This window comes from Eschrichtius robustus, chromosome 10 (genome assembly GCF_028021215.1).
Source record: "Eschrichtius robustus isolate mEscRob2 chromosome 10, mEscRob2.pri, whole genome shotgun sequence".
Lineage (NCBI taxonomy): Eukaryota > Metazoa > Chordata > Mammalia > Artiodactyla > Eschrichtiidae > Eschrichtius > Eschrichtius robustus.
In genome coordinates this window covers 46,093,871-46,238,049 of record NC_090833.1, presented here as the reverse complement: position 1 = coordinate 46,238,049, position 144,179 = coordinate 46,093,871, and positions in this window count along the sequence as shown.

Here is a 144,179-nt window from a genome sequence, read left to right as displayed (position 1 = left end):
TCCATGACTGCATCCAGGATATCACATTATATTTAGTTTCCTCAGGCTTCTCTAGATTATGAGAGTTTCTTAGACTTTCCTTTTTTATTTGATTACTTTGAGAGTTTTGAGGAGTAGTCATCAAGTATATCATAAAATGTCCTTCAGTTTGGGCTTGTTTTATGTTTTTCTCATGGTTCCACAGTGTTTATGGATTTGGTAAGGAAGACCAAAGATGTAAATTGCCATTCTCATCACATCATATCAAGGGTACATGCTATTAACATGACTTTATTCCTGATATTAATCTTTTTTTCCTGGCAGAGGTAGTGTTTGTTAGGTTTTTTTCCCACTTGAAACTTTTCTTCTTTCTTTCCATGATATACTCATTAGTAGGAAGTTACTACAGTTAACTCTTGAATAATGTGGGGATAAGAGCCGCTGGTCCTTAGCACAGTCGAAAATCTGCCTATAACTTACAGTTGGCCCTCTGTATTTGTGGTTCCTCCATATCAGCAGTTCCTCCTTATCTATGGTTCTGCATCCAAGAATTCAACCAACTTTGGATCGTGTAGAACCATAGTATTTACTATTGAAAAAAATCCATGTATAACTGGAATTGTGCAGTTCAAACCCTTGTTGATCAGGGTCACACATGAGGGGTGAGACTTTATCCTTCACCTCCTTGGGAAGACAGTAGCTACATAATTTATTTGTAAATCTTCTGCATTGGAGATTTGTCTCTCTTTCTCATGTATCTTTTTGTTTAATCATTTATTTACATCAGTCCAGCAAAAGGATGTTTATTTTATACTTTGGGCTAGAATCCAAATCTACCATATTTATTTTATTGCTCAAATTGGTCCAGTTTAGAACCATTGAGAGTTTTTTCAGTTGGTTCCTGTGACCTTTGACATATCCCCACTGTTTTGTTTTGTTTTTTTTTTGAGTATTGTCTTACATTTTGGCATGACAAAACACTCAGTGATTCATCTTGTATATTCCGTGCCTCTATATTCCCTTCCTTCAACTGGGAAAAGTTTTCAGAATTGTCTCCTTATGAATCCTTTTTCCCTAGATATTAAGCATTTGTTAAGATTCTGGATGGGTTTCAAGATGGCTATTCTCCCAATTTCCCAGCTAGCACCATCAAGGAATCCTTCTCATGTTCTCACCAGGAGAATTTGGTGGGTTCCTGGAGTAAAGGTATGAATAAGTGTGGAGCCCTCTTATGATTGCAGTCCCCAAGAGTTTCTCACTTTCAAGCTAGCCTGCACTCTGCCTCCAGCAGTTCCTCAAGATTACCATTTAAATGTTCCTACTAGTTTAAGGATTCTCATATTTTGTTCTCCAGGTAAGCAAATCTCTGGAGCTAAGTCTTTCTGGATGTGAATGTTTCTCTAAATTTGGGGGTTTCAGCTTGCCCTGTGATCTTTGTTCAATGATGGGTCAAAATATTATTGATTTTTAATATTTCTGGGTTTTTTATTATAAGGATGGGAGTTAGGAATTGATGCTGAAACCCAATCTCTGGAAATACTTATAACTCATACCATGACTGATCATTGACAAAATGTAGAATTCCTTAAATAATGAAATTAGTAATGTTATACTAATAGTCATGCTTTGAAATATATCTTCTAAAAATTTAGAAGGGCTTCCTTGGTGGTGCAGTGGTTGAGAATCTGCCTGCCAATGCCGGCGACACGGGTTCGAGCCCTGGTCTGGGAAGATCCCACATGCTGCGGAGCAACTGGGCCCGTGAACCACAGCTACTGAGCCTGCGCGTCTGGAGCCTGCGCGTCTGGAGCCTGCGCTCCGCAACAAGAGAGGCCGCGATAGTGAGAGGCCCGCGCACCGCGATGAAGAGTGGCCCCCGCTCACCGCAACTAGAGAAAGCCCTCGCACAGAAACGAAGACCCAACACAGCCAAAAATAAATAAATAAATTTATAAAAAAGAATTATTATTTAAAAAAATAAAAAAAATTTAGAAAAACATTATTTTCAAATATTTACAAAAGCTGATCATTTACAAATATGAGACCACAAGTAAAACTTTAAACAACTTCAAGGCTAAAAAGATATATATTATATTTATAGTAATATTATTAAACTAGATCTTAATAGTAAAAGGAGAAAATAATAAATTTGTGCAGTACTTTTATAAACATTTTCTTAAATCTTAAATGGAACTATTTGTTAACCTCATCATACCTAGCACTAGTTCTATTTATTTTCATAACTTAATAATTTTCCACAAAATGTCAATATTTGTAGTTATATATGGTTAGAAAAATTATTCTAACAAAAATAGAATATATCTATTTTAATTTTTAAAATAAACATCATTTTAAGCTTTCCAATTAAAAATAACTCATATGTTTTTGACACAATCAAAGCTTCTCATTTACAAATTTAGAATCCAATCCAAGTAGTTACCAATCACTGGATCCTGAAATATTTGCACCCAACATTAAAGACAGAGCATAGTAACAGATGCACATTTAATACAACTATAAGTTTGCCTAATTAGCTAGCCAAGTTTTAAAATGGAAACAGCGTGCAATTCCTTTAAGATCATTGTCATTCCTTGCAACCCTGAAGTGAGAAAATTCAAATTCCTTGTAGGAAGATTGCAGCCGCTATAGAAACCATCAGGATCTGTAGCAAGGTTTCCATCCATTTTTGTCTTTCATCAGTTTCCTCCCTTTCTGTTTTATGGGAGATATATGCTTAAAAGAGTTAACTAATTGAACTTCATTCTGAAAAGTTAATTCTTTAAAATAGAATTTTTTTTTTTTACTTCTATGTTTTTTCATTTTCCATGCTTTTCTGGGGAAAATGGATTTGTATAAATATTTTCAACTAGACTGCTTGGTTTTACTCAGCTTGGGGATTTTATAATTGTTATTTTAATTCTGAGCTTACACCCCGAGGCAGTTTCATGAAGAGCACAATTTTTGAAAATCAACTGAATCAATAGGTTGTATGTTATGGTTTTAAATTTTTTATGATAAATGTTCCTTGCAGCTTCAGGCCTCCCATCTTGAAAGATTTCACATTAGAATATGAGGCAACAGAGTAAAGGTGAAATGACAGTTGGAATGATTCAAAACTTATCAGCTTATAAACAACTGAAATATAAGTTAGGAATAATACATCACTTGTGTCCAATGCGTGTCTAAACATCAGCATTTTGTAGCCTCAAAAATAAATCAATTATTTTAAATAAAGCCTTTCTTTTCAAGCGGAGCTGAAGGGAATAAAAAGAATTTTTCACTCATTTGAGAAGGAAATGAGTCCATGGGGGAACTTTGCATGGGGGCCTGATGGAGTATAAAGAGACAACCAGAGCCCAAAGCAGGCTTCTTAAACTTATTTAAAATATCTCTTTTTGCATTTTTTTTATTTTAAAGCTTTCAAGTTTTAATCATTACCATATGGGATTTAGAAAGAAATTGTTAAGAAATAATTGCTCACAATAATCATAAGTAGTCTGAATTAAATTAGAGCAGGGAGTGAGAGACGATGCGGTGAGTATGAATTTGCTTTTAAAGACAAATGCTTAATGGAAGGGCATGTTTAATATTGTATGTGAAATCATTTGTTACTGGCAAGACATCCTAAGCATTTCAAGTTCAAATGGACAATGTTAGTATTTGGATTCAGTTATCACCCATGGATTTATCATTTTTTTAAATGCTATTAGTCAATTATTAACATATTAGGGAAGATACTTCCTTAAGTGTACCATCTTTGTAAAGGAACTTCTAAAAAGTTTTGTGTAAATAATGTTATATTGTTCTCACAGAATATTTGATGCATTTTTTAAAGGAAAGGTAAAAAAACCTTAAGAAACAAACACCACACATACGTTTTCTTGCCCTGTACATTGAAACTACACAGAAATAGTGACATTTCAAAAGCAAAGAGCACATTTAACTCCCATTACAAAAGACATTTCCCTCTAAAAAGAAGTCAGATCTCATGGAGAAAAATAGTGGATTTACAGGACAAGGAAAGTTCAAAGAGAATGTAGAACACCTTCCTGGCCAGAAAGAAAAAAACAAAAAAAGAAAGCTCTCCTTTAAGGAAGAATGCCAGGTAATAAAAACAAGGGGAATAATGAAAACTGACTACCACTCTAGCAAAACAATAGATGCAGACTTGATCAACAATGAGTGTTTTGAAAGCTACTGAGTGAAGGGAAGGATTGAATCAGAAAGTATGCTTTTAAAATGGAGAGGTCTGGCTGTCACTATCTTAGTCAAGTGGTTAAAATTGGCATTGTCAATGGTGAGATGGCCTCACTTGATATGCCTCCCAAGGGCACATCATAATCTTGGTGGTTTGAAGTTGCTTTCACAACTGTCACCTGAGTTTTATTCTGAGGAAGCAGTCAGAAGAATCTGGGTATAGGATGATCTGCAGGGCTATTTGACCACACCATTCTAATAAATAAATACAATGAAGAAATGAGGGAGGTGACTTAAGACACATAGCAGCCAAATGTACTATGTAAACCTTGCTTGGTCCCTGAATTGAAAAAACAACCATCCCCTATAAAGGACATTTTGGGAACAACTGAGGACATTTGAGGATGATCTGTATTTGGTCAATGCTATTAAATTAGTGTTGGTTTTCTTAGGTAGTATTGATATGGTTTTGTAGGAGAATGCCCTTGCTTTAAGAAGAAGCATGCTAAAGTATTTAGATGTGAAGGGTTATACTGCCTCAGCCTACTAGTGTCTTTTGGTGGGGGAGTGTGGGAGAGGGGAGAGAGAGAGAAGAAAGAAAAGGAGGAGGTGGGGTGGGGATGGGAGGAGGAGGAGAAGAAAAGAAAGCAAGAGAGAAAGAAAGAACAAAAGAGGAAAGTAAGAAAAGGAAAGAAGGAAGGAAGAAAAAGGGAAAAGAGAAAAAGAAAGAAAGGAGAAAGAAAGATGGAAAGATAGGAGCAACTGTGACAAGGTTTTTACAAGTGATGAATCTGTATAAGGAGTATGTTTTATTGTGTTATTTATCAACTATTCTGTAGACCTGAACTATCTCAAAATAAAATGAAATAAATGTATAGAAAAGAAAAAAATTGATGTGTATAAATAACTTCTTAGTTTCTTTAATCTTATAACATACCATAGTAAAAAGCATAATGTGGGCACTACGTTGCTATTATCATTTATAAGTACGATTTCAAATTGTTTGGGCTCATTGAGACCACCACTAGAGTGAAAGATAAAATATGAGAAAATATAAATATAAAAACAATAAAAAATATATTTTATGTCAGGAAGGTAGAGGAGCAGGGGAGACAACTGAAGAGAGGGATATTAATAAATATTTTAACTGAATCAAATAACATATGTGCTTTTTATTTTTTATTTATTTATTTTTTTTTGTGCTTTTTAAAAATTTTTATTTATTTATTTTTGGCTGCATTGGATCTTGATTGCTGTGTGCGGGCTTTCTCTAGTTGCGGTGAGCGGGGACTACTCTTCGTTGTGGTGCACGAGCTTCTCATTGCGGTGGCTTCTCTTGTTGCGGAGCACGGGCTCTAGGCTCACGGGCTCAGTAGTCGTGGCTCGTGGGCTCTAGAGCACAGGCTGAGTAGTTGTGGTGCACGGGCTTATTTGCTCCACAGTATGTGAGATCTTCCCAGACCAGGGCTCGAACCTGTGTGCCCTGCATTGGCAGGCAGATTCTTAACCACTGTGCCACCAGGGAAGCCCTATGTGTGCTTATTAAGGTACCAAAGAATGTAGATTGTTGAAATTATTGTTACAATAATGAGATTTTAATAATCATTGGCAACTTTATTCAGAAATTTAAGACCAGCAGAAAAAAAAATTGGGTTTTATTTTAAGAAACATTTCTTGAAAATCTACTATGGGTAAAAAGAGAAATGCATGTTATGAAAGGAACGATGCGCAGCTAATGTTCCTTATATAATATTATTTTCAATATGTGCTTTGGAAATAGAAAACAAATGAATACTCAATATCTTGTGTGCTACTTACTAAAAACAGAAAAGAGTCTGAATAAATAATTTACATTTAGTTAACCTAAAAATGATCAATTGTATTTTAAAGTAGAACTATTAAAAATTGGACATATTTGGTTGGGATATTTTCCAAAGTACAATTTCTTACAAATAATAGTAACTTTTACCAAGATAGACAAGCAATGAACCAAAACAACCAAATCTGGTACTTTGTTAGAAAAGCATGTATGACACAGAATGACAGCTTAGAGTCAGTCTTTTTTATATTCAGAACCTAGATCTCTCACTTATTATCTGAATGATCACATGCAATTTACATAAATCTCTAAGTCTTAGCTCCCTCTTCTGTGTAAAGGAATAATACTTGTAAATTTCTTATCATAGTGTTTGTCATATAAGAAGCTCTCCATAAATGTTATATTACTGTTGCTACTACCCTTATTAAAAAGCAATTTTTAATTGTTAGATCCAAAATATAAATAAGAAGAGTTTTAAAGGAGGTGATATAAAGCTAGTCAGCACATGAATCGCTTTACATAATAACCATTAGTAATTGCTTATAAATGTCACATTGTTTACTTATAAAAATAAACATTTTCTAACATACAGAGGTCTAAAGGCATGAGCAAAACTTTCTCTAGGTTTTTCTGTTTTGACTGCCAAGGAAGAGAAGGGACAAAAGTCAAGAAGTAGAAGTGTGGAATAGGCATGGTCATTTTAACTACAGACAGAAAGCTTACACTGGGCTCCAGCAGAGAGGGGCCTGACCTACTAACGACTACCTTTTAAAGTGACAGAAGAAGAAAACTTCCCAAGGCTCCTTATGTTGAATGAAGACATTTCAGAGTCTTTCACTAGATTATTATTTTTTTATTTTACAATAGTGACCATGCAAAAAGAAAAACAAGCTTTTGTTGGAATGTCTTAAATTTGTGGTTTATAACTCTTAATTTAGTTCAATATTGTATTTTCCTTATATTTAATAATCTTAGAGAACTATATGTCCTCTTATATTTAGATTCTTTCTACTTGTGTAGAAAAACAAGTAGGGGTAAATGTAAGTTAAGTTGGACTGATGGATGTTCTTCCATGTCCTCTACAATCAGCAATAATTTGTTTTCTATGACCATACACCCTTTTATTAAGTTTTCAGAATTATGACATAGAAGGGGACAATCTGCTATTACAGTATTGTTTTACATTTGTTGTAAAAATGTTAATTGACTTATACTTTACAATATCCATGACCACATTTTGCTCATTTCCCCTCACTGGATCCAGTGGAACCAATGATGTGATCTGTGGAGCTGTGGTGGGAAGAACAGTGAGCCAGTTTTCCATGGGGTCTCCTCTTTTGGTTCAGATTGATATAGAACCAAATCTCGTACAGAATAATCATATTTATTCAATCCTAAGGCCTTTATTTTTTAACATGTTTATATTTCTGAAATCAGCTAATATATTATGTCAAATAAACTTGCTAGCCATTTTCTTTTCTTTTTTTCCAAAAGCCTCTTTTTAAATAAATGAGACATCATGCAATTGATGTTTTCTGAGTATCAAGAACTATGGCTTGTTTGTTTCTATGATTACTAGTTAAATAATCTTGTCATAGAAGATGCTTTAGAGATGTGGTTGCTTTCTATCTTAGAGAATTTATTGGCTTTCAACTTTTAGTCAGCCATATCCAAAGTACCCTCTGAATAAGCCCTAGATTGCTTCATACCCTAAGTTGCTGTGGTTGTTGCCTCATGGACCTACTTCCCTGGACGGATAAGTTGATGAGGCTTGATGACTGACTGAAAGCAACTAACTCCATGCCAATCATCAGCCACTGTGGTGATAGGGCATGATCTGCTCCCAAATTCTTTACCCTGAAAAGTTACCAACTGAACCAATCTTAACTTCTCTTTTTTTCCAGTTGAAGGGAGAGCTCTGTGGAAACAATCAGCGTATAGCAAAAAAAAAGAAGGCAGTAAGCAAAAGTGATGATGTAAAGAGGACAGTAGAAAGAGAAATGAGGTAGATAAGGGAAAAGACAGCCAGAAAGAACCAGAGCCTGCCAGGTAGAACAACAGAAGCCTGCTTCTGAGGAGAGAACTACTCGTATGAATGCTGGGCCGTTAGCCTGCTGTCGGACTACCAGAGTGACACGTGCCCTGAATGACATTCAAATATTCTATGCTTCCTAACTAGGTGATTGTGCAGATATTCTGAATGATGCTCTTGTTTCTCATGAAGCCCTCTGAAAAAAATGCTTCCTTCACTTTATTTATCCCTAAGCTACGCTCCTATTACCTAAGCTGTCTAGTTATGACTACAGAGGAAGAAAAGTTGAGTAAATAGTATTATTAACATACATAACTCAACTGAGTTAAGGTGGGAAATACCAATGGGTGCCCAAGGGTTTTTATTCAATCTTCATTCCCCTAAACAAAGGGTTCTATTATAGTGATATATTCCGGCCAGAGCCCACAACAGGACACTGGTCTGATTCTATTGATGCTTTTTATCCATATCTTTGTTGTCTGTAACTGATATCAGGATTATAAAGTCTTGATTTTCCCTCAGGCTATGTAACCAGATGCCACTGTCTGAGAATTTCAAGTTGAGTTCCTAAACAGAGAAAAATAGGAGATAGGTGCCACTACATTTTAAAGAGAGTTGCTGCATCAATTAGTATAGTGCAGGAAAGAAAAAGTCACTCTAGGAATTTGGAGTAGAAAGAAATTTAAGAGTTTTCACAGACTTCACAACTATCAGAATGGCTGGGAGAACAATATTCAAGAAGGTCTCTGTTTGTTTTCACCAAATTTGGGAGGGCAAGGATTGCAGGGAAAATGCCATCAAAGACTCCATCTGCCTAAAGCACCAAAAGGAGGAGTAGGGTGCCTGCAGCTGTCTGAAAACCTCTCATCTGCCACCTGCCAAGGCCCACATACCATACCTACCTAGAAGCTCTCATCAGAGAACAATGGTTTTCTCTCTCTTCAGTTTTCCTAAACTCCTGTAAATATCTCTTATTGGCAGAGTCAGACTCACACTGTGCTGACAAAGGATTCTGGGAAATATGCTTCCCAGATTTGTTCCTTCAAACCTAAGGGTGAATGTAACAGAAGGTGGGAGGATACTGACTTGATAGCAAACAATGCTACATAGCAGCTAAGGAGCTTCCAGACTGCAGAGCTTAGTAAGACTTACAGGGCTTCTCAAATGTAGATAAGATGTTCCTGAGATCACCAACTCATCAGTGGTCTTGAGCCTTTAGGAAAGCTAATTATAGGCTTAGAGAGAAAATGCTTTTTCTCTTCCCTTTCTAGTAGAGGAGAAAGGCAAGTGTTTGACCCCTCCTCACCCTACTACATTCACTTGAAGAGGTGCTTGCAGAGGTGGAGGTAACTGCATAAACATCTCATACCCTGGTTCAATGCTCGCCAAGCAGCTGAATTAGTCAGGCTGTACTGGGTCTGCCATTTGAGCTGAAGAAAGTGAAGTTAGAGAATTTATTAATAAAAAATGGTATGTTTGGCCCTCCTCTTTAACCCTGGACTTTGGGGGCATGTGCCTGCTTCCTACCAGAATTTTGAAGGCAGAATGTTGGTTGGAACAGTGAGCAACAGCAGAGAGATTTGGGAAACCAGTGAGAAGCAACATACGTACACCCACCATTCGTGGGACAAAGATGAGTGAATTTCCCATGGGTTTGAATGAAGGTCATGAAGGTTAGCCAGGCTGTAAGCCATTGTGAAAGAATTCTGCATTGGAGGGTAGCCTGTAGGTAAGGGGATACCAGTAGTACAAAGTAATGAATAGACCCCTGGAAATAGAAGCTAAGGGTGTACCAATACATCAGGCAGAAAGTGCACTGCACATCAGGGATGTGTGACCCATGAGAAAACCTCAGGTGATCATTTAAGACTGTTCCACGTAGAAGAAAAGAAACCAGCAGTCAAATAATATATCATTTTGCCATTTTTCTCCTATTTCTCTTCCTTAACCTCGATATATCAAAGAAAGAAGAGAAAAGCAGAAGAGTGAGAGGGAGAGGCAGAGTGAGGAAGGAAAATAGAGTTAAATACTGGTTTTAAACCCTTCCCTATTATGGGTGTCTTAGCCACATGTCAAAACTAAGCAGAGGGAGAGGGAAAGAGGTTGAACTGAATGTGAAATTCAAAATTAAATTTGAAAATCTTGGGTCTTTAATATTTAAAGTGCATCTAAATTATAAAAATGAAAGTATTCCCACAAATGAAAGGAGCCTGAAAACAATAGGATAGGCTCAAGAAGTAATTAAAGAGAGAGTGAGGGATAATTGAGAGAGCATATTTGAAGGCAGTAGTTGAAGAAAAATAAAAACAGTTTTTGTTTACACCCCACTGTATTCTGTGGCTTCCATATTCCTTTTCTATATACATTGCAAAAAGACATACTCTTGTTCTTTAAACATTTCTCTTACTTCCTTCTTTGTAACTTCTAATTCTATATATTTGTATACATTTATTGAGGTAAAATTTACATACAATAAATTTCCCATTGCAGGTGAATTTTAACAATCGTATATGATCATGTAACCACCAACATAATGAAGCCACAAACATTTCCAGCACCCTAAAAAATTTCCGTGTGCCTCTTTGCAGCTTAGTGCCTGATCTGACCCTATCACCTAATATCTGATCTTTCTGTCACCTTTTCTAGAAGGTCATACATGTGGAATTATAAAGAATGTAGTGTTTTATGTTTGACTTCACTTAGAAAAACATTTTTCAGATGTATGTAAGTTGTTGAATGTATCAGTACTTTGTACCTTTTTATTGTTGAGGATAAATATATCACAATTTGTTTATCCATTCATCGATTGAGGAACACTTCGGTTTTTTCCAGGGTTGTATTTTTAAGAATAAAGCTGGTGTGAACATTCATATACACATCTTTATGTGGACATATATTTTCATTTCTCTTGGGTGAGACTGCTGGGTCATGCTGCTGGATATGTCCTTGTTTTTGCATTTAAAGTTAAAAAAAAACAAAAAAAACAAGAGGATATCAAAATGGCCAGTAAACCCATGGGAAAGGTGCTCAACATCCTTAACCAACAGGGTAATACCAATTAAAAACACAATAAAAAAATTAATTCTAATATCTATCACTATTGTTTTTAATCCCTTATAATAGAAATCACTTACTTAATAAACAAATAATTATACAAAATTACCCCCTTACTTATTTATTTTTAACATCTTTATTGGAGTATAATTGCTCCACAATGGTGTGTTAGTTTCTGCTTTATAACAAAGTGAATCAGCTATACATATACAAAATCCCCAGATCTCCTCCCTCTTGCGTCTCCCTCCCATCCTCCCTAACCCACCCCTCTAGGTGGTCACAAAGCACCAAGCTGATCTCCCTGTGCTATACGGCTGCTTCTCACTAGCTATCTATTTTACATTTGGTAGTGTATATATGTCCATGGCTCTCTCTCACTTTGTCCCAGCTTACCCTTCCCCTCCCCATGTCCTCAAGTCCATTCTCTACATCTGTGTCTTTATTCCTGTCCTGCCTCTAGGTTTTACAGAACCACTTTATTTTTTTTAGATTCCATGTATATGTGTTAGCATACGGTACTTGTTTATCTCTTTCTGACTGACTTCACTCTGTATGACAGACTCTAGGTCCATCCACCTCACTACAAACAACTCAATTTCTTTTCTTTTAATGGCTGAGTAATATTCCATTGTATATATGTGCCACATCTTCTTTATCCATTCATCTGTTGATGGACACTTAGGTTGCTTCCATGTCCTGGCTATTGTAAACAGAGCTGCAATGAACATAGTGGTACATGACTCTTTTTGAATTGTGGTTTTCTCAGGGTATATGCCCAGTAGTGGGATTGCTGGGTCGTATGGTAGTTTATTTTTAGTTTTTTAAGGAACCTCCATACTGTTCTCCATAGTGGCTGTATCAATTTACATTCCCACCAACAGTGCAAGAGGGTTCCCTTTTCTCCACACCCTCTCCAGCATTTATTGTTTGTAGAATTTTTGATGATGGAAATCTGACTGGTGTGAGGTGATACCTCATTGTAGTTTTGATTTGCATTTCTCTAATAATTAGTGATGCTGAGCATCCTTTCATGTGTTTGTTGGCAACCTGTATATCTTCTTTGGAGAAATCTCTATTTAGGTCTCTTGCCCATTTTTGGATTGGATTGTTTGTTTTTTTGAGATTGAGCTACATGAGTTGCTCGTATATTTTGGAGATTAGTCCTTTGTCACTTGCTTCATTTGCAAATATTTTCTCCCATTCTGAGGGTTGTCTTTTCGTCTTATTTATGGTTTCCTTTGCTGTGCAGAAGCTTTTAAATCTCATTAGGTCCCATTTGTTTATTTTTGTTTTTATTTCCATTTCTCTAGGAGGTGGGTCAAAAAGGATCTTGCTGTGATTTATGTCATAGAGTGTTCTGCCTATGTTTTCCTCCAAGAGTTTTACAGTGTCTGGCCTTACATTTAGGTCTTTAATCCATTTTGAGTTAATTTTTGTGTATGGTGTCAGGGAGAGTTCTAATTTCATTCTTTTACATGTAGCTGTCCAGTTTTCCCAGCACCAATTATTGAAGAGGCTGTCTTTTCTCCATTGTATATGCTTGCTTCCTTTATTAAAAATAAGGGGACCATATGTGTGTGGGTTTATCTCTGGGCTTTCTATCCTGTTCCATAGATCTATATTTCTGTTTTTTGTGCCAGTACCATACTGTCTGGATTACTGTAGCTTGGTAGTGTGCTCTGAAGTCAGGGAGTCTGATTCCTCCAGCTCTGTTTTTCTTTCTCAAGATTGCTTTGGCAATTCGGGGTCTTTTGTGTTTCCATACAAATGGTGAAATTTTTTGTTCTAGTTCTGTGAAAAATGCCAGTGGTAGTTTGATAGGGATTGCATTGAATCTGTAGATTGCTTTGGGTAGTATAGTCATTTTCACAATATTGATTCTTCCAATCCAAGAACATAGTATATCTCTCCATCTGTTTGTATCATCTTTAATTTCTTTCATCAGTGTCTTATAGTTTTCTGCATACAGGTCTCCTTAGGTAGGTTTACTCCTAGGTATTTTATTCTTTTTGTTGCAAGGGTAATTGGGACTGTTTCCTTAATTTCTCTTTCAGATTTTTCATCATTAGTGTATAGGAATGCAAGAGATTTCTGTGCATTAATTTTGTATCCTGCTACTTTACCAAATTCATTGATTAGCTTTAATAGTTTTCTGGTAGCATCTTTAGGATTCTCTAGGTATAGTATCATGTCATCTGCAAACAGTGACAGTTGTACTTCTTCTTTTCCGATTTGGATTCCTTTTACTACTTTTTCTTCTCTGATTGCTGTGGCTAAAACTTCCAAAACTATGTTGAATAATAGTGGTGAGAGGGGCAACCTTGCCTTGTTCCTGATCTTAGAGGAAATGGCTTCAGTTTTTCACCACTGAGAACGATGTTGGCTGTGGGTTTGTCATATATGGCCTTTATTATGTTGAGGTAAGTTCCCTCTATGCCTATTTTCTGGAGGGTTTTTATCATAAATGGGTGTTGAATTTTGTGGAAAGCTTTTTCTGCAACTATTGAGAAAATCATATAGTTTTTCTCCTTCAATTTGTTAATATGGTTTATCACATTGATTGATTTGTGTATACTGAAGAATCCTTGCATTCCTGGGATAAACCCCACTTGATCATGGTGTATGATCATTTTAATGTGCTGTTGGATTCTTTTTCTTTCTGGTTCAGTCTTGGATGGTTGTGCTTTTCTAACAATTTGTCCATTTCTTCCAGGTTGTCCATTTTATTGGCATATAGTTGCTTGTAGTAATCTCTCATGATCCTTTGTATTTCTGCAGTCTCAGATACTTCTCCTTTTTCATTTCGAATTCTGTTGATTTGAGTCTTCTCCCTTTTTTTCTTGATGAATCTGGCTAATGGTTTATCAATTCTGTTTACTTTCTCAAATAACCAGCTTATAGTTTTAGTGATCTTTGCTATTGTTTCCTTCATTTCTTTTTCATTTATTTCTGATCTGATCTTTATGATTTCTTTCCTTCTGCTAACTTTGGGGATTTTTTTGTTCTTCTTTCTCTAATTGCTTTACGTGTGAGGTTAGGTTGTTTATTTGAGATGTTTCTTGTTTCTTGAGATAGGACTGCATTGCTATAAACTTCCCTCTTAGAACTGTTTTTGCTGCATACCATAGGTTTTGGTCGTTGTGTTTTCATTGTCATTTGTTTCTAGGTATTTTTTGATTTCCTCTTTGAATTCTTCAGTGATTTCTTGGTTATTCAGTAGTGTATTGTTTAGCCTCCATGTGTTTTTATTTTTTACAGATTGTTTCCTGTAATTGATATCTAGTCTCATAGCATTGTGGTCAGAAAAGATACTTGATACGATTTCAATTTTCTTAAATTTACCAAGGCTTGATTTGTGACCCAAGATATGATCTACCCTGGAGAATGTTCCATGAGCACTTGAGAAGAAAGTGTATTCTGTTGTTTTTGGATGGAATGTCCTATAAATGTCAATTAAGGCCATCTTGTTTAATGTATCATTTAAAGCTTGTGTTTCCTTATTTATCTGCATTTTGGATGATCTGTCCATTGGTGAAAGTGGGGTGTTAAAGTCCCCTACTATTATTGTGTTACTGTCAATTTCCTCTTTTATAGCTGTTAGCAGTTGCCTTATATATTGAGGTGCTACTATGTTGGGTGCATATATATTTATAATTGCTATATCTTCCTATTGGATTGATCCCTTGATCATTATGTAGTGTCTGTCCTTCCTTGTCTCTTGTAACATTCTTTATTTTAAAGTCTATTTTATCTGATATGAGTATTGCTACTCCAGCTTTCTTTTGAGTTCCATTTGCATGGAATATCTTTTTCCATCCCCTCACTTTCAGTCTGTATGTGTCCCTAGGTCTGAAGGGGTACTCTCATAGACAGCATATATATGGGACTTATTTTTGTGTCCATTCAGCCAGTCTATGTCTTTATGTTGGAGCATTTGATCCATTTACATTTAAGGTAGTTATCGATATCTATGTTCCTGTTACCACTTTCTTAATTGTTTTGGGTTTCTTATTGTAGGTCTTTTCCTTCTCTTGTGTTTCATGCCTAGAGAAGTTCCTTTAGCATTTGTTGTAAAGCTGGTTTGGTGGTGCTGAATTGTCTTAGCTTTTGCTTGTCTGTAAAGGTTTTAATTTCTCCGTCAAATCTGAATGAGATCCTTGCTGGGTAGAGTAATCTTGGTTGTAGGTTTTTCCCTTTCATCACTCTAAATATGCCCTGCCACTTCCTTCTGGCTTGCAGAGTTTCGGGTAAAAGATCAGCTGTTAACCTTACAGGGATTCCCTTGTATGTTATTTGTTGGTTTTCCCTTGCTGCTTTTAATATATTTTCTTTGTATTTAATTTTTGGTAGTTTAATTAATATGTGTCTTGGCGGGATTCTCCTTGGATTTATCCTGTATGGGACTCTCTGTACTTCCTGGACTTGACTATTTCCTTTCCCATATTAGGGAAGTTTTCAACTATAATCTCTTCAAATATTTTCTCAGTCCCTTTCTGTTTCTCTTCCTCTTCTGGGACCCCTGTAATTCGAATGTTGGTGCATTTAATGTTGTCCCAGAGGTCTCTGAGACTGTCCTCAATTCTTTTCATTCTTTTTTCTTTATTCTGCTCTGTGGTATTTATTTCCAGTATTTTATCTTCCAGGTCACTTATCCGTTCTTCTGCCTCAGTTATTCTGCCATTGATTCCGTCTAGAGAATTTTTAATTTCATTTATTGTGCTGTTCATCATTGTTTGTTTGCTCTTTAGTTCTTCTAGGTCCTTGTTAAATGTTTCTTGTATTTTCTCCATTCTATTTCCAAGATTGTGGATCATCTTTACTATCATTACTCTGAATTCTTTTTCAGGTAGACTGCCTATTTCCTCATCATTTGTTTGGTTTGGTGGGTTTTTACCTTGCTCCTTCATCTACTGTGTGTTTCTCTGTCTTCTCATTTTGCTTAACTTACTGTGTTTAGGGGTCTCCTTTTCACAAGCTGCAGGTTTGTAGTTCCTGTTGTTTTTGGTGTCTGTCCCCAGTGGCTAAGTTTGGTTCAGTGGGTTGTGTAGGCTTCCTGGTGGAGGGGCCTGGTGCCTGTGTTCTGGTGGATGAGGCTGGATCTTGTCTTTCTGGTGGGCAGGTCTGTGTCTGGTGGTGTGTTTTGGGGTGTCTGTGACCTTAGTATGATTTTAGGCAGCCTCTCTGCTGATGGGTGGCGTTGTGTTCCTGTCTTGCTAGTTGATTGGCATAGGGTGTCCAGCACTGTAGCTTGCTGGTCGTTGAGTGGAGATGGGTCTTAGCGTTGAGATGGAGATCTCTGGGAGAGCTTTCACCGTTTGATATTATGTGGGGCCGGGAGGTCTCTGGTGGACCAATGTCCTGAACTCGGCTCTCCCACCTCAGAGGCACAGGCCTGACACCCGGCCAGAGCACGAAGACTCTGTCAGCCATATGGCTCTCTTTGGGTTTAAGGCATGTGTTTTTATCACTTCCCAGAGTCTCTCTGTGATATTAAGTTTCAGTAGCTTGCTATGGTAGATTTTTCATCTACTTCCATTTTCTATATTACCTCACCACTTCTTTGCCAGTTTTACTCTAATCCTTGTCTCAGAGGGTGTTTCTTGGGAAAGCCAAAATAAGATGGACATACATGTGAATCAAAATGAGATTCCAAATATGACAAGGATAAAATAAACCATTATGGCAGAATGAACATTATCCTGAAAAAAAACTTCTTCGTGCATACTCCTAAAGTGGGCAGTGGATGATGTGTAAAACAACGTCTCTGGTGACACTGATCAGGCAATGTCTCTGACTCCTATGTCCATGATAGCGTCTCACTTTTCGAATAACATTTGTCATGCTTGGTCCCTGTGGAGATGAGCAGCCTTTCCTTTGTTTTCTCCTAACATGGGGCATTAAGCCCATTGTTTTTCATGACGTTTTGCAATCCTTCAAAGATTGTTTCAGATCTCAGCTTTAATTTGACCATGTTGGTAAGAACAGAACAACAACAAAAAGTAGCTTTCTTTTGCTGTGTAATCCAGGTAGATGAAAAAAGTATCCAGGAATCAAAACCACAGCACAGAAAGTCGGACACGCATTCCAGTGTTGGAGGAGGAAGCTGGCGCCCAGGAAAAAGCTCTTCTGAAATGGCCCAGTTCTGCTCAGGGGCGGCGGGAACAGTTCCTCTTCCTATCGGCGTGGCTGCCTCTGGCATGGCATGCACGTGGGCGTGGGCACAGGGGCCGCCTGCCTCCTCCCGGCCCAGCGGGCTAGGCCACACCCACTCCTGGGCCTGGGGGCTGGCAGGAATCCCAGGCCACGGAGCCGGGTGCCAGGCAGGACGCCCTCGGGTTGGGGCAGCTGCGCCTGGCCCTTGGGGACAGTAGCCTCGACCTCACAGGTCTTGTGGGCTCCAGGGCCAGCGAAGCGCATCCTCTAAAACCCTCAGCTTAATGGGCCTTTTACAGGAAGGTTTGGATCAAAATGACCCGCACCAGCGAGTCTGGTTGGCTGGAGGGGCACAGTGCCTCCAGGGGGCCACTTTGCCCCCTGCCACTGCACCCTGCTGGAGGGGCCAACCTGGGGGTGCTGTCAGGGCTCAGAAGGTACTGGAGCGGCCCTCCTGCAGCGCCTCCTATGAGGACTGGTGGTTAGCAAAGGGCAGCGCCTCCACTGATGTGCTGAAGACGCAGGTGCGGGCAGAAGCGAAGCCCCCCTTACCTATCTTGACGTAATAGTTTGTTCCTTTTTAATTCAGACTTTTCAAAGGATGACAATTACTTAACCTACAGACATAGTGGAGTGGTGCCTTACTGTTGTGACTGCAGTGTCACTTTCATTCTGATGAAGTCCTTTAGCTGATAACAGTAATTTATTACTGATTAAATGACCTCAGTATGCAAAGTTATATGTTTTTAGTGAACTAATCTACATTCATTCATTTTAAAACTCTATATGATAGGAACTGGGCATCATAGAAGTTTGTATGCATCATTAAAACTTGTGGGATTCAGGAAGGCTCTCAAAGGTTAGGACTCGGCATTGTGACTGTGCTGTATGCAGTACGCGCGGGCTGATATGGTACACCCAGACTGAAAAGGGGATATTCCTAGCTTCCTTTGAAGAAAAATATTTTGAATTTCTCACACTAGTTTTGAGTACTCCTACATATATCAACTTAAATGTTCTTAACAAACCTGCAAGATATAGACAGCTAATCCATTTCTAAAGAGGCAAAAGTATGAAGTAGCTGGAATGAAGGAGCTAATGCATCACACATTTCTCCCTCTTGCCTGATTTCTGCATCAACTGAGAATGACAAATGTTCAAACAGGTAAATGAGATCCAAGCAGCACCTTTATTACTGATTATGGCTAATCTGAACATATGGCTTAAGGATTGTTATCCATATGGATTTGCTAATAGTACATCCCTGAAAAAGATGTATCTACCCTCAGAAAAAACATAATCCGTTCCTGCTAAGGGTGGAGCTTTTACTGCTAGGCTTACCAAAAGATCTAGAAGCAGATCAAAGCTCTGGCTCTCTGAGTTCCCAAAGAGAAAGCAGCAGGAAATTGTCTAAGCTACACTCATCAGATCATTCACACCTTCTCCCTTGGAGAGGTGCAGGTAAGGAGGCCTAAAGCAACAAAGAGAGTTAGTTTCTACACAGAAGCATAAAGCCAGAGGAAAGTGGGTCCCCCATTCCTAATTTCTCTAGCTTTATATCTGTTTTACTTCTTAACTCTATGGTTAACCAAAAGTTTGATCATCACCATGTGGGGAGGAAATCAGCAGCCTATTTGTGCTGTCCTGTATCTATTTCATCAGACTGTTTTTAGAGTCCCAAGCACTGCTTCTGTATGTATACTCTTGGGCCCACTATTAAATAAGTTTGATTTTGCTGCTGGATGGCTTGGAAATAGGTCAAAAGAGCACTTTTATTAAATTAACTACAAGGCCACTCTACCCTCGGCTGAATTTCTATTCCCTAATCTATTTCCCATCTCAAATTAAGTGTATCTATGCTGTTCAACACATTTTGAGAAGTCCAGTTATTTACTATTTTACCAAATACGAGCTGGGAGCCCATGGCAGGCACTGTTACAGCACAAGGTATCAAAGAGTAATAAATAAAACACCATTCCTGCCTTCATGAAATGTGAATGTTGTAGGAGAAAAATAACATACACCTATAAAGATATAAATGTACAATATGTTAGGCTATGATTAGTGGAACAAAAAGAGGGAAGCAGGAGAGAGGGAGAAGGTGGAAAAGTTACTTAATAAAGTATTCAAGGAAGATTTCTTTGTTGAAGTGACATTTGAACAGAGACTTGAAGGAAGAAAGAGAAAATACCTTGTGTTTGTCTGGGAAGAGTTCATTCAAGGCATAGGAAACAGAAAGTACAAAGGACCGGAGTGAACGGCTGGAGGGGAGTGGCAAGAAGGAGTTGAGACTGAAGAGATGGAGAGAAGGCATATCACACAGAGCCGTGTAGAGGACAGGGAGGGCTCTGGCTGTTACTTAGAGTGAAGCTAGAATGTGAAGCTATTGGAAAGTTCGAGCATATAAAAGTCACAGTGAGACTTACATTTTAAGTGAACCATACTGAATTTGGTGTGGAAGATAGAATGTGATGAGGCAAGTATAGGAATAGTCAAAGGTATGTAAGGGATTTGGTGGCTTGGATCAAGGTAGTCATAGTAAGGGTGATGAAAAGTGGTAAAATTTCTGGATATATTTGAAGATAAGTGAACAGAATATTCTAATATTCTGCTGTGGAGGATGAAAGAAAGAGAAGAATTAAAGTTCTGGCCTAAGCAATGAAGAAAATGGAGCTTCCATTTTCTACAACAGGGCATACTGCAGGAAGAGCAGGTTGGATGACAGAGCTGGTGGGGTGAAAATAAGAAACTTATTTTCAGAGATGTAGTACTTGATATACCTATTAGATAACCAAGTAAATATTTTTAGTAGATAATAAGAGTTTAGCAGAGAAATAGTGGGATTCATCAAAGAGATGGCATTAAAAGGTGTGAGCCCACATGAGAACATATAAGCAATGAATGAAGACAGAAAATAGCAGGACCAATCAAAGACCCCTGGGACACTTTATCATTACGAGGGTACATTGAAAAGGATAATTCAGCCATGGAGCAGAAATACCTCAATCCACATCTGGCTCATATCTCATGCTGCCCAGCTCAGTGAACTGGCTGAGGCTTGAAGGAGCTAACAAATAATACTGATAGATAGAGGAGTCAGACATATTGAAATAAAAGTATCTGAGAGAGTTGGGGAATGCTGCTCAAGTATGTACAAATGATGAACTGCCTAATATTGACCCATAGTTAGCACTGAGAATCCACAGGCTTTGAAAGAAAAGTTTTCACCACTAAACTTACCATGACTTTGAGAATGGGCCAGAGCACATACTCTCTGAAAGCAAATAGATCCCAAAAACGATAAGGTAGAAGCAGATGGATTTTCCCCAAACTCACAAATTAGACAATTTGTTGTCATTCCCTAATACAGTGCTTCCAAATCACTGGGGAAAGGGGCCGACTTTGTCCTTCAGAAGACATTCAACAATGTTTGGGAACATTTTTGGTTGTCACAGCTGGATGGAGGTGCTACTGGCATCTAGCAGGGAGAGGCTAGGGCTGCTGCTAAACCTCCAATAAATCACAGGACATCCCCCTACCCCTCCACAACAGAAAATTATCTGGCTCAAATGTCAATAGTGCTGTGGCTGAGAAACTGCCCTAAAAGCAAATGTTTAGGGAGAATCATGTAGAGTTATTTTTCATAGTTATATTTTTAACTTAAAGAAATATATTATGCTGAGATTTCAGTTTGTTTCTTTTTTTTCCCCACTCAGCATTGTTTTTTTTATTGTGGTAAAATATACATAATATAAAATTTACCCTTTTAACCACTTTTAAGTATACAATTCAGTGGCATTGAGTACATTCACATTGCTATTGTATGATTCCACTTAGATGAGGTATCCATAGTAGCCAAATTCAGACTCAGCACTGTTTTGAATATATATTTATTACAGGAAATACTACAGGAGTCATTTCACGTAGCGGGGATATAATAAAAAGAGTTAGCTGCAACACTTTTGGAGAGCTAAAAACACACAGAGAGACAAAGCAGAGGTAACCCATATATAAGAGCAATTCATGTATAAGGTAACCCACATGTAAAAAGCTATGAAACTTAGGGCTGGAGCAACAAAAGGGGAAAGAAAACTAGGAGCTTAGAGGAAAGGATTTCATGGAGCTGGTGCTCAGACCTCTTGGGGGCGGGGGGCACCACATAGCCACTGCTGACAACTCTGGGAGGGCCCCGGTACTGAGGATGCTGTAAAAAGCTGGAGGCTGACCCAACTGGGGCTGTTGGAGTAACTATGACAAATATAGGAAAATCAAGAAAACAGGATCAGGGAAAACTTTCCATCCTCCTTTGATCCCTGCCTAATTATTTCTTCTAGCGCCTCCTTTCGGCAGAATCTAAGAAAGAAAGATACCTTTCAGGGAAAAGCAGTTTGTAGCATCCCAGCTCTAGCATCACAGAGAAAACTGTAGAATGAATGTAGAGTTGAAGGATGAGTTATATAACAGCACAATAATTGTAAACCGTTGCTGTTAACTGGCACATAATATACAACCCAATGTGCATCCACCATATTTCACCTTTGAATTTACCTATCCACTCTCTCAGATTGCCCCCAACTACCTGCCACCACAAACTATGTTGAGCATTTTACTCTAATATAGAGCTAGCCACTAGATCATAGGGGTTATGAATATATATTTCACTCAGTAGTTCCAGATTAATCTTTCGATTCTTTGAACTTCTCTAAAATCACACCACCCATCGGTAAAGTCGAATCTTTATATTGGTAGTTTTTAATAGAAGTATCTTGATGGTTTTGATTTCTCAGCAGAACCTCTGAAAAAATTAGAACAATTATTTGACTCTACTGAGACCTAAAATCAATTGATGTTACTACTTTTCTGTGTTCAAACTCTCTCCTCCAAATTTCTCACTTGCATCTTTACCTAGAAAATATTCTACGTTCACCATCATGGCCACTTCACTGGATGCACTTACTTTGCTATCCTTGCATTATATTTGTCTACCAGATTACACCCAACACTGTCTACTGCATTTCTGCACCCAGACAATTAACGCAGTGGAGAAAACACACAACCATGTTTCCTAGTCCCGTTTTAAATGTTGATCACTAACTCAAGTGGACTGGCTAACAAAAGACATGTAGAGAAAACTCACAGAACAAAATAAATTAAAAATTGCTAATAAGATACTAAATTGTACAATCTATTCACAATCAAAGATAAGAAAGTTAAAATTACAAGATACCATTGTTATCAAATTGGCAAAAGAAGATAATGTTTGATGACACCCAGTTTGGGAAACAAACATTCTCTTCTATTTTGATTCATTCATTTGATAACACATATTTACTGAGTTTCCTTCATATGCCAGGCACATTTCTAGGCAATGAGAAAACAGCAGGAACCAAGATAGGAGGTGTCTCTGACTCAAGAAGTTAACACTTTAGAAAGGAGAAGGGAAAGAAACACATAACATGTCAGATATTGATAGAAAGAAATAAATCTGAGTCAAAGGCTAGGTAGTGGTTAACAGAGCAATGTTTTCTCATAAGGTGGTCAGGGCATACATCTACTGAAACAGAAGCCTAAATGAAATGGGGGAGAAAGTTATATATGAATATGGGGCAGAGTATCCCAGGTAATTAAGACAGAAAGTGCAAATGTCCGGAGGTAGGGGTATTTTTTGCCTATTGACAATAGTGTGGTTATAGTAAAATGGATAATAGGAAGGACAGTATTTATGAGATCAGAGAAATAGGAAAGTGCCAGGTCAGGAAGGAATTGGTAACGAACTTATATTTAATTCAGATTCTTCTGGGATTTATATGTTTGCTCTTAGAAGGAGTATACATTGGTACAAACTTCTTGAAGGGTCATTTGGTAATATTTTTCAAAATTAAAAGGGCACAGACTCTCTGAACCAGCAATTCCAATTATAATTCTTTACACTCAGAAATATTCCCACAAGTGTGAAAGGTTTATGAACAAATATTTTTATTTCAATATGTGGGTAATAAAAAATGGAAATAAACTGAATGTTTATTTGTAGGTAGGTGACCATACAATTTATCATCTGAACTGGGACAATTTTGAGAATGAATGGAAGAGCTGTTAACAATAATGCAAGGACATCACACATAAACCAGAACTGTCCATTGAAAACAGAAATGTTCTCTATCAATGGGAAACTGATTAAAAGAATTATGCTATATCTAAACAGTGGAGTTCTATATAGCTGTACGAAAGAAGATCTATGTAACTACCAACAATTTATCTATCTTCATAGAGACTGCCCATATAAAATTTTGATTGAAAAAGAGACATACAGAGATATAGGGAGACATAGATACACATACAAATAGGCTTGTGCAAGTAACCATTTCCAAAAGGATTAAAATAATTAGTGAGCTCTGGGAAATGGGATATGGGGTGGGGAGGAAGAAGAATTTTAATTTTTTAAACATTATTTTGAATTTTTGGAATTTTTGGCCATAAGCACACAAAATAAAAAGCTAAAGAAGTCTATTAGTTGTATATTCTGGTCTGCATTAAGAAGACCCCATTGAATAGCTCATGAAATGTTATTTCCATTTTCTCATCTCATTATAGCTACTGGCTTTCTTTCCCCTCTGCCAAAAACATGTGTTTTAATTTCACTTCTGCTGTCTCAGGTCAATCAAATAACACTTTAAAAATACAGTAGAAGCTCTTTTAAACAATATCTACTTAAGTGGCCTGAATTATCCAAATTTTCCATTTTCTTAGCACAACTGGATCTTACTGCTGACAGGCAAGTGAGCACGTTTCTAACACACCTGCACATTTCTGCTCCTACAAATTGGGTTGAATGCTTGCTAAAGCTTCAGTTGTGTTGTAACCAACTTAAGTCAGTGTCACTTTCTTAGTAATTATATAATTTTATTAAATAATACCTCAAAAAATACATGATTGTGTGTGCATGTGTATCAATGATACATGCTTTGAAAATTAAGGTAGAAATGAGAACAACAAAAAAAAACCCCATATGTCAAACTGGGTAAGGACAAGAACTGTGATGAAACTTTGGGGGAGAATATAAAGAATTGTTAATTTTCCACTTAGACTGCTTCAGACTATTTAAATTTTCTTACTTTAACAAAATCAAATTTGGAAATGATAAACATTGTCTTTATAAGTGTAGTTTAGGTGAGAAAAAGAAAGATTCAGAATAAAAAGCCTTGGCCCTACTTCAAAAGGTCTATTTTTAAATTAAGGTACAGAGTTTAAAGTGGCTATAAACTTATTTATGATTTTCCTTTTCAGCTGACTGTTCCAATTAACATTCTCAATCCAAGTTTCCCAATTATTGTTTTTTGGCTCTTTATTTCTCCAACTCAAATATTTCCTTTTCCATTTCTGAAAAATTCCCTAAACTTTCATAACTGCCTTTAATGAATCATTTATCTGCTGATGACTTAGAACAATAGACCAGAACAATAAACTATTTCTAGCCCTAACTTCTCTATTAAGCTTCATAATTTCATTTCTGCATTCTATATCATTCATTCAAAGAATGGCATTCATTTGGTCCTTTAAAAAATATTTACTGAACGCCTACCATATGTGAGGAACTGAGCTACACACTTGGAAAACAAGGAATTAAGTTCTTTAAAGAATTCAGTTTGGTGAAGAAGACTAATTAATGAAAAACAGTTACAATAAAAGGTGGTCATTGCTATAAGATGTGTAAATATGAAATGCTGGAGGAGCAAACAAGTCTATCCTTATACAGGCATCTCAAGCAGAACACATCCCAAACTACATCTATTATTCAAGCTTTCTTCCTCCTCAATTTACATACAAGTGAAGGATGCCTCAGTCCACCCCGCTGCCAAGGCAGAAAGCTACACATTCAATCACAAACCATGTTCTATCAGTTCAGTTGCATCACTTAAAGATTACTTGAACTCATTCACCCAGCTCAAAATCCTTATCTGGTCCTCATCATTTATCTCCTTGGATTAATAAAATAGGCTCATCTACCTTCTTCAAATTGAGCTTATTTTTTCCTCCTACTTTATTGATGCATAATTGAGAAATAAAATCTTAAAATATTGAAAGCGTACAACATGATGATTTGATATAGGTATACATTGTGAAAGAATTCCCCCCCCATCAAGTTAATTGACACATCCATTACCTCACATATATTTACTCTTTTATTTTACTTTATTTTTGATGAGAACATTTACAGTCTATTCTCTCAGGAAATTTAAATTATATAATACAGTGTTATCAGCTATAGTTACCACGTTATGCATTAGATCTTCATACCTTATTCATCTTATAGCTGAAAGTTTGTACCCTTTTACCAACCTCTCCCTATTTCCCCCACCCCCAGGTCCTGGCAACCACTTTTCTACTGTTTCTATGAGTTTGACATTTCTTTTTCAGATTCCACTTGTAAGTGATACAGTATTTGTCTTTCTCTGTCTGGCTTATTTCAGTTAACATAATGCCCTCCAGATTCATCCATGTTGTAAATGACAGAATTTCCTTTTTTAAAGACTAAATAATATTCAATTACATATTATAGTTATATAACATTTTCTTTCTCCATTTATTTGTTGACTTATACTTGGGTTGTATCTATACCTCAGCTATTGTCAATAATGCTGCAATGAACATGGAAGTACAGATATCTCTTCCAGATAATGGTTTTGTATCCTTTGGATATATACTCAGAAGTAGGATTACTGGATCATATGGTAGTTCTACTTTTAATTTCTTGAGGAACCTCCGTACTGTTTTTCATAGTGACTATATGAGTTTATATTTCCACCAACAGTGTACAGGGTTCCCTTTATTCCACCTCCTCTCTAACATTTTTATCTCTTGATTTAGATAACAGACATCCTAAAAGGTGTGAAATTGTGGTTTTGACTTTGATTACCCTAATGATTAGTGATGCTGAGCACTTTTCATGTACCTGTTAGCCATTTGTGTTTTCTTTGGAAAATGTCTATTCAAGACCTCTGCTTATTTTTTAATGGTTTTTTGTTTGTTTTTTTGCTATCGAGTGGCATGAGTTCCTTGTATATTTTAAAAATTAACTCCTTATCTGATATAAAGTTTGCAAATACTTTTTCCCATTCCCTAGGCTGCTTTTTCATTTTGTTGTTGGTTTCCTTTGTTGTGCAGAAGCTTTTTCATTTGATATCGTCTCACTTGTTTATTTTTTTATTTTTATTTTTTTTTGCTTTTGTTGCTTTGCTTTTGATGTCAAAAGCAAATTAAACATTGTGAAGGTGAATGTCAGGGAGCTTACCCCCTATGTTTTCTTCTGGGAGTTTTACAGTTTTAGATTTTATGTTCAAGTCTTTAATCCATTTTGACTTGATATTTGTCTGTGATATAATATAGGGCTCCAGTTTTCCCAACACTATTGAAGAGACTATCCTTTTCCCATTGTATGTTCTTAGCTCTCTTGTCAAAAATGTATTGACCATGTATACATATGTTTATTTCTGAGCTCTCTATTCTGTTCCATTGATCTATTTGTCTGTTTTGATGCTAATACCATGCTTTTTTTTAATTACTATAGTTTTGTTATATAATTTGAAATGAGGAAGTGTGATGTCTCCAGCTTCGTTGTTTCTCGAGAGTGCTTTGGCTATTCAGGGTCTTTTGTGGTTCCCTACAAATTTTAAGATTTTTTTTCTATTTTTGTGAAAAATGACATTTGAACTTTGATAGGGATTGCATTAAATCTGTAGATAACTTTGGGTAGCCCGGACATTTAAAAAATATTAATTATTCTGAGCTTCTTCTGATACATTCTCCACTCTGGCACCTGGATTGTCTCTCCAAAAGGTAATTGTGGGCATGCCTCACTCCTGTTTTCTCCTTCTACGACTCTCTATTGCCGTCAGGATGAAGATCGACCTCATCTCTGACCATGCTTCTACCTGTATCTTTCTTTCTTATGATTATATTATAGTCTGATTGAGAATTAAACTTTGGAACACTCATAAATTAAGCATACTCTTTAAAGAATGTTCCAAGTAGTTTTTCTCATAACTTCTGCCTCTCAACAAATAGCACTGCAGTTTCAATTTCCTCTGGATCCAATTGCAATGAATACATTGCAATTACAGATTTAGAAACATTGCATGCCTTTCATGGTTATGTAATTGACTGATTATGTGGTCCAATTAGAGCTATCACCAACTTGGATTTCAGCCATTGTTTCACATGGCTCCCTTCCCTGAAATCAGGATAACAGCTCCTGGAGGGCAAATCTTTGCAGAGTATGTTCAGGGTTTCTCTTAGACAGCAGAAGAATTAGTAAGATCCTTCAATAACTGGCATAAACAATTATAAAGTGTTATTTTAATATTGCTTTTAAAAAATTATGAAGTTCATGCAACACCATTTGCTTATTCACCTATAATATATCTTCAGTGCCTACCACTTGAGAGGCACTACTCTTAAGTGGTGAGATTCAAAGATGAATAAAGTGTAAACCCCCTCCTAAGTGGAAGAAATATAAAGATAAGTATACTTTACGTTTTCTAATAGTAAGGAGGTGGATAAATTATCATTTTCTATGCTAACATGTTTACCCTGAAAGCTACATATAGTCAAAAAAAATCATTTTAAAATTTATTCATTCAATTAAAACACAGTCATTGAATTTGTATTTTGTATCAGGTACTGTGTGGAACAATGGGAAAAGAGGTGAACAAAAAGCATAAATAATACCTTAGTTCTTGCCTTCAAAGAACCAGCAGTCTAGTGGAAGATGATATTATTGAAAATAGTCACTTAATTCAGTGAATAAGTGTAACTACTGAACATGTTAAACACTCTAATGTAGAAACTCATGACGCTGTAAGAACATTTAACAATGGGATTGATTTCATCAAAATTGGCCAGGGAGGGTATCCTTGAGGAAGTGATGATGGAGCTTAGGTCTAATGAGTGGTTAGGAGTTTACTAGGCAGGGAGGAGGGAGAGTGTGCTCCTGGCAAAGAAACCAGCTTGCACTAGGACCCTGTGAAAGGAAGCAACATAAATACTCTAAAGTCCTGACAGGGCAATCTAATCGGAGTAGAGAGGCCAAGGAAAATGTGGGTATGCAGCAGGTTTTAAGGCACTGCTAAAGGGTTTAATGCAGGGATAGGAGCAGTATGGGAGGTGGGTCTGAAGAGAACTGAATGGAGGTGAGTGTGTTATAAACAGATGTGTTCTGTAAAGATAACTGGCTACCCTGGAGATAACTGATTATGAGGGAGAACAGCGACTGTGGGGAGACCTTCAGGAGGCTTTCACAAGGGTCCAGGTATGAGGTGATGATGCTGTGAAACAAGATGGTACTAGTGCCGATGACGAGGAGGTGAAGTTGTGAAGATAATTAGGATGTCAAATTGTTAGAACTTGTTGGTGGATTAGTGAGGAAAAAGTATTAGATGCCTTGTGTTCTGACTTGGTAACATGAATGAACGGTGTTACCATTCTCTGAGATAGGGAATAGTATATGTAAAAAATCTACTTAACTATCTATCCACCAGATTCCTTTTCTCTTGCTGTTTTTTATATGTCAAATGCCAAATAGGGTCAAATCTGGATTTGCAAATATTAAACTCACCACTAATCTAATTTTATTTCTCTAATTTTTCTTGTAAGAAATGAAACTGATCAACTTTAAAACATCAGAAAGCACTTAACACATCACATTTGCATGATAGGGTAACAGGCAAATAGCTTATCATGGGTTGGCATCTGAGCAAGCCCACAATCCTATCAGCAGTTCACTAGTTTGATATGATCCAAACATAAATACCCAGAAGTTGATGCCAGAGCTTTGACTGTTAAACAAAGGATTCTTAAACTGGATTGACAACTTAGAAACCAACTTATGTCTTAAGCTGTGTATGCCAGGAGTTAAAAGAAAGAGCCAAGGGTTGAATTAATTAATATGTCAGCTCTTATTAATGCAGTTCAAGCCTCTCAAATGATGGCGGTTCTAAGAGATATGTTTTCTTCTAAGGAACCCATATTTGTGTTAAACACAAAATGAGTTACAATGAATGGATCCCCACTCTGCCATTTTAAAAACTCTATAATCAGTTTGGAGGACAGATTTAATTCCTAAATTCGAAGGCAAGGGCATCCTATAAATTGACTATCAGTGTTAAAGAGTTTGTAAATGATTATTATATTTTTTGAAAAAAATAAAAAAAATAATAGAAATTTTGATATCAAACTAGTCTTTTATATTAAACAGGTTGAATACAATAATTTTTGAGGCTACTTTCTGACTTTGGAAGAAGAATGGATAATACGAGTGTAAAGGGAGGGAAAAGAACTGGATGATGATGGTGTTGATAATAACAATGAACAATAATAGAGAGCTTATTACTAAGTACTGGAATACTGTACGTGGATTAGCTCCTAAGAACTTTTAGGGGCAAAAACTAGTGCTACTATTTTACAGATGAGGAAACTGAGGCACAGAGACGTTATACAGTTTGCTGTAGGTGAGGTACCTTGTGGAGTTAAGCAAAGTCCCAACCTAAGTAGTCTAACTTTAGAAGCTGTGATTTGACCCACTATAATCCCTCTTAGTGGTAACTTTATTTCAGAATCATTAAACTTTGGTGTTATTATGTGTTAGAAGTTTTGAATGGAAATGAGGATTGGGACAAAATATTCCTTTCCCTGATGTATTCTACTGTGAAAACCCTGAAAAAAAGTGAACAGGAAACACTATACTAATCAAGCTTGAGGTGGATTTTTCCCCCTCTAGGAAAAAGCTCCCCTATAATTCACTACTACGCAGGGATTCCAGTGGAATTCAGAATGGATATATTTAAATGTAACAATTGAAAATTTAGAGTTGACTTTTTATCTCTGTGGTACACTGCACACTGTGACCTGAAACACAAAAGCATGCTGACAGGAAGAATTTACAAATGACTTTTCCTCTGGAAAAAAGAAAAGAAAACAATGCAAATTGTTGTGGGATCCTAAATGTAACACATATGCCCAAAGGTGGCTTTGGGCTGTTCTTTACACTGCTCACCTGAGCTCATTAATTAGTGTTTCAGTATTTTTTTGTTCTTGGGGAAATGAAGAGGCAACATGGTGTAGTGGAGAAGGTTTGCTTCTAGCCTAACACACGCTCGGCAGCTTAATTCCACCGTTAGCAGCTCTAGGACTTGAGCAGGTTATGGAAACTTCTCTATTATATGCTACTCTGATGTGCAAAATGGATGTTTTAATTGTGACTACATCTAAGCATTGTTTTAAAGATTAAATTATATATACATATATATATAAGCTTATATTTAAATAAACATTTTGCATATGTATCTTAAGTCGTTAAAATAGAGTCTGACACACAACAAATGTTCAAGAGATGTTCACAATTACTATTATTATCTGACCTTAAAGTACAGATTGTTAGTGTCTACAAATAAATAGCCAGGACATTATTTATTTATTAATAAATCCTAACTTTTGGAGAGAATAAAAATGTGCCTTTTTTATTTCCAAACTTTAAAAGAAATCATTTTTGACATATAAAAAGAGTTGAGAGTGATTTAGATTTAACTATTTCATTTTTTAATTAAAAATTGCTCACGGGTTATATTGACTGCAAACAGGGTAAAGAGAGATTGCTTTCTAGACAGCAGCCTGGAGGTTAGTGCTGAGTGGGTGCCCGTGATCCCAGGCTGTGCACTAAAGCTCTGACTGCTTTGTGTCAAAGCAGAAGAGTAACTGACATTCTAGTAAACACAGGTTGAAAAACGACCTTGATTTTCACTTTGTCCCTGACTCAGCAGGACAGTTGATTCTGATATCCTTTACCTGGTTGAATGAAGACCATAAAACATGATTTTAAAACAAAACCAACAATATCCTCAAGGGTATATGCTGAGCAAAAACCTCATGTGTGTTTTATTACCCTTTTTTAGTGTTCTAATTTCATTTGTTGACATGAACAAATACGAATGTAATTCCTTAGAGGTTGTTTGCCTCCATGCTAAATAAAATGTTTCAGATAGATAGATAGATAGATAGATAGATAGATAGATAGATAGATAGATAGATAGAACAGAAACAGAAAAGTCATTATTGTAAGATAGATAGAACAGAAACAGAAAAGTCATTATTGTAATGTACACTATTCCATCCAAACCAAGATACCAAAATTCTGTGACCTTATATTTTAGTGCAAAATAGATGTTATTTGTTTGTGCACTAAATTTAATGATTTAATCATCTGTCTCTTGCCTTCTATCACCAAAATCTAGTACTTCATGACACTTTTCTCATTTGGTTATATGCCATACAACAGAATTCTTAAGAGGTAACATCATAATGGGATTTTTTAGACTGAGATTTACAAGGCTGAAAACCTTAATACTTTTCCTTGCAAACAGCACATTAGCCAACCAAATTTGGCATATATTCTTATATTCTCTGGTCTCTTTGGCATCGTCTTATGTCTTTGTGGCAACTGGGTGCTGCTGATAAGGTCTAAATTTACGGATTTCTTGCTTGGGCAGGCCCTTTGTTGGCACATAAGATCCAGGTAGAAAGTCCATTTTACCAATAATGGATACTTTGTCAGGTGGTATTAAACAATACTGTCACCATTGCATATGATGCAAACTGCAAAATAACCTGAAAATCATCATGCTTTTAATATACTTGTAAACTTGAGATTCAGTATAGCTTAAATTCTTCAGTTAATTTTTTGTCATGGTATTACCAACTTTACTTGAGTAATTTATTATTCTTGCCTGAATGGTAAAAATAAAGCATTAAAATAATAAATTTAATATTTTTCATGGACTTTAATAACCAAACATTTAATATAGCCATTTGAGTGGATAGTCATTAGGCAAAGAGTGCTAGCATTCATAGAAACTTCAGACATCATTAAGACCAAGAGAAGCAAATTTAAGAGGTAGAGGGCTCAGGTGTAAACAGCAGGTAAATGTGAGACAATAGGCCGTACAAAATGGCAAAGTAGAGAATACGGCAAACAGGAGAGTTCATGCCTCTTTTGAAGGGGCAACCTCTAGTTAATTGTTGCCATACAGAAATGCCAGCTCAGTGTGGCCTGCTCATCCAATTTTTTGATAGAAATTTTGAATCTGTGTGAAATCACTTACATTTTTTAAATTGGCAATTCATTTAAAAATTAAACATTGTGAGTGCTAAACAAAACAAAGCAAAAAATGAAGCTATCTTTAGGTATGATAAAGTTTATAGGTTGCCTGTTATTCAACCTTTTTAGAATAACATGTTAATATTACACTTGAGGTAACTAATACCCTCCCCCTACAAATTCAGTAACTTGACCAAAGTAATGAAATTACATCATGGTAACCCAGGTTATTCCAAACTACCATATTCTGCTCATATGACTTCATTATACTGACCTTATCATTCCATGATATAATTTACAAGATTATAGTTATAGTCAACCTGAATTAAGTAACTGTGTACGTGTCGCACAACTATGTGTCAGTGAGTTATCTTTATATACATTGTGCTGAGTTCCTGCGTATTTCCTAATTTAATTCTCCCAATCAGCATCTTTGTATTAGGAAGGAAAACTGGACGTCAAATTCTTGTATACTGTGAAACAAAAATGAATAAGGAAGACTGTTAAGAACAAAGTACAGAATTTGATAAGTTTAAAGCCTAGGATTGGCTCTAATATGTTGTTTAGGTGAAAGATTGGTATATTTCTTACTTGAAGCAGTATTTGGTAATTATCATAGTATTAACCTACAGAAAGTTACTGCTTTCTATTTTTCAAACTATCTTTATGTCCATTATCTTATTTGTTTTGATGACTAAGGATAACCAAGCTGAGGTAGTTACAGTATTTCTCTGGCTTCTTCTATAAGAACAGGTTACCCTTTGAAACTCCATTCACATATTCTTGTCTTACTGCCCTTCCTACTTAAGTTTCCATCATTTGTGTGCTTCTCTAGTAAATATTTTATGCTTACTTTTTTCATCACTTAGACAATCCCCCAAATTTTCACTTAATTTTATATCCTGTACTTTCTCAACTCATAAAAATATTAACTCCATTGTTCTTCTATCAACTTATTTTGAAACTAAGGAAAGAAAAGTAGAAAAATACATGGCATTTAAAATACAACAACAGTACACAATGGCTGATAGGATGGAGGCATTAGGCAATGTAAAATTACATTGCGTTGTTGTCATAGCTATGGTAATATTGGGATATGTTCTTTCTACTCAATCCTGGTATATAAATGTGCTTTGTTTCCTAGAGTATGAATCAAATGCGCACAGAAATACTAACTTGGCAGTTACAACCTCACAGTATGGAACTATATCTCATAATCTACTTTAAAAATCATAATATTTGCTCTATGACATATAACTTACAGATACTGTTGGTAAACACTCATGGAACTGTGACAGAATTGGTCACAATAATGCTTAGGGTCTTCTTGTTATAGAATCACTTGCTATTCATTAAAATATTATGGCTCAAAATGACTACATTTGGTATTCAAAAGTGTCATACGGTCCTCCATAGGTGTTCATGGACACATGAAATAAATTGTACCTTTTCTTTCTCTGATGATAGTTTAATGCAAGTACATTTGCACTAGCAGAGTAACTACCAATCCACCTGGTATATGGGGGCAAATACCATTCTATAGCATCTGGAGTATTAAGATAAAGAACCATCTTATTTCATGAAATGTAATCTGGTGATCTGGATGAGAGAAAGCCTATGGAAACCTTCATGCCCTTATAATTTGATTCATTTCAATTGATATGATCTACTGTTTAAATAGAAAACTGTTTAAAATTTTCAAACACAAGAACAGAAAAGCACAGAATTGAATTGCTTTATGTTTCCAAAAACAGGCAGCTAGATTAGATGTTAACAAACTATTTAAATCTGCTTTGGATTCCACAGGGGAAACCACTAAAACATATTTAGTTTTCTATCATCATCGTTGTGTCTCATTCCCCCAAATGCCAAACTGAAAACTGGCAGCCTTGAACTAATTTGTGGTTTACCAGGCACTCTGACATTATCCCTGTCACACATGATAGGAGACTTGAATACTAGTTTTTGCATCTGTTAGAGATTAAGGACCTCACCTGTAAAATGAGAGTGTGGGATTGATAGTTGCATGGTTCCCACTGCTCTTGCTTGTTCCAGGATAATTTCATCCTCTACCCACAAGAAGTCTTATTTTTTTTTTTTTAAGTTATCCTTATTTCTTCCCTGGCTTTAGTTATAAATGTATCTTTCTTCTCCCTTTGACAATAAGCTTCCTTCAGGTCAATGACCAGGTCCTAGGAATATTTATACTGGCTACTCAGGCCTTGGCATGGTAGTTGAATGCAGTATGTCCTTAGTGGCTTGAAGACCGAATGGGATAAAGACACTCTAAAATATTAAATATTAAGAATAATGAGTAGACTAGGGCTTGGTATAACTTTATATTTTAACTAAGATGTAAAGCCTAATTATTTCTAAAATGAATAAAGTTGGAGCTTAATTTTCTTCAATATTCTAGGCTTACAAGCATGTTTAGAAGCATAAATCTGTTCTTATTTTCAATCTCTAGTTTGAAATAGGCTGGAAAGTCTCACATACTTAACCCTGAGACATAGTTATTTGTATTGCTTTCCAAAATCAATGTATAAGGATGCACCATCATTGATAGAAATAAAGTCAAGAAATTATACATGAACTGAACTAGAAAACTTAGTGAAGATTCAAGACGATTCCCATTATTTCTGAAGTACATGCTAGTATCCACAGGAATCTTCGGGTTACATTTTACTAAATTCAGTAAGATAGAAATCTAACTTATACCTATTACAAAGGAGCGTAATTCAAATTTATTTACAACAAGTTTTTAAGGACAATGAAGTAATTACATAGAGTTCATAGCTCTTTGAATGACCTACCAATTCTATTTCTGGCTTTATATTATTGAGAAATTCTCTCACATGTGAACAAAGAGACCTGTATTATATAAGGATGTAACTCGGAATATAATCTTTGAGAATAAACAAGTTAAATTCTCATCATTAGCTAAATATATAAAATTGAGTACATGTAAAATGGAATAGTATACAGCAAATGCAAACAATCAATTCAACCCATATAAAAGAAAAATTTCAAGGTGTAATATCGACTTAAAAAATAATACGTGGGATGACAGACGAAGGTTGAAGCTATTTACGTACTATGAACGTGCAAACACAAAAAACAATAAAATTATGAGTACACACATATAATATACATGTAAAATATGTATGTATATAACACTTATAAATGGATTGGAAGGGTTTAAATTAAACTCACAGTAAGGATTCCTTAGTAAAAGGGAAGGGTATTTGGATTTAGGGTGGCAGTAAAGGGGACTTTAGATATATTTATGTCTATGAACCTATGTATCTATCTATTCAAAAAGACTAGAAACAAGTATACAAATATGATAGTTACTTCTTGGTCATAGGGATATATGTTGGTAATATTTTTCTTTTGTATGTCTGTAGTTCTAAAGAAGTAAAGTTTTCAGAAATTTTAGAGTAATCCTATTACTTCTATGCAAATTTTTTTCTCTGTTAGAATTTTTTTTAAAAAATCACCAACACTGAAAGGAACCAACCACAGGTTAGCCACATCTCGAATCTATGGTCATGAAAACATCTTTGTACTAATCTATGTCCAGATCAGCTTCTCTAATGTGATGTTTTGGCTTAATTTAGGAGAGGTGATAGACTCAGACATGGTAATGCTTTTCCTACAACTCAATAAATCCCTAAAACTTATGAAAGATGAAAGTATATCAGGTCAATAAATGCTGGAGAGGGTTTGGAGAAAAGGGAACCCTCTTGCACTGTTGGTGGGAATGTAAATTGATACAGCCACTATGGAGAATAGTATGGAGGTTCCTTAAAAAACTAAAAATAGAATTATCATATGACCTAGCAATCCCACTACTGGGCATATACCCTGAGAAAACCATAATTCAAAAAGAGTCATGTACCGAAATGTTCATTGCAGCTCTATTTACAATAACCAGGACATGGAAGCAACCTAAGTGTCCATCAACAGATGAATGGATAAAGAAGATGTGGCACATATACACAATGGAATATTACTCAGCCATAAAAAGCAATGAAATTGAGTTATTTGTAGTGAGGTGGATGGACCTAGAGTCTGTCATACAGAGTGAAGTAAGTCAGAAAGAGAAAAACAAATACCGTATGCTAACACATATATATGGAATCTAAGAAAAAAAAAAAAAAAAGGTCATGAAGAACCTAGGGGTAAGATGGGAATAAAGATACAGACCTACTAGAGAATGGACTTGAGGATATGGGGAGGGTTAAGGGTAAGCTGTGACAAAGTGAGAGAGTGGCATGGACATATATACACTACCAAACGTAAAATAGATAGCTAGTGGGAAGCAGCTGCATAGCACAGGGAGATCAGCTTGGTGCTTTGTGACCACCTAGAGGGGTGGGATAGGAAGGGCGGGAGGGAGGGAGACGCAAGAGGGAAGAGATATGGGGACATATGTATATGTATAACTGATTCACTTTGTTATAAAGCAGAAACTAACACACCATTGTAAAGCAATTATACTCCAATAAAGATGTTAAAAAAAAAAAAAAAAAAGAACACTCTTCCTAAATGGCATAACAGACAATAGGCCTGAGCTCTCATTCAAACTATGCTCTTACCCCCTACTCTAGGAAATGGGACTAATCGCCAATGATCTCTAAAGCAGTCCTCCCAACCTGTATGATTCTCCTTTCTTGTAAGACTCAGTAGCATCCATGACAGATCCTATTCCACTCATGTCCAGGTTTAGGGTCTTCCCTATAAAATTCCCTAGAATTTTGTAGGAAGTAGAAGAGATGATAACTAATATATACTAAGTAACTGTGTTGGACCTAACATTTTATACATGTTGTTTATTCAGTTCTTAAAATATTCCTAAAATGTAGATACTGTTTTCTCCATTAATGAAATAAAGAACCGGGGTTCACGAAGGTCATAGCATGATTAGAAAGACTATAGATCTTATCTAACTCCCAAACCTCTTTGTTCTACAGGAAAATGCTTTCAGAGTTCCCATTCAAAAAGCTGGTCACCAGAATTCATAGCGTGTTTTGTGTCATAATAGAGTTGTTATCTTCTTACCCCTTATAATTTAGCTGCCTGAGAACAAGGGTGACATATTTAAATATAAAGCAGGTGTTCACTTAAGAGGGCAGTAGAATTAGTACTTTTTTAAAAACATCTTTAGGTGATTCTGATAGATACACTCCCATCTCTACCCTGTTGAGAATCTGTGATTTAGAGAGAAAGGTTAGAGGCATGGCTCTTTAAACACATTATCATCATATAGTGACTCAAAAATCAGGTAAATGACAAGGTGACTGAGCAAATGCAAGATCTCCCAGTTCACTGAAAGCTTATAGCTCTTTTGCATACTTTTGCTCACCATTTGCCCAAGCCAAGGGAGCAAATGATGTCGTAAATATTGTTTGCTTGAGTACCAAATTACACCCATACCTATTCCTCCTGTTGAGTGTAACTGAACCTCATTTGATGGGCAAAGTGGGGAAACAGTTCAGTAAACATTCTGGGACTCATCTCTACAATTAACTTCAAAGATAACTACATGGAGACAGGTAAAATTATGGCAAGAGATTTGGGTCAGCTCAAGTAGTTGGTTTTTAGAGCAGGTAAAGTATTTAAGGAAGCAAAATAAAATCATAATTTAACCAAATCTTTGAAAGAGACTATTTGGGAAGTTTTGACATCTACATAAATTTCTTACATATTATAAAATATGTGATGTGATCATTTTGACACAGTATAAAGGAGATATGGTTTTCTTTTTATCAATTTACATATTTATCTAAATAAAAAAGATTAGACCTGTATACTAAACTCTGTTCACCTTTGTTAAACCATGTTGTGAGTTTCCCAGTTCTTTATGATTTAGGTTTCTTTCTTCTTTTTTAATTCTCTTTTTTACTTGAAAATGTGGGCTTACTAAAAGCAGCTATTTGCCAGTGACTAAGCCAGCACTCAAGGCATATTTGTCTTGGCCAGTTCCCAGTCCAATTAAATCAGAATCTCTGGGGGTGGAACCCAGGCAACTGGTCTTTACAAATCACACCAGGTGCAGCCAACTCTAATGTGCAGCCAACATTGAGAACCACTCCTATTTATCACTACACTGACCATTTGAAGCATGCCACCTTGCTAGAGTTTACAGGGCTGCTGTCCTCTCCACAAGCATCTCCAACTATTCAGCTCCACAAGCTGAATTTTTTTTATTGCAAATATAAAGGAGAAGATCAACTAAGACCAACTTTCTGAGAGCACTTAATTATACCTTTTGCATTAAAATAAATTTAGGGAGAGGTGGATGAATCTCAAAGAAGAGATCATATTTACTTTTTATCTGTCTTCTAGTAGCCTATTTTACTAGTGAAATCTTTTAATATATTGTTTAATGAACCAACATTTTACAACTGAAGTCAAGAAATATTTTTTACAAAAGAAGACACTGCAACCTACCATTATTTCATATTTGGTTGTTAGTAGATGCATTGTCTTCCAAATGCACTGTTTTAAATGACTTACCAATACTACATGAAATGTACTATCTATTTACCTTTTCAAAAATGAGTCTCACCTCTTTCCATAAGAAATAAAACTACACATAAAATGTGTTGTCACATGTGCACTGTTCTTAGATTTTCTGTTTATACAGTATTATAACAAACACCTTTGGCAACTTAAATATGATACTAATTTTGCATTATCAATATTACGATTATAATTATAACATTTGTCAATTTTGTAAAAGGTAGATGATTGACACATTAATATTATACACCCAGATGCACATATGTTGTAGGTTCACCCAGAAAAACATAGACCAGTTCACTAGAGTGAAAGCAAAAGAAACAATTTATTAAAGGGTAGATAGAGTCACATTTTTGAGACAGGGAAAGAGGGCTTGGGGAGAACATCATACACATACCAAAACATCAGCAAAGTGGAGAGATTTGAAAAATCATTTTTTGCACACGTATTGCCTCTTTGTGATTTCTATTATTTCTATACTCTTAATTCTTCCATAGTTAAGAATTTTATGTGTCTTAACCATTATCTTGAATTACATTGATGCCAATCTGTGTTGGCATTTCTCTTTTCGTTGCCAATGACAAGATTGAAATATTGTTTTCGTTAAGTCAAATTAAATTATAAGTTATTTAAAACAGATGACCAAAACTCAGTGTAATGCTTCCCTATTCTATTCTTCTGAGGTCTGCCTCTGTTTACATGATGCCAAATGTCTAGAGACTCAACGAAATTGTATAATTTATTGTTATTATTATTATTTACACACACATCAACATTAGTATGAGAGGAGCTTCAGTGTTTTTGTTCACATGATAAATAATACAATACAGGCTCTAAACATTATTTGTAATTTTCTGAGTTCTTAAAATAAAATAGCTAACTAAATACATGAGTTTCATTTAAAAGCTCTTTTTGCTCAAGTACCTTCAATTATAATTTGGCTTGGCTCAACACTCACTGGCAATACATTCAGGGACTGAGAAAAGAGGTTTGTTAAATTTTGAGCATTCTGCTTTATTTTTGTCACCAAATTTCAGTATAAATTTCTGAACTTACATGTAAGGAATTCCACGAGTGACAAAAGCCATAATCACTTCTAACCTGTCCAAGGGTTTCTACAATTATATGTCACAAGTTTACATTTTTTTTCTAACCCAGGGAAGTTTAAGGTCACTTCCTAAATTCCTATATTTGATTTATTTTTCAGAGTTCCTCACCAGTGTGTTGGAAACTCTTTTTAATCTATGGATGCCTTTTTGATATACCTTCACGTTAACTATTTTAATTGCAACTAAGCGAATTCACCTATGAAAATACATTCCTATATAGAGCTCACTTTTCCCCTGAGGCTCTTATACTAAACTGGGGATGGATTATATTAGGGAATCATCCATGGAACATTAATAAATGCAGTACAGTTGTTTGGCATCCAAACACTACAGACCTGACATTTATCCTAAAGTGATCACCAACAGCATTTTCTAAAGACATCTCCTTCACCTGACAATGAGTTAAAAATATAATTTATCAGAAGATGGAGACAATATCATTCAGAATCCAAACTTACTAATAGAGGTAAACTGCTCTCTTGCTTTGAAATGCAAACAAAGTGTATTAAAAGTACAATGGGAGGGCATCTTTGATGGGAACAATCTAAAAGACATATAAACATATCAGATAATCAATTCCATTTTCCCATGGCAATTTTTCTTAGAGTCTTCTTTCTGCTTTAAACTAGATTTTAGCTCTCTAAGCCTGGAAATTTCCTCAGATGCTCTGTTTGCTAGGTTCAATCTCTTCCTCTCAATTGCTTTATTTAATTGTTTAACAACAAAAATTAAAAGATGGTTACACATGGACCAACAATGAAAATGTGGCATAAACCAACATTAATGATTAGTCCATCTATTCACCTGAGGTGCAACTGCAAAATATAAGCAAAAAAGGAAATAAAAATCATATTCTCACCGTTATTTGAAACTACATGATTTGTCTCCATTCTTACATAAAACTAGTTCTTCCCCCTGGATCCCTCCTCTCTTGAATACAGACCCTCCCTTGATTCCACATACCCCTCTAGCTACCTCTTTCCACTGAACTCCTTTGTAGCAAAACACTGCCAGATCTTAAACATTGTCTATCCATATCTTACACAAATTCTTACACAGTTGAAAACTCCTTCTTTCTTGACAAATTTTTTTTAACTTAGATTCTGAGATGCTTCTAGTTTTCTTCCTGCCTCCTGTTTCTTCCCTGAAGTCTACATTGCAGGTTCCTGCATCATGTCTGGACCAATGAATATCAAAGTGTCCCAGACAAAGTTTTTTTCTTTTTCCCTCAAAGTAATTATCTCCTTTGTCAATGTATCCAGATCTGTGGTTTCACATAACTATCATTATGCTAAAGCCTCCCAACTGTGTAGTATCTCTAGCCTTAGCCAAACCCTCAATTTCCCACTTCAGTAAAATATGCTTCCGTTCTACCAGATGTTCAGGCCATAAACCTAAGCTATACATTCTTGAATCTTCTCTCTCTTTCTTCCTCATATCCAGTAGCAAATCCCACCTTTAAAAGTAAATACCAATTTTAAACTTTTCTTAACATGTCCACCATGACTTTAGCCCAAATCTCTGTTAGCTCTGTTTCAGATTACTGTCAAGTTCTCATTTATTCCTACTTTTTCTACATTTGCCCCACTGTAGTAGCCACAATCATCCTGTAAGAGATAAACCAGATTATTTCACAACACTGCTCAAAACCGTTTAGTGTTTCTCTACCATATTTAGGTTAAAACACAAGCTCCTTATGATAGGGAGAAAGCATTCCTTGCCTTCCTCAATAACCACTCATTACTCTTACTCTCTCTAACATTTTGCTCCTTGAAAACACCATTCTTGTTTCCACTTCAAGGATTCTAAACTTGTTCTACCTTCTTTCTGAACTTCTCCTTGTTCCAGTATTCATATGATACTCTCCTTCTAAAATCTTACATCTTTGGAGTTTACTATGTAGAACAGAGCAGACCACTGACCCCAGATGCTTTTGAACTATTTACATAAGTGAGAAATAACTTTTATTGTTTTTGAACAATTATACACTTTTTCAGTCTAATTTTACAATTTGACTAATGAAATTGGTTATCAAAATTGTCCAAATTTCTGCCTAAGGAGATGAATGCCAAACAAAGTATTCTTAGGTGTCAGATGAAGAAGATAACTATGATTCCAACATAGAGCATGAATACTATTATGAATCCCTCTGTTTGCAAATATGAACCTTCTGCTAAGTCTCATATGTTAAAATCTAGAGCTGTTCCAATTGATTCGTTTGCTTAGGGAGTTAAGGGAAGGACTCCAATCTCCTGTTTGGAACTTAGTAAGTAGCCTCCTGGTTGAGTAAAAGTGCAAAGGGGACCTGGAAACCCAACCACTCCAAATACAAACTTTCAGTCAATTCTCTGACACTTATTTCTGTGTATCACACATACCTTCTGAGGCATCTTGACCTTTTAGGTATTTTAGTGGTGAGGTGGTCATATCTGTGTGGACACTTGCTATGGCTTCCTCTTATCTACTAATTCAGTAATCACTCCATCTCCTTTCTGGCTTAAAAAAAAGAACACTGAATTGTTCATCTGTTCATGTCTATGCCAGTATTTCCTTTGTCCTTTTCAGTTGTATCCCTTTTGAGCCTTTACTATCTATCACCGTCATTTAAGTGAGGTCTCAGGAGAGCGAGGAGATAATGGATAATTAGAAGTTACTTTGCTAACTTCAAATATTCCAAAGCATCTTCCATCCTAAAGCAAAGCAAACCCACTTGAAAAAAATAAAACCTCACAGGACATTAAACCCCTCTAGTGATACCATTCAATTTCTCTCCTTTCCTTTAGAGCACTGCTTCTCAACTGGGGGCAGTTTTGTTCCCCAAGGGAATAGCTAGTCCTGCATATTTTTTTGCTGCATATTCTAGCAATGTCTGGAGACATTTTTATTTGTCATGGCTAAAGATGCTACTGGCATTTGGTGAGTAGAGGCCAGGGATACTGCTAAGCATCTTACAATACACAGAACTGCCCCCTACAACAAACAATTATCTGGCCCCAGTGCCACTGGTGCTGAGGGTGAGAAACCCTGCTTTAAAGTCAACCCTATCAAAGAGTACGATACACTTCAACTTCCGTTCAGATCTCAAGCCAGACCAATTTGGATTTTTCTTTCCTCCTCTGCCCTTCTTCAACCAGTTTGGTTTTGCTAGTAGGAACTATTAAGGAGGTGGGAACTGGCAGAGTATCTGGGTTTACCAGCTGGTGCCGAAAAAAAAAAATCTCAATCTAATTATAAGTATCAACTGGATTGTCACTTCTAACCCACCATATTGCAGTTGTAAGGCACTCCCAATTCTATCAGGATCTCACAGTCCAAAAGGCACCAAGGCAAAATATGCAGGATTGGCTACCATACTTAATGAAAACTTCCCTCCCTAAGTAGGAGGCACTTAAGTTATGAAAGTTCATATTCATATAATTTCATCTAGAGAAATCACAAAGTTCAACTCTCCAGGGTAAGAAGAAATAAGTAGTCTGACATGGTTCACTTTCATGGGGTGAGGGGTGAGAAGACACCCTGATAAAAACACATTTGCTAATCCTACATGTCTATAGCCAAGATATTTTCTTAATATTAGCTGGGTTATCTATCACTTAACCTTCCCTAGTCACTACCCAGTTGTTGTCTCAGAGGCCCCCTCAAATATTGGACCTGATATAACCCGTTATGAACTCAGTTGTATTCCCCTCCCAAATTCATATGTAGAAACACTAATGCCCAATGTGACTGTGTTTGGACACAGAGCCTATCAAGAAGTATTAAGGTTAAGTGAAGACATAAGGGTGGGGCCCTAACCCAAAGGACTGGTAGCCTTAGAAGAAGAGGAAAGATACCAGGGTTTCAGTCACACAGAGAAAACACCACGTGAGGCCACAGTAAGAAGGTGGTTGTCTACAAGTCAAGGAAACAGGCCTGAGGAGAAACCAAACTCACCGACACCTCGATCTTGGACTCGCAGCCTCCAGAACTGTGAGAAATATATTTTTGTTGTTTGAGCCACCCAGTAGTGGTATTTTGTTATGGTAGCCCTGGCAGAGTAAGACAACCTCCTAGATTCACAGTGGCTTGGTTCTTTATATAACATGGTATCCTCTATTAAAAAAATAAAATCCTCCATCATTGCATTATTTGGATATGTATAAAAACAACTTGATATGTCACAGATAATAGGAAAAAACTATATAAAGATTCTATAGAATTTCAATGTCTATTCTGAGTGGAAATGAGAGGATTTTTTTGAAATAATAAAATTTAAGTAAGTAATTAAAAAGTGGAATTTTACACAACAAAACACAGCTAGAATTTTAAAATAACAATGCAGAGAGATTTGTCCCTAATGAAACCAAATGTTCAATATAAGCATGCAAGTTTTCTTCCTATTATATTTTTGTGTTTTTGAGCATATTTCTAATTTCCATTCTCCTCTCAGATGGTTTCCAGTTAGTCTATCTACTGAAGTCTCCTAATCCACAGTTTCAAATGTAAGTAATTTTCAATGAAGCCACTTCAGAGCATTGTTTTTGGAGTGTTGGAGCTATCATCATTATTTAAACCAGTATCGTTCTTTGAGATTTTCTAGTCATTCTCAGACATTCTCAAATTTCAAATAGCACTGCGCAAACATACATGAAGTGCTTTCTACCCATTCATATCTCCCTAATAATTTTGGTCAATATATTCTATTAGGTTCCAGAGTTTGTGGGGCTATGATGTGACTTTGCCAAAATGTCTCACGGATTGTCTAGATATTTCCCATTTATTTTCTGTTGTTTTACAGATACGCAAGTACTTTTTCATTAAACTCAGTAAGATGAAAGGGCTCACGCTTAAGCTAACATTTCATATTCTGATCTATCAGCTCTTTCCAAATGCACCTGGCAGTTTTGGTTTGCATCAGGCTTCACAGTCCACTGTAATTCCTGTTCAAAATTTCTGGCAGTGCTTGACTTTTCCCTCTATAAAAGCAATTTTAGATGAGCATTGCCATTGCTTAGTCCTTACCAAAAGAGTAGCTCAGGATAGAGTCCATTTCAGATACAAGTCTGTAACATGATCAAAATAATCTGTCTTGTTGGAAGTCAATTACAGAGGCCCCAGAGGTACTCTTATCCTTGTGAGGACTATGTGGGACCCAAATAATGAAATTTTTATGTTTAGTCTCTTCTCATGACTGGTTATGTAACCCACTATAAATTAATTGGACTAAGTCCCTAAATCTGAGCCTGCTCTGTCTCTTTTGTGGCCTTTCAGAGCAGAAAAGTAAAACATGTTTGGTAATTTTAATCCAATTCCCTTCTGCCTGCTCTGGGATATTTCTCTATCAATGCCCTCTCTTTAAAACTGTCATTTTCCTCTCTCTTGCTCATTTTTTTATATTAGCATGTTCAAGTTCCATGGTTTTAATACTATTTTAAAGCGATTTTCCCTCAGCCTTGTCTCTCATCTCTAGATATCTCTCTTTACCCTTCTCAATCCAGATAAACTTCTATAATATCATTTTCCATGTGTATTCTTCCCATCAACATTTGGTTTATTTTTCCCTTTGATTAAAAGAACAATCTACATGCAATGAAATGTTAAGTGTCCAATTCTATGAGTTTTCACAAATGCATACAACTGTATTAACCCACACTCCTAACAAAATACAGAACAATTCCATCCTTGGAAAGTTCCCTTTTCAGTCAGTCCCTCACCACCTCAGAAGCAAACACTATTCTTATTTCTGTCATGATCATTTGGTTTTCCTATTACAAAAATTCACATAAATGAAAACATACAATAGCTGCTCTTTCGTGTCTGGCTATTTTCACTTCATATTATATTTTTGAAATTTAGCCATGCTATTATTGCATGTATCAGTACTTTGTTCTTTTTTATTGCTGCGTACTATTCTGTCATATAAATATACCACAATTTGTTTCTCCAGTTGACCGAAACCTGGGCTGTTTTCAGTTTTAGCTATTAAGAATAAAGTTACTATGAACATTCGTGATCACAGCTTTTTTGTGGAAATATGTTTTTCTTTTTTTGGACAAACATCTAGGAGTGAAATTACTCAGATATAGGGTAGAAGTATACATAAAACTTTATAAGAAACTTCCTAATTTACTTTGTATTAACTTTTACTTTTTTTTTTTTTAACATCTTTACTGGAGTATAATTGCTTTACAATGGTGTATTAGTTTCTGCTTTATAACAAAGTGAATCAGCTATACATATACATATATCCCCATATCTCCTCCCTCTTGCGTCTCCCTCCCACCCTCCCTATCCCACCCCTCTAGGTGGTCACAAAGTACCGAGCTGATCTCTCTGTGCTATGTGGCTACTTCCCACTAAGTCAGAAAGAAAAAAACAAATACCGTATGCTAACACATATATATGGAATCTAAAAAAAAAAAATGGTTCTGAAGAACCTAAGGGCAGGACAGGAATAAAGATGCAGACGTAGAGAATGGACTTGAGGACACGGGGAGGGGGAAGGGTAAGCTGGGATGAAGCGAGAGAGTGGCATGGACATATATACACTACCAAACTTTTCCATTTTTATAATCCACATAATCCTTTCATTGAATCATATCAAACAACATATTTACAAAAAGCAAAAAAACACTCTCCAAGACATCTTCAAATGGTTTCCCCTACACTGTTCATCTTTGTGATAAGACTACTAATGACCTCCAGTTGTCACTTCTAGTGGATCATTTAAAGAACTCGCCTTCTTTTAACTTCATATGCTATTATGCACAGTATATCACTCATCCCTTGAAAGTCTCTCCTTGTTGGGCTTCTGGGACAATTCTTCTCCTTTCCATCTTCAGTCTCCTCAGAATTGTTCTCACTCCTTCATATATTCCTTCAAAGCTTAAATTACACAGGGCTATCCTTAGTGTCTGTCTGTCTAGTCTGTCTCTCTCCTTTTTCTGGTTATATCCTTGGAAAATCTCAAGCTCAACCCTGGCTTTCACTGCTATCTATATGCACATGATTCTCAGATTGAAATCAAAACCTTTTGTTGTTTTTGAGCTCCAGATTTAAGTTCTTTTTATTATCAAATGCTTATTTTCATGTGGATATAATATATGTTTGTTCCATGGAGGACTTCATTCTCATCTTAATATTCTGGCCATAATCTTCAATGGATTTTTACCTCTAATATATGAGATACAGTCAATAAAAGAGAACCAAAAGGCTGGTTCTTTGATGATGAGACATGTGGGTATATTGTCAGTGACTCTGATGATTCAAAAGGTTGCTTTGTTTGACTCTGATTTATAGTTTCTATGTAAATGAAAGGATGCCACTCAAAATTTCTCATCATTTATTCACTGGTCAAAGAAAGCTTGTAATTCAATTGAATCTCACATAGATAATGAGCAAGATGGGCAAGGGTTGGAGGCAAAAGCAGCAATTGGCTAAACTGGTATTTTAGGGGGAATCAATCCATCCATGTTCCTAACTTATTCTGAGACAGAGTCCTAGTATCATTTTAGATGGGGATTGGGGCATTTTTCTATTAACAAACATAGATTGAAGTACTGAAGTATCAAAGTAAGCTTTTAGAAAGGAAGATGCCAAGCTTGTGTGCGTGTCAGATTTTGTGTGTGTGTTTGTGTTTGTGTGTGAAGGCTTAAAAGAGATCATGCAGATTATTTCAGGGCTGATCCAATGAATGCACTTGCTTAAGCTAGGAAGCTAGGGCTTTGGGTTTTTTTTTTTTGACTCATTCTCCTTTTCTCATCCAGTTGATCAATTTTGTTTGCCATTTCTCAGTTTTCCATATCCAGTGAGTCAATTTTACCTGTAAAATATCTGTTGAAACTCTCTTGTACACTTTGGTCCCATTCCTAAATCCTTATATAACACACATATTACGCCTTGTCTACAATATTAAAGTTAATTAATTAATTACTCTACATCATGAATCCAGCTGCTTTGCTCTGTAGTCCATACCACATATTGCTTAGAGCATAAACTCTTTTTAACACAATTCTTACTACACCATAAACCCAACTTTGCCAACCTTTACCACCAAGCTTTAAAGATAGTGTCTTGTATCGTGAATAGGATGCTAGGCTTATTTTGATAGTGGCTATATCTCTGTGCCCTTTCTGTTTACTCACCAAACATTCACAGCTTCCATCACTCTCCCTATTACCTTCGAATTCAGCCATAACTGAAGTACTTTCTGTTTCTCAGACACAACACACCCTTCCACATCACCATGCTGTGCACACACTGCTACCTCTGCCTAACATCACTGTCTCCTCCTTGTCTCCTTTGCATCCATGTATTCAGCCTTCATAACTTAAATCAAACATGAGTTATTATGTGCAGCCTTTATTCTGACTGGTACTGTAATTCTGAATGTATGATATGGAAACAAAAAATGCTATTAGTCTGGCATCTCTTTACTGAGAATATAATTAAATTTATATAAAACTTAATAAACTTTAAAGCATATTATTCATAATTACTACTATTGAGGTAAGTAAATTGAATTACATTTATAAGGTATCTTGAGTATGTATAAATATAAGAATTTAAAAAATTTGCCCCTCCCCTAAAGCATGAAGAGAATTTCTTCGTGAGAGAGGGCTTGTCAATACTCTAATAAAGATTAAATGCATTCGTTTCAAAGCTTCTTCTTTGTCTTGTAGTTTTAGGATGCAGCCATCAAGAGGAATCTCCTTTAGTAAGGGAGCCATTATCATTTTTTCTAGGCATAGATGGACAGTGAAATTAAAGAGAGAAACTAATTATGGAATAATGCGTAGGATTAATTTCACTGCAGAAAAGGCGACTAAACCAATTCTGGGGCAGGTAGAAAGACTTTTTTTTTTTAATCCTTATAGGTTTAGACTTGGTTGCAAATATACATTTTAAGTACCTGGAAGGTATAAATGACAGGTAGCTGGTTGAAAGGACTCACATATACATTGTGCAAATGATGGAGAGGGTGTCAAATGGAGAGTTTAAGCTTAGTCAAAAGGGTGCACCACTATTTGGATCCACTGACTGTTACCACATGGGGCATGTTGAAATATCCCGTCCAAGGGGAAGGATAAGTTGTTGCATCTGGCCCTTTCTACAGCCAAAACACAAGCACAATGTCTGGTGGGCGTCTGAATTTTGGAGGCAATATACTCCTCATTTGGGTGTATTATCCTGGCCCATTTACCACTGATCTGAAAAGCTGCTAGGTTTGAGTGCAGCCCAGAAAAGGAGAAGACTTTGAAACAGGTTCAAACCACTGTGCAAGCTGCTTTGTCATTTGGGCCATATGATCCAGCAGATACAATGGTGCTTGAAATGTCAACAGCAGATGAGAGATGTTGTTTGGAGCCTTGGGCAGGCCCTTCAAGTGAACTGCAGAATAGGCCCTTGAAATTTTGGAGCAAAGCCCTACAATCCAGTGCAGGTAACTCACGTTCTTTTTGAGAAACAGCTGTTGGCCTGCTACTGGGCACTAGAAGAGACTGAATGCTTAAACGTGGGCCACTAAATTTCCATGTGACATGAGCTGCCCACATGAACTGGTCATTATCTGACCCACCAAGTCATAAAGTTGGGCATGCACAGCAACACTCCATTATCAAGTGGAAGTGTACATATGTGATCAGGTTCGAGCAGGCCCCAAAGGTACAAGTAAATTACATGAAATGGCCCAAACGCCCATGGTCTCCACACTTGCTACAGTGCCTTCTCTCTCCCAGCCTGCACCTATGGCCTAATGGGGAGTTCCCTACAATCAGTTGGCAGAGGAAGAGAAGACTCAGGCCTGATCTACAGATGGCTTTCATGATATGCAGGCACCACCTGCACAATGCTGGACAACTGCAGCAAGCACTATCGACCCTTTCTGGGACATCCCTGAAGGACAGGAGCAAAAGGTAATCCTCATGCCTCTGCATCAATAGGCAAAGAAGGGAGTTCCTGTCCAGGATGGGCTGACTGATCCTAACTACCAGGGGAAACTGGACTGCTACTTTCCAATGGAGGTAAGGAAGAGTATATCTGGAATACAGAAGTTCCCCTAGGGTATCTCTTAGTATTATCATGACATGTATTTAAAGTTAAGGGAAAATTATGACAACTCAGTGTAGGCAGGACCCTTCAGAAATGAAGATTTGGGTCACTTTACCAAGTAAACAACAACAACTAGCTGATGGGTTTGCTGAAGGCAAAGGGAATACAGAACGGGTAGTAGAAGAAGGTAGTTATAAACACCAGCTACAACCACATGACCAGTTACAGAAATAAGGACCTTAATTGTTATGAGCATTCCTACTTATTGTGTTATAAATATGTTTTCATACATATATATTTTAATGCATGTGATTAACATCTATTAATTCTATATAAATGTGATATAAACTATAATATAAAAATATTATAATAAATATATTGATATTATATAATTACATCTATTAGAGATATGTTATTTTTATATATATTACTATATTATGCAAATATCTTTGTTTTTCTCCCTCTTATCATGTAAAGTAAGATGAACTGACTGATAATTAATAATTAACTAATTATAATATCATGTATTGACTTTCCATAATATTTAAGTATTGTTAATTTTAGATTATAGTATTTAAGTTACCGGATATCAAGGAAAAGAGTAAATATCACACAAGGCCTTAAACTTCTCTTCTGGGGGAGGGGTTAGTGGGTTTTCAGTTGTATGCAGGACAGTAGTGTCACTTTAGGAGGAATTAAGACCTTCTTATCATCTTCATTGGAATTTAATATGGTTTAAAGAGACGCAGTGGGTGCCATATTGACAGGAGGTGGGCTTGTGATGGTCAATTTTATGTGTCAACTTGACTGAGTCACAGAGTAACCAGATATTTGGTTAATATTTTGGGTATGGTTCAAGGGTGTTTCTGGATGAGATTAACCTTTGAATTGGCAGACTATGAAAAGCAGATTGTCAGCCCCCAGGTGAGTGGGTTGCATACAATCTGTTGGAGACCTGAATAGAACAAAGGCAAGGTAGGGGAGAATTCACTTTCTTTGCCTGGGACATAGAGTTTTTCTCTTCCACTTACACTGTTTTGTAGCTGGGACATTGGTTTTCTCCTCCACTCAGACTGGAACTTAAACCATCAGTTCTCCTAGTTCTCAGGCCTTAGGACTTGAACTGGAACTACATCAATGGCTCTCCTGGGTCTTCAGCTTGCAAATGGCAGATTATGGGACTCTGTAGCCATCATAATGGTATAAGCTAATTCATATACATATATATGTATAATTCATAATACATATAATTCCTATATATGTGTATAACTCCTATGTGTAAGTATACATATACACACAAATACATATATCCTCTTCTCAGCCTCCATAATCACATGATCCAATTCCCTATCTATCTATCTATAGATTTTAGAAAGTAGGAAAGGGAAATACTTAAAATTTAACGCCTTACTTTTGGCATTTGTTGGCAAAATTACTAATTAACAATTTGAGCAAAATTTAATAAACTGGATATATTTTCTATACCAAAAGAATATAGCTGCCAGTAAATTTATTTCAGCTTTTCAGAAGACCAGTTTTACAAGAAGAGGTAGCCAGGTGATCTAGTTAAAAGTACTATAGAGTATAACATGTTTTCCTTTATCTACAATTCTTTTATTCCTAAGGGAAACACTTTTCAAATAAAGCAAGATATACTCTTTCATTCCAAGAGTGAAAAAAGTATTCATATCAAAATGATAAAAGTGGTGTCTTCTTCCTTTTTACTGCTTGGGGGTGGAATGAAAATAAAATTTTAGCATTCTCTCCTCTTTGCCTGTTTATCTCTGCCATTCTGCCAGTTTGTTAGTAGATAAAGATTAATGGGAAATAAATTAGTAAAATGCAACCTAGAAAATCCACGTAAGGAAACAAAGGTAAAAACTGCTATCAGTAGAGGTTTTTAATGCACCCAATAAACATGAAAGAGGACCGGAGTTAAAAAGGAAAACAGTTGCCTGTTCTTTTTTTTTTTTCCCCCACTTAAACTAGTAGTGCCCAGCTTTCCAAACAGAAACTTGGAGGAAAATAAAATTTTAAATTAAATGGCACTGTTTTGCAAATCTACTTGTTTTTCATTCTTTTTATTGAATCTCTCACAAAAACAGAGCACTGTATACCAATGGAATAAGTCTTTCAGTTTCTATCCATCATCCATCCATCCATCTAGCCATCCAGCACTGGCTCAGTAAATTACAGATTTCATTTTCATTTTCAATTTAAAGTTTGACTGAAATCTGAAAGACAGTTTCTAGAACTTAAATAATTATTTAAAGGAACGTATGCTAAGAGACCAAGATTGCAACCGTATTTTCACTCTGAAACTTTGGGCAGGTTCCTGTCTCTTTAGTAAGACTCCACTGACATCTCAAAGTTATTAAAGTATACTGAGCATAATAATAAGCTCTGATATTTTACTGAGCATAGTCAAATTTCTAATTAGATACCTAGTTTATTTTACTGAGAAAGAAAATGTCAATGATGGGGGTAATTTCAAAAATAAATTTATGAGGGATTGAGATCTAAAAGTAAGGTGATTATCCACATCTCTTTTTTGGTTTAATGATCACTCTATCTTCAATATTAACTAGTGCTAGTATTTGTTTTATTTCATGTAACCTCCTACACTTTATGCTCCTGAAAATAACCACTGCTGTAATATCTGAGAATGACATTTTGTGGCTGTCCATTTGGCAAATATTTGACAAACTATAATGAAAAATTGTGGATTTTTCGTTTTGCTTCTGTTTTTGCTAATTGTTTTATAAGTAAGATTTTTAGAGTTGAAAGGGATCTTGTGGCTAATTTGATTCCCACACTAATTGTATAGATGATCAAAAGTTAGGTTCCAAAAAAGCATTTGATTCTACAGGTCATTGAGAATTTTACAGCAGAACAAAGGCCGTACTGCACTTTAAAAAAATAATCTATCACACTTTTAGTTTTCTGTGGAAAATTTAATCCTCTTCAAAGAAAAATTAGGCAGAAGTTTGAGGTGTTTTTCCCCCTTTATCCCCCTAATTCTGGTCTGTAGTTATGTTTATGGTTAACCTGCCTATTCATTTGTTTTGTTCATCCGATTGTTTATTTTTTCTTGGGAGGTTTAGTTTGGTTTTCTTCTGAAGGTTTCATAATGAGGTACAACTAGGAAACTCTTCTATGAAGTGCTTTTGTCAAAATTTAATTCAGTTGGAAAAGTTAGTAAATAAGTTAATGGAAAAATCACCCAATTGGTGGGTTAGGGAACCATTCCCAGATTCACATTGTCACTACCCAACCATGTGACTTCTGCATGAGGCTTTCCAAACTAAATGAAAATGTTATAACAGAATACCTATATGTTCCCTTCCAGGCAACAGTTCTCTGACTTTATGAAAATAGATACAAATATGAGTCACTTCCCTTGAAAAGACAACATTTTGTAAAACAAGACTTAGCCACCCCTCCAAAAGAATAATCTAGGTGCTTCCTTAATTACCAAAGAAGAATGAAGTTAAGAAATAGTTAATCTTAGTAAATTTTGGTGTAAGGGCAGGTGTGTGTGTGTGTGTGTGTGTGTGTGTGTGTGTGTCTTTTACCTCAGTATCTATTCATTTGGATCCACATTTATAGCTTACTCATTAAGATTTGTCAAGCATGAGAATAAATTTTTTACTATGTCTTAAATTTATAATATAAGGAAAGGTCCCATATAAGCAGACAAATGCTGTTATTTTACTTCCCAAGTTACAGCAAAAAAGTCAGATATTCCAATAAAAAATGTGAATAGATTTTCTGTAGAAACACTGGAAGTTGGAAAGGTTGAATAAAATCTCGTTTGAAATATGAGTACCAAGTATCTGGATAAATGTGATTATTTTTAATGCTGTTCAAACCTGAATTCCAAAATCTTTTAAGCAATTTTCCTATGAATAAAAAATAGAGAAAAGAAAGGAAATTATGTAGGAGAGAAGGGGCTTAAAGTTTGCAGTACTGCTTTTGGTCATTGTTAGTTTATTCTATCCACATGGAAAAATGTACTTATTTCCGAAAGGGAAAAAAATGCAGTGATTTAAAATATTAATAGTTAAGTAATTACATTAATGATATATTCCTTTTTCAAAATCCTAGTTTATTTTATAAGTCAATGAATACTCTTTCTCTGAATGTAAAGCAAAAAGAATACACACATAGATAATCATAGATTATCTTAGATTCACACATAGATAATCAAAGGATAATGGTAGTATTATAAATTATGGTTGGGAAAAGTGATTGAAAAATATTTTAATTAAAAAATTTAATACCATAATAAATGTGTGCACCATTCAACTAACTTTTTGAGATCTCTCTTCTTGGCTCTTTAACTTTTTTGTGTGTGTGGAAGCAGAAATTTCTGCTTTGATGACAAATACTTATTTAAGTAATATATAAAAAATATCATATATCTGAAATATATTTATAAGGCAAAAAATCACAAAACTTACTAAAAAGTTTAAGTTTATCTCAACTCTAAAATTCAGTTCATTCAAAATAGATGTTTAATATGCAGCGTTAGAATAATGCTACTGAGAATTTTCCACATGATCGTTTTATACCATGGATTTAATACTCAGAAAGAAATAGTATTGACCACAGTTTTGACTACTACCTAAGAGAGCAAAAATAAGGATAATTTTATTTGGTAGAATCTGAAAATTAGATCCACTTTTTTCATTAAAAATTTAATATTTCTCTTTAAGAAATAAATCATGACCTTATATTCTGCTTTGTTTATAAAAAATAATTACTTAACCTTTATAAATATATTCTATTGTTCATCATCAGCGACATTCCAGTTACTATTTTTTCATTCAAAAAATTACCCCAAAACTTAACAGTTTAAAACAATGATTTTATGTTCATAGTTTCTCTGGGTCTCCATGATGTCTACGTACTCAGCTGGGAAGACCTAAAGGCTGGTTGTAACTCAACAGCTGGAGACTAGAACCATTTGAAAGCTCATTCATTCACACATCTGGTACCTAAAAAGTGATGAATCTAAAACTAGGACTGCCAGCCAGAGCTCCTATATGGATTTTCCACATGGCTTGTCTTTCTCATAGCATGGTGGCTTCAGAATACTTAGACTTCTGCATGGTAGCTCAGGAACACACACACACACACACACACACACACACACACACACACACATACACACACACACACACACACAGAGGAAGAAGCTACATTGCTTTTTATAAACCTGCCTCAGAAGTTGTACTCCATTATTTCTATCATACTGTGTGGAAACACTGTAAATCATCCCAGAAACAAAGGAAGGGCCACAGACGGAGATATCCATATCTTTACCCTATAGGGCTTTATCAAGATTTCACAATGAAAAAAAAAAAGAACAAAGATGTCCAGGATATACTTATATGAGTTATTCTTCTTTTGGCTCTATAAATGAATGTTTATAATCACTGTTAAAACTCTTAGTAAGGAAAATTTTTTTTTAATTTTTAAAAATGATTAATTTCTTTATTTTTTAGCAAAAATCTATGAAATATCTTAGGAAATGCTATAACATCTGATTGCATTTGAGAAATTGTGCTTCTAATCATATGTACACCTAATCACTTACGAAATGCTCTGGTGAAAATCTGTTTCAAATATTATCTAACAGAACATTTTGATATTTTAGCCTTTTTGGTTTATTTTTGTACTTTTCTTGTTAACTAAGAATGGTTTAGCTCATTCTTGACCACCCAGGTTATAAAATCACGTCATAGATAGCTGTGTAAATTCTTAAAAACAAAAAAGATAACTATCTGTTCTGAACAGTTCAACCCTAAGAAAAACTATTGGATCTTTCAAGTTTCTTCCAGTTTCATTATTTTTGTGTTAAAAAATTTAGGAATATATTGCATGTTGACATTTAAGGTTAAAATATTATAAATTTGCAAATATATCTCCAGTGCAACATTTCCTCATTGTTGGGTGGAACAGAATGATGGAAATGCAGGAATGGTTATACTATTCTTCCGTTTTTTTCTCTATCTAGAGGGAAATCACTCTGCACATATTCTCTTTTGCAGCCCTATTTCAAAAAGATACCCTTAAGGATGGGAGCAATAGAAATAAGTTTATTTTATGACTCTCTTCCTGTCTTTTGTATAACTGTATCCTTTATATATGAAAAATAAAAAGAAATCCCAGTTGAGAGATTCATGGCATTCATGGGGTAGGGGTAGGGGTAGAAAATTTAATCCTGTAATATGTTTCCATTTTGCCTTGGTTATCAAATTCCATGCCTGATTTTAGTCATTCCAAATATAATGACAGCACCTACCCTCACTAATTCCTTTTTTTAATTTAAAAATATCTTCCTCTTTATTTTATTTTAATTTGTAAGTACTTTTAGTAGATATAAAAGATGTAGTAGTTATTATGTAATAGTAATCAAAATGTCTAATTTTTTGGAAACTCCATGTAAATTGAGAAGAGAAATACATTTATTAGAAGAAATTATCTCTGATATTGAATTTTGAGCCAGAGCATGGTAAGTAGAATCCTTTGGGTGTACTAAGGAAGAGTCTCCTGCATGAAAAAAAATTGAAAGACATATCCTAAGGGCAGATTAAAGTACAAGGCTAAATGATCTAACCATTACTAGTGAAGGGTTGAAAAACACACATCAACATTACATGAGATGGGAGAAGTAAAAGAAGAGAAGTTATCATGCTCTGGAGGCAAAGGGAATCAGCAGCAGAGAGCAATTCAGCCTGTGTGTAGTTGTAAGGACTTCCATGACCTTTCCCATGGGAAGAACTGTGGTTAACTCTTTGATAAATTTGTATAGATACAAAGAAAATTACCCCCACGTCAACTCCAAAATGGTTCTTGCTGCTGCCTGACACTCTGTAACTCAAACTTATTGCCTTAATCTTATATGGGTCTCTAAAATATAAATGTTCCTATGAATGTAATATGTAAGTCTGAATGTTTTCCAAGATATCTTTACACTGAGACAGGAGGCTGAGTTAACCTAGGCATATGAGAAGTTCAGAGTATTTGCTAGGGCACTGAGGAGAGGTTGAGGTTAGAGGGAAGTAAAAAGAGAAAAGAAGGAAACACAGAGAAAAAGAAAGGTAATTTTTATGAATGACGTGCAGTGTGTTGTGAAGAGTATTAGTGTTATCTCTCAGAAGCGGCTAAGGTGTGAACTAAGTTAATCAATTAAACCCTGCCTTTCTATGATAAAACTTACTTCATCATCACATATTGTTTTCATCACTTAGGATCTTATTTATTATGTTCATAAGTGAGATTGACTCTGATTTTCCTTTACCATATTACTCTTGTCTAGTTTGACCATCACACTTATTTTAGACACATATTATGAGTTTGGGAGCTATTTCATGGAAGAGTCTGTATAGAACAGAGTTCATCTGTTCCTTTAGGTTTTAGTATAACTCACCTGTACAATTTTCTGGATCTGAGAGGACAAAGGACAAAACTTTTCAATTTCATTACTTACTGGTGACTTGTTCTCAATGTAGACTGGTCATCGGGGCCATTCATTCTCCCTTATTAAATCCGTCAGTAGAAAAATCTGCAAAAATAAAGGAGGAGGAGATAACCTTAGGAATTTTAGTAATACTAATGATTAAATAAAATCATATAAGTTGGTTAGGCTTACGTTTTTTGCTATGCAAATATAAGTGGGATTTATGAATGATTTAAGCAAGTATATAAACACTGAATCTAGATATTTTTCCTTGTTACTTGAAATATGGCCTTGTTTAGTAGTTTAGTTCTCACCAACATTGTGATTTTGAAGTTTGCTAAGAGTCAGCCACATGCAAGCTTTAAACTACGGCATTAAAATGCAACAAATGTTTTAAGTCAAACTTTCTGTTTTGAGATTTTCTTTATCCATTAACTTTATTGAACTTGAAATGCTTTTAACTTTCACAGGGTACTAATTTTAGTCATATTTATTAATAGCTTTTTCCTTTTAAGATAAAACATATTTCTTTTTATAGAGAAGGGAAGAAATGAAAGATCTTTCCTTAAGTCATGTTAGAAACTAGAATAAAAAGATTTGTGGCAAAGAATATCAAAGTAGAGAGTGTTAAGATTTCTTGTATTTTGTCAGTTAGAAATTTCTTAATGAAAGTAAACTTTTTGACATTATCCAAGGAAACATAATACCAACAGTTCTAGATGACAAAAAGAAACTTTGAGAAAGTATCATGGTTTTCTTTTTCAATTTGTGTTTTTATAATGTAAACACAAGCGCTACAAAAATTCTAAGAAGTTATCTTTATAATATGTTAAAGCAACAGTAAATATTGTGATATTCAATGTTTAGAAATTTGCTCTTTGCATGTCAGACTGTAACTAATTTGGCATTGTATAACTTTGATAGTAACATGAACATGCATAATTTATAATCTGAGTTATCCTTTGAATAGCACTTTAGAGTTTACAATTATTTTCACATTGTTTGTTTTACTTGAACCTCTACAATATATCTGGAGTAGGTATTTGTAACTACATGTTACATCAGGCAGTATTTCTAATGCCATTCAACAAATGAAGAGAGTAAGATTGAGAAAAGTTAAATGACACATTAAGTGGTAGAGTTCAAACTGGTATCATCATGTCTCTTCAAATTCGATGATTCCTGTAAGACAGGAAGCAATGGCAATGAACTATAATGGCATGGAGAGCCAGAAAGAAAATATGGCAGTAATAATAGGAATAGACATTAACAAGGTTTGTGTTCTGTGCTTTACAGATCATATCTCCTTTCATGCTAATAACAACTTTGTGAGGGAGAAAAACTTATCATCAATTATCAGATGGCAACTCTAAGATGTTAATTAATTTGCCCAAGGTCATAAAGCCAATCATCTGAGTTGTGTGATATAATATTTTCAATTACAAAACAATCAAAATGAAGATTGCTTAAAATTTAATAGGAGATGCTGTTAAAAGCTACAAGTTTTAAATATGAACATGTCAGTTTATCTGAGATTTGAAAACCATTTTAAATAGATATTTGATGTTACAAATATGTTTCAAATCCTTGATACTTGTCAATCTTTGACAGTCCAAAAAATAAAGGAAAAGGGTCAGAACAACATTCCAGAATTTTAAAAAAGCAATATCAGGAGTAGCTGGTTCTCAGTTTTTTTCTTAGCTGATTCATATTTAAATTAGTTCCATTTTCCTTATTAGAAGTTACCACTAAAGTCTTCCTGACCTGTCAGCCACTCACATCTATTACTTTATCCTATAAAATTAGAAAACAGAACAAAAAGAAAGGAGAAAGTTAATATATCCTGTGATATGGGATATTGTTGCTTTGAACATTTTAAGACAGAATTTATGTGGAACCAGATTAATTTTAAGGAACTCCCTGTGGGTTCTGTTTGTTGTTTTGAATTGCTTTAATAGTAAACTTGCATTATTTATGTTTATTAATATTTAGAATGCACTCTGCAAGGATGATTTTCATCTGAGTTATAATTAGTCTCAGCTGACGAATGCAATAAAATGATTATAAACAACTTTGTGAGATCATTATCAGTGTCATGGGAGAAAATGTTAAAACACTGCTCCAACATTTTACCTTCAAAGATCCATTGAAATGAGCTTCAGCGCATTTAAAATCTTACATAGATCATAATAAATTTATTTTCTTCCTCATAAAGTTATTGAACTTCACATACTGGTTCACTCTTCCAAAATCCAACTCATTTCTCTTCTGTCAAAAATCTTTAAGCATTGTGTTTGTTATGCATTTCTAAATTTAAAGATATATGCTTTGTGAAATGTTTAGAAAATATAGAGTGATAAAAAGAACTACATAAATATCATCCATAAATTTATCATGCAAACAAAACAGTTACTGGCATTTTGGCATATTTCCTTTAATTAGGACATATGATGATTTGAGTATTGGTATGGTATATGCATGGTATATGCACTTTACATGACAGTTAATATTTGAGTGATTTTCACTTAACTAAACAATAGTATAAAACTAATACTGTTTATTATAGTTTATTTATTTAAATAGTTTTTAAAACTTTTTTATTAATAAAAGCAGATATACCATAGTGAAATTAACCACTTAACTGGGGTAACTTTAAGTGGTGTTTTAGTTTGTCAGTGTGATGAATAATACAATAATAATAATAGACTTATTTGAATAGTTCTGCTGCCTAGATGAACATGACTTTTGAATTGAAGCTTATCATACAATATTTGGAGTTTTCATATATATTGTAAACTTATAGTCCAGAAAAATCTTACCTACTTACATGACTACCAGTATTTGAGAGTACCTGCCTTAAGAATACCAAATACCTTTGGTAGTGTATATATGTCCATGACACTCTCTCTCTTTGTTCCAGCTTACCCTTCCCCCTCCCCGTGTAAAACCGATAGCTAGTGGGAAGCAGCCGCATAGCACAGGGAGATCAGCTCGGTGCTTTGTGACCACCTAGAGGGGTGGGATAGGGAGGGTGGGAGGGAGGGAGATGCAAGAGGGAAGAGATATGGGGATATATGTATATGTATAGCTGATTCACTTTGTTCTAAAGCAGAAACTAACACACCATCGTAAAGCAATTATACTCCAATAAAGATGTTAAAAAAAAACAAAAAAGAATACTAAATACTGTCACTAACAATATTTGCTTACTTAATAAATGTGTTTCCATATTATATTTAATCTATTTTCTTCAGCTATTTGTAATAAGCTATTTCAAATAACCATTTATAATTTTCCAAATATTTTAATATAATTATAAATGTATTTACTTTTCTAAGAATAGATTCCCAGAATTTTATCTCATGTATTTTTGTTGCTGATATTTAAAAAAGTCACATAATGGACTTCTTTTTGGTATTTTATAGCATCAGAACCATTAAATATATGTATTTTTCACTTTTGCTTTCTTTGATGTTTTTTATTATTTATCATTTAATCAAAAGCATAGTCTACATTTTTATTCATTCTATTAATAAAAAGTATGTACATCTCTTGAGTACACCTTTTGTGGTAGTCCTTGAATTCTGATAAGTTGTATTACTGCATTTTTTATTAGCTAAAACCAATAATTTTAGTCAACTAATAGAGTTTATTTGGGATTATTTGTATTTTTCAGGTAATTTGATTATTTTTTGTTGACACATTTCATAGTTAAGTAATAATTATGATCAAAGTAAATGGCATATACAATTAGCTCTATGAAGATTTTCACACAAAACTGTAATTTTTCTCTCGGCATTTTCTGGCTATTGTGTGCCAATAAGTGCAATTTAATTTTATTTATATTATTTACTTTTTCGACTATGTATTAATTTCCTTCTTGATACACCCATTGCAACATGTTCTCCTCTGGTTTTTTCTCTTTAGCCAAATCTCTTCATATTTGTTTCATGGTAAAGTCCTAGGTCTTTTTCTGTCTCTCTCGCTCTCTCACTTTCTCTGCTCCTACCTGAATTACTCTGAACCAGTAGTACTAGGACTTCAAATATAATCAGCATGCATGTGACCCCTACATTTATATCTTTGGTCTTGATCTCTTCACTGAGTCTCTCAAATCTATTGATATCTCCACTGGGATTATCAATCAGCAAACTCCAAGGTACATGTGCAGAAGAGAATTCTTCTTTGTTCAACCTAAATGTCATCCTTGATTCCTATCCTCCATTTTCCCCACCCACATTCTGTCAATCAACATTACACTGTCAGTTCTACCACCGGAAAATGTCCCCAGTCTGCCTGCATATACCTTTTTCTAATGTTCCTTCTTCAGCCATTATAGTTGACCTTGAACCAAGTCACCATTATCTCTCTCCAGCATCTCTGCAAAATCCTCCTGTATGATATCCCAGTTTTCCCTCATTTAGATTTTTTATCCATTTTTTTACACATCACCCCTACCAAACACCCTCCAATGGTTTCCCATTACATTTAGTATACATCCAAACATTTTGTCTTGCCCTGTGCTATATGTGGTACCTGTTTATCCATCTTGTCTCATCTTCTAGCACTCCCATCTTTACTCTCTCTGCATTGACCTCAGGGAGTTTTCACTTTGTAATCCCCCCACTGGGACGATTCTTTCCCTAATCTTCATACAACTGGCTCCTTGTCATCATCACTTAGGTCTCAGCAAAAATGTGCTTTTCTCAGACAGTCCATAAGATTACCTTTCCTAATGCAGTATCCCTTAATTTTGCCCCTGACTCACATGTTTTATTTTGCTTACAGATTTTACCTTACAGAAAAAATTTAAGTATTTATTATTAAATTTTCTTTTACCTTCTTTATTAGAATATTATTTCCATAAGAGCAGGGACTTGTCAAATTTGCATATTAGTATACTCCTGATGTCAAAAAAAAAAAAAATTGGGATCTCTAAGATGAAAAACTATCATATTAGGAATTATAAGTATTATCAATATATGATGATTTTTTTTATATTTTTGAGGCTATTTTGCTTTAAGTTCAACTAATATTAATATTCCATTTCTGCATATTCTACTTTTGCCCAATGTAATTTTGCCTAGTGTTTCATTTTCAACTTTTTTTTTGCCTAGTTTTTAATTTTCAACCTCATTTTGTTTTAGGTATCTACTGCAGTCAGCATGTAATTAGATTTTGTTTTGTAAGACAATTGGCAAGACTTTCTGTTTTAGTAGATAAGTTTAAACCAGTTATGTTTATTATCATAACTGACAACTTCTATCATATTTCTCCATGCCTTTGTTTTTTAATGACTTCTTGTGATTCCTTTGTCTTAGCAATTCAAAGATATTAGTTCTAATTTACTTCTACATGTGCTTATAAGTTTTATCCATTATTGTACATATGGTTTTATGATTATCAGAAAGTTATATGTAAAGTTTTATTCTGAGTCACCTACATGAAAGATGAGGGCTCCAGAATGTTTTCCTTATGCTGATACCTTACCAGTTGTTCTTAGTGAAATCTGAAATTTCCACAGGTATTGTTACTCTTTTTCAAATTTTATTATTTGTTTCAGTAATTATTGTTATTCGTTCATAAATTATTTACCATATATAGTTATTTTTCTACTTCCCTTTATATCATTTTAAGGTGTTAGTACAATTTTTAACTCCTCACCAATTCTATTACGTTTTCTTTTGTGAGTATGTAATTTTGATTTAAAATAATTAAATATTGATTGTGAAAGTATTGATAACTTTTATGTATATATTTCATATAAAATATAAAACTAAAATGTTAACCCACGATAACATGATGGGAAGGTTTGAAACGATATTTAATGCAGTCTAAGATCATTAGTTTGAGGAGGGAAATTAAAATGCTATTTTTTTCTTCTAGAATTATTATAGCTTTATCTTTTATGATTTTGGCTATAATCCATTGCAAGTTAATTTTTTATATGGTATTGGGTAAGGACTGAGGTTCATTTTTTTCCGTATGATACCCTGCTGTTCCAGTATCAATTGTTAAAAAAACTAACTTTTTCTACAGAATTACTTTGGCAATGTTTGAAAATCAATTGTCCATATATGTGTGGGTATATATCTGAACTCTCTATTTGATTCTATTGAGAATATGTACTTTTGAAACTAGAACTCAAGTGTTTTTTAATTCTAGAAAAATGTGGAAAATTCTAATATATCTTTTGAAATATTCTTATTTCCTACATTCTGGTAGTTTGGAATTGCAACCTAGTCCATGCATTTTAAAACTTCTCAACATCTTCTCTATAATTATTCTTTCATATTTTGTTTCCCTTTATTTCTCTATGCTTAATTGTTTTGGATAATCTCCAATTTATTAATTTGTCTTTCAGAATCAAAAAATTATACCTTTAATAGTCTTTTAAAAAATGTAACTGAATATAAACTTAATTTTCAGAATTTCTAATTGGTTCTTTGATTTAGGTTCTTTTTGCTTAGGCCTGATTATGTTTCATAATTTTCATAGTTGCAATTCATTTGTTTATTTTATTGAACATTCTATATGTACTTATTTTAAAATATTCTAAATTATTCTGTAAAACTAAATCCATCTGAATTAAGTTCATGTTCTGAGAACTGACTTCATAAATGAATTTGAAAGCATTACATTTTCTCATGTTTTAGAATTACAATTTGCTTGTTCAATTTGAGTGATATATATAAATTACATTATAATTATGCATATATATATATATTTCCCTTCCCCTTTCCTTCCCTTTCTATGTGCTTTGTGTTCACCCCATCTAGTCTAGTATTTTTTTTTTTTTTTTCCAGTGCCTCGACTTGCCACTTTTTCTCCTTCCACTTTCCAGAATGATTCTACATATTGGCTTTTACACTGAGGTGATCTTGAAGACTAACAATTTGGTCAGCAAATAATTTCCTGTATGTGGAGATGTTTCTTTATTCACTTACCTCCTCAGGTTTGTAGCTTTCTGCCTAGAAGGGAAACAGGCTACTTAGCTAATTTCCTTGAGTGAGAAAGCTGCATTCTAGTTCCAAAGGTAAAGCAGCCAGGATGGCTCCATTCTCCCATCTCATGTTTACCTCTTCTACACTGCAAAAGCCTATTATCTCAGCCTGCTGCTTCCAGATCAAGAACCCAGTCAACCAACCATAGATTCAACCATATTCTATGAGGTGTATGTAAATATCTCTGTGATTTTGATTTTACCACACCATGGAAATGTACATGCTGTTTTAGATCTCAGTGTGTTTTATAATTTCACTTTTTTATACCCTTCATCATCATTAATAAACTTAAGTTAAAATTTAAATCAAGTTAAAATTTAAATCAAGATGGCTGATAAGATCAGTCAGAAGCTGAAAGTAAGGGATGATTTTGCTGGTAAAAGGGCAACAGAATAAAACAAATTATATGAATTTCAAAATATTAAACACAAATGCATAATTCAACATTCAAGGTTCATACTTCAAATATTAGCTTCTTTTCTTCATTTTAGTACCTAATTTACATAAACTTTGTCTTGTTAAAAGTGAATACACATTTAGAAAAAAGCCTTGTTTATTTCTATGCTTTGTTTGTGATTACTATGAGGATTTATGCTTTGAAGATACTTATACCACCTTGGGTGGTCAAATTAAAAGTTATATCAGACCTCACCTATGAATTTAACATAATTATTTTCAGTTCTATATTCTTTATTCCACACACTGTCACTGTATTAAGACTCTCAATGCAATCTTTAGTCTATTTATTACTGGATATTTCCATGTAGTTTGATATTTCACATATTGAAATTACTGTAGTATGTCAGTATGTATGTTTTGAAGCAAAAAGCAAAATAAAACAAAACAAAACACCTTTCATTTTCCTGATCAAGAAGGATCAATCCATTATGGAAAATCATGTATGCTGATTGTGAAAATGTAGAACAAATTTGCCTAGACCAAATTTATTGCTGCAGAAAGAGATCTCTGCTTTTCCAGGATCTAACAATGAAAAGCATTAAAGAACTTATTCAGTTTCTTAGTTGATAATGTTTATATACTTAGTATGACTCAGCATACAATTAACCACAGTAGAACCGATAACGTAGACTTAATGTGATACCAGAAGTACTATAAAGGAGGAGCTTATGGTTTAATTATAGAATAAGAGATTTTAATAGGGCTAAAAATGATACTATAGAGACAGGATGTCACCATGAAATTGAAAGTAAGGATTTCTCTTTGAAAAAGTTGTTCTTGTTCTTCTACCTATGATCAGCACATATCAAAGCAATCCAAAGAGAAAAACGTGCAGTGACAAAGACACTCTCAGTGTATCACACATCACACAAACAGTGGTGTATTTATGAGGATCATAATCTGGGCCCTTCATTGCAGCAACAGTCAACATGGAAACTGCACATTCAATTGATCCTGAGTTTTGTAACTTCCAGATCATTGTATATTTGCAAAAGATTTGGAATATAAGTTTGCCTCAAAAATAAACATGATTTCAAGCACTGTACTAGAGACCAATTATATCCAAAGTGTTTAACGAAAATTTTTTTTTGCTTTCAAATGACCACATACTTTAAAAATTATTTTAATTCTACCCACATTTTAATAAATATGTCAAGATAAACTTTCTGTCTGAAGCTCTGCTACCTCAGCTTAAAGTAATTTTTTTCTTCCTCTGGATTCCTACAGACCTCATTTATTATGTATTTCATTAGTTTGGCATTTACCTTGTACTGCTTTGTATTATTAGTTATTCTGGATCTTGCCTTTTGTTCAACTTAACTGTAAGCTTTATTAGGGCATAGAGTATGGTTTATTTCAATTTATGTCTCTAACCCTCAAAGTAGTATATACATATGGCTAGGTGCTAGGTAAATAGTGTTTAAATTCTGTAATAGTTCCTTAATATTTGATTACATTAAACATTATTTAAACACAGATTTGATGAGTAAAAGTATTTCCTCTGCTCATGTGGAGAACATGTGAAATAAAAATTTAAATATATACTAGAGCTTTGATATATATACATTATCACTTAAATGGGGTTGGTTTCATTTTTTGAAAATGGCAAGGTTCCCAACCAATAAAGACACATTTGAACTTGGTTTTAAATTGTGATTTATGTAAGTAACATCTCAGTTTAGAACCCCAAACTTTTGTGTGTCTTTAATTCATACTCATCTTGAAATACAAGGGATGAAATATTGCTTTGCACTGACTCAAAGTATTGACTAACTAAATCAAAAATCTCTAATATGTAGATTAGGGTTTAACTAAAAGAGCTAGAAGCTCTATTCTCTTTAAGAAACTTATCTCTAAGTCGATTAGCTTCTTAGATCTCCCTGTAGATATTCACCTCAGTCCTTCAGTGGACCATGATGTTATCGTCAGTCAAGAATATGCTCTCCAACTAAACTCACACCTCCAAGAATTCACCAAGTTTTCGACAGAGAAGATAAGCTCCAGAGGATGAACATCTGGAAGGAGAATGCTACTGCACTAGCATCCTTCACTCTCCTACAATCACTCCTGAATAGAAATGCCAAAATATATTGTACTATAGTCATTTAAGGTTCCCCTTTCTCTTTAGATTTCTTACTCATATATCAAAAAAAAACCATTTGCCTGATTTACATGAGCATCTGTGAAAGTCTGACCTCTTCAAAGGTTTTATGAAATATTAGCTATAAACATAAACACTCAGAAATAACAGCATTTCCCAGCCCTCCTTAGACTTGTTATTGCCATATGATTTAATTCTGGCTGGTGGGATATAAGTAAAGATATTCTGTGTATATGAAAAGTGTTCCTAAAGATGATGGTAGGGGAGGAGGGCTGTCCTTCCTTCATTTTTTCCTTCTTCATGCTGGCCAAAATACTGTTATTATGGGTGAAGTTTTTGCCAGGAGTCATGTGCTGAGAATAACAGAATAGCAAGACAGAAAAAGCTGAGATTTTTATGTGAGATAGAAGGAAATATCTATCTCAAGTTACTGTAATGTTAGGTTGTCTGAAACTCATACATGAAATTGGACCTGAAAAACATACTTCTATATTCCCAATACCAACACATACTGATTTCTCAGTAAACATTTGTCAAATGAATAATGCTATGATACTTCATTGTGTTACCAAATTGTGCCTTTTTCAGGGAGCTGCTGACTGAAAATTCTTACTTATAATTTCACTCTTTTTTCACTTTCTTATTATCTGCTTGCATGTAGAGAAGACATCCTACTCCCAGAAAACAGTTAGATAATAGAGTTGATCGCTGTTTCCTGATACAGACCCTCGTATTTTTATATGGAACAAGTCATCATCGAAGGAGAAAATGCCCAGAAATAAGGAAGACATTTATCTTACCACAACAGCATAGTTAGCGTCTAGAGTATACATTTATAGCTCATGTTCTTATTCCTACAATTATCATTAGAACTATTCCCAAGACTTTCCATATACTTAATGCATTAAAACTAGCTATAAAACAGCCATACATATAGGTGATTCTTGGTTGAAAGTAGGTATATGATAAGTTATTTTGAAAGAATGACCTCATGAATGTCCAGGAGAGTATCCACCTTCCCATGTTTTTTATATAAATCCAGAAGAGACTCTCAAACCCTGCCAATGCTGGCATTAACAATCTGTCCCTAATAAAAATGTTTTCCACATTGGGGCTGGGAGGGTTGAGAACCACTTCTTAGCCTTCTAAAGGTATTCAAAGGAAACATCAATCTAAGAAGAAAAGTATGCAAAATTCATTACTGTATACATTTCGAATGCAAAGAAAACAAACCTCAAGGGCCACATGCCACATAAATTACAGTGATAACATTTGATATGTAAGAAATAAGTGACCTTAGATGAATTTAGCTATCCAAGGAAAGTTTACAGAGGCACAATGTAAAAAGGCAATACCAACACAAAAATCTCTTAGAATTTTGTTTTTTATTATGTTAAGACAGGGTTGCTTGTTTATTTTAAAAAGAGATAAAACAAGGACAGTGTCCTGAACAACTAAACCAAAAGAAAAAAATGACCTCAGCACTGTAAGACAATTTACAAGTACTAAAACAAAAGGCCTCCCAAGTTTTGGCCTCTAATAAATGGAATGTTCTTGGCTGTTTAGAGATAGGATTTTTGACTACTTTGTTTCTGTTTTTCTTCTGCTTCCCCAGGCAAGTCAAAGCCACATAAGCTCTTTAAGCATCTGGCAAGCAGGTTTCCTGAACTGATTTATCTGGATTTAGTATCACTTCATGAATTGGTCAATGGGAATATTCACACACAACTCCAAAGTGCCATCAGAATAGCCCAATACCTCCTTGAAAATGTCAAGAGAACTGCTCTTTGCATTATTTTAACTTTAGGAATTGCAGCTTATCTTCCTGGAGGTTAGAAAAAAAAGGCTTAAATGAATCCACTCAAAAATAGAGATCCTATAAACAGATCTTACACCAAAACTTAAGATTTCAAGCTAAGTGCTTTTACTAATTGTCCCTTATTTTGGGAAGATGCTGATATTTAGGCCATGTTTCCTTGACTTGTAAAATTCATATTTTATTTGAACTTATAGAATTCATGAAATGAAGCTAATATTGAATAAAATTACAAAATAGCCAAGAAATAAAAGAGTTCATTTTGACACATGAGCCTCTTCTAAAGAAGTTCATGATAGAGCTGTAACAGGAGATGCCGTTAGAAAAATAATCATTCAAAGCACAGCATGATTTTTTAGAGTTTGAGAATGTCCCCTTTTCTTTTCCTAGTTCCTTTCTCCTATAGTTGTCATAGGGATGAAGGCTCCAAACCTCAAAAGAGAGTCTTTCTGACTTCTGAGATGAGCTAGATTTTTGGCCTTATTTTTTCCCTATACAATGTTTGCCTTTGGTACTGATGATTCAGAAGGTGGCTCTGTTCTTGGTGCTCAGGTGTTTTTGTTTTTGTTTTTATTTTAATCTCTGCTTATATGAGGCCCTTTTGCTCATTCATGTAACAGAACGTATTGAGTACCTCTTATGTGACAGGTACATCTTAGGGTCACATACTCTCCTATCGATTCCTTTCTAGTAATATCTAGCACTATGTTAATATGAAACAGGTGAGAGAGGGGAGGGACTGAATTGGCTCGCACAGTTATAGAAGCTGAGAAGTCCCCAAATCTGCAGTTGGCAATTTGGAGACCCAGGAGAGCTGGTAATGTGAGTTATAGTTTGAGGACAGGAGAAGACCAAAGTCCCAGCTCAAACAGTCAGGCAGGCAAAGCTCCCTCTTACTCAGCTTTTCTGTTTTATTTTAGTCTTCATTTGTTCTATGTAGATGTTCAATTTAGGTCATCCATCAGTTGATCGGATGAGGCCACCCACATTAGGGAGGGCAATCTGCTTTACTCAGTCTACTGATTCAAATGTTAATCTCATTCAGAAACACCCTCACAGACATACCCAGAATAATATCTGGCAAATATCACAGCATCCTATGGCCCAGTCAAGTTGACACATAAAATTAATCATCCCACAGGGCCTAACTGGACATATACAATGAGAATGCAGTTAACTCAATTAACATAATACACTTAACTCAGATAGAATTTAAATCTAACAAAAAGACAGCTTTATCAAAAACTGCCACCCTGGTTGACTAGAGTGACTAAAATTCCATCATCATGTATTTGTTCCACTGTATTACACATCATCTGTGGTTTTAAAAATCTAAATGCCTCTGGATCACAGATATCTCTGGGAAATAGACTTCACTCTCTAAATCACTCTCCTCATTGCCAGTTGTAAACAGTAATAAAAATAGCATTTATTAGATGGCAAGCACTACGATAAGTGTTTTGGTGTATCATTTGATTGAACACATTATAATCCAGTGCTATGAAGTAGGCACCATCAGCGTTACCATTTTAGAGACAAAGAAACCGAAGCTTAGCAATATTGAGTAACTTATCCAAGTTTACATGGCAAGTAGGTGATACAGCTGAGATTTAAATCCAAGGTTATTTGGTCCCAAGGCTGTAGTTCTTAACCACAATTCTGTACTAATCCTTTTATAAATTAGTTATGTGGAAAAACACATTTCCCCTGTCTCACACCAGTCAGACAGGTTGTGAATTGAGAGGCATTCCCAAGTAACAACAGATATAAATGGCATTAAATGCAACTGATATGATAGTGGGAATATAATTGAAAAGAAAGAACCATTAGGTCAAAAAATGTTTCTTGGTTGTGTGACTTTGGGAAATTTAGTAAACATCACTGATCTTCATTTGTTTTTATATGTAAAATGGATAATTATCTCCTTTATTTAAAGTATAATTTCCTATAATCTAATTAAGTGATATACTAAAACTAGCTATTACTGATGCTATTACTAGGATAAAATTTGTAAGTCAACAGCAGAATAACATGATGATTTGTTTACAGGAACATAAACATGATTTACATACTTCTATTTGTGTTGGAAACCAGGGTGGAAATAGATCAGAAGAAAAGAGAAATGGTGTAAACTATGTAGACAGTGTTTAGGAGACAGTGAGAAAATTAGCCTTCCTGGTGGTAGAAAGGTTTTCCATAGAGAGAAATGAGAGATAATGTGGGAAAAGTGAGTAAGGGACACATAGCCTATAACTGGAAAGGTAAAGTATTTCGTTTCTTCCCATTAAGTTACGGGGTTCCTCAAAAGTTTCTGAACATGGAATGGGATGTAAAACTGAGGATTTTAATATCATAGTGATATGCAGATTGATTATAGAAATGATAGTATGAGGTTCAGACATGAGTTGAGAAATCAGAGTGAGAATGACAGTCCTGAGATTAGAAAGTAAGAAATCAATCTGAAAAACAGAGGGTAGGAAAGATTAACAGAGAATTGAGAGTGATCAGATGTGGAGGAAAAGTTGTTTCAAGTTTTTAAGCTTAGAAAACTGATGACTAATGATTGTTATTAGTAGAAATTATGGGAACAGTTTGTGCTGGTTAGATAGAGAAAGATAATAAATCCTAAATTTGAGGCAGAGGTGGGAACACTGATTGGAAATGTCCAATGTGAAGGTGAAAAGTTGGAAGTGGAACTTGAAAGGGAAATTACAACATGTTTTCTTGTTAACCATGTGGAGGTGACCCTTGAGACCAAGGAAATAAATCTGTTGAGAAAAGACAATTAGAGAGATCAGAATACAAAAATCTAGATATGGTTAAACACACTTCCTCTTCTATGTTGCAAATGGTTAATTTTTTTTGAAATGAGGGAAAATGGTATTCCTAGATGAAAAGCATCAATCACTTAAAAATCTTTTCTGCTATCTCAGGTTAGTCCTTCAAATGCAAGTAATGCATTTATTTCAGTGTATTACAAAGAAAGTTGACCTCTTAATATAGAAGTCAATGGTATATCAGGACATTAGTTTCAGAGGATTGCTCATTCTCTCTTAAAAATATTATTATTTTCTCAAATACAATAGATAGTATCATTAAAATGTGCAAAATTAAAGGTTTCAAAACTATCCAATAAAAAGCATCATCTTTCTTTGTTTTAAAATATGGGAGTAGCTTTCTGCTGCATACTGCAGCGAAGTGAGGGTTGATCCTAAGTACTAGAGGAAGACACTGGAACTCACCAAAAATGATACCCCACATTCAAAGATGACGAAGCTGCAATGAGACGGTAGGAAGGGCGCAATCACAATAAAATCAAATCCCATAACCGCTGGGTGGGTGACTCACAAACTGGAGAACAATTATACCACAGAAGTCCACCCACTGGAGTGAAGGTTCTGAGCCCCATGTCAGGCTTCCCAACCTGGGGGTGCAGCAATGGGAGGAGGAATTCTCAGAGAATCAGACTTTGAAGGCTAGTGGGATTTGATTGCAGGACTTTGATAGGACTGGGGGAAACAGAGACTCCACTCTTGGAGGGCACACACAAAGTAGTGTGCGCGTCAAGACCCAGGGGGAAGGAGCAGTGACCCCATAGGAGACTGAACCAGACCTACCTGCTAGTGTTGGAGGGTCTCCTGCAGAGGCAGGGGGTGGCTGTGCCTCACAGGGGGGACGAGGACACTGGCAGCAGAAGTTCTGGGAAGTACTCCTTGGTGTGAGCCCTCCTAGAGTCTGCCATTAGCCCCACTAAAGAGCCTGTAGCCTCCAGTGCTGGGTTGCCTCAGGCCAAACAATGAACAGGGAGGGAATTCAGCCCCACTAATCAGCAGACAAGGGGATTAAAGTTTTACTGAGCTCTGTCCACCAGAGCAACACCAGCTCTACCCACCACCAGTCCCTCCCATCAGGAAGCCTGCACAAACCTCTTAGATAGCCTCATGCACCAGAGGGCAGATGGCAGAAGCAAGAAGAATTACAAAACTGCAACCTGTGGAATGAAAACCACATTCACAGACAGACAGACAAAACAAAAAGGTAGAGGATTATGTACCAGATGAAGGAACAAGATAAAACCTGAGAAACACAACTAAATGAAGTGGAGATAGGCAACCTTCCAGAAAAAGAATTCAGAATAATGATAGTGAAGATGATCCAGGACCTTGGAAAAAGAATGGAGGCAAAGTCCGAGAAGATGCAAGAAATGTTTAACACAGACATAGAAGAATTAAAGAAGAGACAAACAGAGATGGACAGTACAATAACTGAAATTAAGAATACACTAGAAGGAATCAATAGCAGAATAACTGAAGCAGAAGAATGGATAAGTGACCTGGAAGACAGAATGATGGAATTCACTGCCATGGAACAGACTAAAGAAAAAAGAAGGAAAAGAAATAAAGACACTCTAAAGGAACACTGGGACAACATTAAACGTACCAACATTCGCATTATAGGGGTCCCAAAAGGAGAAGAGAGAGAGAAAGGATCCGAGAAAATATTTGAAGAGATTATAGTAAAAAACTTCCTTAACATGGGAAAGGAAATAGCCACCCAAGTCTAGGAATTGCAGAGAGTCCCAGGCAGGATAAACCCAAGGAGAAACACACTGAGACACACAGTAATCAAATTGACAAAAATTAAAGACAAAGAAAAATTATTAAGAGCAACAGGGAAAAACGACAAATAACATAGACGGGAACTCCCATAAGGTTAACAGCTGATATCTCAGCAGAAACTCTACAAGGCAGAAGGGAGTGGCACGATATATTTAAAGTGATGAAAGGGAAGAACCTACAACCAAGATTACTCTACCCAGCAAGGATCTCAGATTCGATGGAGAAATCAAAAGCTTTACAGACAAGCAAAAGCTAAGAGAAATCAGCACCACCAAACCAGCTCTACAACAAATGCTAGAGGAACTTCACTAAGCGGGAGACACAAGAGAAGAAAAAGACCCACAAAAACAAACCCAAAACAATTAAGAAAATGGTATTAGGAACATACATATTGACAATTACCTTAAATGTGAGTGGATTAAATGCTCCAACAAAAGATACAGACTAGCTGAATGTATACAAAAACAAGACCCTTATATATGCTGTCTACAAGAGACCCACTTCAGACCTAGGGACACATACAGACTGAAAGTGAAGGGATGGAAAAAGATATTCCATGCAAATGGAAATCAAAAGAAAGCTGGAGTAGTAATACTCATATCAGATAAAATAGACTTTAAAATAAACAATGTTACAAGAGACAAGGAAGGACACTACAAAATGATCAAGGGATCACTCCAAGAAGAAGATATAACAATTATAAATATATATGCACCCAACATAGGAGCACCTCAATACATAAGGCAAATGCTAATAGCTATAAAAGAGGAAACTGACAGTAACACAATAATAGTGGGGAACTTTTAACACCTCACTTACACCAATGGACAGAACATCCAAACAGAAAATTAATAAGGAAACACAAGCTTTAAATGACACAATAGACCATATAGATTTAATTGATATTTATAGGACATTGCATCCGAAAACAACAGATTACACTTTCTTCTTAAGTGCGCACAGAACATTCTCCAGGACAGATCACATTCTGGGTCACAAATCAAGCCTCAGTAAAATTAACAAAATTGAAATCATATCAAGCATCTTTTCTGACCACAATGCTATGAGATTAGAAATCAATTACAGGTAAAAAAAATGTAAAAAAACACAAACACATGGGGGTTAAACAACACATTACTAAATAACCAAGAGATCACTGAAGAAATCAAAGAGGAAATCAAAAAATACCTAGAGACAAATGACAATGAAAACACGATGATCCAAAACCTATGGGATGCAGCAAAAGCAGTTCTAAGAGGGAAGTTTATAGCAATACAATCCTACCTCAAGAAACAAGAAACATCTCAAATAAACAACCTAACCTTACACCTAAAAGAACTAGAGAAAGAAGAAGAAACAAAACCCAAAGTTAGTAAAAGGAAAGAAATCATAAAGATCAGAACAGAAATAAATGAAATCGAAACAAGGAAAACAATAGCAAAGATTAATAAAACTAAAAGCTGGTTCTTTGAGTAGATAAACAAAATTGATAAACCTTTAGCCAGACTCATCATGAAAAAGAGTTGAATTTTATTGAATTTTATCAAATCAATAAAATTAGAAATGAAAAAGGAGACCTTAAAATGGACACTGCAGAAATACAAAGCATCCTAAGACACTGCTACAAGAAACTCTATGCCAATAAAATGGACAACCTGGAAGAAATGGACCAATTCTTAGAAAGGTATAACCTTCCAAGACTGAACCAGGAAGAAATAGAAAATATGAACAAATCAATCACAAGTAATGAAATTGAAACTGTGATTAAAAATCTTCCAACAAACAAAACTTCAGGACCAGATGGCTTCACAGGTGAAGTCTATCAACCATTTAGAGAAGAGCTAACACCCATCCTTCTCAAACTCTTCCAAAAAATTGCAGAGGAAGGAGCACTCCCAAACTCATTCTATGAGGCCACCATCACCCTGATACCAAAACCAGACAAAGATACTACAAAAAAAGAAAATTACAGACCAATATCACTGATGAATATAGATGCAAAGATTCTCAACAAAATACTGACAAATAGAATCCAACCACACATTAAAAGGATCATACACTATGATCAAGTGGGATTTATCCCAGGGATGCAAGGATTCTTCAATATATGCAAATCAATCAATGTGATACACCATATCAACAAATTGAAGAATAAAAACCATATGATCATCTCCATAGATGCAGAAAAAGCCTTTGACAAAATTCAACACCATTTATGATAAAAACTCTCCAGAAAGTGGGCATGGAGGGAACCTACCTCAGCATAATAAAGCCCATATATGACAAACCCACAGCCAACATTGTTCTCAATGTTGAAAAACTGAAAGCATTTCCTCTAAGATCAGGAACAACACAAGGATGTCCACTTTTGCCACTATTATTCAACATAGATATTTTTTTTAATTAATTAATTAATTAATTAATTTTTGGCTGTGTTGGGTCTTTGTTTCTGTGCGAGGGCTTTCTCTAGTTGTGGCAAGCGGGGGTCACTCTTCATCGCGGTGCGCAGGCCTCTCATTATTGTGGCCTCTCTTGTTGCGGAGCACAGGCTCCAGATGCGCAGGCTCAGTAGTTGTGGCTCATGGGCCTAGTTGCTCCGCGGCATGTGGGATCTTCCCAGACCAGGACTCGAAACCATGTCCCCTGCATTGGCAGGCAGATTCTCAACCACTGCGCCACCAGGGAAGCCCTCAACATAGTTTTGAAAGTCCTGGCCATGGCAATCAGAGAAAAAGAAATAAAGGAATACAAATTGGAAAAGAAGAAGTAAAACTGTCACTGTTTGCAGATGACATGATACTATACATAGAAAATCCTCAGGATGCCACCAGAAAACTACTAGAGCTAATCAATGAATTTGAAAAGTTGCAGGATACAAAATTAATGCACAGAAATCATTTGCATTCCTATATACTAACAATGAAAGATCAGAAAGAGAAATTAAGGAAACAATCCCATTCACCACTGCAACAAAAGAATAAAATACCTACGAATAAACCTACCTAAGCAGGTTAAAGACCTCTACTCAGAAACCTATAGGACACTGATGAAAGAAATCAAAGATGACACAAACAGATGGAGAGATATACCATGTTCTTGGATTGGAAGAATCAATACTGTGAAAATGACTATACTACCCAAAGCAATCTACAGATTCAATGAAATCCCTATCAAATTACCAATGGCATTTTTTATATAACTAGAACAAAAAATCTTAAAATTTCTATGGAGACACAAAAGACCCCAAATAGCCAAAACAATCCTGAGGGAAAAAAACAGAGCTGGAGGAATCAGACTCCCTGACTTCAGAGCACACTACCAAGCTACAGTAATCCAGACAATATGGTACTGGCACAAAAACAGAACTATAGATCAATGGAACAAGATAGATAGTCCAGGGATAATCCCACACACCTATGGTCAACTAATCTATGATAACGGAGGCAAGGATATATAATTGAGTAAAGACAGTCTCTTCAATAAGTGGTGCTGGGAAAACTGGACAGCTACATGTAAAAGAATGAAATTAGAACACTCCCTAACACCATACACAAAAATAAACTCAAAATGTATTAAAGACCTAAATGTAAGACTGGACACTATAAAACTCTTAGAGGAAAACATAGGAAGAACACTCTGAAATAAATCACAGTATGATCTTTTTTGACCCACCTCCTAGCGTAATGGAAATAAAAACAAAAATAAACAAATGGGACCTAATGAAACTTAAAAGCTTTTGCACAGCAAAGGAAACTATAAACAAGACTAAAAGACAACCTTCAGAATGGGAGAAAATATTTTCAAATGAATCAATGGACAAAGGATTAATCTCCAAAATATACAAGCAGCTCATGCAGCTCAATATTAAAAAAACAAACAACCCAATCAAAAAAATGGGCAGAAGACCTAAATAGACATTTCTCCAAAGAAGATATACAGATGGCCAAGAAGCACATGAAAACCTGCTCAACATCACTAATTATTAGAGAAATGCAAATCAAAACTACAATGAGGTATCACCTCATACCAGTTAGAATGGGCATCATCAGAAAATCTACAAACAACAAATGCTGGAGAGGGTGTGGAGAAAAGGGAACTCTCTTGCACTGTTGGTGGGAATGTAAATTGATATAGCCACTATGGAGAACAGTATGGAGGTTCCTTAGAAAACTAAAAATAGGGCTTCCCTGGTGGCGCAGTGGTTGAGAATCTGCCTGCCAATGCAGGGCACACGGTTTCGAGCCCTGGTCTGGGAGGATCCCACATGCCGCGGAGCAACTAGGCCCGTGAGCCACAATTACTGAGCCTGTGCGTCTGAAGCCTGTGCTCCGCAACAAGAGAGGCCGCGATAGTGAGAGGCCTGCGCACCGCGATGAAGAGTGGCCCCCACTTGCCACAACTAGAGAAAGCCCTCGCACAAGAAACGAAGACCCAACACAGCCATAAATGGATACATAAATAAATAAACCCAAAGTTAAAAAAAAAAAAGAAAACTAAAAATAGAATTACCATATGACCCAGTAATCCCACTATTGGGCATATACCCAGAGAAAACCATAATTCGAAAAGATACATGCATCCCAATGTTCATTGTAGCACTATTTACAATAGCCAGGTCATGGAAGCAACCTAAATGCCCATCGACAAGACGAATGGATAAAGAAGTTGTGGTACATATATACAATGGAATATTACTTAGCCATAAAAAGAAACGAAATTGGGTCATTTGTACAGACATGGATGGACCTAGAGACTGTCATACAGAGTGTAGTAAGTCAGAAAGAGAAAAACAAATATCGTATATCAACGCATATATGTGGAATCTAGAAAAATGGTACAGATGAACCAGTCTGCAACACAGAAATAGAGACACAGATGTAGAGAACAAATGTATGGACACTAAGGGAAGAAAGCAGGGGGTGGGGTGTGGTGGGTGGGTGGAGATTGGGATTGACATATATACACTAATATGTATAAAATAGATAACTAATAAGAACCTGCTGTGTAAAAAAATAAATAAAATTTAAAATAGAATAAAATTAAATAAAATAAACAATTTGAAATAATAAAATAAAATATGGGAGCCGTTTTAATGTTAATGTATTTTTCCCCATGAAGTCTTTCACCCTATTTGAAACAAATCAAGGAACTAGTTAAGGAATGGTCACTGAAAATATACTGGAAAATCACATCATTTATTATTTCTTTTTACTGAGATTATCTTTTTTCTACTTATATCTCAAGTAGCCCAATATGACTACCCAGTATTTGCAAGGCAAGAAAACAATTTTTTCCAGGATAACTTTGTAAATGACCAAACAATTTTGGAGCTAAGAAGCACAGCTCATATTACATTATTGGGGATTATGAGTTCACGAGTATATACTTAACTTTTAGATGAAAAAAATAAAACATTGTTCTTTAAAATGGAGACAACAAATGAATCAGACAAACCTGAGGGTTTTACTATTCTCAAGAAGAAACTAGGAGCAAAATGTTTAGGTACAAATGAAGATTTAGCATGTGCTTATGATATTTCATATCAAACCATTAGTCTACCAGAGCACAATAGCATCCAGTCAAAGTGCACTCTAGATTTGGGCAAAGGAATAAGCTGTTCACTTTTTGTGGTCTGCACCTAATTAGAGTTTGCCAAATTTAGGCCACACCTCCGTGGTATTTGTTTGGGGTCCTACATATTTGAGAGTTTCTATTAATTTAACAAACATGAATTGGCCACATTTTTATGCAAAGCCCAAGTGAAGTTGTAGTATGCAAAGATAATGTAGAAATACCTCCTGAGGTATGACAGGGGGAAAAGATAAATATGGACTAAGAGTGCTATTCATATCCAGTGACTTTCCAGATCCTTCCCAACCAACTTTGCATTAAGGCAATCTTCAATTAGAACTGAGTAAGGTGGCAAATGTATTCACCAGATTCTAAGTGACTCCTCCTCACAGGATAAAGCAGTCAGAGAAGAAAATTGACCACACTTCCCATGGCACTCTGTAAAGGGGTTAGAGTCATATGGTAGGAGTAGACCTTGGAAATGTCTAAGTAGAGGGTGAGTAGTTCATGGGATTAGGAAATGGGGCAAGGAGGGAGTTCTAATGATATAAACTAAATAACATCATGGCAGTATGAGATATGTGTGTGCCCACTGGGGTAAACAATTATAGCAATTAGCAACTTGAAAATACTTTCTATGAAGTTTGTTTTTTTAAATTAAGGTTGGTATCTTGACAATATTGGGTCTTCTGATGCACACACATATAACATCTCTCCATTTATTTATTTCTTCTTTGATTTCACTCATCAGGGTTTTGTAGTTTTCCTCATGTAAACCTTACACATATTTTGTTAGATTTATACCTAAATATTAAACATTTTTTTGGTGCTAATGTAAAACGTGTTATGTTTTTAATTTCAAATTCCACTTGTTCATTGTTGGTATATAGGAAAGTAATTGACTTTTGTATATTAATCTTTTATCCTGTAAACTTGCTGTAATAACTTATTAATTCCATGATTTATTCTTGTTTTTGTTTTTTATTGATATTTTTGAGATTTTTCAACATAGAGATCATGTCACCTGTGATCAAAGTAAGTTTCATGTCTTCCCTCCCAATCTGTATACCTTTTATTTCCTTTTCTTGTCTTATGGCATTAGCTAGAACTTTCGATGTCAAACAAGCTCTTCATTCCTGTCATACTCTAATTTGCAGGGTTACAAACTGCTTGAAGTCCACAGGATATCATACTGGTGCGTTACATTGATAATATCCTGTTGTACAAACTTGGTGAGAAGTACGTAGCAACTACTTTAGAAACCTTGGTAAGATAAATGAGTGCCAGAGATAGGCCAGAATTATGGCTTCCTGGCTTATTTTTAAATTAATTTCAAGTTATCTGTAGTTACAACTTAATGATTTGTTTCCAATAGCCCTGTGTAGGAACTAGCAGATAATACTGTCAAATGAATGCAATGATCTCTATAGCACTGTCTATATTCCCTTGGCTTGAATTACCTTCCCATTGAACTAACTTAACTCACAGGAAGTCTCACAGGAAAACCCCAAAATTCTGAGCCATTTGGATCCAGATAATTTTCTGTGCATATAAAATCATTTTTTTAAAAGAATGTGACAATAGTATATTTATTTTTAGCTCCAAACTGAGATTTTGAGAAAAGTTAGAAATATCTCTAGCTTAAGCCTTAATTTTTTTTTAACTTCTGGCATTTCATCCATAGCTGTTATTTATTTGACTTTGACTGAAAAGGTGACAAAGATTTCAATCTCAGTTTATAATAGATCGATATTTTAAAGTTGAAAAATGTACCATCACATACTGCAAGGTACAGCCATAATGTAATAAGGCTGTTACTTTAACAAACTATCCAAATATGATACATTCATTGGAGTGGTGACCTTTTCAAGCTCTTCACCTTCAGAAAGTGTCTTTGACTGCAGTGTTGTTGTTCTTTAACACTCTAAAATCATTCCATTCTTCATTGATATAATCCTTTAAATTATGGGACCACCTGCTTTTATAATACAATTAAAAAATCACGTTGAACAGTTACAGCGCACCAAATTCCTTCCTAAATGCTAAGAAAACAAGGTCAATAATATATATTTAAGCATTTGCTTAGTACCAGTAACTTTACTAGGTGCTCATCTATCTATTCAAAATGTAAAAATCCTTGAGCAAACAGCTACCCAACAGTAGCTGTTATTTCTTAGTATGTCTGGCAGGACCTAGCCTCATCCCTTGGATACAGTAACTAAACGATCTTATCAGTTTGAAACTAGCAACACTAAGATAACAAAAGAGGTGAGATTTCCTTATAAATAGTGAGCGGATACTTTTAGAAAACACTTAAGTGCCATTTTATAAAGAAAGAATTCCTGTGACAATGATCCTCATAGCTGAGCTTCTTTTAGCCATGTTTTTGCCAGGCCTTTGATAAAGCTACTAGTATTGAAGCTTTGGATAAACAATTTACTATTGCCAGTAAGCCTTTTAAATTGCCATATTCTTGAACTCCATTAAAAAGATACATGCAAAAAAATACATTTTTATGGCACTATTAATTTTATATCATCATCCCAAAGGATAGTCCTGGACATTGATATTGATGGCCAAAATATAAAAGGTGGATTATAACTTTAGTTAAATTCTAATACCTTAGTTTCAATGGTTCCCTTCCCTCATTTTTATTTAGTGGCTTGAGCACTGACTTTCCAGTAATGTTCCTTATTCATACACCAGCAAAATAAAATCATCTCCTATGAGATTTCAGATATATTAAATGGTTGTAACCAATGATCCATGAAAAAGTAAAGGCAAAACATAATATCACGTAAAAATAACATCACAGAATCATTTATATTTTTAGCTATAGGTACTTAGTTTTTACTGATTACAAATAAAACTACTAATTTTAAATAGTGTTGAGTTTTTTTGATGTATGAACAGTTTTCATTACTTTAGAGTAAATATCCAGGAGTAGTAATGCTGAATTATACAATAAAAGTATGTTTAGTTTCATAAGAAACTGCCCCAATTTTTTCCAGAGTGGCTATACAGTCAAAAAGTTTCTTTCTTTTGGGACTACCCTGTTTTTAGTCCTGTGGCCAGAGAGACTGGGCTTTTCTTGGGGCTGCTTTGTTTTGTTTTAGGCTATGCTCATTGACATTTCTGAATTGCAAGTTACTTTATTACCCAGGCCAGGACATATATATCCTTCCTTAGGTGCTCTTCACTGGGGCATCCCTATCCAGTTCACCTTCTCCTTTTCCCCTATTAGAGTCTTCTGAGAGTTGAGTTATATGTTGTGTTCAGATGAAGTTTTAGCTGTAATTAGTGGAAGAGATCTGGTGGAATGTGCTTACTCCATCTTGACTAGAGCTAAAATCATCAGCTAAGACCATTTATATTTAATTACCATGCATCATGAGAAAATTCATGTATTTTAGAAAGTCAATCCTGTCATGTTGAAGCAAATTGGTTTTAGCTACTCTATACCTCAGTTTCCTCCACGTGAACATATGTGTCCCAACATCTCACATTATAGGAAGATTCTACATTACCAGCTCTGAGCACTACACGAGTGTATCAAGGGCAGAGGAGAATTCACTTTAAGAATGAAAACAAACTTCCACATGGCTGTCTTTTTTCAGCTCTATGCAAATTCACAATTTAAAATTCCATTTAATTGAATTGAGAAAGTGCCAGCCTCTCCACCCACATGCCCAAAAGCCATTCTGCTCACACTTTCTTGTTTGGAGCACTATACTTTTATCCCCTGCTTTGAAGGAACTCACAGGACATCTGTCAAATAACCCCACAGAAGCTTTACACCAGGGTGTTGAAAATATTCTTTAAAAAAAAATCTGTTCCAAAGCCACAACGTTTTAAAATTAGTATCAGTAATTCACAATGGGTTGCTATTAATATCTATTACTAGAGTTTAATTTGTCAAGTTTTCACATTGCTCCTAATGACTATATATTATTTAGAAACTAGTAATTCATGCATAATGGATGTACAGTACACTGACCTCTTTTATAACTACAATTTATCCGCTGTTTTTTAATAAGGTAATTATTTGATACAATTACTAATATGTAAATATATATAATATATAATATACTCACTGCTATTTACTATACTTATTACTTGAGAAATGAAAAAAAAAGACATTTGCTTGGGATTCTTAAAAGACATTAATATCATCTAAAGAAAAAATATACCTAAATAAAACGTAATGTTTTATCTAGATAAAATACAAACAAATTGAAATCATCTCATACATTTAAATGTGTGCTTCCATTTGTCTTTATTTTACCCGAGTCATAGATCATTATTCAAACGTTAAAGCAACATGAAGGATAAGAGATGGTTTGGCTTTTCAAGAGCTGAGAAAAATATACTTCTTTGGGAACAATAGAGAATAGCATTGGTTGAGGATATCCTAGTTGGTTATATGATATTCCTTTCCTAGTGCTTATTCCAATGCAATATTATAGCTTTTAGGAGTAAAAGAAGATATGAAAGATCCCATGAAACCCATGCTGCAAATCCCATGCTCTAAATATGTCAATTTACTAATATGCAGTTATATGTTTGCTTGTTTGAAGCCACAGTAAAGCCAACTTGGATTTGAGGTTAAACTCTATAGAAGATCATGTTTTCATTTTTATTTTATATGACAATTACGTAATATGTCAAATTTCTTCTCCAGTTAGTTTCATACAATATAGCAAAGCAGAAGAGTGAAGATTTGGTCCAGTATAAAAGGAATATCTGTGATATCCCAACTGATTTCAATGGATATTTAGCAAGAAAATCTCTGTATATGACTTTGAAAGTTTTTTCTCTCTTTGAAAGGACAGCTATTAATATTATGGAGCTAGAAGCAGAGACTTTAGAAGCTCATCCACCACTTTGACATTTTTCTTTATGAAATAAAACAGCATTGCATGCATGCACACACATACACATATTTACACACAAACTGTAGGTAAATTTTCACTCATGGAAACAACAATGTATGGTAAATGATCCACTTTCTAATTAGCAAAACACACAATTAACAACTACCTTTCCTCTGTATGGTAAAATGTGACTTACATCAGTATTAGCTAGAGCCTAACCATTATGATCTTGAGTCAATGATAGAGCAAGTCATCCTATGGATAAGTACAAATAAAACAATAATTATGCAGTAGTGATAAGGCTGATTACTATTATTTTTGGTTCTCTGCCTTCATGGTACTTGAAAGTATTGTACTTTCAAGGATGCCTGATTCTTGTAAGTTAAGTATGGTCATATGCCTTGTTTTGACTAATGGGATTAAAGTGAAAGTGGCACATGTTGCTTCTAGGTGAAAGCATTTAATTGCTGGTGCGAGACTTTTCTTCCTTTACCTCTGTAACCTTGAAAGCATATGTTAATATGGAGGGCAGTACTAAATGACCACATAGCTGACTTAGCAAGTCACTTAAGCTTGTAAAGGACTTTGTGTGAGGCAAAAATAAGCCTTTATTATTTTTATGTCACTGAGCTTTTTGGAGTTTCTTGTTACTAAAACGCAACCTATCCTATCCTGAAGAAGCCCACTGGTACTGTGGAAATAAGAGGATTAACATTTATTGAGTGAGCCTAGGACTGTGTAAGAAGCTTTTGAAAGATTAGTAAATTACTCTTCATAATAATCCATATAGGGTTGCTATTATTATTCCTGTTTTACAAATGAATTCTCAATACAACTTTATCACGTGCCATTAATTGCTGTGGCACAGTCCTCAACTCCATTTCTGATGAGTTCCATTGATGGAGTAGATGGTACAGTTTCATACTTTGCAATAAAAATCAATTTCCTACATAATCAAGGACCATCCTTGTTCCCTGTGAGTCTCTATCAGTCTGCTCTAAATGTGCAAAGGAGTGAGTTATCCTAAGAGAAATGCATAAGAGATGTCTATATCCCACCCTCATATGTTTTGTTTTTATATGGAGTGTAAATGATTCACAAAAACGAACATATCCAAGTAAATCACACTTCTTGGATGTGTCCACTAAGTTCACATATTCAACTCATATTTATGGACAGGGCAATATATTAAATTGGTTTGGCACTGAACTCTAGGCTCAGAACAGCTGTTACTAATCCAGACTGTCACTTAACCAGTTTTATGACATCAGTTTTATGATACAGAAGCTTTCTATCTTCTCTATGCTCTGGTTTCTTCACTTAAGAGTGTGACAGTGCATAAGGTTTATGGGAGGATTCAATAAGGTAATCAATATGAAAAGCTTAAAACACAGATTGACATGTAATAGTCAGTATATATTAAATATTGTTATATATTATGTGAACAGAAAATAAAAATGGCATAATGTTATAATTATTTTTAAGTACTTATACTATGCTAACACTCTACCAGGTACTTTTCCTAAATTATGCCATTACGTTTTCATGATAACTCTGAGGCCTCACTGCTCTTAAACTCATTTCATAGATGAAGCAACTCACATTTCGAGATGTAAAATAAGGATTTTAACCCTGCTTTAGTTGGCTTGTTCTCATCTCAGAGTCTACGTTTTACACTATAGCAATCTCAAGACTAGTAACCATGATGCATAAAAGACCAATGAGATATAGGCCCAAGGTCTCAAGAATACTAATCTGGATATTGTTAAGACAAAAGGAAGAATACTACAATGCATGATGTGTTACAAGATACGTACAAGTGAAGCACTGTGAGAGTTTTGAGGAATGAGCTTGCTTTCGACGGAAGCAGATGGTTACATGGAGAAGAAATCTGGAATTTTAGCAAGCTTAGAAGGATAGGTAGAATTTTGACAAGTACAAAGGATGCAAGAGCATCCCTGTAGAAAGGAACAGCATGAAAAGGGGTCTTGCAAAAAAGTATAGAGCATATTAAAAATAAAGCTAGGAGACTTGAATGTATGAAAGTATTTTCAAAGTAACTACAATTACAATTATTCTCAGTAAATGATAGCATAATTCCTATTAGCAACTGAATTTATTTATTTCTGTGTAATCCAGAAACTAGTGGCTTGAAATAACAAATGTTTATTATTTCACTTTTTCTGCAGGTCAGGAATTTTCGAGAGGCTTAGTTGGGTGGTTTGGGGTAAGAGTCTCTCAGGAGGTTGCTGTCAAGATGTTGGCTGGTACTACATTCTTCTGAAAGCTTGACTGGGACTAGAGGATATACTTCCAGCTGACTCACTCACTTGTTATCTGGATGCCTCAATCTCTTGCCATGTGGACCTCTGCATTGGGCTGCTTGAGTGTCCTGACCACATGGCAGCTAGCTTCCCCCAGAGTGAGTGATTCAAGACAGAGCAAAATGGAAGTCTCAGTGTTTTCTTACTACCTAACTTTAGAAGTCATATGCTGTCATTTCTTCAAAATTCTGGTGGAGTTTATCGAGATATGAATGCCAAGAAGTGAAGTGTCACTGGGGATATTCCCAAAGCTAGCTACCATAGCCATCCTTTATGCTTAAAATAAATTCATGCACCCTACTTAAGAACATACTATCATAAGAAGTCAACAAACCAAGTCAGGAATCATACTAAAAAAGTTATCTAACAAGGATATCTATTCTCACAAACTCACCCAATAGCATGAAGTTAGAAATATCTAAAGCCTTCTCTTTTATACATAGTCTCCCCATATTTCCTATCTCACCAAAATTTTAAGTGCTATAGGTCTTCTGAACCATCATAAAGTTGTTGTGTGAGATGCTACGTCTTAGTCCCTTATAACTTTCTCAAATCAGATTTACTTATTCCTATTTTTAAAAAATAAATGGCACATCTGAAAGTTAGGAGATCACCATGTTTACTAGGTACCAAATTAAACATGAAGGATTGTCAGAATATTCATCTAGGAGCAATTTATCAAGACCGCTGCTTGAAAGAAAGGAAGAAAAGACAGTGCTGACTCTTGGAACTACCATGTTCCAAGAACTTACTCATTAAAATAGCCCAGGTAATGAAGAGGGGCAAAAGTTAAACCTTATTACCTTCCCACAATCTAAAATTTTTGGAAATAAAGCAATCTAGTAGCTGTCACTTTATAGATTATTTTCTATCATTGCCAGTCTTAGCTACGTTCTCAAGCCATAGGTATTTCCGACTGTTTTATCTGGCCTCTTGCTTTTATTGGTCCCAAGTTCAATCAAATGAACTGCTGAAAGTGAAACTCTTGAACTAGCTCATGTGCTGAACAATGAACTCAAAACAATCCTAGGGCAGCAAACGGGATTTTAATTGCTCACTTCTATTTCTCCAGTGCCTTTTTCTCTAGGTGATTGTGTGACAAGAGGCCTCACTGAATTCAGAATTTGTAGGACAAAATACCTAAGCACAATGGTAACCATCCATGCCCTTGATCTTGCTAGCATGTCTTTCCTTAGTCCAGGTAATGCTACTTGACACAGTCCCCTGGAGGTATTAATAGATTATAGACTGCCTTACTTCAGAGGGCTCTTGAAAGGGCAGAGGGGAAAAATAATCACATTATCTTTGCCATTATGAAGCACTTATTGAATGTCACCAGAGGGCTAGACAGTATATACAAAGTATCCATTTTACACACATTAGGAATTGCATACGCCTTTTACTTTAGAAACATATTAACACCATTGCTCTTTCTGTCACTTTTACTTTCATTTCCTATAGAATCCTTTTGGGGCATCTTAGATAGTAAGAACTCATTTGGATTGTTTTTCTAGAATGACCTTTCATCCTCCTTGTCAGCTTATCCCAGCAGGGAAATATGTCTTTTCCCAGAAATGATCTCCCTCCTCAGCCATTTCTATATTGTCAGAGGGTCAAGGACTCAATTCATTCACATACAGTTTAATGGAAAAAGTAAAAAGTGACAGAGAAGGACTACTGTTTGCAGCATTTCCTTGTGTTTGGCCACTAAAGCTGTTAATATTTCAAAGGAACTATCATGGATCCTGCAGTATACCAGATACTTTTGCATAAAGTGCATATTTTATATACACAGTGCCTAGTAAGGTAGGAAAATGTCCCATGTTGCAGATGTTGAACCTGAGATGCACAGAAATTTATAAACTTTCCCAAGGCTATATCAATAGTGAATAGTGGAGGCTGATTTGAACCTCACACCGTCTAGCATAAAATACAGGCCATTTTCAGTTTACCAACACTGAGAGAAATACAGAAAAAAGAAAATTCAACAGCTGATTAAAAAGTTTTCTACCCATAATTCTGGTATTAATTACCGTGAATAACTAATGTATGGATAAGATTCTGAGTTTGTAAGCACTAAAATTGGGAGTGTTTATTTCTTTAAGGTATTGTCATTTTAGGTAACTAGACGAACATTCTAACACATGGAAAGGAAAAATGATTGTGGGTTCTCTTTCACTGTGATTGGCTTCACTATTAGAGGCTATAGTGCTTGTTACTTCAGAATTCTAAACACACATACAAAAAGCCTAATCACTTTTGAAGCTTCTATAATTTTTCAACAATAAAATAACACATTCAATTATTTTTGACTTTTTTGTTTAAAAGTTTCTAATTTAAAAGACAAAAATAATCAATCCATCATGATAATCATGCTTGCCTTTACATGTTCACTTATAATAATTCTCCCAACATTTTTAGAGTCAGAATTATAGTATGCATATATTTTTTCATTCTGTTATATGTAGTACTATATCATAAATATATTTCATACAGTTACTAGTTTTTAGAATAATTTACCTATGTAGCTCAAAACATATAACTGAACAGCTTACTAAAATTGATTTTACCATTATTTATTCTACATTTAAATGTTTGTGTTTTACAAACAGTATAAATACTGTTGAAATGAGTATCTACTGGCATAAAAGATTTTTCTTTCTTTTAAATTGTTTCCTTAGGATACACTTCTAGGACTAGACAAGGGCTAAGAATATATGATATACATGAACATATTTAATATTGTGTATTTCCATTTTTAATATGCTCAAAGCAAAACATTTTAAAAGAACCCTGAAAAACACCACCAAGGAAAAAATTAAATTAGCCATGATAGTATATATATACACACACATACACTAAGCTATATAAATATATCTTAGTGTCTTAGAAATAAATAATAAATATTTTACAGTAACATTAAATATTAACCTTTCTCACATTTTAATTAACAACTAGAATAGTCCAAGATATGGATGTATAATCAATTCTCTACTGTTGGATATTTATGACACTAACACTTTTTGAAAATTGTAAATGTATAATGAATACATACAGACATAGAGGTTCACCACTTATAATTCTAAAAGGATACAGAACTGAAAAGGGGCAAATTCTTAGAAATAAAATTGTTTCTTTAAAATGTATACCTATTTTTAAGATATATAAAAGTCTGCATCTTTGATGACCTCATGTTATTTACTCTTGATACAAGGCTTTTGTTTATAATCTTTCTCTGATATTAAAATTACCAATCTTGTTTTCCTTTATCCAATATATTTTGCCCACACTTTTAAAATAAATTCTTAAAAAACCTTAATTTTAAGTAACTTTCCTATAATTAGCACAGTTGGATTTTATTTCTGACCCAATTTGATATTCTTAGTCTTTTAGAAGAACAAATCCATTTTTGTATTGTTACATTGAATACACTAGTTTTATTTTTATCATCCTATTTTGCAGGTTATCTTATTTTATATTTTTACATATTTTTTGCTTCACCTTTTTCCCATGCTTTCTATGTTGTGCAACAAAAACTCTGGTTTCTTGTTCTTAAGCTAGTCATTTGAAAGGCCTGCAACCTGCTTTAAATTCTAGTAATAAAGGCCTGTAGATTTAAAGAAAATCATTAGACCAAAATTCTTCTATTTTCATTAACATAAATGGTAAGTAAGCTCCTTTCAACTCTGGTCTATGTAAAGTTAGGCAATCAAACCACTTTTACTTACCATTTAACCCTGACCTTACAGTGTTTATTGATATATCTCATAGTTTTATCTTCAGTTTTATTGTTAAATAATTTTTTTATTATATATCTTAATTTCCAGAAATTACTGTTGACATTTTTATTGTTTTGGTGCATATGTATAAGTTATTCAGATTTTATTCCATATTTAGATGGTTACTTCTATTTCTTTCATAATTTTTCCATCTTCCATATAATTTTTCATTTGTCTTTTTATTTGTACTCACTTTTCACTTGAATGGAGTATATTTTTAATTACCTAGGATATGTTCTGTGCATATCTGGGGGTCAAATGTGAATAATCGACTTTTATAAGTAAAATATTTAGAAATTACCATCTTTGCTTTGTTCAAATTCTATAAAGGTTGCTCCATTATTTTTTGCTAGGCATAAAGTTGCCTTCTTTTTTAAAAATTGTTATTCCATTTTCCTCTGGATGTTTAAGGAAATTTTAATTCATTCTTTAAATTCAAATATATCACTAGGTTCTGCCATGGTATTTATCACTTGTTCATCTCTTCTCAGTTCACCAGGAACCTATTTTACATGCAGTTCTATAATTCCATAAGTCAGAAAAGTTTTCTTCCATTATAACTAACCACGGATTCAGGTCCATTTGTTCTAGTGACTTCATTAGGAATAACATTAGATGTATTTGGTTTTTTCTTGGCTGTTGTCAGGTTTTATTCTCTCTGACATTTAGCCTTTGTTTGTCTTTCCCTTTTATGTTTTGGAATAACTTCTTGCTTGGTCTCTACTCTCTGATTCAGTTTTCTTCAATGCAGATTCTTGATTTTGAGTAATGTCATCCTAATTCTACTATGGCTACATCTATTTCTCTAGGTTCTTTCTTAAACTCTTTCTGATGATCCCTTTTAGTTTCATTCTATAATCTTACTCCGTCTTTTATCTCTCAATGTTTTCTTTAATTAAGTAAACTAAGGAGATAACACTATTTGAAAAACATGATTTATATATAACATATACTACTTAAAAGTTTGTTTTTCCCTATATTTTGAGTGCTATATTTATTTACATCTTTTATATTGTACTTTCTTCATAGATTCCATTATTTTACATTCTAATCATTCATTCTAAAGTGAGATGACTATCTCTTGATATTTAACTTACACAGAACAAGGAGTAAATACTTTTGTGGATCCTGACAGTCTGATCAACTATGTGGTGCTAGAATTCTCATCTCAAATCTAAAGTTCTCTGGCCAGATGATATGCTTTCATGTTACTTTCAAATAACCCAGCAGCACAAAAGAGAAGGGAAACATACAGATTGCAGATATTATTTTGAATACTATCCAAATTCTACACCAGGCCAATTTCTGCAACCAATTTTTTATCCTGACCTCCATTCAAGTGGTTAGATCCAGATTCTTTATTTATTATTTCAGTGATGAATTAGAAAAGCCCATCTCATGTCAAGCATTGGCTTCAGAATCTTCAACATGGTGGGGGAATAAGACATGGAGCTCACCTTCACCCCACAGATACATCAAAAATACATCTACATGTGGAATGACTCCCACAGAACATCTACTGATGCTGGCAGAAGACATCAGACCTCCAAAGAGGCAAGGCAATCTCCATGTAACTGGGTAGGGCAAAAGAAAAAAGAAAAAAAAAGACAAAGGAATTGGAATGGGACCTGTGCCTCTGGGAGGGAGCTGTGAAGGAGGAAAAGTTTATGCACACTAGGAAGCCCCTTCACTGGCGTGGATGGGGAATGGGGAGCTTCAGAGCTATGGAGGAGAGCGCAGCAACAGGTGTGTGGACAGCAAAGTGGACAGAGTCCTGCACAGAGGATCGGTGCCGACCAGCACTCCCCAGCCTGAGACACCTGTCTGCTCACCTGCCAGGGCAGGTGGGGGTCTGGGTGTCAAGGCTAGGGCTTCGGAGGTCAGACCCCAGGGAGAGGACTGGGGTTGGCTGTGTGAAGACAGCCTGAGGGGGCTAGTGCACCACAGCTGAGGGAGTCCAGGAAGAAGCCTGGGCCCGCCAGAGAGGCAAGGGACTATTGATGGGGGATGCGCAAGGAGAGGGGCGGGCCTGCCACAGGAGCTTCTTTCTCCGTGTGACCACAGGCAGCACGACACTGCCCACATGAGCTCTGCGGGCAGACGTGAGCCGCAGTTGCTACCTAAGACCACAGAGGTGGGCGCAAACTGCTACTGATGCTGCTGCTGCCACCAAGGGTCCTGTGAGCAAGCACAGGTCACTGCCCAAACCTTCCTAGGAGCCTGCGTAGCCCGCCACCACCGAGGGTCCCATGATCCGAGGCCAACCTCCCCAGGGGGAGCGCACAGTATGGCCCAGGCTGTTGCAACTTCCTACTAGCCTCTGCAACTGCAGGCACTCCCCGCACATACCAGTAGTGGCTGCCATATCCATCCTTTCCCTGGCCTGAGTAAGTGTGCCCTAATCAGCTGCTGCTTTCGCCCCCTCTCAGCTGGGCAGGGAACAGACGCCCGAAGGTGGCCTACACACAGAGGTGGGGCCAAAACCAAAGCTGAGCCCCAGGGGTGATATGACCAAAGAAGAGTAAGGGAAATCCCTCCATGCAGTGTAGGAGCAGTGGATTAAATCCCTGCATTTGGCTTGGTAAACCCTGCATCTGTGGAATATCTGAATAGACAACAAGTGTTCTCACAATTGAGGCTGGTTAGCCTTCACAAATGTGGACACTGGGGGCAAGTACACATGGGAGTCAGGCCAGGTCAGAGTCTGAGCTGGCCCCACAGTGCCCACAGCAGGTCCAGAGACCTGCCTAGAGGTACTGGAGGACTTCCTGGGGAGGTGGGCATGGGCTTTGGCTCTCTGTGGAGGCAAGGACACTGACTGAGGCCCCAGCAAAATATTATTATTACTACTAATAGTTTTATTGTTTTGTTTTGTTCTCTTGTTCTTTTTTTATTATTCTTCTAATTTTTATTTTTCCTTTTTTATACTTCTATTTTAAATATATTTTTTATTTTATTTTCTAATTTCACTTTACTTTTTCATTGCATTGTATTTTTTTACTCATTTTGGTATTTTTTCTTTTGTTTTGCTTTGTTTTTAATCTCTTTTTTAAGTATATTTTATATTTTTCTATTTTTACTTTTTTGTTGTTTTGTGTTTTTTCCTTTTGTTTTCTTCTTCTTTTTTGATTGTTTTTGTCTGTTTGCTAAGTGCTTTCTTCGCCTTTTTTTGGTTTGCTCTCTGCTTTTGATTTGTTTTTTGTACTTTGTTTTTGTTAGTTCAGTTTTTATTGTTTGTTTTCATTTTTGGGTTCATGTATTTGGTTGTTCTTTATTTTTTTCTTTCTTTTTCTTTTTTTTCTGTTTTTGTGTGTGTATTTCTTTGTGTGGTTTTGCCTGTTTGGTTTTGCTTTTACCATTTGTCTTAGGGGTTTTCTTTTTCTGTTTGTTTTCTTTTTTTTTTTTTTTTTTTCTTCCACAGCATGTGACTTGCAGGGTCTTGGTTCTCTGGCCAGGGGTCAGGCCTGAGCCTCCGAGAGGGTAGAGCCAACCAAAGATGCTGGACTGCCAGAGAACTCCCAGACCCAGGGTATATTAATCAGCATGAGCTCTCCTAGAGGTCTCCATCTCAACCCCAAGACCTGGCTCCACCCAACAACCAGGAAGCTCCAGTGTTGGATACCTCACACCAAACAATGAGCAACACAGGAACACAACCCCAAACATCAGCAGAGAGGCTGCCTAAAGTCATATTAACCTCACACACACCCCAAAACACACGACTTGACGTGGCCCTGTCCATCAGAGGGACAATATCCAGCTCCAACCACCAAAATGCAGGGACCAAGTCCCCCCATGAGGAAGCTTACACAAGCCACTGGACCAAACCTTGCCCAATGGGGGCAGACACCAGAATCAAGAGGAACTACGACCCTGCAACCTGTGGAAAGGAGACCCCAAACACAGTAAGTTAAGCAAAATGAGAAGACAGAGAAATACGATGCAGACGAAGGAGCAAGGTAAAAACCCACAAGACCAAATAAATGAAGAGGAAATAGGCAATCTACCTGAAAAAGAAGTCAGAGTAATGATAGTAAAGATGATCCAAAATTTCGGAAATATAATGGAGAAAATACAAGAAACGTTTAACAAGGACCTAGAAGAACTAAAGAGCAAACAAACAGTGATGAAAAACACAATTAACTGAAATTAAAAATACTCTAGAAGGAATCAATAGCACAATAACTGAGGCAGAAGCACGGATAAGTGAGCTGGAAGATAGAATGTTGGAAATAACTGCCAGGGAGCAGAAAAAAGAAAAAGGAATGAAAAAAATTGAGGACAGTCTCAGAGACCTCTGGGACAACATTAAAGGCAACAGCATTCAAATTAGAGGGGTCCCAGAAGAAGAAGAGAAAGAGAAAGGGTCTGAGAAAATATTTGAAGAGATTATAGTCAAAAACTTCCCTAACATGGGAAAGAAAATAGTCAATCAAGTCCAGGAAGTGCAGAGCCTCATAGAGGATAAACCCAAGGAGAAACATGCCATGACACATGTTAATCACACTTTAAAAAAATTAAATACAAAGAAAAAATATTAAAAGCAGCAAGGGAAAAGCAACAAATAACATACAAGGGAATCCCCATAAGGTTATCAGCTGATTTTTCAACAGAAACTCTGCAGAACAGAAGGGAGTGGCAGGATATATTAAAAGTGATGAAAGGGAAAAACCTACAACCAACATTACTGTACTCAGCAAAGATCTCATTCAGATTTGACAGAGAAATCAAAAGCTTTACAGACAAGCAAAAGGTAAGAGAATTCTGCACCACCAAACCAGCTCTACAACAAACACTAAAGTAACTTCTCTAAGTGGGAAACACAAGAGAAGAAAAAGACCCACAAAAGCAAACCCAAAACAATTTAGAAAATGGTAACAGGAACATACATATAAATAACAACCTTGAATGTAAATGGATTAAATGCCCCAACCAAAAGACACAGACTGACTGAATGGATACAAAAAAAAAAGACCCATATATACGCCATCTACAAGAAACCCACTTCAGACTTAGGGACACATACAGACAGAAAGTGAGGGGATGGAAAAAAGATATTCCATGCAAATGGAAATCCAAAGAAAGCTGGAGTAGCAATACTCATATCAGATAAAATATAATTTAAAATAAAGACTGTTACAAGAGACAAGGAAGGACACTACATAATGATCAAGGGATCAATCCAAGAAGAAAATATGACAATTATAAATATCTCTGCACCCAACATAAGAGCACCTCAATACATAAGGCAAATGCTAACAGCCATAAAAGGAGAAATTGACAGTAACACAATAATACTGGGAGACTTTGAACACCTCACTTACACTAATGGACAGATCATCCAAAAAGACAATTAATAAGGAAATAAAAGCTTTAAAGGACACAATAGACCAGATAGATTTAATTGGTATTTATAGGACATTCCATCCGAAAGCAGGAGAATACACTTCCTTCTCAAGTGCACTCGGAACATTCTCCAGGATAGATCACATCTTGGGTCACAAATCAAGCCTTGGTAAATTTAAGAAAATTGAAATTGTATCAAGCATCTTTTCTGACCACAACACTATGAGATTAGAAACCAATTACAGGAAAAAAACTGTAAAAAACACAAACACATGGAGGCTAAAAAATACGCTACTAAATAACCAAGAGATCACTGAAGAAATCAAAGAGGAAATCAAAAAATACCTAGAGATAAATGACAACAAAAACACAACAACCCAAAACCTATGGGATGCAGCAAGAGCAGTTCTAAGAGGGAATTTTATAGCAATACAATCCTACCTCAAGAAACAAGTAAAATCTCAAATAAACAACCTAACCTTACACCTAAAGGAACTAGAGAAAGAAGAACAAACAAAACCCAAAGTTAGCAGAAGGAAAGAAATCATAAAGATCAGAGCAGAAATACATGAAATAGAAACAAAGAAAACAATAGCAAAGGTCAATAAAACTAAAAGCTGGTTCTTTGAGAAGATAAACAAAATTGATAAACCATTAGCCAGACTCATCAAGAAAAAGAGGGAGAGGACTCAAATCAATAAAATTAGAAATGAAAAAGGAGAAGTTACAACAGACACCGCAGAAATACAAAGCATCCTAAGAGACTACTACAAGCAACTCTATGCCAATAAAATGGACAACCTGGAAGAAATGGACCAATTCTTAGAAAGGTATAACCTTCCAAGACTGAACCAGGAAGAAATAGAAAATATGAACAGACCAATCACAAGTAATGGAATTGAAACTGTGATTAAAAATCTTCCAACAAACAAAACTCCAGGACCAGGTGGCTTCACAGGTGAATTCTATCAACCATTTAGAGAAGAGCTTACACCCAACCTTCTCAAACTCTTCCAAAAAATTGCAGAGGAAGGAACACTCCCAAACTCATTCTATGAGGCCACCATCACCCTGATACCAAAACCAGACAAAGATACTACAAAAAAAGAAAATTACAGACCAATATCACTGATGAATATAGATGCAAAAATCCTCAACAAAATACTAGCGAACAGAATCCAACAACACATTAAAAGGATCATACACCATGATCAAGTGGGATTTATCCCAGGGATGCAAGGATTCTTCAATATATGCAAATCAATTAATGTGATACACAATATTAACAAATTGAAGAATAAAAACCATATGATCATCTCAATAGATGTAGAAAAAACTTTTGACAAAACTCAACACCCATTTATGATAAAAACTCTCCAGAAAGTGGGCATAGAGGGAACCTACCTCAACATAATAAGGGCCATATACGACAAACCCACAGCAAACATCATTCTCAATGGTGAAAAACTGAAAGCATTTCCTCTAAGATCAGGAACGAGACAAGGATGTCCACTCTCAGCATTATTATTCAACATAGTTTTGGAAGTCCTAGCCATGGCAATCAGAGAAGAAAAAGAAATAAAACGAATACAATTTTGAAAAGAAGTAAAACTGTCACTGTTTGCAGATGACATGATACTATACATAGATAATCCTAAAGATGCCATCAGAAAACTACTAGAGCTAATCAATGAATTTGGTAAAGTTGCAGGATACAAAAATTAATGCACAGAAATCTCTTGCATTCCTCTACACTAATGATGAAAATCTGAAAGAGACATTATGGAAACACTGCCATTTACCATTGCAACAAAAAGAATAAAATACCTAGGAATAAACCTACCTAGGGAGACAAAAGACCTGTATGCAGAAAAGTATAAGACACTGATGAAAGAAATTAAAGATGATACCAACAGATGGAGAGATATACCTTGTTCTTGGATTGGAAGCATCAATATTGTGAAAATGACTATACTACCCAAAGCAATCTACAGATTCAATGCAATCCTTATCAAATTACCAATGGCATTTTTTAAGGAACTAGAACAAATCATCTTAAAATCTGTATGGAGACACAAAAGACCCCGAATAGCCAAAGCAGTCTTGAGGGAAAAAAACGGAGCTGGAGGAATCAGACTCCCTGACTTCAGGCTATACTACAAAGCTACAGTAATCAAGACAATATGGCACTGGCACAAAAACAGAAACATAGATCAATGGAACAAGATAGAAAGCTCAGAGATAAACCCACGCACCTATGGTCAACTAATCTATGACAAAGGAGGCAAAAATATACAATGGAGAAAAGACATTCTCTTCAGTAAGTGGTGCTGGGAAAACTGGACAGCTAAATGTAAAAGAATGAAATTAGAACACTCCCTAACACTATACACTAAAATAAACTCAAAATGGATTCGAGAACACTCTTTGACATAAATCACAGCAAGATCTTTTTTGACCCACTTCTTAGAGTAATGAAAATAAAAACAAAAATAAACAAAGAGACCTATTGAAAGTTAAAAGCTTTTGCACAGCAAAGGAAACCATAAACAAGATGAAAAGACAACCCTCATAATGGGAGAAGATATTTGCAAATGAAGCAACGGACAAGGGATTAATCTCCAAAATATACAAACAGCTCATGCAGCTCAATATCAAAAAACCAAACCACCCAATCAAAAAATGCGTGGAATACCTAAATAGCCATTTCTCCAAAGAAGACATACAGCTGGCCAAGAGGCACATGAAAAGATGTTCAACATCACTAATTACTAGAGCAATGCAAACCAAAACTAAAATGAGGTATCACCTCACACTGGTCAGAATGGGCATCATCAAAAAATCTACAAAAAATAAATGCTGGAGAGGGTGTGGAGAAAAGGGAATCCTCTTGCACTGTAGTGGGAATGTAAATTGACACAGCCACTGTGGAGAACAGTATGGAGGTTCCTTAAAAAACTAAAAATGGAATTACCATATGACCCAGCAATCCCACTACTGGGCATATACCCAGAGAAAACCATAATTCAAAAAGACACATGCACCCCAATGTTCATTGAAGCACTATTTACAATACAGGTCATGGAAGCAACCTAAATGTCCATCAACAGAGGAATGGATAGAGAAGATGTGGTACATATATACAATGGAATATTACTCAGTCATAAAAAGGAGTGAAATTGAGTCATTTGTTGGGATGTGGATGGACCTAGAGACTGTCATACAGAGTGAAGTAAGTCAGAAAGTGAAAAACAAATATCGTATATTAACACATATATGTGGAATCTAGAAAAATGGTACAGATGAACCTGTTTACACGGCAGAAATAGAGACACAGACGTAGAGAACAAACGTATGGACACCAAGGGCGGAAAGGGGAGGGGGGATGAATTGGGAGACTGGGATTGACATATATCCACTAATACATATAATATAGATAACTAATGAGAACCTACTGTGTAACACAGGGAGCTCTACTTAATTTTTTGTGGCAACCTAAATGCGAAGGAAATCGAAAAAAGAGGGGATATATGTATACATACAGCTGATAGACTTTGCTGTACAGCAGAAACTAACACAACATTGCAAAGCAACTATACCCCAATTAAAAAAGAAAAAAAGAATTGGCTTCATAAAATTCTTAGAAATATGCTCTACAGTCAAAACAAAGCAATCACTGACTATATGTTCATTTTGGTTATGTTTGCACTTAGAATTACACCTGCAACTATCTTTAAGAGTGGTAGCAAATGATCTCAAACTAGAGAGGTCAATATTTATAAAAATTACCTCTTAATTTTTCTATTATTTTTCACTTCAACTATTTTTGAGGAAAGTGGAAATGGAGTTCCTTCATTTACGTTGCCATCTTTCAATAATGAGAGTTGTGTTGATTAGGTGAGCATAACAGAAAAGAAATATCATCTATCATTGATGACCCCAATTAAGTAGACTTAATTTTAAGACATAAAATACACAGGCAAAGCTATACCTGAGGGAAGAATAGACAAAACAAACAAACAAGTGAAGGGAAAGAAACCCAGCATTTTATAAGGGTGTTTGCCTACTCTGAGAAACAGAATCTGACAGCAATAAGCAGATAAGCTTCAGTGCATCTCTCTATAAAAATTACTAGGTAAAGTTCTTCAGAAAGAAAAACTAGTAAACCTTTTGATAATCTCGAAGCCAAAATTTCTAAAATTATAATGATAGACAGTAGGGTTCTCATGTATATTTTCAATTTTTGCTGGTAGCTGAACTAACCTTGTTTGATTAAGGCTAAATCAAACAAACCCACATACCATACACACCTTGTAAAGTATTCATGTGCAGTAATTCCAGTGAATTCGATTGCAGTAATGGAGGATTTACCTCCATTCCATTTCCAAGCCACTAACACTTTATTTCCGTTAACAAGTATATTGCCCCTTCAAAGCAATAAGTAAACTGCTGGTCGACTGTTTTGTTCCAGGTTATGGGAATGACCATGTCAGTAAAGAATCTCTTCCTTAGCCCCACTCTGAATCCTTTCTGTGTTTTAGGCAATTGATTTTCTCAATTGTGTTCTGCATGAGAACTGAGGGCTATATTTGGCAAGATGATTAATTTGTTGTTTTCTAGAGCAAAACAGATCTTCCCTTAGTTCTACTTTTACATCAATTCCCCCTACCTGCACACACAAAGATAACTAAGCATACACTGAATGACTGCAAACCTATATACTGGCTGAATGTGATTACTAATCCCATTTAGTAAAGAGCTGAATTTTAAATCACGATGTTTCACATATCCTACTTTTCTAAGAATTACCCCTATTTCTTCCTAGAACTTGCCTGGATATGACTGGACTAGAAAAATAACCTCTTCTTTCTACCCCTATGCTTCCCTTAATATGCAAAGTGGTGTCTGGAAAGAAAACGGGTTTGAAGCACAGCTCAAAGCCGCCATTTACTAAACTCTGTAAATTTTGGAAAGTACTTAATCTTGTCAAGTCTCAATGTCCTTACCTATATGATAACAAAAATATAATATCTACTTTATAGGGTTTTGTGATAATTAGTTGGGATAACCTATGTAAAAACGTTTGGCACAATTTCTGAAACTTATTCTGCGTTCAATAAATTTAGTTTCCTGAAGAACAAGATGTAAACAAAACTTAAAGTGGGGCTTGAATTAAACTATGCACACTTTCATTCTCTTCCATTATATATTATTACAAGATATTGAGTATAGTTCCCTATGCTATACAGTAGGTCCTTGTTGGTTATCTATTTTATATATAGTAGTATGTATATTTTAGTCCCAAACTCCTAAATTATCCCTTTCCCTCCTCTAAAAAAAATACATATATATATATATTTATAACTGAATCACTTTGCTGTACACATGAAACTAACACAACATTGTAAAATCAACTATATTTCAATAACAGTTAATAAAAAAAACTATGCACACTAGCAATAATGAAATAATACTTACTGAATTTCAAATCCTGAAGATTTATTTTGCCTATTTGAAGCTTCTACTATTTTTGTTAATTATTAAGTTTGGTTTGAATTATATCTAAACTTTTTTATATTAAAATTATCATTTGATGATAGAATGTGTGTTAGTATCCAAATCTTTTAGTTTTTACAATTATTGGTTTATTCATAAATTGGAGATCTATGTTTACTCACTGACAGTTCAGTACATATCAATAATTGATGAGTGAATGAATGCCAATCCCATGTAGAGTGGATTTGATTATTTTCAAAAGTTAATTTGTGAACTTTTAATCTTAATCCTAAAATCTTGACTTTTCAGATAGAACTTAGAATTCAGAAATCTACTTTCTTCTAAATAAGCAATTTAATAAATAAAGGACAACAATATACACTAGTAGCACCTACCACGTGCCAGAAACACTTCTAAGATTAACTCATTTAATCATCACAATGAATTTATGAGGTAGGTCCTATTATTATCTCAAATTTTTAAGCAATGGCAATGAGATGCTGAGAAATTGCAAGTCATTTGCCCAGCTTCACACAGTAAGTGATGGAGTTAGGATAGCACCCCTCTCTCACCTGAACATACATCCAAATTTTTGAAGAGTAAGTTTGCTTTTGAATAATTTTAGAAGACCAAATTTGCTGTTTAGGATATGAGGGCCCTGACTAATTCTAATTCCTGAATTATGGAAAGGACTGGAGACTAAAACACAACCTTAGATGAAAGCTTGATGCAAAAAAATAATCAACTTTGTTCTCCAGCACTTATTTAAAATCCCACTGTTGCCATTGAGAGATGGTAAAGAACAAGGTTAGTGTATATATGCTGTCTCTAGCTGGAATACATCAAGAACTTTCCCTGATTACAAAAATAAATGTAGTAATTGAGCCCATGCCTCATGTGGAAACTCATGTTCCTAGCAATTATTCTCCCTTCGGAAGATAAGTTTATCAATGTCTACTTGCTACACGGTTCAAATAAATCTTTTTCTAAGTGAAGCATCTGACTTGCGGTCCATGACTATCTGGAAAACATGACCATTCAACCCAATCTAAGATTTACACCTTAGCTCAAAACATGCTCAAGTGCAATATGTAGCCTCAAGTCCTGGCTGACAAAATGTTGATCTTTTATTTGACATTAAAATCAATTACTGGGAAAAGGGGGAGAAACAGCCCCATTAGAGATATTGCTGCTGACTTTATATTCTGTCACATCAAAGTGAACTGGATATTAATATTCTCATATTTTATTGTTAAAACATTTTAATTTCTTTTAAGTGTGCATTTCAGGTTGTGAGTCGCTGATGAGAACCCAGCTCAGTAGTTCCAATTTGCATATGAAAGCTACAATATTGTGACACCTACCTGTCAGCAGGTACTTTACCCTCTTGAAGGCATTCACCTGTGTAAAGTTCTTTAATGTTGGGATCTAACTGAAGAATTAAGGAAATATACAATATATAAATAATATGCCTAATGCTTATTTAAAATCTCTCCTAGTTTTCTGATTTTCTGATTATAAAAAAGAAAGAAAAGGATATTTTTACTTTCTGGGATGACTAAAGAAAGCATTCAAGTTTGTTGGGTCGAAATTTGTAGATAACCACTGGACCTTCCCATATGGTATATAGTTAAATACTCTCTGAGCCTGTTTTATTCTCTTCCTTTTATTTCAAGAAAAAAGAATCTCTAGCCAAAAGCAGATTCTGTGCCCTAACAGAGATTGTATTGGGTATACTGGGCTGAACAAAATTAAAATGAACCTGAAGTTTCATTAAAATCTATCTTTCTGTGCCCCCATCTCTGAATTCTTCAAGTTAAAGGGTTACAGAGAAAAAAATCATAGTAGCCTAAAATTTAAGAGAATTGATTAAAAGTTTCCAAAGTTTATTCAAGGGACTAAACTCAAGAAAACCAACTTCTCTCTGGTTATAATGCTCTCCTTTTTTTACTGAGGGACCCTCTTGAGAAACACACATTTGTGAGTCTTAAGCACTCGAAGGATATGTCTGCCTCTGCGTTTCTTTCTTTCCTTTCTGTCTGGCACAGCTACAGGATTTATTCACACTCTCTCTGTTTTCCTCCCTCTGACTTCTCCACTAAGAAGAACACAGTGCTTTGGGCCGGTAGGTTTTTGGAGAAATAGACAGTCTGACATTCAGACATGTATCCATCCATTTATTCTTTCAACAAACTACTACTGTGGTGATAAAGTGGTAAAATAATAAATATCCGGGTCAGACCTATGTGATTGTAATCACTTATTAGCTATGTAAACACAGGCAAATTACTTAACCAGGTGAATGCCAGCATCTTCGGCTATAGAATAAAAACATGTTACAAGGATTAAAGGATATTGCATATGGAAAGTGCCTAGTACCGTGAGAGTCTTTACCACAACATGTGCTCTTCAAATAGTAACTTTAAAAATAAGAGGAAGACTTGCAAAACAGAGAGAAATGAATAAGCTTTAGTCAAAGAAATTTAGTTCAATCTGTCTTTGCCATTAGGCATGTGAATTTGGTAAAATAATCTCTCACAGGCTTATCTCTTAAACGACCCTCACCATAATATCTATCTCCAAAAATTACTGTGATGTGTAAGTGAGATAAAGACTGCTAGATCATCTAACACAGTTCCCAGCACAAAGTAAGTACATGTAACAGGGTCTTAATGCATAGAAATGCCCGGATTAGAACTGTATTTTCAAAAGGTGATTCTGAGGGTAGTAAATCAGAAAAGAAGGTTGAGCAGAAGGTGGACCCAAATAAGATGCCATTTGTTTCTTAAATAAATGCTTATTAACCACTTGCTAAATATGCCAGACAGGTGCTGTGGATTCAGTAATAAACAGTAGGATCAAAGCCTTGATCACCGCTTGCTCGTGGCAATAGAAGGGTTAAAAATAAGGGTGAACTGTTTCTTTGTTCTAACCTGGCATGATGATGAAAGTGCTTATCAAACTTTTCCGCTGAAATACCTGCAAAGTAAACAATGCATAACCTCAAAGGAATTGCTATGAGGGATAAATCTAATAGGACGTAAAATATCTGGCCCATAGTGGATTTTGTTTTGTTACTACTTTTAATGTCCCTGTTAGAGTCATAAAGTATAGATACAAGGAACCCTGAATCACTTTTTCTCTTACTAGTCTTATTTTCCATCCCTTGCGAATATATCTCTGGCTCTTCAATTCTTTAACAATACACTCATGCTCTTAATTTTTGCCCCTGGTCCTTCTCTGTTTTGCTATCAGACTGACTTTTTTCTGTATGACTTTGAGACCTCCTCACTTTATTCTCAGACCAACAGCTTTAATCGATATCATTGTCATAGTCATTTAAAAATTTTTTTAAGGTGTAAAACAGTATATAGTAAAAAGTTCCCCTCTGCTCCTGTCACCCAGTGTCCATCTCCCTTCAAGGACTGGGATGGGGGAGGGGAGTGTTTCCAATTCCTCCACGGTTTTTTCAGAATATTTTATGCATGTAGGAGTAAACACAGTATAAACTATTTTACTTTCACATACTACATATAGGATTGTTTCGACTTTGTTCATCACCTTGCTTTCTTCACATAATAATGTATCATGAAGAGTGTCTTCAAACACTTTTTTTTTTATAAATGCATGTTCTATTTTATGCATGAATCATAAATATAACAGTTAAGTTATATTTAGTTACTGCAGTTGGAAAAAAATATTTGAAAGTTTTATCTATGGTCGTTTTTGGGTCCTAAGCTGGCAGGTGTTAGAGCTGATAGCTCTAGAAGGAGAAAACCTCTATCTTCTCCTGAGCACTTCCAACTGGACAAGCAGTTCTGCCGGTTTTGTGTAGCAGCAGTGGAGAAAATCAGGCTAATGTCACCTCCAACATACTTAAAAATTGAGTATGTTAAAATACCAACGGAATTGTCTATGCCTTTAGGAAAAGGTATGCTTTTACCCAGAAAACACTAAGCACAAATGAGTGAAAATAGAAAGCTACTGAATTTAACATGTATCTGATATTTTTTTAAAGTCAAACTCTTCAGGTATATCTTCTCAATACACAATGAATGCGTTTTCTCTAGTGTATGTTAAGTTTTGTATTCTTATGTGTTTCTGCTTAAAAGGCCACAATGGAAGCTACAATTATTACTAAAATTACTCTCTATCACACACACAATAAAAACCTAACTAGATATTTTCACATGCACTATTTAAGTTTAAAATACAACGTATTTTCTTTTTTTTTTACTCTTGTGCATTGTTTTTCAAGGTTAATATTAAGCTAGATATATTAAGACCTATGGAAATCCCCAAGCCCACAAACTCTAAATAATTTTGACACTGCTAAATATAATACCCATTTTATAGCTCCTAATTTTCTATGTCTCAGAACAGGATAGTTTTTTCATTAATTCTTTGCCTCCAGCTTATCTTCAACCATAATTATGTTTTACTTGCCTATAGTTAAAAGAATCCCTATAGCACTAGGGTAAACTTCATATAAACCAAGTAATTTTCAGTGGGGCTTAATTTTTAAAATAGAAAAAAAAAGATTCAAATGGCTTTTAATGTTAATATTTAACTATTTTAAATTAGAAGTTATTTAATGAAATTCATTTCTTTTCTGCCAATATTCAAACAAGTAGATGCTTATTGTATCTATACCAAATTGATTTAGTGTGGGTGAGGATGGACTATTTCATTTAGTTGAGCCATTACACTGGGGATCATGAATACAGCCACGTTAGTGTAATTTCCTAGGTGATTTGGGAAAAAATGGATTAGTTTTCCTTAATCTCCTCACCATCAATACCCCTTACCACCTCCATTCAGTAACCAAACATATGTGTACATGAACACACACACACACACACACACACACACACACACAGAAAAGGGCAAATTTAATATCCCTTTTCTCCGTCTTGTAAACATTCTGTTTCAGTACACCCATGGAAAGATGTGATATGGAAAAGTAAATTCAGATTATTTGAGTAGTAGACAAAAACCCACAGAGATTCACCTGAAATAAAAACAAAACAGAAACAGTAACAAGGTTGATGTATTCTGCATTTATACAGGAAGAATCTCAAGGACTTCATTTTTCAGGAGAAACAGGCTGTGAGATTCTTTCACTTAGCTTTCCAAATATAGAGATTAACTCCATCAACCCTGAGCAGATAGCTTTGGAGGAGAGAGAGCAGACTAAACCCAGGATTTGAAGATGGGATTTCAAACTGGTGCAAGAGCTCTCCTGAGCAGCTAGGTTTGAGATTTCTAACCACAACAACTAATACATCAAAGTCTTAAAAAAAAAAAAAAAATCCCATTAACATATTTGCCTTTAAGTAAGATTTCACTTGAATAAAGTCTAGTGAGCTTGAAAATCACCAGACTAGATGAAGGCTCCTTTAATCGTGGATCTAAATGTTCTCTAGTTCTCTAATCAGCCAAACTCATAGTTACGTACAACGCAGCATTTTGATCTAAAAGTTGGAAAAGAGTGAACTGAGTAAAGCTGAGTCCAAGGAACTTGGGAACACTAGCCAAATTCTTGACATCATTTCTTCTCCCCCTCACTTTGTTAACCTATTGGGTTTATAAAGTGTGAATTTTTATAAAATGTAGATCAAATTCCTCTTTAAAATTCTTCAGAAACTACTGGTTACTCTTTGGTAAAGTTTATACTCCATGGCTTACCAAAAAGACATTTTGTGACCTGTGTCCTGAGGCCTGCCCCTCTAACCTTAATATCCATCAAACCTCACAAAGACCCTACTCTCCAACCTGCTCAAACTACTGTACTTACAGTTCCTGGAACTCACCATGCTTTTTACTCATGTTCATACCTTCGCATATGCTCATACAGGCTCATGCTTCTTCCTACACAGCTCACTTCACTGATTCCTCCACCTTTGATTAATCAAGAAAGTTTTACTTTGCCTCAGTTAAGGTTTTGTTGCTTTCAGAAAACATTCTCTGACACTCTTCTCCACAGGCTGGATTAGGTGTCTCTCAAAGTGGTGTCCATAAAACCCGAATTTACCTGGCAAAGTGCTTATCCTTCTGAGTTGTGATTTTGTTAAAACTGTCTTTCTCTACCACTATGCTGGAACTCTTCAAGAAGACAGACTATGACTTTTACCTCTTTCATAACATAGAAACATAGTAGATGATCATTAAATGTTCCTGGTTCAAACGAATGAAGAAATAGTTGAGGGGACTTCCCTGGTAGCACAGTGGTTAAGAATCCGCCTGCCAATGCAGGGCACATGGGTTTGAACCCTGGTCTAGGAAGATCCCACATGCCGCGGAGCAACTAAGCCCGTGCACCACAACTACTGAGCCTTCGTTCTAGAGCCCTCGAGCTACAACCACTGAGCCCGTGCACCTAGAGCCCGTGCTCTGCAACAAGGGAAGCCACTGCAATGAGAAGATCGTGCACTGCAACGAAGAGTAGCCCTCACTCGCTGCAACTAGAGAAAGCCCGTGCGCAGCAACAAAGACACAGTGCAACCAAAAATAAATAAATAAATAAAAATTTAGGGAAAAAAAAAGAAATAGTTAAGGATTACATATTCTAAATATATTATGATCAGTCAGCCAAAGAATAAATGCTTTGTGAGGCTTTTACATTCACACCCCACTAACTGCAGTAGTTTTCAACTAGAGCATAATCATATACCCACCAATTCTAAGATACATATCTTTTAAATATTTTAATATTTCTAATATATGGATATAACATACCATTGATATTATTGATTGCCATTATCTGTCCTTCACTAAAAATAAAAACAGCCACATCAAAACTTGCAGAATAAGTATCAGTGGCTTGAAAGTAAATCTCAGAGACAATTGTGAAGCATTATTTTATCCACTAGAAACCAGACGGTTTGGAGGGAAGGGTTGGGAACAGGTGAATCAGAGGTGTTTGTCATTATTGTTAAAGGTGGAGTCAAAAGTTGCCCAGCTTTAGATAACTACAAAGTTGGTTTCAGAGTCCTCACTTGATGGCACTTAATTCTTTCTGAAATATTTCAAAAACTGTCCTTGATGGGACAGAAGATTACACAGTATGGAAAAAAGTGGACAGCAGTATTCTCAACAGGAAAAAGATTCTAAATGTGAGTAAGTTAAATCTCTTAACCAATTTATTTTGCTCACCTCTTTTATATATGCTCAAAATAAATACTTATGGCTAATTGAATGTAAAATGGTTCCTTCGATAAGTATAAATAAAAATTCTTAGTTATAAGAAAGTACTATATGAAATCTAATCAATGATGTTTTTCCGTTGTTAGTGGTATATGAAATAACGGTGGGATTTCCAATTAGTGGTATTTTAGATTTAGTTTTGTGGAGTCAAATATGGGAGCAGGCAATGAGTCAAAATCTAAAATTTGGGCACTTTTGCTATTTCAGCGATTTAGTTCACAGCTTGAGTTTATGTAAAGTTATTCTATACTTTGTTAAATTACTTTATTCTAGTTTCTTGTATTTAAACTTAAACGATCAGTGAAACTGGATAGCTCATGTGCTTTTTACCACTCAAAAGAGATTATAGAGATAACATGTTGTATTTTTTTTTTACCAACATTTGAAGCTGTAGGATAGGAATAAATATGTCAAAGTGGAGAGTTTACTAGGCACTAGCATGAAACAGAACACGTGCATTTTAGTTATTAGTATTTCAAATCAATATACCTATCCACATATCAAATTCACTTTACTTATCCAAATCCGCTTTCATTTCCTGACCACCACTTGACAAAAATCTATTTTCTGTAGCCTCTTAATGCCTTGGTTTGTTTGTCTTTCAGCACAGAGATAATTCACTGGCAGTGAATAACTGGGATAGAAATCATGGTGTGTTTCTCCTAAACATAAGCTGCATGTGGTACAGTACTTCATGTTGTGCTGGGGATATATTAAACGGATGATTCATGCCACTTTTTTTTAAATAAAAAGGAAATAGCTTTCCTTCATGTATAAAGGATTTAGAATGAAATTTTAAAGGAAAATAACATAAATACATGTAAAACTCACTTGGTAAATATGTTTTAACATGCGTATCACTGCTGTCTTGGTCTTTTCACTCCTAGACATATGTGATTCATAATTCAAAGTTTGCATTAGAATTAATTTTGCTGGAAATATTTCTAAATAAGAATACTATAAGTAAAAATATGAGAGTCCCCCAATGTTGGTACACTTTACTATCAGAAGGTATGGCAAATAAAATAATTACTAGAATAGCTAAAAATCATCATCAAGATTGCAGAAAGTCCCCGGGATGGGGGGTGTGTGTGTGTGTGTGTGTGTGTGTGTGTGTGTGTGTGTGTGTGTGTGTGTGTGTGTGTGTGTGTGTGTGTGTGTGTGTGTGTGTGAGAGAGAGAGAGACTTTACAGGAGGAAAGATAGTTCATCTTCAATGGTAACCTAATTATCCAGAGCTGGTTCTTTAGTGAGGTCACCAGTGTACCAATTTTGCAGCCAGGAAATGGCCTTTCTTTCATGGAGACTCTGACTTTCCTCCCTCCTACCACTCCCTCCTTGTACCAATGTTACCTTTCAGCTTCTGTCCACACACTAAGCCCAAACATCTTATTTAACTTCACACAGAGAAAGGATTTAATGTATTTTCCTCATTTTTACTGTATTTCATATCCTGTATTTCACATCCATTGTTTGTTTTTATTGCTAAAATTTTGATATTTATTATGTTTTGGACACATACTGTTATTATTAATAGAAAACTTTTCTTTGATTATTTTGATTACTACAGGAAGGACAAAATGCTTCCCGATGCTTCTTTTGAAAAATTTACATACACACACACACATAACATGTGAGATGTCTCAAAAGTGTATTATGGATCTCTTTTGAATGATAAAGGAAATAGTAAATCAAAGGTGCACAAATCCTATCTTTTATCCTGAAAATCAGTTCTCCAAGGGTAAACTTCTTTATTTAAGTTAACACTTACTGGCATTTACTATGTAAATACCAGACACCATTCTAGGTTCCTTGTATGTATGTTAAATTATTTGATGCTGACAGCATATCTATTTTATATTCAGGGAAACTGAAATGCTGGGAAGCACATAGTTAATAAGTAGAAACCCTGGGATTTGAACACAGCTAGTCTGGTGTGGAGCCCTTGCTTTTATCCACTATATTATAGGGCATCTTAGCTATTCTATACTGCGTCTCAACTTGTTTGGCTTTCATCCAATTACTAAATAGCTCCAGTCCAACATTTTCATATCTGTAAACATGAAAGTTAAACTAAATACTAAGGATCTTTTTACCTTCCAGCTTTAGAGCCAAGGGCTTGAGAAGTTGAGCAGCAGAAACAGCAAAAATTTGAGTGCTCAAGAGCTCAGGAAAGGAAATGCATATGTTTGAAGAAAGATACTCTTGCCCCACCATAGATTTTTCAAATAGGCATTAACCAATTGAATAATTATATATTGATTGGTTTCTAGGGGCTTGGTCAGACACAGATGAAGAGAGATATTACAGATTTCTAACCCCTAAGAACTATTATTCCAATATACAGCAAACAATTAAAATATAGTATTAGAAGTTACTTCCCAGGCATAAGCACTAAGCACAATGAGAATGCCCAGGGTGGTCACTCAAACCTGGGGGTAGGGTTAACGCATTTGATTAATTTTCCTTGTTCTGACTTCAGGGGATGTACTTGTCCTTCATGACCATGCTCTTGCCTCCATTTTTCATGTGCAAACTATGGTGACTCAAAACAATGACTATATATTTGAAGAAATTAAGCTACATCCAAACTTAATAATCTACAATTTTATTTCATAGCCAAAGAAGAGCTGAACACTAAATGTACAGGAAACAAATGTGAACATTATTTTTCTTACATTGTCACATTTTTATTGGAAAAACCAATAGTTGTTATGTTTCAAATGGGGGCCTTAATTTATTATAGCTATTACTGTGAGAAACAAAAAATGCTTGGGTCTAATGTATATGTGTAAAAGTAATATAATTATAGGGTTTACAAAATATAGGATTTAAAAATCCCATTGTATTTAGTACTTTTGGTACTAATATAAATTCTCTAAGGCAGGTAATATGAGGATTTGAGGTGTCAAATTAACAATACCTCCATTTTTGCCTTTATTTTGTACCAATTGAGAAGTAGACTAGGGATCAAGAAGACAGAGAGAAAAATGCCAGCATTAGCATTAATGGAGATTTGGAACAGCATAGCTTATATAGACGAAACGAAAATGATGAGTTGTATGGTTATTTTCAGAGATGTTATTGAAGAATTCAAGCATCAGATGAGAATATAGACTAGACAACTCTAGTATTTCTTCCAACTATATGAATGAGTGATTCTCAGCCCAATATGTTCGGTGGATTATTTGATATTCTTCATATTCACCAATAAATTAGCATGATTTTATTGAACACCTGGGCACTTAGTAAAATGAAAGACAATAAAAGAATACATAAACAATCAACAAAATATCTAAAAATTTTCAGCATAAATATAATCCCTACCATTAAGTAGTTTTCATTTAAGTTGTAGAGAATAAGATATGAAACAAGTAATTACAAATGTTAGCTTCAACCAAATGCACTGCCTTGAGGGACAAGAGAATATTAGTGAAGAGAGAAATTGTGATGGATCGCAGTAAATGGAGAAGTCTCATACTGGGTAAGAGTTTTGATCTAAGGGATATAGGAGGTCTGAGAGGGAAATAGCAAATACTTAACAGAATAAGTAAACAAGTGCACAGATATACACATAGTATGTGCTCAATGTGTACTTCCTAAATGAGTCAAGTGACACTTGCAGAGGAGCGAATAACTTAAGGCTGGAACAAAGAACCCATGATGAGGACAAAGAGAAGTGACCTGGACCATGTGAGGTGAACATGAACTTACAGGTGCTTAAGTGGCAGAAAGAGAAAACCCCCTTGTGTTCCTGAATAAGATCTTACATTAAAAATTTATTTAGCAATATTATCCCAGAGTGGAGAAACTAGAGATGGCATAAACAACACAAAGACTACAACAGGAATGCAGGTATGAAATAATGAGGACCTAGATTAGAAGGGCAGCAGTACAGATAGAAAAGAAAGGGTAAATCTGAGAGACACTTAACAGGGTCCAGAGACTCTGCAAAGGGTAGAGTAGCCTACGCTTGTAGAATAAGCTTTAACTAAAAAGTCTTCTTTATGACACAAGTCCAAAGCTCTGGGGAAAATAGATAATGTATGCATTTATAAGAAAGTTAGAGATGTAGTTCTAGATATTTTTCTAAGCTGTGAAACGTGAAATCCTGTTTAGAGGGGGTAGAGAGAGAGTCCTCTGGCCCAGGAATAGGTCTGGTTTATTTTCTGACTCCTTTTTGCTTCCAACTAGTTTTAGTAGTATGAGTGCAATTATAACCAAACAGGGAAAGAGAGACACGCAGTGTGCCTGAATCCAGATTGAAAACGGATCAGAGGCTCTAGGATTAACAGAAGGTTCTAATTGGCTTTTCAAAGCAGATGAAAGACTGAGGTACATGCCCTTTGTAAACTGGGTTGCCTATAATTATTCAAAAGATGGTTAGACTTTCATTGGAAGAAAAAGTGTGGGAAGCAATAAACTGCCTTTTCATTTTAACTTAAATGAAGCAAGTGTAAATGGTACGTGATCATTTATAATTCTTTGTAAATTCCTCCTTCTCACCATTCCACATTGTTCCCCATCATGCAGTTATAGTTATGATACCAACCCATGTTATCACCACATTTATCTGACCCCAAATATTCACATTGGATCTGATTTTTTAAGTCTGCCAAAAAAATAAGGTAATACCTCCTTTCCTAAGGGCAATCTGGTTGTATTTCCAAAGGAAGGATTCTATCTTGTTCTTGAGTAATCTTCACAAGTAGCATACAATTTATCATAATTCTCAGAAACAAAGGGAATGCATTTGCAAAGCCATCAGCTTTTAAATAAAAGAAATGATGCTGGATTTCAGTCCCATGCATTTTGTAACATATATGCTTGTATTATATTAATTTGAGCTTGAAACACTTCATTCGTTCATTCACAGTTGCTTGAGTAAAGTTTTAAGTACTTCTAACTGGTTAAAATGTGACATAACAGCTAAGTGTGCCAATGATTTTAATATTTTTAATTTTTATTAACTAAGTTTAAAACTGGAGAAAAGGATTTGTAGTGCATATTTTTTTTCATTGTTACATCTGCCAACTGATTAAATTATGCTAATAAGACAGTAGTTCCTGTAAAACCAGCACTGGGCATCATTTTGCAATAAACGGAAACAAAATTCTACCAATTTGGGTACTTGTCAATTTGTGTTCTCATAAACAACAATAACAACAAGGAGTACGAAGAGCAAAGGTGAAAAATTTGCGATTTCGAAATTATGTTAGTCGGGGTGTTATTTTGGAGCTCATTGGTAAGGTCAGCTATTGCAGGATTTCAAAGGCAATTAGAGTAAATCAAACTGCAGAATATCCCCCTGGGCTGGTTTGAAGATACCTCGGAAAGATGCTCTTTTTCCCCCTAACCCTGGTTGCTGCCACATCTAGCAGCTGCTTTCTTTTTGACAATTCGTCACTCCTGAAAAATGTTTGCAAGCAGTTTGGATAATTTCCAATTCATTCTTGCAGGAAATGAGGATTTGCTTCCTCACTTGGGATACCTGCTGCTAGGTTTATTCACTAATAAGCATGATAAATGTTTTAGCCTTTGATCAGTGCTAATTTAACAAGTAAGCTCCCCAGAAAAAAAGTCTTTGAGGCTCAGGGGCTCAAGACAGCACATGAGCTGGAAATATGATTGATTGTGTTGCTGCGAGAAATTTCCATAAAAAACTTTTATCACACTGCTATGTTCTGAACAATTAAATAAAAAATGAAAGATAGTTACCCTCCAAAGAAGGACAGAGGCAGCCCAGCAAACTTCACAAGACATTTTTTTGGAACTGGCTCAGACTAATTTTCCAAAGAAACATCAGTCCTCTTTTTTTATTAAATTTTGTCCACATTACTTTATCCATTTCCTTTTTTTCTCATCCTGACTCATCTTCTTCACACATGATTCTTTTCTCTACCACCCTTGCCAGACCTATAATTAGTATTTTAAATAAACTTTAACATGAGGTATATAATGAAAACTGAACAAATCAAATGGAGGAGAAATGGATATCTGGGACTTGTGTATTTAGAATCCATTGCTGTCAAAAGGGTTCAGACATAATGTAATGCCTAAATATGGAAGTTGCTGCCACTGTAGAGTTTTTCTCCATGATACAAAGCAATTATGCTTGCAGTTTACTGTGAAGAAGTAATTCTGGACTGCCTACTTTAAATCAGTTCTTAGTACAGCAAAGGCTGTACTATAAATTGCACTTCCAATCAACATTTCAAAATACCTAACTTGTGTAAAACAAAAGATACACAAACAAATGAGTCGTTCCTTGTCATTCAATACACTCAACAAAATGCTCTCCATGGAGAAATAGGCATATGGATACATAGGTATGGATAGAATTTAGTCACCAATAATGATCATTTTCTGTTATTAAGGTTTACATTACAGGTGACAAAGTTGAGAAGTAATTCCATTTTAAAAGAAGAATCTGAAAAGGAAAGATGAGAAAGAAAACTGTGCCAACGATACAATGATACGAGGGGAGCTAAAAATATTAGCTAAAACAATATAGGTACTGTTTACTATATATGGACATAAGTGCATGTAGTAAAACTTTAACAACACAGAGAGATAGTGGTTACCTCACACAACAAAGAAGAGAAGAAAGCCAATGGGATCAGAAAGGGTTATAAAGGGGGCTCCTCTTGTATCTGTGTTGTTTTATTTTCAGAAAAACAATCAGAACGTTTACCATTTGTTAAATCTTGATGGTAGTTATACAAATATTCATTAAATTTTTTTCTGAACTTTTCTGTAGATTTGAAATATTTCATAATTATATATATCAAATGTTAAATGTATTGTAGTTTATACAATAATTACTCTAAGTTGAAAAATAAAATGCTGGTAGACTGTTAGATTGGGGAAATGCTCTAAATTTATTTCATTTCCTTAATTGATTTGACAATATTTAACTTTTGTATGGGAAAGATGGAAAACATGGTGTTGAAAAGTTTTACATTGAAAACATTTATTTTTTTTGATGATCAGTTTACCCTAAAATTGTGTACTTATTTCTATATATAACCTATCTTCAAAGGGATATACCGAGTAATATTCCAGGCTCATATTGGAGTTTTGATATTATGATATTATATAATAAAAAAATGTTCAAGAAACTAGACATGTATAGCCTGGATGAGAAAATGTAATTTTAGGGGAATATCAATTCTCTAAAAGCTGTCATGAAATATGTGAGGCTTTGACATGTGGAGGAGAGAGGAGAGTTAACATCAATTGGGAAGTTACAATCGAATATTTTTGGTTCTTAGGTAAAGCTGTAAGATCATTCCAGTTATACAATAAGATATTTTGCCTTATGAATTAGTGAGTTGTTAGAAATGTGCAAGAGTACATTTTACATTCTAAGCACTTTGCATTCTAAGAGTCTATGAGTCAATGATAATATTCATTTATCTAGAAATGGATATATTATGTAGTGTTTATGATTTTATTATCATAAACTGCAGTTAATTTGTTTTATAAGATTATGTGCTAAATAATCTTACACTCTCTCCCACACTCATCATCCATTTCTAAATACACTGGGCTGCTCACAGCTAATGTGGAAGGGAGAGCCTGTGAGATACCACTGAAAACATATCTACTAACCATTGTTAATGAGAGAGCAAGATGAACATACAAGAAAGAAAAACGTTTTAACTGATAATGTCATGCCTTGTTATTTTTCTTGTTTTCAACATTAACATGGGATATGTCTATGTATATTCATTGTAAATTGATATCTATTTTATTTTTGGAAAACACATTAATGTAAATTATTTTAAAACATGTAAATAAATGCATATAGTCAGGTCCCACAGCATACCTATTGGAGGTAAAAGAACTTAACAAGAAGTTCCATATATCACTTGCACTTCCTACTAGGCCTCTCGTCACACTTAATGGAGCGGTTGAACTCCCTTGAGTCTAGAATTGCCTTGCTGTTCAATAGCTGCATATATCGCATTCAGTTCTCTTAGAGAATTCATGAATTGCTATTTTGTGGCAATGATAATATCTGGTATCATACCCTATATTACATTAACTTGTCAATCAAATTTATGTGTAATAACCAATAAGGGGCTTTAAGAGAGCTGATAAACAGACATAACAAAATTAACGAGAGGAAAATGACTTCATTAAGATATTATAACAACAGTTATTGATTATCAAATTGCTCTCATGTGTGTCACTTACTATAATGGATGTCAATTTGTGAGTTCCAGAACACATTAAAAACTGTCTTCATTGAAAAAAACTATAATGACATTTTTTACTTAAGAGTATATGTTATTCAAGAGATTTTTCAGGAACAAATGACCTTCTGAGGTGGGAGAAGAATGAACAGTTTAACAGTACTGATTGAAGGAAGTGTTTTAAGGACACCAGAGATATCTCCTAACTCACTTTGGCTTTGAGTCTTGAATTTCAACCACACAATTTGGGTTCTTTTGTATGTTTTATCTTTTCACTTGAAAATAATTTCAATTTGCAGCAAAATTGCAAGAATAAGAACAGTACAAAGAATACCTTTACTTATGACCTATTAGAAACATTTTCCTCTACTTGCTTTATCATTTGCTCTCAGTCTTGCTCTCTTTCTCTCTCAAATAAAATAAATATATGGAATATATAAAGCATATAAAATACAAAAATGAAAATATAAAATATTTTTCTCAGAGACATTTTGGAGTAAAACTGTATACATCATGGCCCTTTACCCGTAAGTATTTCTGGGATGTTTCTGAAGAATAAGGAATTACTCTTACATTACTACAATATACTTACCAACTTCAGTAAAATTTAAAATTGACATGGCATTTACCTACTTTACTATTTTTATTCTAATATTGTCAGTTGACCCAAATAACATCCTTTACTGTACTTTTATTTTTTTTTAGCCTACAGTACATTTAATATCAGCCATCGCATTCAGTAGTGTTTCTGATCTTTGTGAATTGTATATTATTACCTCTTAATAAACATCTCCTGAATGACACAGCATTAAAATAATTGTTACAATCATTATTGATAAAATAAAGAAAAACAACAAATTTTAAAAGCCCACAAAATCTCTTCCATAGAATTATTTTTTCATTTATTCTTTTTCATTTTTTAAATCTTTCCCCCACCAAACTTCTTAAAACTATGCTCTACACTCCCTTTTTTTAACCTACAGATAGCTCAGCTCCCTATCATTTGTCTTTTGGCTTCACTACTCCATGTAAAACCTTTGTGAAGTCTACGGATGACTTCAGAAATCCAATGATCTTCTTTTACAACTCTTCCCAATCGTAACTTCAGCATTTTTTCCTATTTACTATTACCTTGATATTAGAATCTGTCTCTTACTTTGTCCCACTGACCCTGGATTCCCCAACTACTTTCTTCTTTACCTTTTTGATCAGCTTTTATCCATCTCATTTGCTGCCTCATATTCTTTCAGTCTCTTAAAAATAGGAGCTTTCAAACCTGCCTTTGGCACTTTGGCAAACCCATGGACTCAACAATTACCATCATGTAAACAAAATCTAAACAGATAACACAAATGTAATCCACCCTGAATTTCAGCATTCCACTTTCAACTTATCCCATCAGCACTTAAATTCATTACCCAAATGCTGCTCACAGCCTGCCCTCTCAAGCTGACTTCACCTTTCTGTGCTTCTTTTACTGTTCCATTTAGCTTTCAGAATATCTGAGACTTACCCATCGTTCTTGCCCCATAACGACACCCTGGTTTCCCATTTCTAGCCATTCCATCTTGTTAAAATCTCTAACTCATTCTCACCACTCAAAACTATTACTCAAGTTCAAGTCCTTTTTACCTTTCAACTTCTTTAACTGATCTCTATGAATCCATTTCTCTCTTCATTCTTACTATCACATTTCTCTAATTACAAGATTCTTTCACAACAGTATTCCTGAAGAGTATTTCTGATCATTTTAATTCCCTGTTGAAAAAAATTTAATGTCTCGTCTCTGCATAGAGAATGAAGTACAAGGTCTTTGACCTGGTCATTAAATCCTTCAATGATACTGGTCCCAAATACATTGCCAAACTTTTTTTTTTTTTTTTTTTTTTTAACTATTCTGTAAGGTACTCCATATTGTTTTATCTCCCTGTCTCACTTCATATCTTTTCCCTCTCTCTCCACATTATCACATGATTCAAAACCCAAAGCAAATATCTCCTTGGTCAAGCAGTTTCCTTTAAAGTTGCTGGATGGAATTAATCTCTCCAACCTAAGAGACTCCATTTAAATTGCACATATATGTTATACTTTAGGAGATTTTATATATATATATATATATATATACACACACACCTATATGTATAGGCACACACATATATGTATATGTGTGCATATAATAAACATGTATATAAGTATATATGTATATGTGCTTGATAAATATTTGTTTTTTAAGTTAATGTGTTAATAAAGTATATAAAATACCAGCCAGACTATGAACTTTTAGTTTGCAAAGTATTTGTTACACAGGAATTTTAGTTTTAAAATGATTTATTGTAATGAGATTTGAGTTTTCCAACAAATAGTTATTATTACAATTTTATCTCTGAATTCTATTAGCTTTCCAATTGCTAGAGGGCTGGAACTTATTTAACCTCACAGACCCCTTAGTGTAAGCCCTCCGCACTCTCAGTGAGCAGAAGTAGAAAGGCACTAGACATTCATTACATGAACACTTTCTTATATGTCCTGGTTCCTCCTGAGAAGCTCAGCGGCAAGGTGGCTAATCCTGTTGTAAGAGCTCATTGACACCAGATGCTGCAATTGAGATGAGTTTCCAAAGTTAATGAATTATACACATGACTATAAATAGTGCATGTTTTCCTTCAGCAACCAGTTTTTCTATAGTAGAGAGACTTCAGATCAGTACTTTCCAATGGAGGTCCTCTGTGAAGGAACTTTCCCTAAGAGTTCATCTCTAAGGAGCCTTTCGAGTCAACAAGCATTTGATGAGAAGTGAGCACATTTAATGACTGTCAATTACTGATGGTGACAATGGTAAAAATTCCATATCTAGAGATCTTTATTTACCCTGAAAATATTTAGGGGTTTACCTTACAAAGTTCAAGTCCTTTAATTCTGCCTTTGCCATCTCACAGTTTATTCCATATTGAGCATAAGATGTGAGATACTGTAATTTAGTGATTCTCAAACTTGAGAGTGCATCAAAATACTTGGAGGGCGTGTTAAAACACAGCAGGCGAGGGAGTGAGATGGGATATTCCCAGAGTTTTTGATTTAGTAAGTCTTCGGGGTGTGAGAACTTACATTTGGTGGGATGTTATAATTTGCTTTTCTAGCATGCTCTTACATGATATTAATGCTGCTGGTCTGAATACCACACTATGAAAACCACTGCTCCAATTCTTTGGTCCTTAAACTTGGTGTCTTACTGAAACTACCTAGAGAGATTTAACATTACCACCCCTTCACCTCTCCCTTCCCACTCTAACCCAAGTCCCTGAGATTCTGAATGGTATAGGGTGTGGCCTGGTCATAGGAATTTTTCATGCAGGTGATTCATAGTTGCAGGTATGATCACTAGCCTCTGAGGGGTCATTTTAGATAGAGATTAGGAAATCAGTCTCAGGAGTTGAACAACAGGGACGGGATATGACTCAAAGATATTAAGAGTATTCTACACTGGTAGCTTGCTTATTTCTATTCCACATCAGCAAAGCTCTTTGTGGGGCAATAAAACCTCCTAAAGAAAATCACACTATCTGTAAAATGGTTACTGCTAATATTTTTTTTTAAATCTTTACATCCTCTAGTAAAACCAAACATATAGTCATCATCTGAGCAGGAATTCATAGAACCAAGTTTCTTTAGATTAGTACTTCTCTTACCTAGAGGTCTTGTTAAAACAGAGTCCTATCCCCAGAGTTCCTGGGAGTGGGGCCCATGAATTTCATTTCTATTTCTAAAAAGTTCCCAGGGGATGATGGCCAGGTACCATACTCTAAGGAGAATTACTTTGGAAATGAGAAGTTTAGCAAGACCCACAGTAAAAAGGCAGTTCTTGATATGTCAAACAACTAGACAAGTCATCTTGGCAATCTTACCCAATTGGCTTCTGGTGAACCAGGAATCATTAGTGAAGGTCACAGGGATGTATGTAGGTAAGATAGAGACATTGTATACTAATACAATACACTGTATTAACTAACTATGAGCTTATTAAAAGCTTACAGTTATATATTACATACTAAAGTTTTTCTTTTAAATTATTGGCACAAAAAAGCATAATATCATATACATTGATGAATTTGAATTTAGCTCAGATCCCTTTCTTAACTCTTTAGAAATGATCTAGATTCCTAGTCTAAGGAAGATAAGATGTCTAGTGGCTAAGTTTTTACTACTGTCATGCTACCAAATCAGCAGTAGATCTTTTTGGATATCTAATATTGAAATAACTGATTTTTTTCAGTAAATAAATGCTGAAATCTTTGAGTAGCCCCAAATTTGAGAATTGCTCTTTAGCACATAATTCACCCATTCATTAATCAATGAACCAGACATTCTGCTAGTCATTAATGATAAACTTGTCAATTAAAACCAGAAGACACTATGCCTGTCTTCATGGAAGTGAATGGGGAAGATAGGCATTAATCAACTAATTCACTAAGTATATCATTGCAAACTGTGATATTGCAATGAGAAAGGTTTATAAGTAATTTACATGCTATGGAAAGTATCTGAAAACACACAAAACCACCCTGCGCTATCAAAGCTGGATAATGTTAAGGAGATAACAAACACACCAAGAGGCACACTCTGTGTTTGAGTGACTGGCACATCAGGCCAAGAAGGTTCAAATCTCTGTCTCAACAAAATTATAAATCAATATGTGTCACTGACCTTCAGGGAATATTTCTAGTGATTGCAACTATGGATATTAAAGCCACAGATGGCAAAGGTCTACTGTGCTTGGCCAAGGTGATTTTTAAAGGGATATTTGCAATCTTTGTTAAAACTGTCTTTCAGGGCTTCCCTGGTGGCACAGTGGTTGGGAATCCGCCTGCCAATGCAGGGGACACGGGTTCAAGCCCCAGTCCGGGAAGATCCCACATGCCGTGGAGCAACTGAGCCTGCGAACCACAGCTACTGAGCCCACGTGCCACAACTGCTGGGGCCCACGCGCCTGGGGCCCGAGCTCCTCAACAAGAGAAGCCACTGCAATGAGAAGCCCGCGCACCACAACGAAGAGTAGGTCCTGCTCGCCACAACCAGAGAGAAGCGTGCACGCAGCCACGAAGACCCAATGCAGCCAAAACCAATAAATAAATAAAAATAAATAAATTAAAAAAAAAAAACAAAAAACTGTCTTTCATCGTGAGAAATCAGAGGCCAAGTTTTTTTTTTGTGGGGGGGGGAGATTTTTTTTTTTAACATCTTTATTGGAGTATAATTGCTTTACAATGGTGTGTTAGTTTCTGCTTTATAACAAAGTGAATCAGTTATACACATACATATATTCCCATATCTCTTCCCTCTTGCATCTCCCCACAGGCCAAGTTTTATCAATCAAAATCAATACATGTGATAGTGACATTTTAGCAACAATCATGACTAATTTAGATTGAATAGTTTTAATCCAACAGGTTATATTAATATTTGTACTCTAAATATGGTCGAGGATCCCAAGAAATATGTTGTCAAGTAATTCATTATTGAATACAGCAATGACTATTATCGGGTAATACATAATGACAGGCTTACCTATCTTTCCCTACACACTTACTTCATATTTTATAATGTTTTCATTGAAATACAATATAGATTGAAAATGGCATAAAATATAAGTGTACAGGTCAATGAATTTTTACAAAATAAACACAGCCATTTAAAGAGATTTAGAAGATAATGCCAAAATCTTTCTATCATGTTGTACCAATTTACACTCCACACAGCAATAGATGAGTGTCTCAGTGGCTTCATATTCTTGCTAATCCTTGATATTTCCCTCCATATTAGTAATTCTGGTGAAGTATAGTAGCACTGAATTAAATTGTGGTTTTAATTTATTTGCCTTTGGATGTTCTTTTCTTTGTGAGTTTTTAAACTTTTGCATTGTCTGTCTTTTACTACTTGATTGGTAGGCGTTAATATGTAGTTTGGTACAAGTACTTTGTGAACTATACGTATTGCAAATATTTTCTCCCATTCTGTGGGGCCTTTTCATTATGGCGAAATAGCCTTCCCAGCACTCTATCCTCTACTCTGCTTCTCAAAGATTTATTGCTAAGCTTTCCAGATTCCCACTGCATGCAGCTTCAAAATCTGGCAAATGCATCAAGGGCAAAACACTGCTGTTTGAGCCCTCTAAATTACCAATTTTGTCACTCCAGCCCCATGAACCCACCAACATTTTGTGGTTACCCCACCCCATGACACCTAGCAGTAATCTTCTGTTCTGGAAAAATCTCTGGTCCTCATTACTTGAACAGCTTTTCGGTGTCATTAGTTTTTAAAATTTTTCTTCCAGCTTTTCCACTTGTTCTCAGTTGGACCACTGAGGTTTCAGAGGCCACACTATCCTACCTGGAAGTGGATACCATACCACATACCTAAACTTATTTATAAAGCACATCAAATACAGCTTAAAAATAAGTAAATATGTGAGAGAGTAGGATTACTGACTCAATTTCGGAGTTGAAAATGATGAAGAATGCACAGTTCAAACTAGACAGTGATACTTAAGAATAAAGATGGTAATTTAAAAAGCAACCTTTTGGAGATCAGATTATAGTTTGAATTGTTTATTCTTATTTGTGTTTTTCTTTGTGATTTGCCATGGTTTTGAGAAGGAGTAAAACACAGCAGCCACTCGGAAGCCAAGAGACTCAGTTCTTATAGTCTGTCCCATTAATGATAAACTTCCATTTTTCTGGACCTACATCTTGCTGATCTATACAATGAGAACTTTTGTGTGAGGTATAAATGACATACAGCATTATATTAGCTGCAGGTGTACAACATAATGATTCAATATTTGTATATTTTGTGAAAGGATCACCACAATAATCTAGTTAACACCCATTACCATACACGGTTATAAATTTGTTTTCTTGTGATGAGAACTTTTAAGATCTACTATTCTCTTAGCAACTTTCAAATATGCAATACAGCATTATTAACTATAGACATCATGATGTACATTATATCCTCATGACTTTTTTCTTATTTTGGAAGTTTGTACTTTTTGATTGCCTTTACCCATTTCACTTACCTCTCACCCCCTAATAAAATGAGAGCTTCAAGCTAAATCATCTGGACGGTTTTTTTTTTTTTAACCTTCAAAAATTGGTTTCTGCAATATTTCCATATGTTTCTCATTTGCAACTTATTTTGGAGTCTAGATAACTAACTTGAAAATATTAGTTGTCACTCTGGGCAAAAGAAGAGGCAAGTAAAGGAGTAATTACTCTCCAAATTCACTGTTGGTTTGATATGACTGATAATGTAGTGTATTTATTGGGGACATTTTAAAATATAATACTGAGAGTAGAACAGCAAGATAATTAACAGCAATGACTCTAGAGCCAGAATGCTCAGGTCCAAATCCCAGCTTCAACACTTACTAAATGTGTGACCATGGGTCAGCTGCTTGACACCTTTATGAATATTTTATATAAACAATCAGTTAACTTAGGTAAAATGCTCACAACTACGTCAGGCAAACAAGAATTAATATAAAATGTTTGATTAAAAAAAGAGAAAAAATTATGTGTGTGTGTGTACACACGCACATTTTACAAGATACAATTCACATGGAAACATCTTGATACTATTTTTAATGACAATGACTAAATAATTGTTCCTAATGAAAAATTCCTGTTTTTGAGAAAATTGAACAACTGAATGTAGCAATGAAAATGCATTGCTACTTGGAGAAGCTTCACCAAGTATGCATATCTGGGGTAAATTGTCCATTAATCATCAGTAGGCTTTTGTTTTCTTAGTTCAGAATATGTCTCCATTGGACTCACAATGTCATAGAAAAGGAAAAAGCAAAATAAAATAGTCATTCTTCTGAATCTTCTGCTCTCAATACTGAGAAATCCTGAAATAATTTTTCCCCTTAGGGGAGAAAAAATAGTTTAGAGAGCTACTTTCATTATTTTTCACATCTGTCTTTCTATCTTTTTTTTCAAGTCTCAGTCAGACCCCTAAACTAAAATCCAGAAATACATCAAGAAAGGCAGATCTGATGTTGGGAATAAGAAGCCCTAAATCCTTACATCTATCCTCACTTCAAAATCCCCTGCAACGTTTCCCTTATCACTTGGGCTTCTTTAGTCCCTTGAAGAATTTGGCTTCACAGTCTGAAGAGTGATAGAGAAGGAACTGAGAAAGTTTTAGGTAGAATCGAAGCCCAGTCTGTATTATCTGAAGTACTATATTAGAAACAATAGCACTTTATTTGGAACTGCCAGGCATTTTAAACTTCTTTTTTTTCCAAAGCAGCAAATTAGTGAGAACTGCCAAGTTTTCTGTGGTAATCGTTTTGTTTTGTTTTCTTTTCTTTTCTTTCAATTTCTGGATTTATTTTCAAATTTACCACAGGCCGTTATGGGATCAGTAGATTGAAACTTCATTTATGTGAACCTCATAATCATGGGAGTTGAAATGGCTTGTCAGACCACTTCTTTGTTTCCCAGTTTTTCTTTCTTTGAGTCCTATTCCCCAGCAGCCCAGTATTTTTGTTACAAAATTTCTCACAGTGCATTTCCATGTCCTGAGTTTCTGCTCAGTTTTGTTTTGAGCCCTCATCTTGAGTCTTTATCTCAGAGCCCTATTCATGTCTCACTTTCCTTTCAGGAAAGAAGCTAAAGTTTGAATTTTCACATATAGTTGCATTTGAACGAAGCAATTTTTGAGATACAGGATAATAGGATTTTGCCTAGAATTTGGTCAGATCATGCAGAATTCATGCTAACTTTTGTTTTTCTATTTGATCGAGATTAAACTGTAACCAAATTAAGCTCCGTAAGAAGAGGGTCTCTTGGGAGTGAATTAAATACATAATATGACATGATCAAGGGCACTGGAATGTTGAATTTATGAAGAATATTCAAGAGCAGATTGTGATGAGATATTCCACCTAGATTTCCCTGGGATCATTTTTATCTTTTTACATATACTCCTACCTCTCACCTTCTCTGTGCTTTTGCTTTGAACACCCAATACCTGTGGCTTTCCTTCAGCAGGTGGGCCTAAAGCTATGGAACCAGGTTGCCCTTTGCTCCTAAAGCTTAGAGAGCTGCAGTTGCCTGGGACTCTACTGTCCCCAGGAGTGTTGGCTCTTAACTAATTCCTGACACATGCAAGGTCATGAAAGGTCAGCTCTCTTTGGTTCAGGATGCACAATTCTTGGCATAACTTACACTGTAAAGATGCCCTGCAGGGTCAGGATGAAGCTGCCCCTTCTAGAAGAACTTGCCCAAGATCTCATCCTTAATTGGCTTCCTATACCCTTGTCCAACTTCCCTCACTTCTACCATTTTTCCCTGGATCACTCCCTTAATTAGTCACTTCCAACACATTTTCATTATAGGTACTGCTTCTGGTTTACCCTACCTAATACACAAGACAAGATGGTCTAGAATATTAAGTCATTCACACACATTCGTTCAACAAATATTTATTGAGAGCTTTCTTTGTACCAGGTACTGTGCTAATGCTGATGAAGTGCTGAGAAAAAGACAAAACTGGAGGAGAGAGACCTTTAGTCAATAACTTCATATGTAATTAGTTAGTTGTCAGTTATAATAATTGCTATGAAAGAGAAGAACATGTGGCTTTCTAAATAGCGTTCATCAGAGGGAAATGGTTTATACCTATTCTAAGAGGCTTCAATAAACAATTCTGGGAAAAATGGATGGAAGCTACAAGAGGAGAGATTTCAGCTGAATACAAGAAAGAAAGTTTTAGCTCTGTCCAGAGGTAGAAATGGGCTCCTATGAGAGATGAGGACTCCTCATCAATGGAGGCATTTATAGTTAAGCCTCAACATCATTCGTTGTTTTATCCATGAGAATCAAGCCTCTGTTGGACTAGATGAACTAGATGAAGTCTTAGAGCCTGACTCTACTCATTATGGAGACCGTACATAGTGATTAGAGAAAACAAAAGAACAGCTCAGAAGATACTGAAAGATTTCAGTTTCAAGTCTGGAAGTAAATGTCAGGGGGATGTTCAGTGAAAGAGCTGATTGTCATAAAAGATTAAATAATCTTGTCATATAGTCTTTGCCAGATTCAAAAATGACTTTTTGCCATCATCACAGATATTCATAAAATAAAAATAAAATTTGTATTTATTTGCAGAGTTGCTTTCCCTACATTCAAAGTATGGATGTAACACTGGCTTATAAGACCGTGATATCATGATGGAAAGAAGGACAACCTGAAATCTGAGGGCACTGATCTTATTATACTAACCCATTTCATACAAATCACTGTTTTCTGTTGGACATTCACAGTGCATGAATATGACGTGTCTTAGTGCTACAGGGCAGATGACCACTCTGCGTCTTCAATACAATAAACATATTTAAACTAGAAATAACCTGATATATACTCATATTCCATATAATATACAGAGCAAAAATATATAAAATGAATAAGTTATGTGAAATAACAAATATCATGTAAATGTTTCCCTTAATACTAAGTAAGTTTCTTGAGGGAAGAAACCATGTCTATCTTCTTTTTTACTATATCTTTAATACCTAGAATAGTGTCTGGCACACATTCAGTAAAAAATAATTATTTGGGAATTAATGTAAGATAAAGATTTATGAATAAAGGTGACGTGTGTGTATATACATATATAATATACATAAAAAGGGTATTCTTGCAAGTGGTAATTCTTCTTCATGACTAGTTTTATTTATTTTTAGAGTAATTATTTCTTCTAAATTAGCAGGAACTTTTCCAGGCAAGAATACTAATGTCAGCTTCCTATGATTGATCATTGATGTTTCACTTTCAGCTAAAATCACAGTAAGAAGAACAATCTTATGTCACATTCTCTTATATTTTAAAAAACATTTTATTAGTACAAGGTTTTAGATGCTTTAGAGAATAAGAAAAACAACTCAAACCTCTCAAGTGAATAACTGAAAATTTCTAACCAAGCGGCCAATGCCAAAAGTTCATAATGAGATCATTTCTGCATTAATGAGATTTCAGTGTGCTGTATATCTTTGCCCCCCAGTGTGTTTCTACCCCATTCTTGGTCACCACCACCTCTGGAGCCAACATGACTTTGCTCTAGTATAAATCATCCTCATTAGGTGAACTAGATTATGTTGATGAGTTCAGCTTGAGCTAGATTTACGAAGCGACACAAAGTTTGAAATCTCAATTTATTCCAGTCCTGTGTATCATCTTCTATGAGCAGTTTCATGATGTGGTAATTGGGCAATAGTTCAGCATTCTGATAGCCCCAGGAGATTCAATTCCACCATAATAAAGGACATTTAAAAAGTCTAACCGTTCTATTAAAGAGTACCCTGAATATCAATGCATTTATTTTACTTTTATTTTTAAGTCTGAAAAATACTTCAATGCCTATTTTTCCTTCTTCATTCAACATTGTTCAAGCTTGGATCACTGACTCACCAAAGGATGATCTAGAAGGCGTCAAGCTCCATTGGACTAGATAAGTTCTGTACATCACTGATTACTACCCTGATGACTTCTTTATTCAGGCCCAGAAGTCAGATTTGCTTCTTTGTACAGAAACTACAGGACCGATAGCACACGATGAATCATGCCTAACAACATGCTGACAAGCTGGCAAGAGACAGCCTGTACAGTGACAAATACAGCTGACAACACGTGTACACATCTGTTTGGTAGGATTTATGAGAAAGGAATACAAAACAAGAAGAAGATGGGTTCTTTGGTTTTGTAAGAGAATTTAGAGGCTCTTTTCTTTCTATCCAAATAACAGCAACATAAGGAATACATATTAGCCCTCAAGATTTATTTATTACAAGCACAACCAGATTACAAATGGTCTGTGCAGATTAGATTAGCATTTTGATTATCAAACTGCTGTTCCAAATATCTGATGAACAGATATTAGAATAGTTCTTAAACATACTGATTAAACACACATTGATGCTGCTATTTTTAACATTTGCTTATATTCAGGTATAAATCAGTTTCCATATCCTTCCTTAAAACTTAAAGTGAAACATATAAAATGTATATAACCCCACCAGACTTTTCTCAGGGAGACAGAGACCCAAGCCCTCATTTTTGGGTTCAATTTTGGGAATTAAATAAATAAATTTTAAAAGGAGGTTAACATATTCAAATGCCCATAATTAGGTATTCAAATAGCTTATGCAGTAATCAAGGTGCTCTCACAAAACTTATCATTTCACAACCAGCCTGCTAGCTCCCACATTTCCATTTGTCTATAACATAAATGTTCTGCCTGCAACACAATTAGTCCAAAGCACCAAAATTTTCTCAGTTCTGGAACAAGTTTCTAAGTAAAAAAAAAAATTATATAATAATAATAGCAGCAATAACAACAACATCCAATTTAAAAAATAATAATAAATCCATTCAGAGTAGTGGGAATCCCCCTGCCCCTTGCAGGAGATTATATATCAGACTGAAAAGACAGCAGCACGGATAAACTTTCACAAATGGTAATATGTTGCATTATTTAGACGGTTTAGGCAGAAAAAATGTTTAGAAACATTTGGGATTTTAGCAATTTGATTTTATCACCCTTATGGGTCTTGATCTGAGCTATTTATTCTTACAATTGTAGTTGGTGATTTTTTTTTTCATCAATATTACCCTAGAAGATCTTTTTATGGTAGAGCTTCTACTTTTCACATAGTAAAGGCTTATTAATGATTGGTCTAATAAAATGAAATCAGACTATAGTATGAGGGCCTAGAATGTTTGTCCCTACCCTGAATGACCACAGCTCTGAATCTGGTTTCTGATGAAGCTTCCTCATTGCCAGTACCCTCAGAGAATAACAACTGTGGGAACAGAGAAAGGTTTTGAATATCCTGAGCTATCCGTAATAGAATGAGGGCCTTGCCCTAGTCTTCATCATTGTTTTAATCTCCAAATTTTGAAAATGGATGGTAGGTAGGAATATTATTCAGAAGATTGGATAACATATAAATATGTTTTCAACCTTGGGTGAAGTTAGCCACCTGAGACCCAATCAGAATTATTTATATCCTGTTCTTCCTTCCCTCCAAGGTGGAGACAGTGAATGGGTAAACTAGGTATCAGGGAAAGACTGATGTGTGAGAGGATGTCCTTCCTGTCTTTTCAGATGTTGAAGTGTAACAGTCTAGTCATCGTTACTCGTTTAGACTAAGAACTGGTTCACATTTTCACTTATATTTACATTTAAGTTTCTTTAAAATAATTAACCACAATTATTGTTTTCATGAAATCTCCAACCTGAAGCTGTGAGAAAAAAAAGAAATCTTCTTAAACAAAAAAATAAGTATCTCAACTTCAAATCTATTGCCAATGACTCTCTGCTGTATTGTTAAATTTTAGAATTAGAGCTTTTTAGAGAAAAAATAGAGTATAGATATCATTTTTTTAAGACCTTTCATTTTCCTTCCTTCATTATTGGCACACTGTTCTACCAGCCAGTTCGTTCTGCTTTTATTGAGTGAATTTCAAAGTAATATTTTATCAAATGTCATGTATTTACATAATTAGCATAATTACATATAAGTGTATAATTAGTGTAAATACATGTAATTACACTATTATAGTATGCTATAATCTTGTAAAAAAAAGCTTTTTCTTACTTTGCAAGCCAAAACATATGCATTGTGCAAGAATATTAGATAATTTTTGATAGTCAGTATCTTTCTCATCTTAATTGGCTTAACCATATACCAAATCTTAATATGTATATTTGAAAAATAATTTTATCTTTATTTTTGGCAGTTGCTTCATAGTTGTTTTGTTTTGTTTTGTTTTTTTAAAGAAAACAACAGACCCTGGAAAAGAAAACATTCTTTCTCTATCCTTCAGTTTAGGTTAGTATATAGAACAAGCAATGTTTGAATTCAAATGAAAACAGCTTTATATGCAAATTTCATTTGGACAGAAATTAATAAAACTGAACTCTGTGACTTGGCAAATAATGGGTGTTAATGAAAATGCTGGATGCCACCTTCACTATGTTGGTCTCCTAGTGCACCTGATAAAAATATTCAAGTAATTTTAAATACTGGACCACAGAGAAATGGCCAGTAAACAGAGGAATTCACACCTGAAACACTATAACCTCTTTCTTGCCAGTCTCTGTAAGGAGTTCTAGAAATGCTATGATAATTATTTTATTCTTTTACCAACACCCCAGAATGATTCCCACATCAAGTACGTCTTTTTGAAACTGAAACTTGAATTTCTTTCCTTATTAATGCCAAAATTCTAAGTCCATCACATCAACCCTGTTTGAGGACGGCATATATATTTAGTTAACTACGGTGATGTTTATATGTCTCTGCAGGATATTGACAACTAGTGGATAAAATTATTAAGACAAGATAACATTATAGAGACATTTTCCTTGTCTCATTCTCTTGAAAATAATCTGAAATATCAAGAAAAATATGAAATGTAAAGTAGAAAATATATTTAACCTAAATCATAACATATAACGTTGAAAAGAGAAGGCAAACTGAAAAACTCACAGAAGAGAGACATATTTAACATTCGTGTTTGAAGTCAGGTGGGTACTGACAAGATAGAGATTACTTTGCTCCCAAACATTACTCAGAAACTAGTGGCATCACCAACAGAGGAAAGGGTAAGATGAGTGGAAATCGGATATATTAATGTCTGTAACATCATGAGTTAATCTTCAGCCCCCAACTACTAGCTTATGCAGTTGGAGAAATGTTCATTTCCAGTTTAGAGGTCAGAAATATAATTATCCTGTTGAAATTGAACCAAACAGTTCTGAACATTGGAACTCCAGGCACAGAGGTGGCTGATGGTGAGGTACTGTATAAAAAACAAGATAATTAAGAGAAATTCTACACACTAAGTCATGAAACATCTAGTTCTCTTCCTTCATAGAGCTCCAAAACACTTCCCTAGGCAAGAGACAGGTGGATTCTCCAGAGAAAAAGAAATCATTTCAGAGAAAAGACCTAAAATTCTGACATTTGTGCATTCCCCAAATAGATAGTTGGCCATCTAGTCAGACTTCAAACTGTTAGTTCAGTTAACCAGCAAGCCATTACCATAACTCTGTCACAACACACAGAGAATTTGTTATATCACTCTGAAATGTCAATGGAGTACTACATAAGACACTGAGAACAGCTTTTAATATGAAGGTAGAGACCAAAACAAAGAAAACCCTACTTCACTCCTGAAAAAAAAACACAGAAAAAGTCAGCGAAAAATAAAACAATTAAGGAAGAAGAAACTAGGTCTAAAATTTAAATAATATACTCAAGGAGCTAGCATAGATATTCCATATTGCATCTATGAAACAAGAACAGGACACCATGCAAAAAGGCACATCAGAGAAAAACAAAGAGCTATTGAGAAAAAAAGAATCTGCAAGAAAACAAAATATCAAAATACTAAAATGCCACTGATAAAGAGAAACAATTTGTCATAAACAAAGGATAAGAATCAGTGATATTTAGTTTCTCAAATTAACATATGTCAACTGTACTTCAATAAAAATTTTAAATAAATAAAAAACATAGTAATATTGAATTTTTCAATAGCAAAAAGTAATATAGAAGATAATAAAGCAATATATTTTGACTGTTGAGCCAAAAATCATACCAATAGAGAATTTTCTATCTAGATAACTAATCAAGGATGAGCCAAAAATTAAGGCATTTTAATTTATGCATAGTCTCAAAAAAAAGACTTTCCATTCATGCATTTTCAGAGCTTTTTGGGAAATATACATCCCCCAAAACCAAGAAAGAACAAAACATAGGACCCAGAAAGCAGAGAATTTACCACTGGAGAAAGGAAGAGGAATTATTGACAAAAGCCACATAAAGACCCAGGATGACAACTGTAAGCTGATGTATGGATCAACTGGACCATCTTCGAGAAGTCACTAGAGGACGCCAATAAGTATAGCTCCAGGTTCAGGTTTGGCCAAGTAAAAATTTGTATTAAGAGATGTTTTAATCAGGTACTAAAATTCTTTGTAGATAAAATATTGAAGCAATTATTAACTGCAGAAAAAATGAAAGTTGTAAAAGAAAATAAATAGGAATTGTAAATATAGTATAGAATTATAGCTCAACAGTAATCAATACTATCAGAGTTCTAAAACTGAAATGAGCTAATAGGGACTTAACCAAAAAAATCAGTACATAGAAATAATGGCAGGTAGGGAAGGGAGGAAGAAGTGTAAGGTAGCTAAAAATCATCATTTACAATATAAACTACATGGGTAATGTCTATAACTAAGGAATCTATAGGTAGAAATATACTCATATCATTTAGAAATATGTAGGTAAAATCCAGAAGTAATAACTACAACATTTGTAACTGGTTGCCACTGGGAAGTGCAGAGACATTCATTTGTAAGCTTTTTTATATATTATTTAACTCAATATTATTTACAAAAAATACTTCTATAAATATTTTAATATAATAAATTCATATCACATTAAAAAGAAAGTCAATGAAGTCCTTGAGAATGAGGTAATTTACATTAGAAATGTTTAATTTAGTAGTGTGAAATTAAATTAAATTCTGCTAAATTGGAATATAAAGGCAATCTAACTGAGAGTAAGACAAAAAGACAAGGATTAATTTATTATTTAAAAATCCTCCTAATATTAGTTTGGCCTCCCTCCATCATCACACCCAATCATTCTCTCTCATAGCCGGAGAGTCCACTCAAGTTTCTCCAAAAAACCCCAACTAATTTGCTCCCCCCTCACACTTGGCAGATAGACTTTTCTTATTCACAGAGAAAAGAAAATCCACAAATGTGATCTCTCTATTTACAGTTCCACTTACCACCTCCCTTCACTCCCCTTCCTTTTCTGTCCTAGAGGAATAGGCACTGCTCCTCTCTAATCCTAAGCATTCCATTTGTGAATAGGATGTCAACCAAACCTAGATTGATCTCCTTATTTTCCTGTACTTTAGGTTCTCCTTCTTAGTTGTCTTTCCCTCCCTTTGCGGACATTGACACGTGTGTGTCTTAATTTGGGTTGCTCCAGAAGCAGACACTGGAACAAAGATTCAAGTGGTGCAAGTAGTTTACTTGAGAGGTGATGCCAAGAAATACCAGAAAGGATGGAGAAATTAGGCAAGGAGGGGAAGATAGCCAATAAAGGGCTTGCTATCAAGCCAGTTAACCACTGCCAGTAACTGGAGCTCAGTCCCACTGGGAAACTCTGGGATCTAGTGTATCACATGCCAGGGAACCATTGAAAACAAGGCACAAAGAAACTGGGATACTAATCCACCAATTCCTTTATTGACACTGGTTGAGAGCTGTTTCTTGAGGCTCTGGCACTTCCAACTTTCCCTCGAAGTGAGACAAACATGCTTCTTCTTGCATTCAGACAAAAGAGCACAGAGTTGTAGGTATCACAGGAAGCACCTTCAGAGTGCAGAGGTGAATGCCAAAAGGATCTGGGTGGGTCTCTAATAGCAATGAAATGGCATCTGTGCCACAGACTAATCTAAAAGCCTTGGAGCTGTTCCTGGCTTTCCTTCTCTCAACTTCTATAGCCATACGATCATGAAATCCCATTAATTTTCCTCCAAAATATTTCCAAGCTCCCTCACCCATACTCTTAATCTCTTCATTAGTTCATCGGAAGAGATTATCAGATCTTTGAATTATTGTGAGAGCCTGTTCAGTGATTTCTTTGACTTTTTATTGTTATCATTTCCATGACATAATTCACTTAATCTCCTACTATAACTTCCCATCTTCCATAAGACCCATGGGAGTTAGAATATTCTGAAAATAAGGACTCTGGAATCATATAGAACTAGATTTGAATCCTGTCTTTGTTCCATACTAGCTTTAGGATATTTGGCATGGTACTGAGTCTTATTTTCCTCATTTGTATATTGGGCATATTTATAATTAGCTTGAAGAATTATTTTGAATATGAGAAATAATATGTTTAATTTGTTTTAGTTTGGGGAGCTCATTAAATGACTAATTTTTATTATTATGGTCAGGATTAGCTCATCACACAAGGCCCCTTATAACACTGCTCCTATTTCTATACCTAGATTCTGCTCCATTTTTCTATATACTACCCTAATATTTTCTCTATAATTTGGCCATATTCTTCTTCCCAACTCTTGTTTGTACTCCTGGAATGCCCTAGTAAACTCTTACTCACACTTACAGAGCCAGCTTGAATGCCATGTCTTCTGTGAAGTGTTTTCTCATTCTTCTAGGCAGTTAGTCACTGCTTCTTACGCTACTACATAACTAGGTTCTAAATCTTATTTTTTTATATTTAAAAACATTTTTTACACAAGTCTCCCTGACCAGAATATAAGATTCTTCAAGACAAGAAGAAAATGATGTTTAATTTTACATTCTTAGCACCAGATATAGTGCCTCCATAATAAATGTCTGTTAAATAAAGAGATGAAAAAATAGATGATAAATATATAATTACTAGATGATTGATTGATAGATAGATTATATTGTTCTTATTGTGGACCACATAGGTTAAGATACTATAGCTAGTATTAGTTCTAATATAGAGCTGAAATGAATATTGATTTTCTAAGGCAGGGTTTTAATGTAAAATGCAGACTTTTTAATGTAGCAGGTTATATGTGAAGTATTTTTAAAATATGAATATGATTGAGTTGGCTTAGTTTCATATGTGCAATTAGCTTCTTCTTCCAAATATGTCAAATTATTCAGTGATTGCCAAGATCACAGTAACATGCCCTATAGTAAAGATTAAGAACTCTTACAACATTCATTCCACTAGAGCCAATGAGCACGGCAGTGCAAAGTTAAATTCCATGTGTACATGCAGGAAGAGAATGGCATAAGAGCAATGCTAATTACTTCACAATCCGACCAAGGATGTATAAATACATCCTAGCTAAGATCTCATATATATGAAAATTTGAAAGTATTGACCTTTACTATATGAGAAAGTAGAGCTAAACGGAAACTCTGAGACTTGTAAAAACAAACAACCTATTAAAAGTGACCAGTGTATTTATATCTGGTAGGAAGATACCCCTTTTAATTAGCAAAGTACAGAAAAAATTAGAAGTGTCTACAGGAAATCTCAGAGAGATGGTAGTACAAACACTCCATTTATGAAAATAAAAATGTCTACTAGTCCCATAGAATAGTCTTGTTTTGACACAGCTTGGATTGTTAGATAATCTAGTATATCCATATTCCTGATGCTCAAGAACTTGCTGGTGAATTTAGAGCCTGAGGGCCAATTTCACTCATCTAAGGAAGGTTACAATTTTTGTTTGTGTTTTGAGTGTTTTATAATGAAACAAAATTAAAATATTAACTTTTTCTCTGTCTTCAGAGTCACTTATATTAAGTATCAAGAGGCAATTTTAAAAACCATTCATTCATAATATAAAAGTATCAACACAGGAATTGCCATTTAGAGTAATAATGAAGACTATTTTCACACAATGCAAGCTATTGTAGTATTCTTTCCTTAGCTGCTTGATGTTTCTATCAGTTCACACTGTCAGCAAAGTTAATGCTAGATGTGGAACCTTACCTCTGCTTTTTAAACCAAGTTCATAAAGAGACAAATGACTGAGAAGGAAAAATCAGCCCTTGCTCAGAAAGTATGGAGCTATGACTTCTCCAATGAGAAAAAAATAATTCTTAAAGGCAATTTGATCATTTAAAATGCTTCTCATAATACAATCCAACTTTTCTCTGATCTAATATAAACACTTAAAAAATATAGCAAATTGACCACTAATAATTTAAGTCCTAAAATCACCACACACTAAATCCAAAAAAAATTGTACTTTTCACACCTAAGGGTAGGTCAAAGATGGTGGGGAAAAAACAATGATTTTTGTCTAAGTCCTTCTTCCTTTGTGATAATGTATTTTAAAGTACAGTATATGTGTATTTTAAAGTACAGTATAATAACAATATGCTCTCTCACTGCATCTTATACACCTACCTAGTAATCCAATTTTTAAAGGAGTTACTGGCAATAGGAGTTGTGATTTTTCAAATAACAACATCAAATTTTGCTTCAGCAAATGCACCACAGATTTTACAGTGAATGCTCTCACCTCCAAAGCAAGAAAACTGTCATTATTTTTTTTAAAGAGGGGCCATTTTCTTTTGAAATTTGCTTTTGAGCCAGTTTTTTAAACTCTCGTATTTAGCCTCATTACTCTAAAGAACTTTCATTGGAGTCAAAGCTATGCTACTTGAATTTTTACCCATTTTATTCAGTAAACTTGGCTCTCAATGGCTAATGTCTGTTTCCAAAAAACAAATCCAACTTCAAATCATGATCTTACCATCTATCTGAGATATTAAAAAAAAAAGCACCATGGGATCTTGAAGGCATTAACATGAGAGATACTCTCCAAAATGTCTTTTTTTTTAAACATCTTTATTGGAGTATAGTTACTTTACATTGTTGTGTTAGTTGCTGCTGCATAACAAAGTAAATCAGCTATACATATACATATATCCTCATATGCCCTCCCACTTGCGTCTCCCTCTCACCCTCCCTATCCCACCCCCCTAGGTGGTCACAAAGCACCGAGCTGATCTCCCTGTGCTATGCGGCTGCTTCCCATTAGCTATCTTTTACATTTGGTAGTGTATATATGTCAATGCCACTTTCTCACTTCGTCCCCGCTTAACCTTCCCCCTCCCCATGTCCTCAAGTCCATTCTCTACGTCTGTATCTTTATTCCTGTTCTATGCCTAGGTTCTTCAAACCCATTTTTTTTTTTTTTTACATTCCATATATATGTGCTAGCATACGGTATTTGTTTTTCTCTTTCTGACTTAACTTTACTCTGTACGACAGGCTCTAGGTCCATCCACCTCACTACAAATAACTCAATTTCGATTCTTATTATGGCTAATATTCCATTGTATATATGTGCCACATCTTCTTTATACATTCCTCTGTCGATGGACATTTAGGTTGCTTAAATGTCCTGGCTATTGTAAACAGTGCTGCAATGAACATTGTGATACATGACTCTTTTTGAATTATGGTTTTTCAGGGTATATGCCCAGTAGTGGGATTGCTGGCTCATATGGTAGTTATATTTTTAGTTTTTTAAGGAACCTCCATACTCTTCTCCATAGTGACTGTATCAATTTACATTCCCACCAACAGTGCAAGAGGGTTCTCTTTTCTCCACATCCTCTCCGGCATTAATTGTTTCTAGATTTTTTGATCATGGCCATTCTGACCGGTGTGAGGTGATATCTCATTGTAGTTTTTATTTGCATTTCTCTAATGATTAGTGATGTTGAGAATCCTTTCATGTGTTTGTTGGCAATCTGTATATCTTTTTTGGAGAAATGTCTATTTAGGTCTTCTGCCCATTTTTGGATTGGGTGTTTGTTTTTTTTGATATTGAGCTGCATGAGCTGCTTGTATATTTTGCAGATTAACCCTTTGTCAGCTGCTTCACTTGCAAATATTTTCTCCCATTCTGAGGGTTGTCTTTTCATCTTGTTCATGGTTTCCTTTGCTGTGCAAAAGCTTTTAAGTTTCCTTAGGTCCCATTTGTTTATTTTTGTTTTTATTTCCATTTCTCTAGGAGGTGGGCCAAAAAGGATCTTGCTGTGATTTATGTCATAGAGTGTTCTGCCTATGTTTTCCTCTAAGAGTTTTACAGTGTCTGGCCTTACATTTCGGTCTTTAATCCATTTTGAGTCTATTTTTGTGCATGGAGTTAGGGAGTGTTTTAAATTCATTCTTTTACAGGTAGCTGTAGAGTTTTCCCAGCACAACTTACTGAAGAGGCCGACTTTTCTCCATTGTATATTCTTGCCTATTTTATCAAAGATAAGGTGACCATATGTACATGGGTATATCTCTGGGCTTTCTATTCTGTTCCATTGATCTACATTTCTGTTTTAGTGCCAGTACCATACTGTCTTGATTACTGTAGCTTTGTAGTATAGTCTGAAGTTAGGGAGCCTGGTTCCTCCAGCTCCGTTTTTCTTTCTCAAGATTGCTTTAGCTATTCGGGGTCTTTTGTGTTCAATACAAATTGTGATTTTTTTTGTTCTAGTTCTGTGAAAAATGCCATTGGTAGTTTGAGAGGGATTGCATTGAATCTGTAGATTGCTTTGGGTAGTAGAGTCATTTCACAATGTTGTTTCTTCCAATCCAAGAACATGGTATATCTCTTGATCTGTTTGTATCATCTTTAATTTCTTTCATCAGTGCCATAGTTATCTGCATACAGGTCTTTTGTCTCCTTAGATAGGTTCATTCCTAGGTATTTTATTCTTTTTGTTGCAAGGGTAAATGGGAGTGTTTCCTTAATTTCTCTTTCAGATTTCTCATCATTAGTGTATATGAATGCAAGAGATTTCTGTGCATTAATTTTGTATCGTGCTACTTTACCAAATTCATTGATTAGCTCTAGTAGTTTTCTGGTAGCATCTTTAGGATTCTCTATGTAGAGTATCAAGACATCTGCAAACAGTGACAGTTTTACTTCATCTTTTCTGATTGAATTCTTTTTATTTCTGTTTCTTCTCTGATTTTTGTGGCTAAAACTTCTAAAAATATGTTGAATAATAGTGGTGAGAGTTTGCAACCTTGTCCTGTTCCTGATCTTAGTGGAAATGGTTTCAATTTTTCACCATTGAGAATGAGGTTGGCTGTGGGGTTGTCATATATGGCCTTTATTATGTTGAGGTAAGTTCCTCTATGCATACTTTCTGGAGAGTTTTTATCATAAATGGGTGTTGAATTTTGTCAAAAGCTTTTTCTGCATCTACTGAGATGATCATATGGTTTTTATCCTTCAGTTTGTTAATATGGTGTATCACACTGAGTGCTTTGCGTATATTGAAGAATCCTTGCATTACTGGGATAAACCCCACTTGATCATGGTGTATGAGCCTTTTAATGTGCAGTTGGATTCTGTTTGCTAGTATTTTGTTGAGGATTTTTGATCGATGTTCATCAGTGATATTGGCTTGCAGTTTTCTTTTTTTGTGACATCTTTGTCTGGTTTTGGTATCAGGGTGATGGTGGCCTTGCAGAATGAGTTTGGGAGTGTTCCTCCCTCTGATATATTTTGGAAGAGTTTGAGAAGGATAGGTGTTAGCTCTTCTCTAAATGTTTGATAGAATTCGCCCTTGAAGCCATCTGGTCCTGGGCTTTTGTTTGTTGGAAGATTTTTAATCACAGTCTCAATTTCAGTGCTTTTGATTGGTCTGTTATATTTTCTATTTCTTCCTGGTTCAGTCTCGGAAGTTTTGCTTTTTCTAAGAATTTGTCCATTTCTTACAGATTGTCCACTTTATTGGCATATAGTTACTTGTAGTAATCCCTCATGATCCTTTGTATTTCTGCAGTGTCAGTTGTTACTGCTCCTTTTTCATTTCCAAATCTGTTGATTTGAGTTTTCTCCCTTTTTTTCTTGATGAGTCTGGCTAATGGTTTATCAATTTTGTTTATCTTCTCAAAGAACCAGCTTTTAGTTTCACTGATCTTTGTTATTGTTTCCTTAATTTCTTTTTCATTTATTTCTGATCTGATCTTTATGATTTCTTTCCTTCTGCTAACTTTGGGTTTTTTTGTTGTTGTTGTTGTTGTTCTTTCTCTAATTGCTTTAGGTGTAAGGTTAGGTTGTTTATTTGAGATGTTTCTTGTTTCTTGAGGTAGGATTGTATTGCTATAAACTTCCCTCTTAGAACTGCTTTTGCTGCATCCCATAGGTTTAGGGGCGTCGTGTTTTCACTGTCCTTTGTTTCTAGGTATTTTTTGATTTCCTCTTTGATTTCTTCACTGACCTCTTGGTTATTAAATAGTGTATTGTTTAGCCTCCATATGTTTGTATTTTTTACAGATATTTTCCTGTAATTGATATCTAGTCTCATAGCATTGTGGTCAGAAAAGACACTTGATACGATTTCAATTTTATTAAATTTATCAAGGCTTTATTTGTGATCCAAGATATGATGTATCCTGGAGAACATTCCATGAGCACTTGAGAAGAAAGTGTATTCTGTTGCTTTTGGATGGAATGTCCTATAAATATCAATCAAGTCCATTTTGTTTAATGTGTCATTTAAAGCTGTGTTTCCTTATTTATTTTCATTTTGGATGATCTGTCCATTGGTAAAAGTGGGGTGTTAAAAGTCCCCTACTATGATTGTGCTACTGTCGATTTCCCCTTTTATGGCTGTTAGCATTTGCCTTATGTATGGAGATGCTCTTATGTTGGGTGCATAAGTATTTATCATTGTTATATCTTCTTCTTGGATTGATTCCTTGATCGTTATGTAGTGTCCTTCTTTGTCTCTTGTAATAGTCTTTATTTTAAAGTCTATTTTGTCTGATATGAGAATTGCTACTCCAGCTTTCTCTTGATTTCCATTTGCATGGAATATCTTTTTCCATCCCCTCACTTTCAATATGTATGTGTCCCTAGGTCTGAAGTGGGTCTCTTGTAGACAGCATATATATGGGTCTTGTTTTTTGTATCCATTCAGCCAGTCTATGTCTTTTGGTTGGAGCATTTAATCTATTTACATTTAAGGTAATTATCGATACATATGTTCCTATTACCATTTTCTAATTGTTTTGGGTTTGTTATTGTAGGTTTTTTCCTTCTCTTGTGTTTCCTGACTAGAGAAGTTCCTTTAGCATTTGTTGTCAAGCTGGTTTGGTGGTGCTGAATTCTCTTAGCTTTTGCTTGTCTGTAAAGGTTTTAATTTCTCCATTGAATCTGAATGAGATCCTTGCTGGGTAAAGGTAAAGTAAATCTTCGTTATAGGTTTTCCCCTTTCATCACTTTAAATATGTCCTGTCACATCTTTCTGGCTTTCAGAGTTTCTGCTGAAAGTTCAGCTGGTAACCTTACTGGGATACCCTTTTATTTATTGTATTTCCCTCGCTACTTTTAATATTTTTTCTTTGTATTTAATTTTTGATAGTTTGATTAATATATATCTTGGCGTGTTTCTCCTTGGATTTATCCTTCCTGTGACTCTCTGCACTTCCTCGACTTGACTATTTCCTTTCCCATATTAGGGAAGTTTTCAACTATAATCTCTTCAAATATTTTCTCAGTCCTTCTCTTTTTCTCTTCTTCTGGGACTCCTATAATTCAAGTGTTGGTGTGTTTACTGTTGTCTGAGATTGTCCTCAATTCTTTTCATTCTTTTTTCTTTATTTTGCTCTGCAGTGGTTATTTCCACTCTTTTATCTTCCAGGTCCCTTATCTGTTCTTCTGCCTCAGTCATTCCGCTATTGATTCCTTCTAGAGAATTTTTAATTTCATTTATTGTGTTGTTCATTATTGTTTGTTTGCTCTTTAGTTCTTCTAGGTCCTTGTTAAACGTTTCTTGTATTTTCTCCATTCTGTTTCCAAAGTTTTTGGATCATCTTTACTATCATTATTCTGAATTCTTTTTCAGAGAAGAATGCCTATTTCCCTCTTCATTTGTTTGGTCTGGTGGGGTTTTACCTTGCTCCTTCATCTGCTGCATATTTCTCTGTCTTCTCATTTTGCTTAACTTACTGTGTTTGGCGTCTCCTTTTCACAGGCTGAAGGTTTGTAGTTCCTGTTTTTGGTGTCTGCTCCCAGTGGGTTATATTGCTTCAGTGGGTTGTGTAGGTTTCCTGGTGGAGGGGACTGGTGCCTGTGTTCTGGTGGATGAGGCTGGATCTTTTTTTTCTGGTGGGCAGGACCGCGTCTGGTGCTTTGTTTTGGGGTGTCTGTGAACTTAGTATGATTTTAGGCAGCCTCTCTGCTAATGGGTGGGGTTGTGTTCCTGTCTTGCTAGTTGTTTGGCATGGGCTGTCCAGTACTGGAGCTTGCTGGTTGTTGAGTGGAGCTGGGTCTTAGTGTTGAGACGCAGATCTTGGGGAGAGCTTTCACCGATTGATATTATGTTGGGCCAGGAGGTCTCTGGTGGTCCAATGTCCTGAACTCGGCTCTCCCACCTCAGAGGCTCAGGCCTGACACCCGGCCAGAGCACCAAGACCCTGTCAGCCATATGGTCAATTGAAGGAGGTGTGAGCTCCTCTTATGATGTTATCAGGAGTCTCCATTTTGAAAGCCTTGTAATTTCTACATAATAATTAGTGAAATGAAGATCCACTCAAAGAAATAACATACATTAGTTGTGCCACCTGCATCTTCTCACTGAATTGTAGCCGAGTTTGCAAGAAAAGCTCTGATAATTTTCTGGACCCAGCCTTTGGTCTAGGAGTATTCAAGGATCTCTCAGCCTGTGGGTGCAGCACCAGGGAAGAGGGACGCAGACACTGACCGGGACACAGCATGGAGCCCAGAGCCAGGCAGGGAATGCACTCAAGACCTGTGCCCCCGGGACTGACCTAGGGGCTGGGCCTCCAAAATGTCTTGAACAGTGAGAATATCATTGAAATATTTCCCTTCATTCCAAAATAACTGCTCTTGAGGTCAATGTTTATTAGAAAATCTTAAATATGTTACACTTGAAAAATAGTCATATTATGTAATAGTCACAGGCTATTACATATTTTAGAACAGACTCATGAGAATATAATGTCCGTTCCTTCTTTCATTTATTCTGAGCATTTTAAAATCCAAATTTCTTACTAGGGTCTAGAAGATCTGTCCTCAGTTTTCTTCTCTAGTCTCTGCTCACTTCTTCTATTCCAGATACACTAGCCACTTTCAAAACTCCATCAAACACACTTCTTTCTCTGACCTCTGCTTGCTGTTTCCTCAAAATGGAATGTTCTAGCAACAGATGTTCTCAAAGTTTGATGTCTAACTATACTCAGATCACTAGTCAACTGTCAACAAATTAGAGAGGCCTCCATGATCACCCTACCTAAATACCTCCACCCCTTTACCTATCTTTATTTTCTTCTTATTACTACATGATATCACACTGTCTTATTTGTTTATTGTTTGGCTCCTATATAGGAATACAAGTTACATGAGGTCAAGTGGTTTATATATTTTGTTCACCACTGAATTCACTGTGGTTAAAACAGTACATGACATATGGTAAATGCTCAAGAAATAATTGTCAAATACTGAGCGATGAACTGAATAATGTATTTAACCAGTGTCTACCCACCCTGTCTTAGATGGGGAAAAGGGAAGGAAGAAGAACACTCTTTCTTCAAGGAGATCACAGTCTATTACAAGAGATAGACATGTAAATAAATAGTCACAACAAGTAATTTTAAGGGTAGTAAGAGTAATATACAGTGTATGGCAAAAAATAAGAAAGAAATAACTCTAAATAGTCAATGAAGTTTCCATGGAGAAAGATAATTTTGAGATGAGTCAAGAATCAAGTGGATTTTAACAGACAAAATAAAAAGAAAAATTCCAGAAAGAGCAAACAGGTCAATTCACTTTAACAAATTTACAGAGTGCTTACCAGACATCAGGTACTGTACTCTGCTAAATACTAAGATATAATAAGTACCGCTAATGATCCTACGATACATTGCAGTGGTAAATAATTTCATAAATGTAAGAAGTATTTTGAGAGCAATATGCATGGGTGAACTCAAAGAGGAGAACCTTCCCAGCCATTTAGAGTTTTCCAAGATTCCACACTCCCTATCTTTCCACAGGTATCCTTTTCCAAAATCCTCTTTTTAATTGATCTGTCCTCACTGGGCTTCTTCCCCTTGCAAGAAAACAAGCTTAAATAAAAACACTTCCGAAATGAGGATTATATTACATTGAAATCCTCACTATGAATTCAAATGAAAAAAGAATGTTTAAACTAACAATATTCCTGGTTGTAATGTTCAGGAATAGGGATGCTAGTCCATTTCAAGATAATAACC